Source organism: Pinus tabuliformis, chromosome 8 (genome assembly GCF_031772625.1).
Source record: "Pinus tabuliformis cultivar Carrire ecotype Pingquan chromosome 8, CPIR1, whole genome shotgun sequence".
Taxonomy (NCBI): domain Eukaryota; kingdom Viridiplantae; phylum Streptophyta; class Pinopsida; order Pinales; family Pinaceae; genus Pinus; species Pinus tabuliformis.
Window position 1 is genome coordinate 74,104,716 of NC_142294.1, and position 144,179 is coordinate 74,248,894.

The window sequence follows — 144,179 nt, forward strand, 5'->3', positions numbered from 1 at the left end:
CTGAGCTTTCATTCGTTTCGCGTGAGTCTCGATTGCAAATGTAGCGTCACGTCGAGTCTCATCTAATTTAGCCAAGTATAATAAACGTTTCTCCTCTTCGGAAGTAGCTGGAAGTAATTCGACAGCCATTTGAAGTGATGGGATTTCGCATTCAATGGGTAACACAGCTTCCAAGCCATAAACTAGCTGGAAAGGAGTGAACCCTGTTGAATTTTTCACTGAGGTCCGGTATGCCCATAGCGCTGAAAATAACATGTTGTGCCAATTCGACCGATGAACACCAATGGTTCGTCGGATCATGATAACCAGAACTTTGTTGATAGACTCAACCAAACCGTTGGCTTGCGGATAATAAGGAGTAGAGCTATCGTGGCGCAAACCAAGCTGGCTTGTAAGCTCAGTCATCATGATGTTTCGAAAATGGCTCCCATGGTCAGTGATGATTGCTTGTGGGACACCAAACCTAGTTATGATATGATTGAATACGAAAACTGCAGCTGTTTTGCCGCTTGCGTCGAATGTAAGCATCGCCTCGGCCCACTTAGTAAAATAATCAACCGCAAGGATGATATACGCATGCCCCCCGGCCGAGTGAGGGTTACAAGTAATAAAGTCGATACCCCATTTGGCGAATGGACCAGCGGCAATTATAGGGTGGAGAGGAGCAGGTGGAGCGCGCATCTTGCGATCAAACACTTGACAGTTGTGGCATTTCCTGACGGCAATGATACAATCTTTAAACATAGACGGCCAGAAATAGCCAGCGCGCAACACCTTCTGAGCTGTGGCATACCCAGACATATGACCGCCACATGCTCCCGAGTGACAATCATTCAAAACTCTCTCAGCCTCTTCGTGAGTTAAACAACGTCGAAAAACTAAGTCTGCCCCCGGCGATAAAGTGTATCTCCAATAATTCTGTATGGCTGGGATTGAAACCGAATTTTTCGACGTTCCGCTTTGGAAGCTTCAGGCCGAAAGGTTTGGGTTTGGAGATAGATGATTATATCCCCGTACCACGGATCTACAGTACTGATAAGAAACAAAGATTCGTCCGCAATGGACTCTTCTGCCACAGTCTCTGTGTCAGCACTAGGGAAATCACACATCAATTCCGCGAAAACTAAGGATTTCTTAGACTTGGACTTCTCGAACTCCAAGTCGAACTCTTGCAGGATAACTATCCATTTAGAGTACTTGCCCCCTAGCAATTGTTTTGTCAAGATATAAATCATAGGGTTGCAATCCGAAATAACTGTAGTTTTACGGAGAAGAATGTAGTGACGAAAACGCTGGACAGCTTGAACGGCTGCCAGGGCCAATTTCTCCACATGCGAATATTTTAGCTCAGTGGGATTCAAGGTCCTACTAAGATAATATATCACATGCTCCGCTCCGAATTCATCTTCTTGAACTAACACCATTCCAATGGTGGAATGCGAAGCTGCGAGGTATAAGAAGTAGTCTTGGTTGTAGTTGGGAGGATGCAACAACGGTGCATGGGTCAACGCGTGTTTAAGTGCATCAAAAGATTGTTGGGCAATCTCGTCCCAAAAGAATTGTGCGTTCTGTTTCAACAACCGTGTAAAACCTTTAGTGACCTCGGCGTAGTTTGGGATGAATCGGCGTAAAAAGTTCGCTTTCCCTTGCAAACTTTGGAGTTGGCGCAAACTCGAAGGAGGAGGCAATTTGATGATAGCCTCGACTTTCGAGGGATCGACGCGAATGCCGGCTTTTGAAACAACAAATCCCAGCAATCGACCTGTTTCTATACAGAAAACACACTTGTGGGGATTCAACCGAATTCGATAATGCCTACACCTCATAAAGATTGCTCGTAGATGGACAAGGTGATCAGCTCGATGTAAAGAATGAGCAGGCAAATCATCGAGATAGGGTTGCACAATGTGCTTGATGTCATGAAATGCATAAGACATCGCCCGTTGAAAAGTAGCCCCGGCATTCTTAAGCCCAAAAGGTAATTTGCAATAAGCAAATGTCCCCCATGGACAAATGAATGCCGTTTTTGGTTGGTCGGCAGGTAGAATATTGATTTGATTATAGCCCGAAAAACCATCCATAAAGGAAAACATTTCACTTCCGGCACAATCATCAATAATTTGATCGATATAAGGCGTAGGATAGTTGTCTTTTGGACAAGCTCGATTTATATCCCTATAGTCGATACAGATTCTTATTGTTCCTTGTTTCTTGTTGACCGGAACAATATTCGATACCCAATCCGTTAACGGGATCGGATAAATGAAACCTGCTTTCAACAGCTTTTCGACTTCTGCTTTAATCGCAGCCGCTTTTCGAGGGTGAATCTGACGCAACCGTTGCCGGACGGGTTTAGCATCTGGGTAGGTCTTTATTTCATGAACAACAATAGCTGGATCGATTCCCGGCATTTCCTCGTAAGACCAGGCAAACACATCGCGGAATTCTGGAATAGGGCCTTGTAAATTTGGATTTCTTCTTCAGTACATGCGGCACCTATATGAATGTTCTCCTCAATTCCGGGCTTCACTGAAATATCAATGGGAATAGTACGAGAAATATTCCCTAAATTAAGCTCTGAATCAGAATGTTTCGTTGGATCCTGAGCGTCTTTGACATATTCAGCGGTAAAGATAGATGAAAAATCATTTTCAAATGCATCATCCTTAGGTAAAAACGAAGATCTGTGATGGAGATCCTCCCATGGTAGATCATCTACACTTAGGATTTCGCGAAGTTGTTCGTCAGATGACACGACTTCGGGAAATGCTATCCGTTCTAAGGTTGAGGTGAAAAGTGATTCTTCACTGACCACATTCATTTGGTCGACTTCGGTTGAATGAAAGTCAGTAAAAGACATGAGAGCTTCATAAGCAATTTCATATGGACTCAAAGGCATAACATCACCGAGTGAGTCTATCTCAGAGTCAGATGGGACGAACCAAGGATCGTCATAAATAATGTTTTCTGATGTAATCATATGAATTGTCGCAAATGAAGGGTCTACGTTGAGTGGAGGGAGAGGAAAAGTTCCCAGTAAACCGGAATCCTTAACTAAACCTACACCAACGTCCCTATAAGGGATTGTCGTCTTACCGACATGCTGGATACTCTCTGAAGAGGCTGGGTCGGATGAAAAGTATGTCAGCTGATCAATAGTCACGATCTTACCGTTATGTGGAAACTTGATTATTCTGAAGACCGATGAAACAACCGCTGTCATAGCATATGACCAACTTCGACCCAAAAGAAGGTTGTAGTCTAGAGGGGCATCAACCACTTCCACATCCAGACTAACGGTTTTACCTTCTACCCCTATAGGCAATTCTTGTAGAATACCAAACGGACGGAACCCACGGCCATCAAAGGCCTTAAGGATGGTGGGGGATTGGTTCAACGAAGGAGAACCAAGGATCTCCAACATTGAATCGACATAATACACGTAGAAGCTCCCTCATCAATCACAGTCCGATGAATAGGTCTGTTTTTGACTATCACTGGAATTTGGAAAGCCATTTGATGGGGGAGACGCGGTGTACTATTTTCTAGATCGAAGATCATTAGATTTGGATCCTGAACATCAACAGCTCCGATAGCCGACAAAAGCAATTTTCGTTGTGCTAGGCATGATTGCAGCACTTCTAACGCCGACATTGCGGAGGGTGAAACAGCTAAGTCCTCAACAATGTTGTAATTCTGGGTTGCTCTCGCATGTGGATTGAAAGCAGACCTTCGAAGTACACCCTTGGCGGGCGGCTTAATCACTAAGTCTGGGTTAGGTTTTTCGATCTGTAGTGGATCGGAACCAGGAGCTGAGGTTGATGGGTTAGAGTGAGAAGATTCTGCTTCCTTACCATCAACAGGATTCTTACTACCATAATCTTGCGATCGAGTCGCAATCCTCACATGAGACATCATCAAAATGGGTTCTTCACTGGCATTCGAAGAAGAACCTATCATCTTATTCTCCTGCTCCGGAAATGGATTTTTTAACACAGCAGGAGTGGGAGAACCTTTGACTATTTTCACAACCTCGGCCCGATGAGGGCAATCTCTCGTAAAATGATCCTCTTCACAAATAAGACAAGGATATCGAGGTTTGCGCTTTTCGTCATTGGTTTCCGACTTTTCTGTTTTCTCCTTCGGAGCCTTGTCTGCTTTAGCCTTCTTCTTTCCTTTCTTCTTCCCACCGTTTTTTGATTTGGCCGTAGATGACTCTACAGCGTGAATATCGGCGGTAAGTTCAGGAGGAGAAGACTCTCCTGTCGGAGAATCAGGCAAAATGATAATTGGAGTATTCGAAGCCTTGGAAGACTTCTTCTTGCTCTTCGTAGTCACGATACCAATCATACCATCAGCGGCATGAGATCCCGAAGGAGCAGCAGCGATTTGATTCGACTTTGGAAGATCCGGAATCTTCTCGTGTAATGTACCCGACTGAGTGTAAACTAAGTCAAGGTATTGTGCCTGAGCAATGACTTGCTCCTCAGTAACTACTCCGGCCTTAGCTACATCTTCAGTAATCTTCGGTAATAATGATTTGACAAACCATTCAGCTAAGATTTGGTCCGGGATAAAAACTTTCACTAACCTCCTACGACGTCTCCACTCATGAATGTGATCAGAAATATACGTGGACGTCGATTGTTTTAGTGAAGTTAATAACTCCGTGCCGTTATCGTATCTGACCGGCAACTGAAAGTGAGTTAAGAACGACGTAGCTAACTGACTAAAGTTGTAAAAAGAGGCCCGTGGTAACTCAATGTACCACTTGGCCGCGAGACCAATGAGTGTACGTTGAAAAAGACGTAAGCGGATGGAATCATCTGAGATAGAATTCGAAGCACACCAGAGGTGGTAAGTCATCACGTGATTGGACGGATCCTCTCCAGACTTACCTTCAAACTTGGGTATATCACTGGGCAACTTATTTGGCATTGGCGGCCAGAACGGAAGATATTGAATTGGATCGTTCGTTAGGCGCGTCAAGTCTGGTAAATCTAAAGTTGCGATAAACGGTAACTGCCGGTTAGGATCTCTAAAACTCTGGGTCACAATACCAGCCCCAGGAGGAGGATATCCAGGATAACTAGGAACAGGAGTTGCATTTGGGATATTATATCCTCCTGGAAAACCAGGATTAACCGGACCGTACTGGGGTTGTTGAGGTTGTTGATAAGTGTACCCAGGATACGGTTGATACTGGTAAACCGGTTGTTGGACAGCTTGCCCATGTTGGTACTGTCCCTGGTACGGAGGTTGAACAAATTGAGGTTGAGTAGTAACAACCGTACTTATACCAGGCTGACCTATAGGCATCTGGACCGTGGTTTGAATCGTAGATCCAGACAACGGTAAAGATGTCTGAGGTGTGGTAACAGGGACAGTAGAAACTGGAGCCGTCGATACTCCAGAAGTAAGTATGGTAGATGTAGCGGTAGTTGCCGCAGTCGTTTGGGATGGAGTGCTAGGTGCAATTGGCGGCTGAGTAACTACCGAAGTTACAGAAGTTTGAACATTTGGTTGGACAGGTTGCGGTTGCTGGATTGGACCAGAAACTACGGGTTGTCCAGCTTGAGGAACCATCTGTACACTTGGCTGCAACACCTGTTGACCCTGTGATGGATCCCATACTAACATTCCAGGGTATTGACCCGTAACAGGTTGAGGATACTGAGATCCATAACCGGATTGAGGGTAGGATTGATAATTGTAAGGTGCAGTTCCCATACTTGGAACATATGACTGACCTTGAGGCGGTTGATAACCTTGACTCGAGTATTGACCTTGAGGTTGATAACCTTGAGGTAAATACTGATACTGGGGTTGACCTTGACCTTGAGGTTGGTACCCTTGAGGTTGATAACTTTGGGGTTGATACCCTTGAGGTTGCCATCCTTGAGGTTGCCATCCTTGAGGTTGATATTGATACTGAGGTTGACCCTGGGGTACATATTGAGGCTGGGGTTGACCTTGAGGCGCGTATTGCACCATAGGTGCATACTGACTTTGAGGTTGCCCCCCAGACACGATTTGTGTACCTTGAGGTTGCCCCCAGGCGTTAACTGCGGTTGCCCCCCAGGCGGTAATTGGCCACCTTGAGGTTGAGAAACGGGAACTGAACCTGACATCATGTAAATGTCTCCTACACTCAATGGTACATTACCACTGTTTCCAATTAATAACCCACGATCAACGGGTTGAGGAGATGCCCCCGCAAAGGTACCAGAAAGAGATTGATACCCAGTGGGAACAGAAGGACCGCCGTGTAAAAATGATTCAGGACTTTGAGTAAACACGGACGACTGACCAGTCATATTTACAAGAGTGTAAATACCTCTAGGCGGAAAAGGAGTACGAGGTGGAGAAAAACCTACCCCTGAGTTGTCCAAATAATTGGTTAACGAAAGGTACCAGGTAGTACTTCTAGGAGGACTGTAAAATATGGATTCACGCTCCCTTAGATCAATAGTAAGTTGACCTTCAAGGTTAGAGACACCTATATCCTCCTCTGGAGCAAGTTCTTCTATAGCAATCAAACCAGTAGGAAGATTTTCGGTGATAATTCTTTCTATTCTTGGTGAATCTGGAACACTAGAAGTTGGAGTAACAGGTTCAGATATTTCAGGTTCTTCGCCTGTTTCACTGGCAGATGAAAAACTACCAGCAAGCTCGGAAACTGTAACAGCTTCGGGATTATAACCTGTCTCTAAACTTTGGTAATCTGGATGGACTACCAAGGAAGATTCTCCTTCTTCAGGTGAACCTACTCTACTGTCACTAGGAGGAGTTACAAGGACCTTTAACCCTTCGTACTGACCTGGAATGTCTTCAGGAGATTCACCCTGCGATTTACGGAGTTTTCTTAACAAATCTATTCCGGTAACAATCTCAGGAGACTTGCCCCGAAGTCTACGGGACTGTCTCGGTAATTCCGCCACAATTAAAGATTTTTAACTACAACACACGAAAACAAAGTAAAAATTTCAAATCAAACCACCTAAAGTCTTCTAAAGAAGCAAACAAATTTGAAGCACACGCCTAAATAATCTAGAGCGTCAAACCACACACAAACAGTAGTCTTCCGGACCAAAAGCGCTAGTTGGTGATTAGGCCCAACCTCGCTGGATTCAGTACAGAAATGGCGGGTGGAACAGTTACCCCGGCAACCTGCTTAATGAATAGACTGGCACAAGTTCCTCCACTTTAACCGTCTCGAAGTGAAGTGAACCCCCCGAAAAATCCAAGTGAGTATAACCGACGTCTGCTCCAGGTACAGTGGGACCTTCCCTCCACCGTCACCTCGGTAGAACCCTAAAGATTATGGTCACTAAAGTTACCAATCACAACAATTACACCTGGGGGAACAGTCTAAACTCCGACAGCACGCAAGGGCAGAGTAACAAGCTCCAATCCCCTTACCGGCTCCTTGACAACAATCCAAGGTTTACCGATAAGTGACCCCTGGCTCCTCGACAATGGTTAATCCGAGGTTTACCGTTTGTAATACGTACTGTCTGGCGTCGTTCCCAACGAGGGAGGAATGATCCCCTCACTGGTTCGGACACGAGCTCGTGCTTCTCCTTTAAGAGGAGCTTTCCCAGAGTATAACTGAAACAATTGGATTTAATCTACTCAAGATAAACCATCCGTTTGGTTTTGTAGTCTTGGAGAGTAAAGTACTCACCTACTCCAAGACCCTAGCCTAAGCTATGTTGGTGTTTCAGAGCCCTAGAAAAATAAAAATTACTAGATTGATTTTAATTTAAGCGTTACTTTTAAGGTTGTTTCTTAAGTCAAAAGGTGATGGAAGTGAAACCAGTGGTGTGTTGACTCGACTCGAAACCACTACAAAATGCACCTAGGATGATTTACCCACTACTTTACTTTTTCGATGAATTGTTTAACTAAAAAGTTGAGAGAATGCACGTTTTATAAAAGCAACTTCTTAATTAAGGACAATCAAAGAAACAATTCGTTTGTCTTTTCCAAGCATAAAAACATGACCACTCTTTACTTGCACGAAAAAAACTCTTTTTCTCTTTCAAAAACAAAAAGCTACTTGAAACAAGACTTTTAAAGAAGATGTTTTTGTATTTTCCTATTTAACGAAAAACATAAATCTATTTTAATAAAAATCAATCTTAACAACTATTAAAATCTATGAAAATGCACTCATAAGCAAACTAAATCGAAAGGAAATTACCCTAATTAATCCTAATGAGGCAAAGCCAACAATGATTATTCTAAGGTGTTTTACTTGATCACAATCAAATCAAGGACTAGCTTATTGCAGAACCAAAAACTAGTCAAAACAAAACTCTAATCTTTTTGTTCTTTTGTAAAATGGAAATCAACACTTTATAAACAAGTAATTCGAAATTTGACCCAAAAGACAACTTAAATGGCAATCTGCTCACACAAGGAGACTTTACGACAGGCCCGACTTCTAAAAAGGCTGACAAACCAGAGAGATCTAAGGTTGGACAACTTTCTACCGTCAAAGTCACTACAGGACCTATTCAAAAATCAAACCCTAGGCCTAAACTTCGTTGAAATCCACTAAAACACTCAAAGCTCACAAAACAAGTTCAGGTGAAAATTTTTGACAGGGTACTAAAGGATCTGGGCAGAAAACATTGAGAAAAAACAAAATCTAAAAGCAATTAAAGCAAAAATGGAGTTTTCCTAAATTCTACAGGAAGACGCAGGCAACCCGTTATAACAGGCACGGGCCCGCTCTGTGCAAACGGCAACAGCGCGTCCAAAGATGCACTGTGCAGAACTCAGAGGGTGCGTCTCTCTGGAAAAGTTAAGAAAAACCAAATCTAACTAAATCTAAAGCTAAGCCACCCAAATACTAATTCTCACAGTAAAAAACCAGAAAATAAAAATGATTTTCTCAGAGCAAAGTTCACACAAAGGAAAAGACTTTCTCATTAATGGATTCCCCAGTGGAGTCGCCAATTTGTCGTGGCGGAAAAAGTCGTTTGTGCGGGAACAACTGACCTCCCTAGGAGTCTAAACTCTCTAGCGACAAACAAGACAAAATGGAGTGATCTTTCTCTAAATATACCTTTTAAAACATGAAAACTACAAGTGTTTAGGCTTACCTTATTCCAAAACGCTGTTGTTGTAGTCCGTCCTTGCCGATCCGGATGAGCTCCTCCTTCACATCAATTCCTGCAACCACAAACAATCAAACAATTACCAAGCACTTGCATTTCATATAATAAAACATATATTCAACATGCAGACCAAGGAACACATGAAATAACTCATTAACACAAGCTATTGAGAAAAATAAACCAGTTTGTATTAATAACGAAACAAAGAAACTCTTACAACCTGGCCTTGGTGTTGTGCAAGTTCCTCCCAGGGTCCATCAAGGGTTTTCCTCTACTTTGACAAAGCTCACCCACTTCCAAGTAGAATCAAGCAAAGACAATCTCTCCTCACAAGGTTCTAAATGGGAGTCCTAATTCCTGCAGCATTTACCCAAAGAAAATGTATAGCTTCAACCTCCCCTCCTTCTGGCTCAATGCCTTTATTTATAGTGCTGTAAAGAGGTTATTCAGGTCCACCATCAATGGGATAATCCCCCTCTTTGGGTGGGATAGCTCCCTTATTGATGGGATAAGTTCCCCCTTAATAGAGATACATGAACCAACTGGAGGCGCATCCATTTCATCAAACCGACCTCTAGAAAGTTCTAGAAGTAACCACAAGTAACTTTTTTAAGATGAAACTTGCGCATTTTGCCTTTTACAGAAGGACGCACCTGTCCTTTGACATACAGAGCGTCCAAAGACGCAGACTTTGTGAACATTGTGAGCGTCCCCGCAGGTAAGGCTCGAGAGAACCTGCGACCCCAGAGATAAACACATTTTTTACAAGACTTTCTCTCTTCTTTGAGTTTGAGATGGATAGCAGAGGCATAAGACTTGCCTAAAAAGGGTAGTATGACTGTTGATTTGAGCCATACTAATTGTAAGTAGTCATGGTGACATTTTTTAGTGTAACAGTCCTCTAGCATCACGATCGATACCAAGTTCTTCTTCAGTCCTGGCACATACTTCACATCTGTCAAGGTGATGCGAGCTCCATGCTCCCTCTGAAAAGCAACTGTGCCCACTCCTGAAACACTATACTTTTCATTATCGCCCATCTCTATGCGCATCTAGAGGTCCTTCTTCTCCAAGGTACTGAATAAACTTTTATCGCCGGTCATGTGGAATGAGGCTCCACTATCAATATACCAAACACAACCCATCATTGATGACACCATGCATGCAAAGAGGGTAAAGTCCATTTCAAACTGAGAGGCTAATGCCTCACCTTCCGATCCTTTTGAGGATCCCTTCTTGGACTTCTTCGATGGGCAATTAGTTGCATAATGTCCCATCTTGTGAATTCGGTTTGCAACTGCAACCCCGAACTTAAAACTTTGAATTCTTCTCAGTATATTGTTCACAGCTCTGATACCATGTAGAAATTCTCACTGTAGATTAATCTGATTATGCAATGTACTAAAGAAAAATACTTAATCTACTTCTACTATCAAACTTTCGGAAGCTTAATCGATTTGAGCAAGATCAAATAGAACACATATAATAGAGAAGAAGAATCAATACACATGAAACACAGAAGAATACTCTTGGGAAAGCCTCAGCTAAAAACCCCGCTATCTGTATTATCATACAAGTGGAAATATCTCAAGATTACACAAAGCTTTAGCTTTCAAGCTATCCAGCTATGGTAAATGGCATAAGGAGTTATATATTTTTTTCCTAATATAGCTCCTAAAGTTGTATCTGAGGCATTAGTTGAAATGTGAAAAGGTAGTTTCCATTTTGGTCCTCTTAAAATGGGTGCTTCAGAAATATTTTCTTTCAATGTTTCAAAAGCATTTTGGCAATCAAAATTCCAGATGAATTCGCAATCTTTTGTAAGAAATTTGAAAAGTGGAGAGGATATCTTTGTAAAGTTTTCTATAAATATTCTATAATAGCCAATAAAACCAAGAAAACTTCTAACATCTCTTTGAAAAGTTGGAACTGATAATTTAGAAATGACTTCTAACTTAGATGCATCCACTTTAATTCCATTTCCTCAAATATGGTGGCCTAAAATAATTTCCTCAATGAACATCATTAAATATTTTCCATGGCTTAATGAGAGATTTGCTTTTTTACACCTACACAAAACTTTTCCAAAATTTTAAGAGCTTCTTCAAAAGAGTTTCCATATACAGTAAAATCATCCATGTAAACGTCCACACAAACATGAATTAGATCAGAAAAAATGCCTAAAACCAACCTTTGGAATGTTTTAGTTGCATTACATAACCCAAAAAGAAGTACTCGATAAGTATAAGTTCGCCATGGATAGGTAAACATTGTTTTATCTTGACCTTTTGGAGCTACTTGGATTTGGTTATATCCACTAAAACCAACCAAGAATGAAAAATATTTTTTTCTTGCCAATGTATAAAGGACTTGATCTATAAAGGGAAGTGGAAAATGACCTTTTAAAGTAGATTTATTCAATTCCCTATAACCAATGCATACTCTCCATTTTCCATTCTCTTTTGGAACAATGACCAATGGTGAGATCCACTGGATGTCTGATATTGGATAAATAAAATTCACATTAAACAATTTTTGTAATTCCTCTTTAATAATTTCCCTAAGATTTGGATTCATCCTCCTTTGGGGTTGTCGAATTGGTATGCCATTTTCTTCAATATAGATATGATGCATACAAGTTTTATAATTAATTCCTGTCATATTATGTTTTCCCATGCATAAGTAGAGGAATGTTCTTGTAACATCTTCACGAATTCTTTATTTTGAGATTCTTCCATATTATCATTAATATTCAAAGTTTTCCCTAGAAAATTTTCTATTAAAGATTGTCAAATTTGTCCATAGAATGTAAAGACATTTGACGAGATGACATATATTCAATATTACATTGTTCTGGAAAACTTTGATTTTGTTCACAATATGAGGAAGATTCATTATTTTCCATTAAATTTAAAATCTAATCTTCATCTATTTGTGAAGTAGCAAAAATTGATCATATATCAAAATTTTCATTATCATCATCTATCCATGCTTCACTTTCTACTTCTATCATTGTTTTTGTAGGAGGATATAATGCGAATTTCTTTGTTGAACTTCCATAAGAGATAAACATATCACCAGATCTACAACTTATAAAAGCATCAACTGTAGCTAACCATGGTGTACCTAGAATCAATGGATGTCCTCCTAAATTATTCTTGGGTGTCAAGATCATGAAGTCAACAATATATTCCCAAGAATATAAGGATACAAATACATCTTCTAACACACCATCAGGTTTGATAATAGATATATCTTCTAATTACAATAGTGTAGGTGAATATTGAAGATTAGGAAGTTTCAATTGATTCATAGTTTGTTTACTCATGATATTTATGGCTGCTCCTAAATCAATCAATGTATTTGGAATCTCAACACCATTAATGTGTGTTTTCACAATGGGACTTCCTGGATCTAGATATTTTTGAACTGTTGTCTTTCCCATCATGATATCTGTAATTTTCCCAACTAATTGGATTCTTTTAACTTCTTTCCTTTTTCTTCTTGGTTTTTTAGTACTTAACTCCTTGATTGTCTTTGAATATATTGGTATTTATTTGATAGATTGTAATAGAGGAATTTTTATACAAACATTCTTCAGCTCATCTATCATGTCATAATCAGGGAACACAATCTGGTTTTCTATCCCTTTGTCAAATTTCAATCTTTCAGGAAAAGGTGGATTTTGAATAGAAACTGAAGGTTGTTCTATAATGGGACTTGAGTTTATTGGAGTATCATCATAATGTATAGGGGTGGTTTGTTTTTGATGATTTTCCTCTTGATGAAGAGAATGATGTCTCTTTTTTAGAGAGATAATACTTTTTACACCCTTAGATAACAACGAATGGTGACTTCCTTTCAAATAATCTACTAGATCTAAGTTAGACATTGTTTAGATATAATGGAGTTATCATGTAAGTTTTCAAATTCTACCCTTCCATGTTGTAAACAGCCAATGAGATTTTATTATTTGGATTTGGAAGTGGCTAAGTAGGAAGTTGATTTGGCTTTTGTGGAAATGGCAATGAAAGTTGTGGGTTTGGATTTTGAGGTTGAGAGGGATGAATAGGCTAAGGAAAATATTTTTGTGGAAAAACAGGGTAAGGTTGAGGATATCAAGGATACTTGCCATAATAATTTTTCCATCCTTTTTCCCAAGGTTGAGGCCAAGGTTGCCAAGGCATGGGTGCAGTCCAATTACTTTGTGGTGGTTTTGCATATGCTTGAGTGTTGAAACCTTGAGTCATATTCGATTGTGGATTTTTCCATCGTCTCTTGGAAATAAAACAAATAGGTTCTACTTGATTTGGAATCACTTTATCTTGATAGAAATCTTTAAGACCCGATATTGAAGGACATTTCTTTGTATCGTGATTTTCTACACATATAATAGTGGTTTCTAAACTTTTTAAGTCAAGAGGCCATTCTCTCAAGGCATGCTTCTTTCTACATTTTGGAAAAGAGATAGATAATGCAACATTTCCATCATTTTTGCTCATTTTTTACTTTAAGGGTATCTATTTGTTCACTAAGACTCCCCCAAATATTTGTTTTAAATTTATCAAGCAAAATGCCTATTTTTGCCCTACTTACTGTCCCAGGTGTAGATTTATTAATCCTAGACATAACAAGATCTCTTGGATTTTTCACAGTTCTTGCCTTTCCTCTTCAAATGTGCATGCATAAATCACAAATATCTCCAAATGATAACTGAGAAATATCTCCTTTACCCATCAAATTGAGAAGATCTATCTATTCATCTCTGATAGATTTCAGCAAAAGAGCTTTCAAAGTTTGTTCATCTAGATTATGCAATTTAACCCTTTTTACATTATAATCAAATATTTCAATGAAATCTTCAATATTTCTATCTTCTTTTTGCAACATTTTAAATAATTTATCTTTAAGGTTATGGGGCATACAATAATCCTTGTATTTTTCTAAGAATGCAATTTTCATTTTTTCCCATGTTCTTATAGAATGTACTCCTAAGCCCATAAACCATTTTAATGTTGTATCCTTAAGAGTGGCTGGAAACAATTTGAACTTTTGAGTATCAAGAAAGTAGTCATAGGATCTACACAAGACTTCAAAAACAAAGAGAAATGTTTCATGATCCTCATTTCTTAATCCATGGAAATTGTGGAGGATAGAGGGTGAGATATTTTTCATTGTGGTTGTGGTATTTTCATCAAATATGGGAAATCCAAAATGTTCTAGATCTCCTCTACCAACTCCTCTTCCTCTTTCTCCACCTCTTCCACCTCCTCTATTTTCTCCTCTTCCGCCTCCAATCCTAGGTTGTTAACCATTCACCTTATGTACGTCTCCTTCCCCTTCGCTTACCTTTGTAAATTCCTCAAAGCTAATGTAAGGTTTCAAAATTGTGATTTCTAGTTCCTCCTCTAGCTTCTCTAGTTATTCTATCAATGGAATGTTAAAATAGGTTTTTTCTTCTTCATCTTCACTAGGGATTTCTAGTTCTTGTCCTAGAAGTTGTTCTCTAGTTGAAGATAGAAAAATTACACCTTCTGTTGGGGATGTAGGATCTTCTTCTTCTACTACGGCCTCAGTAGAGGAAGTTAGTGAATATTTAGGTTGGATTTCAGATCTAAGTACCTCAGGAAGTCTATGTATGCATGCAATTGATGGAATATGAGTTTGGTTAGATGGTTTGGCACTACGAGGTCGTGGTGGGGTGAGTGATGGTGTTCAAATCAAACTTCTATGTCTACTTACAAATCTACCTCTAGAATCTCTCCCCTTATGCATATTGATTTATTTTATTTTTATTTTTTTTTATTGAAAAGAAAAAGACTCCTATATACACTTCCATGACAATGACACCAAAATGTTTGGTAATTTAATTGATGTTAAATTACTACATAAATTATCGACCAGGCCTAGTATACCGATGAAGTGTATGTGTACTGTATGTACCAGAAGTCCTGATTATTCAAGCAATTACTAGATTAAATTGAGATATCTAGATACACATGTTTTCATCATTCTCTCATGAAAATAAATATATCACTCTTTAACAAAAATGAAATCAAAATTATTTTACTTGCTTAAATGAAATATCACACTTTACTTGAACGAAAGATCACACTTTCTTGAAAGAAAGATCACACTTTGCAAAAATAAATATCACACTGACTCAACTAAATAATGAAACTAAATCTAAATCACTCTGACAAAATAAAAACAAAAATTAACACTAACTGGAAATTGAAATCCTCTTCACCAAACTCAAACTACACTTCAAACTATAAATCAATCCACACTCTGCTATACTACTTATCATGTGCACAAGAGATCTCGACTTCACTCATTCATCCTACAACAAAATTATTAAACAAAACATGCTCTGTTATGAACTCTGTGATCACTGTCAAAAGCATTCACTAGCAATCGAATTGGACAATTAGATAAACAAATTAAACACGATATAAAATGTAGAATTGAAGTGTTAATTGAAAACAATAAAACCTTACAACTCTAGGGGGACCTCCTGCAAGATGTAGGCAAACAAACAACTCTTCGAAGGACTATATACAGATCGAAGAAACCCACAGTAAGGATATCAAATAAAATAGATTTTTATAACTTGTAAAACAGATTTTTTCAAACAATATGCAAGACTGTGTTTGTCATGTCAAGAGGTAGAATTATAGCCTCCATCAAATAATCATTTAGAGATTTATGAGCCTATCCTACACGACAGAGACTAAAAATATCATAAAAAGATAATATCTCTTCACTTCATCACGATTTGCTATTGGAGAAGAAAACCATACTGCTAAATATCTACTTCAATTAATTTCCTCGCTCGCCTAATTCGCTTTCGGCTCTTTCTTCATTGGTTGACTTTCACATTAACTAGGTCTATATGGTGTTATCATCATTAATCCTATTAGTGTCAGTGTTTCACATTGCCATCAATGATCAAAATCTGCTCTTTTGCATTTCATAGTAGGAGTCCCATACTAATGAGTTTGCATTCCATTAGGTCATGGATTCACTAATGGTAGGGTTTTCTTCAAATTTTCCCCTCATGATATGTACTTGCTGATCCTCTTCCATATATTTCAGTCATGGCTCATGTTCCCTTTGAAATTCATTTCATTAGGTCTTAGGGTTTGGTCTCATTAGGTTTTAGGGTCCCACCATGGTCAAATCCAATAATTACATGCCAATAATGATCAGCAAGGACATGAGGAGGCCAATAATGATTAGCAAAGCCATAATTTATCATTTTGAAAGCCTAATGTAGTTCTCACCTCAGAACTTGTTTTGAGGTGAAAACAGGGTGTTTTGTTTTTATCTCCATTAATGATGTAACTTTATGTTTTCATATGTAATATTGGTTCCCAGCTGCACATATTGTGATGTTGCCAAGCACCTGCCACTACAAAAAATCAGGTTATCATGAGCACAAATCCACCTGCAAAAGCAAAAGAGAATAAGCACTAAACCCTAATTTCCTCTCCCACTGAGCTAGGGTTGGCTATGGGATCAGAGAATTCTGAGTAGAGGAGGCATAAGGGATGTTATAAGGTATGAGGCCATTTCATATCATCAAACATCAGGTGTCCATCATTTGTTGAGAAGGCATTCCAAGGAACAAGCCATTCACCACACATAAGGGATGGTTTTTCTTAAAACTGTGTTTCTAAGCAAGAAAAGATGAATTTAAAAAAGTGAGAGAGGTTTTTGTCCATCATTGACCCAATAATAAAAACCTCGTTCAATTTTTATACAGGGTTCATGGTTTGGGAGAAATGTTGAAAACATCATTTGCCTCAGGAGGTTTGATGCACCTTTGGAGTGACCTTGGTAAAATAATTTTTTCTCCTAGCTGGAATGACCAAATGACTTTCTTGATGAGTCAAATGATACGTACAGACAAATATATTTCCAATTAGATATCATGAGCTCAATTTGGAGTTGAGGAAGACCTTCAAAAATTGACTGCAATAGCACTATGCATTTTGGCAACCTCATTTTACACATTTTAACCAGTCTTGGGAGATTGAGCTTTTGACAGGGAAAATGAACTCCAAATTGAAAAATTCAAGATGTTCTGGAAAGTAGACTCGACAAGATTTCCAACGAGCTATCACACGCCCAATTTGGACATCGGGAAGGCAGTCAAAAGTCATCCTGAAGTGGCGCTGCACTCCTGGGAAGTGGCGCTGCGCTCTTGGAAAAATTTCACAGTGTAAATTATAACTGGCGCTGTGCTTATAGACCGGCGCTATTGCCCTAGGTGGTGGCACTATGCTTAGGCCAGCCAAGCCAAAAAATGCTCCTAGCTTCCGATTTGTGCCAAATTTCCTCCTCTTCACTACTTGGCAAGTAAGTATCATTGCCTCCCTTGTTTTTTTAGTTTGCATTTGTGAAGAATTTCATGGTTTTCACTCTCAAATATGAAACCCTAATCTCCACTACAAAACCCTAGTTCTTTGATTCTCCCTACCACTCACCTTATAAACTAAACCCTTAATCCTCATCACTATTATCACCTTCTGACATCCATTCATTACTCCCTAAACCCTCTCCCTCTCATGTTTTTCCCATAGCTTCACTCACATCCATTCCTCCACAGCAATTGCAAATAACACTCATCCCATACATTGTCAAAACTGCAAACTAGGAGATTCAACTAAATCATGGATAGAGGAAGTGATTTTGAGCATGATGATGAGCCCGAGCAACATGACAGTGAGATCATTGATCTAGAGGCTCAAGAGAGGGAAAATGTCAAAGATGTCATTATTCAGGAGAAAGAAGCCCAAATACAAGCTTTTACAGACAACTTAAAGAGAGCTAAGTTTGTCATCACTCACTTGGAGAAAGAAAACAAACAACTTAGTCATAAACAAGTCCTCATGGAACTTGAGCTACTAAAGACAAAGAGGCAAAGTGACAAGGAGGCTCATGTCACTTTGACTCCTATTGAGCAAGAAATTGAACAAGATAGGGAAACTTGGCTTGAAAGAGTCAACCTACATCTTGAAGGGCTCATTGACAAGGCCAACAGGGATAAGAAAATTCTCTGACACATGGCCTACCATTACATGACTCGTAACAAAATTTGTAACATGAGGATTAGGAAGCTAAAAGCTAGGTTAAGGAGAGCTTTAGAGGGAAAGAAAGAGAAAGATAGGTTGAAGATGTTGGCTGAAGCCTCCTTGTCCAACCAAAGTACTTGATGGTGGTGCATCATGCCAAATTTGGGCAAATTTTGAGGAGCTTTTGCATTTTTGAAATTTTGAAATTTTTAACAAAGAAAATTTGCCTGCTGGCACTGCACTTTTCCTTGAGTTATCCATTGGAGGAAAGGTTGACATTTTTGGATTTAGAATGATGAGGACATGCACCCTAAAAATTTTCAAAAGTTTTGGAGTAGATCTGGTTCACCAAAAGGTCCAAAAACTACCAAAAAATGACCTTTCAGCCTCTTTTTGGAACACAAAAGAAGTCTCGGGAGATTCAAGCTTTGAGGGGCCCAATGACCTCCAAATTCAAAAATTCTAGGTGTTCCGAAAACTAGACTTGAAGATCTTTCCAATGAGCTATCATGGGCTCAATTTGGCTAAGGGGAAGGCCTCCAAAAGAAGGTAGAAAGTGGCGTTGCGCTTGGTAGGCGAAATATACGTCGTAATAATAGCATTGTAGTACAGTTGCCCAACTATTCGCTTGTCAATCCGGGGTATGCAAGCTGACGAAACACGTGCATGATATATGCAGTATTGAAGTAGAGCTAATCTAATCTAATCTACATTGCTGAAATCAACTTAATCTATGAATGGAGATTTGCATGAAGGAAAAGCATTACAACAAGTGAAGAGTTAACAACAAATGACATATGTGAGCTCACATCCATAAATCAGTATTACAATAATCAAATGACAAACATGAAAGCATAAAAATGAAAGAATCTGTTGCACTTATGGACTTTTTGCTCAGAAAACCAAAATTTACCTGTTTTAACTGTTAAATTGGATTTCTCTCCTCATGGATGATTTCACTCATGTAATTGATGGCATGGCATGTAAATGTAATTGTAAAACAGTGTTAGAGGGTAGATTAATTAGTTAGAGGTGGTTTTGAGGCAAATGTATCTGTTTCCACTCTTTTAGAGGTAGGTTGTTTGACTGCCTATATTCCAGTTATTAGTTGGGAAATGGTGGAAACAACCCCTCTTCTCATGGATTCAACCCCTGAAGGTCAGGATGAGTAGTTTAGATGTCTATATCATGTATTTTCTTTGTCATTAGGAAAGGTTGGACTCACTTGGATGCTCTGAGCTTGATTGTACACCATTGTAAGCAGTTTGGCAAGGAAATTAATAGGAATTGCAGCTATTTTTATGGGATCCCTGTGGTATGGTGTTTTAGCATAGTTTCTTCTTTTGTTATCAGTTGTTTACATATTTTATGTATGCCATCATCTATTTCACTGCTTCTAATTGAATGATATCAAGATAGATAGGTAGAATCCATTGTTTGCAGTGCTCTACCTTGGGAAATCATTCAATATTCTATGTTTTCTGCTGTTTGAGAAGGATCCATGATTGCCACATGCCCTCCTCAGCTCCTCACCGGTCTTAGACACCTCACCTCACTTAATTTCAAGTGCTAAAGCCTATACCTACCTTGCCCCATAGAACACCCTGCATTTTGACCTAATTTCCCAAACCTAAACTGCCCAGCTCCATCTGATCCAGAAAACACCAACAAATTCAATCAAAACCTTTCGAGCTACTATACCTAGCCTAAAATCCCTATCTGATCCAGTCACCTTGACTGAGATCCTAAAGGAGAGAGCCCTCTCCCGACCTTGTAGGGCTAGCTACGAGGTTAAGCTTGGTTTGTGGTTACCCTGGGAATAGCCTTCTTTCAGCTTGAGGTCAAACCAGGTGATAACATAGTGGCGATCATACTGGGGAACGTAGTTTTATGTTCCTCAATAAAATGTATCAAGTTTAGATCTGATTGTTGATGGTGGACAACGTTCAGACATAGGAAGGTTGAAATCATTCACCTGGCGACTCTAAATCAGTTTCAAGATTAGATCCAAGGACTCCACTGGAGGATGAACCTAACCAACAAAAACATGAAAGGACAATATAGAAAGTGTTATCACTCCAAGAAACTCTCCTAGGTTCTAGCTCGGAGATGCTTGGTAACATATAAATTCAACTTATTGTTGCAATGGATGAATGGAAGGAATGATGCTTGTTCAAGCCAAATAACCACTTCAACTTTGTTTCACTCCAAACATGCATGAACACCCCCAGGCTACAAGGCTTTAGATCACCAACTACTCACAGTTTAGAGATTGGGTGAATATGGAGAATACTAACTACACCAGTAGATGCACAAGACCATGTGATGGCCGGCTACAACCAGTAAAGAAGCCTGTAAATCTAATCTACAAATGCACAGACAGGATGACAGCTCTCTGGCACTAGATGGAAAGAAACCTGAATGACCTATTCAATGATACATTCAAAAATCTAACACATAGATTGGATGACAGCTTTCTATTGCTAAACCTTAAAAATCAAGAACACAGCATATCAGGCACATCTTAGAACAGAGGAAAATGGAAAGTGAGAAGTTAACAGCAAAAGAAGCTTGTATTAGCTGAAAATGAAGATGAGACGCTGCAAGTGGAAAAATATCCACAATCTCCAGAAGTTGAACCTTACATCAAAACATCAACCATCAACCCTGATTACATCTTGTTTCTGGGTATTTATAGATTTTACATTACAAAGGCACTTGGGCCATTTAGGTATGGGGTGGTCATAATTGACCACCAACTGCATTTAACTGCCTGATGGAGTCTCTGACTGTATTTTCTTGCTTCAGAGGATGAATCCGATCTGTTCAGGTGTTGTGCTGTCCTCTTAGGCAGTTGGAGTGTTCGTACCAGTGAGGTTCCATAACTGATAAATGCTGCTACGGGGTCGTGCTCTGTCCTTTTCTTCCTCGGCCATACTGTTTGTTAAACATGGTTGTTAAGGTCTGTTAGTGACTTATAATGGCATGCTGGTCACCTTCCTCTTTCAAGCAAACGAAGTGGTCAACGGACGTGGAGTGCATGGGTGAGCAGATGGTTGAGATGATAGGGAAGGATGATCGTTGGATCGAGAGAATAGACAGTAGAGATGGCTCAATGGAGCCTGTCGGACGAGGTGAGAGTGGGATGAATGTGGGCCATTAGATCTTAGGTGGATAGATCAGAAGGTGATCGGGTAGTGGAGCTGCGCGGGAGTTTAACAGGCGGGCGGATAAGTTAGGCGGTAAATGGTATTGATCGCACCACCTTTAAGCATAAATCAGTAAAAGGACGAGGGCATGTGATTCCACTCAGTGATTGACACGTAGCGGTAGATGAGATGGAGAAACCACTCTCATCGCACACTAAAATTTGATCAGGTTACGGGTGTGGGGAGAGCGAATGTCATCGGATCTCTTCGGAGGTGATCGGACGGTTGGGAAAAGAGTGTGTAGGTTGCTTTATCGGGCGCGATGGGAGCCGTTGGATCGGTGGGGAAGATCAATGACTGATGAGGCGACAGGTTTACAAAGGCGCAAATGCGTATGGGAGAGTTTTATGAGGATTTAGACTTTGCACTCGGGGCTTAAAGTAAAAGGGGTTTATGTCGGATTTAGAAGAAAAACAGAAGAAACGAAGATGAAGGACAATAAGCGGGGTAAAGGAAAAAGGGGAAAGTAACCAAATGTGAACTTTCCTTTGAGCATAACTAATCTGACCAGGCTTGTCTCTTACCTTAAGAGTCAGCATTGTATAGCAGAGCTAACAGAAAGATTAGGTATTCAAGTTGGAATTTCATCCAAGACATTATGTTCTTTGTTATAAATTATTTCTTCTCTTTTCCCAAGAATGTCAAGAAGGCTTTACAAAATATACTATATTTGAGGAAAGATCCTAGACCTTCATTTGATTCTTTCCCTTTGAAGATTGTGAATACAAAATATTCACATGCCTTTGTTCTTGATCAAGAACCTTCTTCTAAATCTTACGATGACCATCTTCAAACTTATGAGCCTAAAGAGACCAAGACTGATTCTACAGCTTTTGTATATACTCCTATACCTTGTAAAATTCTAGATAGATACAAGCCTCTGATTTTACCTCCTATATCCCATGATTTCCCTAAAAATCATTACCTATATCTACCAAGATTTGATGGTGAATGTGACAACATCACTGCTGAGAGACATGTACTAAATTTTGAGTCTTTTCTTGACCTTTTTGAAGTTGATGAAGAGGATGTCAGTATTAGGCTTTTTTCTCTTTCTTTGCGAGGCAAAGTCAAGAGTTGGTTCAAAACCCTGCCTGATGTGAGCATCTCAGATTACTAGCAGTTCGTCAAAGTTTTCCTTGACAAGTGGGTGGTCAAACAAAACCCTTTCTTGATTCTAGAAGAGTACAACCAGCTGAAAAGACTACTAGGGGAGATAGTACAACAGTTTTCTGCCAAGTTTAACCAAGTCTATTTTTCGATGCCTGTTAATATAAGACCTCCTCCTGGATCCGCTCTCTTACACTACCCGGAAGCCTTTGATCTGGAATTGAAGAGATGCAAAACAATGCAGTAGATGTAGAGGCTAATCTACTGATCAGAAAGGCAAAGTTGAAGGAAGAAAAGATGAAGAACATAGATCCAGAGGAATCGACATCTTTAGAGGTAAAGCTCGACATTTTGGTAAGTGCAGTGGAAGAGATGATGAAAAAGATCACCACAAGGAATGAGTATGATGTTCAAGACCATGGCTCGCTGATTGAGGAAAGACAAGTGGCTGATCCAAAACATTTTCTTTCTTATCCCAGTTGTCATAGATCTGATAATGATTGTTTTATAGATAATCTTGGAGAAGAGAGATCTGTTGATTTGACATGTATGCTTGATGATGTGTTTTATACTGATGATTTACCTAAGTTTGATCAGTATGATGATGATTATGTTCTCCAAAGAGAAGCTTGTCTTACAGACAAATCAGCAGCTAGTTTGTGGAAGGAGGAAGTTCACTTTCAGCAGCTTGAATATAGTGATTAACCAATGCATATCATCTATGGAAGTGAGGAGGAAAGTGTAGCAAATTTTGAAGTAAGTGAAGGATCTTTTCCTTTTTGTTTTACTTCGTTTCATTTCATTAGAGACAACTTTCGTGCAATCAGAAATCAATCGTCAATAAGTTTTGATCTTGACCATCTAGAGGGAAATGAAATCCTTGTTCAAGACTTCTCATATCAAGATTTGCAACCTCTGAATGCCATTGAATTTTAGGTTGCAGATGAAGACTTGGATGCTGGAACATATGATCAAATGATGCAAGATGATTCCATGCCATTATGTTTTGAATCATTTCAGTTCTTGAAGGGAAATTTGCATAGTATATCTTCAAATGAGCAGCCCATCGAAAATCATGCAATCTCATTGGAACCAATAGAAAATGGGTTGCAACATCCTTTTCAAGTTTTTCACAATCCGATAGCTGATGTGTTGGATGATTTCTACATTCAAAATCCTTCTCCCTTAGCTAACTATAAGCTTGAAACAAGTATTGATACAAATTTGATCAGGCAGCTGGTTTCTTTATCATTTTCAGCAGGAGTCTCGTCACAAAGCTCAGATGAAAGTTTGCATTCATGGTATGAGGAGAAGAAAAGTAATCCATTGGATGAGCTAAGTCCCAGTGCACATGAATTTCAAGATCCTTATGCAGTATTTTTGGAGTCAGATAGAGAATCCATATTATTCAACGGATCTGTTTACAAGTTTTCATGGGAGTTTCATTTCAGTAGTTCTCTCTTATTGTTCATAAACAAGCACTTGTGGAGAATTAAAACAGCAGCCAAAATGCTTACTTGGTTGCATTGGTTGTTTCATTTCACTTGATCAGGTGAGGAATGGATCACTTAGAGTAGGGTGTGATTAATAAGCTCACAAAAGTGAGCATGGTTCAGTCAGTTTCAGAGTTAGTTTGTGTCGTCAAGTCGTCAATTTTCAGTCATGTATTTCATATTGAGATTTTGTTTTACTCCATGCCTAATGGATAAGGCTACTAGGTCTACGGTGTTCTTGGCACCTCCAAGGAGCTACCATCCCCATTGGAGCCAATGTTAGTGTCAGTGTTTCACGCTGCCATCAGTGATAAAAATATGCTCTTTTTCATTTCATAGTAGGAGTCCCATACTGATGAGTTTGCATTCCATTAGGTCATGGATTCACTGATGGTAGGGTTTTCTTCAAATTTTCCCCTCATGATCTGTACTTGCTGATCCTCTTCCATATATTTCAGTCATGGATCATGTTCCCTTTGCAATTCATTTCATTAGGTCTTAGGGTTTGGTATCATTAGGTTTTAGGGCCCCACCATGGTCAAATCTAATAATTACATGCCAATAATGTTCAGCAAGGACATGAGGAGGCCAATAATGATTAGCAAAGCCATAATTTATCATTTTGAAAGCCTAATGTAGTTCTCACCTCAGAACTTGTTTTGAGGTGAAAACAGGGTGTTTTGTTTTTATCTCCATTAATGATGTAATTTTATGTTTTCATATGTAATATTGGTTCCCAGCTGCACATCTTGTGATGTTTCCAAGCACTTGTCACCGCAAAAAATCAGGTTATCATGAGCACAAATCCACCTACAAAAGCAAAAGAGAACAAGCACTAAACCCTAATTTCCTCACCCACTGAGCTAGGGTTGGCTATGGGATCAGAGATATTTGAGCAGAGGAGGCATAAGGGATATCAGTAGGTATGAGGCCATTTCATATCATCAAACATTAGGTCTCCATCATTTTTTGAGAAGTCATTCCAAGGAACAAGCCATTCACCACACATAAGGGATGGTTTCTATTCAAACTGTCTTTCTGAGCAAGAAAAGATGAATTTGACAAAAGTGAGAGAGATTTTTGTCCCTCATTGACCCAATAAGAAAAACCTCTTTCATTTTTTACACAGGTTTCATGGTTTTGGAGAAATATCGAAAACATATTTTTCCTCAGGAGGGTTGATGCACCTCTGGAGTGAACTTGGTAAAATCCATTTTTCTCCTAGATGGAATGACCAAATGACTTTCTTGATGCATCAAATGATAAGTAGACACAAATATCTTTCGAATGATCTATCATGAGCTTAAATTGGAGTTGAGGAAGTCCTTCAAAACTTGACTGCAACAACACTATGCATTTTGGCAGCCTCATTCTGCACATTTTGACCAGTCTTGGGCGATTGAGCTTTTGACAAGGAAAATGAACTCCAAATTGAAAACTTTAAGATGTTCTGGAAATTAGACTCGATAAGCTTTCCAAAAAGCTATCACACGCCCAATTTGGAAATCAGGAAGGTAGTCAAAAGTCATCCTGAAGTGGCGTTGCACTCCTAGCTTGGCGCTGTGCTCCTGGAAAAATTTCACAATATAAATTATAACTAGCATTGCGCTTACAAACCGGCGCTGCACTCCTAGGTGGTGGCACTACGCTTAGGCCAGCCAAGCCAAAAAATGCTCCTAGCTTCCGATTTGTGCCAGATTTCCTCCTCTTCACTACCTGGCAAGTAAGTATCATTGCCTCCCTTGTTTTTTTTAGTTTGCATTTGTGAATAATTTCATGGTTTTCACTCTCAAATATGAAACCCTAATCTCCACCACAAAACCATAGTTCCAACTATAAAACCCTAGTTCTTTGATTCTCCCTACCACTCACCTTATAAACTAAACCCTTAATCCTCATCACTATTATCACCTTCGACGATCCATTCATTACTCCCTAAACCCTCTCCCTCTCATGTTTTGTCCATAGCTTCACTCACATCCATTCCTCCATAGCCATTGCACATAACACCCATCCCATACATTGTCAAAACTGAAAACTAGGAGAGTTAGCTAAATCATGGACAGAGGAAGTGATTTTGAGCATGATGATGAGCCCGAGCAGCATGACACTGAGATCATTGATCTAGAGGGTCAAGAGAGGGAAAATTTCAAAGATGTCATTATTCAGGAGAAAGAATCCCAAATAAAAGCTTTGACGGACAACTTAAAGAGAGCTAATTTTGTCATCACTCACCTAGAGCAAGAAAACAAACAACTAAGTCATAAATAGGTCCTCATGGAACTTGAGCTACTAAAGACAAAGAGGCAAAGTAACAAGGAGGTTCATGTCACTTTGACTCCTATTAAGCAAGAAATTTAACAAGATAGGGAAACCTAGCTTGAAAGAGTCAACCTACATCTTGAAGGGCTCATTGACAAGGCCAACAGGGATAAGAAAATGCTCCGACACATGGCCTACCATTACATGACTCGTAACAAAATTTGTAACATGAGGATCAGGAAGCTAAAAGCTAGGTTAAGGAGAGCTTTAGAGGGCAAGAAAGAGAAAGATAGGTTGAAGATGTTGGTTGAAGCCTCCTTGGCCAACCAAAGTACTTGATGGTGGTGCTCCATGCCAAATTTGGGCAAATTTTGAGGAGTTTTTGCATTTTTGAAATTTTGAAATTTTTAACACAGAAAATTTGCCCGGTGGCGTTGCGCTTTTCCCTGAGGCATCCATTGGAGGAAAGGTTGACATTTTTGGATTCAGAATGATGAGGACATGCACCCTGCAAATTTTCAAAAGTTTTGGAGCAGATCTGGTTCACCAAAAGGTCCAAAAACTACCAAAAAATGACCTTTCTGCCTCTTTTTGGACACACAAAAGCAGTCTTGGGAGATTCAAGTTTTGAGGGGGAAAATGACCTCCAAATTCAAAACTTCCAAGTGTTCCAAAAACTAAACTTGACGTCCTTTCCAATGAGCTATCATGGGATCAATTTGGATGAGGGGAAAGCCTCCAAAAGCAGGTGGAAAGTGGCGCTGCGCTTATGGACTTTTTGCTCAGAAAAACAAAATTTACCTATTTTAACTGTAAATTGGATTTCTCTCCTCATGGATGATTTCACTCATGTAATTGATGGCATGGCATGTAAATGTAATTTTAAAATAGTTTTATAGGGTAGATTCATTAGTTATAGGTGGTTTTGAGGCAAATGTATTTGTTTCCACTCTTTTAGAGGCAGGTTGTTTGACTGCCTATATTCCAGTTCTTAGTTGGGAAATGGTGGAAACAACCCCTCTTCTCATGGATTCGACCCCTGAAGGTCAAGATGAGTAGTTTAGATGTCTATATCATGTATTTTCTTTGTCATTACTAAAGGTTGGACTCACTTGGATGCTCTGAGCTAGATTGTACACCATTGTAAGTAGTTTGGCAAGGAAATTAATAGGAATTGCAGTGATTTTTATGGGATCCATGTGGTATGGTGTTTTAGTATAGTTTCTTCTTTTGTTATCAGTTTTTTACATATTTTATGTATGCCATAATCTATTTCACCACTTCTGATTGAATGATATCAAGATAGATAGGTAGAATCCATTGTTTGCAATGCTCTACCTTGGGAAATCATTCAGTATTCTATGTTTTCTGCTATTTTAGAAGGATCCATGATTGCCACATGCCCTCCTCAGCTCCTCACCGGTCTTAGACACCTCACCTCACTTAATTTCGAGTGCTAAAGCCTATACCTACCTTGCCCCATAGAACACCCTGCATTCTAACCTAATTTCCTAGACCTAAACTGCCCAGCTCCATCTGATCCAGCAAACACCAACAAATTCAATCAAAACCTTTTGAGCTACTATACCTATCCTAAAATCCCTATCTGATCTAGTCACCTTGACTGAGATCCTAAAGGAGAGAGCCCTCTCCCGACCTTGTAGGGCTAGCTACGAGGTTAAGCTTGGTTTGTGGTTACCCTGGGAATAGCCTTCTTTCAGCTTGAGGTCAAACTAGGTGATAACAGATCCAAACCATGAATATAGGTAAATATCATTTTGCCGGCTATTAGCCACCTATTGATATGTCTTGTTCCTCAGCTGGAGTTTTGGAACTTATCGAACCTTCGACTTTGCTGCAAAATCAGTCATTCGCTACAGAATTGGTGCAATTCAGTAGACCATGAAAATATTAAATTAAATAATAAATAAAAATGAAACTTGTGAAATAAAATATGTTTAAGTACCTGTTATTGCCATGAACCTTGTAGATTGATGCTCAATTAGAGTTATTATAGTAAAAAAGAAGGAGGATGGAGTGTAAGAAGGTGGTCAAAAAGAGACAATTTTGGACTTCAACACCTCTCTCCATGGAAATATTTGAAGGCTTCCTCCTCTACTATGAGTTAACAATGAGACATATCCCTTTATGCCTCCTCACCTCACTATTGTAAACTCGTCAAGAATTATATATATACTACCATTGATATTTGAAGGAGCTCACCACACATCGCAAATTCCCCTTAGCTGGGTCTCTAAAATCCCACTAGGAATCTCAACAACTCCTCCTGAAAGAAAATCTGAGGGCACTAAAATAATTTCAATACCCCCAGTAAGCCAACTCAAGCTAGGCCTACAGGGAGGCCGTCCCTGAATCTCTAATCTCGTAATCGTACCACCTCAGTTACATGGATTCATCCAAAATTTCACTTCTAAATCACACACATCTGCATGAATACACTCTAGACAAAGATGCATGCATGGGCGTGCACTAACTATCCTATCATATCTTGGAATTAGGAAAATCCATGTAGAGGAGGGAAGTTGTGAAAATGACCCCCAAATTTATGTTGGGTGAATTTTTAGAAGGGGGAAGGGTTGTATTTCACTTTTACCTTGTTTTGGACACTTGTATTATTCACCCACAAATCTAAATTATCCCTTACATGAGTATGGGGAAAACTAAGAGAAAAATAACGGGATGGTATTACTTGTTTTGGCACTAGAAAGTCAACTTTTTTCCTATTGTTAGGGACTATTAATGGGGAATTACTTCTAGGGAACTTAGCATTGTTGATGCACTTATATTTTAATCATGGTGAATTTGGGTAGAACTATGTCCATGCCAACTAGGTTTCTGTGGATTAGGGGATTTGGAGAATACCTACAACATGAGGGGGTAGTAAAGCTCAAAATTCTTGGATCCTTGAAAAACTTTTTGGGGTAAAAAATTGTAGGACACCATTGTCATTATTTTTTAGATTATTAGTTAAGGGTGGTAGTAATATCCTTTTTTGAAGGGGAGTTCCATTGTTATTGTGGTTTTGATCACCAATTCGAGGTGGTAGTAATACCATTGCATGCCATAATCCCATCGAATTTGGTGTTTCAAGTCCAGGAACCTCTCCACTGCATCTAGGATAAATTTTTGTAAGATGATTTGAATTAATCTTGATTACCTTGGGTTGGATTCTTAAGAGTTACTATGAGTTGTGAATCCATTACATTTTCGAGCTTGAGTCATACTTGGGGGACAATGTCGATGATGATAATTGTATTGGTTGGGTGGAAAATAATCCCTTAGGTTATATTCCCCACCTTATTTGAAGATCGATTCAAGGGATTTGGAGCATTTAGCTACACAATGATGGAACTAAAAAGAGCTTAAGGATACATTTTTTTTTTTTCCATTTTGGGTATTTGTCATGTTTTTTTATTTATTTGCTTGGTTAGATGAGCTATTTGTTTAACACTATAGGGATTCCTAGTGAGGTTCTTGTACATTGTTCATGCTAAACATATATGAGAATGCTTGATTGTTGATCTAGAATTTTCAAGTAGAACTACTGGTAAACAAAACAAGTTAGTCTAAGTGGTACTCATTAGGTTGTGACAACAACACCTCTCTTAGGCACAATAATTGGGATTCTAAGACACTTTTTGGGATTAAGATACCTAGCTTATGATTAGACTTTAATGGTTGGTTAATTTTATATTTTTTTCTTTGATTAGCTTAGTTATGCATTTAACTCTTTATGGATTCCAAATGGGGTTATTATATAGTATTTAGCAGGGAAAATTTTAAGAACCCCCCCTAAATTTATAAATATAATAAATGGGCGAATCTCCATGGTATATAAGAAAAATTGAAGGCGATTTTATCAATAATATAATATGTATATATAATTTTTTGGCGAATCTCTCACCAGGCATGGCCAATATTTTACTCAATTATAAAATCTTGTAAGATCTAAATAATAAAACTTTGTAAAGTCCTAGTGAATCTTAGCATAGGTTGCATGCTGGTTTAATTCCCCATTTAAATAGGCTACATTCTAGGTGAATACCATGGGTCAATACCATGTGCCATTTTTATTTTTATTTATTCTAATATTAGGGTTAATAATGGTTTTTTGCATGGTATTAATAACAATCTAGTCCATGGTATTTGTCCCATAGTATTTTGGCCATAGGTTTCACCTAAATATAACCCATTTTTTGAGTGTTTGTAAATATAAGGTGACTTATGGAGTAAATATAAAAAAATGTTTTATTTGTTTACCATACCTCTCGTTTATTTATATTTTTATTAATTTACCATACTTCTTTTACAAATATGGTATTTGGTCCATAGGATTCACTTAAATAAAACCTCTTTCTTGAGCCTTCATAAATAGAACGAGGGTTATGGACTAAATATAAAAAAAAAAGTTTTATTTATGTACGATACGTCTAGTTTATTTATATTTTTATTTATTTACCATACCTTTGGAGTAAGTATAAAAAGATGTTTTATTTACTTACCATACCTCCACTTTACTTATATTTTTATTTGTTTACACCCTTACAAGTATATAAGGTGACTTATGGAGTAAATATAAAAAAATGTTTTATTTATTTAACATATCTCTCATTTATTTATATTTTTATTAATTTACCATACCTCTTTTATAAATATGGTATTTGGCCCATAGGATTCACTTAAATAAAACCTATTCTTGAAAATGGGCATGGAAGGTTGTAAGTCCTAATTTCAAGGGATAAATTTACCTTTTTACCCTCTCCCTGAAAATAAGGTGGGCTATTTGAGGTGATTTGTAAAAATGTACTAAGATACAAAATATTCGCCCACTAAAAATTTAAAACCCCTTAATTTCGCCAAAGGGCGAACATTCGCCCCTAAAATTATCCTTGGTATTTAGGTTAGATGTATAGATGAGTTTCCCTTATTTTTGATCTAAAATTTCCAAGTAGAACTATTGGTTAAAAAGAAACAATTTGAGTGATTCTCATTGGGTTTTTATGATAGCAACACCCAACCTTGGTGCAACAATTGGGATTGTGAGACAACCTTTGGGATTAAGATACTTAGCTAATGAATTGAATATAATGATTAGTTAATGTTTAGACTTATGTGACATGATGATATTTTCATTACACAATGCTATGTCCACTATATGATTCGATTACATGTATGATACACATGATTAACTATAATAAATGTTTCAAGATTTATTCATGACCTATTTTTGTGATCATATTGACCAAGGTTAGATGTTGGGAGTAACCCAGAAGTTGTGCTAGGAACTTCTAGTATTTTGGTTACTAATGAGAATTGTGAAACTTATTCTTGAGACCTACAATACCATAAATCATATGTCAGGAGCATCCTAATTGACTATTTAGACATCATCAAGGTTTATGCACTTTTAAGAGAGAGACAACTTGCTTAAAACTAGTTGCTATACCTATATTGAATATATGTTAGCTATTTAGGGATTAAATGTGGAATTTCATTATTTAAAGGTGAATATTTTGGTGTAAAGTACTTTTACAATTCCTACCATTATGTGTTAATGATGTGACCACAGGGACTAGCTACCATGATATTTGACCTAAAAACCTAACCCTAGGTCTAAATAATGTTGACCCTGTTTGAGGGATGTAAGTATCTTATTCTAGAGTGTTGCACCAATTGTAGAGGTTTGGGAGATACTATGCTAGCAAATTTTATCTTAAGTGTTGTTGATTTTTACCTTGGATATTGTGCACTTGACCAACTCTAGTTCCCTTGGATAGGCATTGAAAAGGAAAGGGTTCACTATGTTCTATTGTCAAATTAGGGGCAACATTACCTATTCCTATTTGTATTAAAATTGTTTTTCCTCTTTTGATAAATGTCATTCCTTGTTTCGTAGGTCAAAATAGATGGGATAAAACCTAGTATTTAAGGGACACTTGTAAAACTTTGAGACATTATTTTAGATTTTGGATATATTAAAGGGAATTTCAAACTACAAATGATATCAAGGAAATTGTGATACATTTTTTACCTACAATCCTTGGTCAAGTACCACAATTATATTTTTAAGATGATAAAGGGGAAAAATAAACCATAAAAGCTCATATAGAAAACCCAAAATTGACATGAAAAACATATCTATATAAAGTGCTTTGGGATACCCTTAAGCACAACAATGTTCAATATATTATGAGTACTATTTCATATTGGAGGGAGAAGTTGGTGTAGGTTCTTTGCTTCAGGGTTTGTCATTATGAATACTGCAACTTGGAGGCTTGCTAAATGGTTTAAAAGTTTGAACATGTAAGTTTGTAGGCTTTCAAATGATAGCATGTCCAAGTGTGGGTTCTAATTTCATTGATACTCCATTACATGCATGTATATGGTATTACAATATTTACTTATTAAGGATACATTGTTTTATAGGGTGAAATCCTTAAAGGTTGAAACATGTCACCTTTTGCATTGAGAGGCGCTCTACAACCCAATATGAGGGAGATATTGTAGTGGTGTGTTAGATGAAGCTTTTGATAATAAAAAATAGTAATAATAAAAAATAATGTCGGCACAATTGAAAAGGTAATAAAATGATAATAATAGTAAATCCATTCAATTACAATTTGTTATATTGTAATTTTATTTTTATTAATAAAACTACGAAAAAAATCAAGGAAAAATCATAATATGGAAAACATTAAAATATATTCAAATAATCAATGATTCATATTAGTAACATGATATTTCAAAACATATAATTAATAAACATATAAAACTTAATAAATTTAATTAATAAACATATAATTAGAAATAAGAATATTTTTGTATATATAAATATAAATAATATTATTAAGAAGTAGCACACAATCCGAATCTACCTAGTGGGAGGAGGAGTCAAATTTCTTAAGTTGCAAATCTTTCCTCAATTCTTTCACTCAAAATGAGGTTTGTATCTTGAGAGATTTGATCATCTATTTACATAGATCCTAAGTTAATATAAATCTATTATTGAGCCGAGAGGCTCATTCTACAACCCATTATGATGTGTAACATTGTCTGTCCGTCATCAAAGTTGAAATTTTGTTCATGTCGGCGAAAATAACAATTTTTAAAAATCGAAAAATTAAAAATTAAATAACTATACAAAACATTTAAACAAGGTCGGCTCATAATTTTTTTTACATGTAAAGCAATTGGATTCCTCTCGTCTCATATCCATATTTAAGATGGATCTATGCTCGTAGTTAGTAAATTTACATAATATGTTCCCTTTCTTACAATATTATTTTCATGTTCATTGAACTTAGAAAACGAGTATCACAATATATAAGCTATATGAAAAGAATATCTACAATTTAAAAAAAAAAATACATAATATGTAGCACTACCCACAAAATAATTTTCATGTGCATTGAAGTTAGAGAATTATTATCACAACATAAAACCTACATGAAAATGACATTATGCTTGCAAAATCACTTTCACATTCATTGAACTTGGAGAATTATTGTCACAACATGCAACTTAATGAAAGAGATGTTTTAAATTTACAAATTTTTTTACATAATGTGTATCAATATGTAGATAATCATTTTCAACCCACATGAAAAATATATTAACATTGTCCACTTAATCCCTACAAAATCACTTTCACATTTATTTAACTAAGAAAATTATTGTCACAACATACAATATAATGAAAAAAATATTTACAATTTACATAACAATAACAATTTACATGTTGCGTGACATTGTCTACAAAATCTCTTTCACAAACCATTAAAATTCGAAAATTATAATCACAACATACAACCTAATAAAAATGACATCTACACATCACAAAAACAATTTACATAATGTATATCACTGCTTGCAAAATCATTCTACATGCATCTAAATTAGAGAATTATTATTACAACATATAACCTACATGAAAAAAATATTAACATTGTGCTTATGTATCTCTACAAAATCGCTTTCACATTTTTAAATTTAAAAAATTATTGTCACATCATATAACATAAAAGCTGATACTGACAATGTACCTTTGTGACTTTTATGAATGATTATCACGACATACAACGTACATAGAAATAATATTGACGAAACAATTCACATAATATATGCTTACAAAAATAACTTTCACATACATTGAATCTTAGATGATTATTACCACAACCTACATAAAAGAGATATTAACAGAGCCTATGCAATTGCTGTAAAAAATTAAAATTAATAATAAGTATGCAGGTGCATGATATAAATTATAATTTCCAGATGACATAAATAAAATAGACTTTGTTGATGTTAATTATGGTAGAGATTGGTGAAGCATGCTCACATTTTTTATAACAGGATTTTAAATTATTTCATTCATTTTAAAATCTGAATGAAGTTAATTCATTAGTTCATTTAGTTTATATTTAAAGATTTGTTTTCTCGATCTTTTAAATTGTTAACAAGTTAATATATTTTTCTCACTATTAAATTACAAAATTAAGTGAACGTTGTTTATGTAGTGTGTATTTAGGTTTTGTTAATTAATTTGAGTGTTTACGTGTGATGATATACATTTAATTTTAGTTAGTTAATTCTAATACTTGCATGTGGTGCATGTCTATATTATCATAATATAAAGCACACTTGTGAACGTTGTTTATGTAGTGTGTATTTAGGTTTTGTTAGTTAATTTGAGTGTTTACATGTGGTGATATACATTTAATTTTAGTTAGTTAACTCTAATACTTGCATGTGGTGCATGTCCATATTATCATAATATAAAGCACACTTTTTTTTGTCATTAAATTACATTACACTCAAGTTAAGTGAATGTTGTTACATGTGGTGTGCATTTGGGTTTAGTTAGTTAACTCGGGTGGTTACATGTGGTGTGCATTTGGTTTTAGTTAGTTAACTATAGTATTTGCATGTGGTGTATGTGCACATTATCGATAACACAAAACACAGTTAGCTTCGGTCTTTAATGATCCATAATTATTGCATGTACAACTAAACTTAACTTAATTACTTTATGTATTGGTTCTCAAAATAATATTTTATAATCAAGTTTATTTTCGATTTCAATTTTCTTTTTCAATTTCTTACCAATTTGTATAATTATTCTTTAGCGAGATCAATATGTGCTCTAATAATTTTATAAGCGTAATAATTTATTCTTTAGCGAGATCTGTATCTGTGCTCTAATAATTTTAGCGAGATCAATATGTGCTCTAATAATTTTATAAGCGTAATAATTTATTCTTTAGCGAGATCTGTATCTGTGATCTAATAATTTTATAAGCGTAATAATTTATTCTTTATCGAGATCCATATCTGTGCTCTAATAATTTTAGAAACCCTTATCATTAATAGGGAAGAGTGGTTTAACTGTATCGGATGGCCGCCCCCATAATCCAACCTCTGGAGTAGTTGTTGAGAATGAGAATGAAATGTTGTAGTTGTTGAGAATGAGAATGAAATGTTGTGATGCCCGGCTTGCCTATAAAACTTTCTATCTTCATTACGGTTCACAAGATACAAGGTAAATGCCAATTTCTGACGTGAAATTCTTTTATCATTTGGACTATCTGCACCTCTGATATGGACATCCTTAACTTTAATCTGTAAGCTGCATGTTAAACAACCATACGTTTAACAAGTGGAATCTAATGTATGGGAAACACGTGATCAATGTTAATAGATATGTCCCATCCTCATTTGGCAAGTTGTGTTTATTTTCCACTGGCAGAAAGAAAGAAAAATAATTGAAATGAGGGATTGATTCTAACTGGAGTTGATTTCCTTGCCATAGGCGCAGCGAGCATGGCGCTTAAAGTCCTGCCATTGCAGGTATAGATGGATCTCTGAAATCGTTTGGGCCATGAGAGTCAAATGGAAATCAGTGACGGATCCACAAAATGAAATTCTATCATCGTAATGCTGAGAAAAACGTTGGTGTTATCATCATGACGTTGAAAAAAATATAAATGACGTTGATAATAATAAGAACATAGGAAGTTTGCTGCATTTGATTGTTTTTGTAAATTTAGATGGAGAAAATAAGGCACACTCTATCTCCTTCCTCCATGTTGCATGTGCAGAAATACCAAAAACTTGGAGTCTATTCCCTAAGAGGTGTTGAAAGATGGTGACATATTTATGCTAATTAAGATGTGTTTGAAGCTTGAATTATTTTATTGGGATTGTCTTTCTCACCATGGCTGGTAAGGTGTTGAAATGTATATGTTAAATAAGATATGTTTGAAGCTTGAAATATTGTATTGGGATTGTCTTTCTCACCATGGCTGGTAAGATGTTGAAATGTATATCTTACATAAGATATGTTTGAAGCTTGAATTATTGTATTGGGATTGTCTTTCTCACCATGGATGGTAAGATGTTGAAATGTATATGTTAATTAAGATATGTTTGAAGCTTGAATTACTGTATTGGGATTGTCTTTCTCACCATGGATGGTAAACTTAAATTATTTGAGTTTCATTTGATTGCGTGTTCGAGTTATTAAAAAGTAATAAGAAAGTTAATTATTGATCCTGTAATCAGGTTTTTAAATTATTAAATATACCATTAAGATAAAGATGATTGATATATCTGTTAATGGCCAGTATACATTATGATTTTATTTTGTCACTAGTAAGTTTTAGTTCATATATTTTGTGTTTTTCTTTAACATATTATATGGAATATATTATAATTTAAACATTTTCATTGATGTGTTTTCACTTTTTTATTAATTTATAAATAAATTTATTTAAATTTATAATAAATTAACTCAAATAATAACCCTTTTTAATAAGGAGAAGTTAAAGTGTAAAATTATTTGAAAGTTTCATTAGCTAAATATATTTACAATGCAAATAAATGTGCTTATATATTTTTAACAAAAAACAAAACAAAACTGTAATAATAAAAAAATCTTAAAAAATCATATATATATATATAATTTTAGATGTTGATATTTTAATTGTAAACACAAAATATGTAATTTTAAATTAATAACTCTATATGTAAATGATTCTAATATGTTGTAACAATTTAGGTTAAAAGTTCATGTAATATAATTAATAAAGATAAAATAAGAGGAAGGTAATGGGCCAGGTAATCCAAGTTGAATGTTGGGCAAAACATCATAATGGGCATCACTTGTTGTTTATTATGACTAAGGGGAAATTGACAAAGACATTGAAAAGGCAAAAAAAAAAACATTATTGGTATTTTATTTATGAAAATAGTGGAAAATAGGAGAACATGAAGGTGAAAGGTCACAAGTTGCATGTTTATTGGTATTTTATTTATGAAAATAGTGGAAAATAGGAGAAAATGAAGGTGAAAGGTCACAAGTTGCATGTGAGGAAGAAATTGAAGGAAAATAGAGGGAAAATGAAGAAATTAGAGGCATCCATAAAAAAAAGCATCATAACATCAGTTTGGGGGGTTTTTGTCAATTTAGTTTTGGAATTAGTCTCAGAGAGAAGAAGCTCACCAAGAGGGGAAGGAAAACAAGCAAGCAAAAAAAGGACAAGGAAAGCAAAGGAAAACAAGGATCAAACAAGGAAAATTTTGATCAAACAGCTTCAACGGGAATACTTGCAGGTAATAGGTTGCATGTATGATTTCCTAGCTGGTTTCAACATGCATAGTATATGCATGTGTGTATTTGGTTCATTAGTTGTCATTGACATAGGTTTTGATGGGTTTCAACAGTGGTTTTAGCCTTGCCTTGCCATTTCCAGATAGTCATGGTGTGATGAGATTCATTCTTGCTTGAACTTTGGATCGCCGGAAGGTTTTGGATCTTGATGAGGAGGTCTAAGAAAAATCCCAATGGTTGGGAGTGGAGATGGTTTTGTCCGGGAAACCCTCAACAGGTGGGTGGAGATAGGAAAATTTCTCAAGAGATGGTGAAGGAATTTTGAGGCATCCAAACTTGGTTTGGTTTTCTGATCTCTAGACCAGTTTAGGTGAGATCATGGTAGTGTGTGGGTGGAGGTGGTTTAACCTGTGGATTCCTTTGGTTGTTTATGGATTGGTTTATCCCATGAGATCTTGAATTCATGCTTGGAATATGGCACGAGGGTGATTGGATAAAAGAACAATTTGGTTCAGCCCAATCTATGGTCGGGTGGTATGTGGAAGTCCCTAACTTGGTTGGATTTTGCATATGTCAATAAGAGCTAAGTTCCTCTTGTATTTCATGAGTAAATGTACCTGTTATTATGTGGCTTTAACGGTTGTTTTGTCATTGTTATTTATCTAGTTATATATTGGTCATAAACATGGTTTTATAACAAATCCAAGTGTTGTAGCGGCTAGCCTTGGCTTTGTTTTGGAGCCTCCCTACCAACCATCTTCATAGCATGTCTTACACTATCAAGTACATAGGCTTCATTGGTTTTTCAATGGCTTGCTAGCCTGTGCATGATAGTTTGCTTCACTCCCCTCACAGGTTGCCATTGCGAACTTGGACCAGTTGTTGGCTGAGCAACTCCCTCAAGAAATTGCGCAATTCCAGAGGGGAACTAGCCTTCCCTCCATAAATTGTGCAAATTTGTTGGGCAACCTGTTATAGACATATTTGGGCACTGTAACCCCTATCTTATATTTCGATAAACCAAGGGCTATTTAACCCCTAAAAGTGTTGTTTCATACCCTAAAGGATCATGGTCAACTGATTACATCATTCCCCAAAAATTTCCACCTGAAAAACCACTCAGAACTGGCCAAAACTGGACCATACTAACTGCTCCACTGTCAGGGTGTGATGCATACTGACTTCTATGCTAGCCAGATGCAATGCATACTGATGAGGCCTTCTGTGGGGTGCGATGAACGAGAATGGACAAATGTCCGAGACAGTTTTCTAAGTGGATGCTCATGGAATCTACTAGAAACTTCTCCTATTACACTTGTTTCTCTTAATTCACCCAAGGATGAGTAAGAGATCCAAGAAATCTCCAAGTGGAACCAAAAACAACAAGTGGAATGACACTAATAAAAAACCCAGAGATGACTCACACCCTTGCAGACATCTATAAATGGATCCCTCATCTGAGAGATCTAGAGGCTGGAATTTGGTCATTTGTAAGGAAGTGCTGATAGTTTGTATCTAAGAAAGAGCATTGTATTGTTGGGTGATCTTGCTTTTCATGAGGTGAATAGGGCTTTGATGTTAGGAGGATGATGCTGGATTAGACAGCTGGGTTGTAATTCTCCATTCTATTTTAATAAAGTCCTTTGAGTTTTCCTCCATACAATCGTGTATTTGTGAATATTGTTATTTGTGAATGCTATTGTATGTTCAATGTATTTCTGATTCTACATTGTTTATGATATAATAAATCGAGATGCTTTGATGGTGTTTTGTTACTTTATCTCTATAGGTATTCACTGAGAGAGATAAGTAGGAGAAAAAGCACAAGCTCTATCAAGGGGGAGAGAAATCAAGCAAGGAGTCAAGTGGAAGATCTAGGTTGGTCCCTTTGCTTCTCTCTTATCTATCATACACAGAGAAAATCACAAATTGCTTTGATTGTTTGTTTTTAGGATAGCTGCCAATCCTAGTGGGACTAGCAGATCGAAAAGACACTAGTTTTCTCGGAAACAAAATGGCGACTCCACCAGGGAGCGAATAGTTTGTCTGTTTTTTGTTGATTGTTTGTTTTATAAACTATAGATGGAGCCTAAAGTTAGCCAGATAGCCTTCGAACTGCTCTTTCTCTGCAATTGCAAAGTAGATGAATGTTGCTTCAGTCAATCTCCAGTTTAGTTTATGAACTGAACATCTGACTTACAAACATTCTAGATGCCCTTGTGGTAGCTCAGTAACCTCCCAAGATCATACCCCTATACTGTGTTCTTTACTGTCCATAATAGCTCAGCTTAACTCACTGAAATCAGCTACAAATTTGAGCCAAAGCCCACCTTAGTTGCGCTCCCTGGCCCATCGCACTGTCTGTCACTAGAAGCTAGTACACATCACACTTCCTGAGTGTAGCAGGTGAGATGCATCCCTGTTTCTGTGAAGCACAGGTGCAATGACTGAGTAATCCTATTTCTCTCCTTGAAATTTGTGGTTTTTGTCCTTGTTTCCAGTTTTGTTCAATTGTTTTGCTGCTTAAGAATAGTATCTCATTGTTGAAGCCTCCTTGCTTTACATAATTCAGCCTCCATTGATTAGGATTAGTAAATGTTTTTATATATTTTTCCATCATTTGCAATCCTTTGTCGAAAAGTTGCTTAAATCGATCTGTCGTTTTGGAACAAAAGTGTCGTAACTGTTGTTTTGTGTCAAAAAGAGAAGTGTCGTTGAGTCTTCCTTCTTTGGATAGTCGATTGAACTTTTTGTCATGTATTTGATTTGATTTGTTGATATTTGAAGTGTCGAAAGCATCTTCTATTCGAAATTGAAAAGTGTCGTTTAAGTCTTCCTTTCATTTTGAAAAGAAATTATCGAAATGTCTCTTTGAAGAAAATATTTCAGATCTATACTTAGTTTTCCTTTTTGGCATTTTTCACATTAAGGGGAGTGAAAAACAAGTACATGCATTTGCATTTGCATTTGCATTTAGACTGTGTGCAAAAAATGATTTAGGAAAAGTTCATTTAGTGTGTGCTCTTTGCTCTTTGTTTGTAAGAATCATAATCTTGTTTCCTTAGTAGCTAGGATTTTCATTGCTAAAACTAAACAACGATTGTTTATCATTTTAGATTGCATATTTAGGAATTTTACGTCTACATCACATAGTGAACCATTGAAAGGCAAACTTCTAAACAAGATCAACTCTAAAATAAATTTCAATGAACTTAACAACGCTTTGGAACCTAACGCAACACATCTAGAGGTCTAGGCTAGAGACATGTTCTGACATCGTAAAATCTAGTAACTATCATTTTCATCGAAGGTTGGGTGATTCCTCCTCTTTGATACGACAAGTGTTAGCACGGACTTGTGCTCCCCATACCGTCGAGTATATATTGGGAGATCACAATATGCTTTTATCATTTATCCATAGGAAGCCGTGTCTACCACCCTATCGATCGCAATGCACTAAACACAGCATTTGGGAAGATTGACTGTTGTACATAAGTCCTTGGTAATTTCTCTTTAATTTATCACCAAGGTGTATTTTGCAGTTTTGCGATTGGTTTGGTAATCACTCTGTCTAGATCTCCAGAGTAGTCACTTTCATTCCTTTTCGACTCTTTAAAAGAAAAAGCCCATCTAAGCACTTGTCACTTCAGGCTCATTAAAAATCAAAGGGGACTAGAGTCATCTTTAGCTTTTTCTCAACTCTTAAAAATTAAAAAATCAAAGTTGTGTCAAAGTGTCATTAAAATTTATTAATTTCGAAATAACATCCCTGTTTCCATCGTTGATCTTAGGTTGAGATAATGAAGTCCACCAATAATGGAATCCCTTTTGAGGGGATTCCTAGTCCTTTTACATCTTGGGGAAATATTGGTGCCCCTCATATGGCCACTTTGTCTCTTCTGGGACTTACCATTGGCCTGCTAGTATGGATATTCTCAACCTTTGTCATTCAAAACACCATGATTCCTCAATAATCGAATCATCATCCAGTTGATACTGAAGTTGACCCTTCACCTTCCTCTTCGTTTGTTTCTCCCTCCCCTTCTTCATCTTCGCTTGGTGAAAATAGTGATGCTAGTAACCAAGTGCTTGAGAAGAAGAAGAAAGGGAAGGAGAAGAAGAAGAAGTCAGCTAACCAAGGGGGCAACCATGCAGAATCTGGGGAAAATCCGCACAGTAAGCTTTTTAAACCTAAAGATCCATGTATAATTTGTAGATGAGACCATTTACATCGAGAATGTCCGTGCATTCCTCGAATCTTGAGAGAATGGTCCCCCCATTCACACCAAATGGTGTCGTCAACCTCTGGTGATAAAGTTGACAACACACCATCAACTAGTAATAATGGGTAGAGAAGAAAGGTCCAAATTCCATGTAAGTTATGTGAAGGGAACCATACTCTTCCCCGTTGCCCTTTTTTGGATGAAGCCAAAGGAGTCTTGCATAACCGTCTTGCTTCACAACACCGACTTCCACCTGGATACAGGAAACTCATCCCTAATCCTTTACTAGTTGAAAATCCAACTAACATAACTCAATTGTCAATCGAAACACCTATTGTTGAAAGTGAATCTTCTAAGTCCATACCAGACCAAAGTTAATAGGTCGAAATGACAGTCAACCCAGTTTTAACTTCATAAGATCATATCCTTCCCAAACAGAGTGAGAACGATACTGTTCAAATTCTTTTTGTTACTTCAGAGTCCGATGAACTTGGGCGCAATCCGCTTGTTCCTTCATAACAGGAAGAGAATCCCCCAGTTCCTGCTACTCAAGGGGTCAATTCAACAGTTTATTTGGTACCCCCTCCAAGCAATCTAGTCACTTCCTTTGATTGGAATTGACTAGCAAGATCTCGCCTTCCTTCTAATGTACCATTCCAGATCATAGTACAAGTTTACAAAATGATCGTGTTAGGCACTATCATAAATGAGGGTGTGTCAGTTAGTATCCTTTCCTCAACTGCTTGGAAAGTGCTTGGTTCGCCATCGCTTATGCCTGTTACATAAAATTTGTCAGGCTTTAACAAAGGAACCAATAGACCGTTAGGGATCCTTCCTAAGTTACCAATTACTTTGAGAAGGAAAAACGTTCACTTGAATGTGATGATAGTCTAAGGGCCATTTTATTACAATATACTCCTTGGGCGTGACTATGTTTACAACATGGAGGCCATTGTTTCAACACTTTTTCGAGTGATGTGTTTCCCACATGAAGGCAAAATTTTCCAGCTTATTGACCAGCTTTCATTTCCTGGTTCAAACATAGCTCCAAGTCAATCATCATCCTTAAATGGTTTTTTTATATCAACGGTGTCTCTGCAACCTTCATTCCATCCACCTAATTACCGCTAGTCTAGTGAATGTAATGAAGCTTAGGGGGCATGCACCCTGGTCTGCTTAGGCGGACAAACCCAGCTGAAAATATAGGTTTCCCCATATGTTATGTGATTGGAAGTGTTATCTCACACCATTCACCTTTGTCTATTTGTTGGACAAAGCCAAGGGAGTGTTTCATCGGCTCCACTGACAAAAACAATCCTGCTTAACTGCAGTGATTTCCATATGGTTACCTGGAGACTCTCCTTTTCTCGATGCCTGGGGGCATGCAAACCTTTTTATGCAAGCGAAAAACGACCAATTTCTTTTTTTAGCTTTTTAGTTTTTCAACTTCTTAGGTTAGGTGATTGGTCCGACAATGTCTATGCCGCAGACGAAGCAAAGGAAGGGTTTTGTCTAAACTGCTGATGAAACCATCCTACCTAACCTCAGTAGTTCCTTAGCTTTTAGTTTTTTTTAGCTTTGTAGTTTGGTCGTTTCTAGCCTACATAAAAAGGCAATGAGCAATGTTTCCGCAAGGTTCAAGCTCATTAAAAAATGAACCTGCCAAATGAGCAATGTTTCCACAAGGTTCAAGCTCGTTAAAAAATAAACCTGCCAAATGAGCAATGTTTCCGCAAGGTTCAAGCTCATTAAAAAATGAACCTGCCAAATGAGCAATGTTTCCGCAAGGTTCAAGCTCGCTAAAAAATGAACCCGACTTCACTGAGCATAGTTTCTGCAAGGTTCAAGCTCGCTAAAAAATGAACCCGCCTTTAATGAGCAATGTTTTCGCAAGGTTTAAGCTTGTTAAAAAATAAACCCACCTCTGAGCATATGTTCCCCCAGAGTTCAAGCTCGTTAAAAAATGAACCCACCTTCGGTAAATAACCTTTGTGATTGCCATTATATCAGCCTTTTGAACCTTGGTTGTGTTCCTGCCATCACCTCCATCCTTTTGGCCGATCATATGCTTCCACTTGATTGTTTACCATTTTGAGGAATAGCTGCAATGAGTGGTCCTGTTAGCCACCCTCTTCACATCACCATGTTTTGAGAAGTTCCAAGCTTATCCAGAACCAGTTGCTACCCTAAACACCACTCATTCCTCAAAAACGAGTCTCCTTTAAACTCTTTTCAGACTCATTAAATATGAAAATCTTGTCGAGCTATTGGCCTTTCCAACTCACTAAAGTGATTGGAAATGCCATCCCTCCTGTATATTTTAATCTTTTTCGGACCTAAGGGATTATCTCATGAAAAATTTCGAGCGCTTGTCTTTTTTGGCTCGCTAAAGTGATTGGAAAAGTCATCCCTTTCGTATTATTTTATCCTTTTTTGAACTTAAGGGATTATGCTATGAAAAATAACTACTGGAGTTTCCTTTTCATCCCTTTTCAAACTCTCTAAACATGAAAAGGACTGAGTTATATTTATCGTTAAACTTGTTAAAACAATAACAACAAACTTGTCCACCCAGACAAGAGCGAGTTTCACTGTCGTAGACTCGCTAAAACATAGCAACAGGTTTGCTCGAAGGGAAAATTATAGAACAAGCATATGTTATCCTCCTCGAGCTTGACAAAAATAAAGAGGTACTGGTCAACAATGACTAGGGAAAAAGGGAAGAAAACTTGAAGAATTTTATTGGTAGCAGGTCACTCTTGAACATGACACTTTCACTCCATCATCATAATTGAGTCGGGTTGGGTTATTCTGTTCACAGGCCATATCACCATTGGTCCTCCATACCATCCATATTTTGGGGTTAATGCTACCAATCCATCTCAGTGTCGCCGATATGTTCAAGTGAAGTCATTCAGAGAATTCATCATCCAGTTAAAGCCTCATCCACTGCAATACCTTCACCCTCCATTTTTCATGACCACCATTCCTGAACCTTGTATCATCAGATCATTTTCACCTCTAGAAAATCATTTAATTTGTTTCATGTCATAGATGTGGGATACATTAAGGCCCTCATATGATGGGTCACTTCTTGTTGACATCAACTCATTATCCAAGAAGTTGACTTAGAAACAACCCTTTCAGTACTTTGAAGCTTGCATGCCTCAATGGCAAGTTTCTCACTTCCGGCGATAGGTTTACACTAATGGCCTTCGACCGAAATATTTTGCGTGGTGTTTGACATCAGATCATATATTCACACCATGTGAATTTTATTGTAGTACCTTGAGGGTCATTATCATTATCGGTGATTCCTCTCGCGCCTGTTAACAGTGTACATTATTGGCTGCTTATCAGGTGATGTCTTTCCATGTTTGACTTCAGGACATCTTTTCACATGGATCGACTTGTACATCAAGCGAAGATTGAACGAGTTTGAAGACCCCAGATCTAGTTTCATCCATCCAGGCTGCGATATATTCAGGAAAATAAAGACATCAAATGTACACAGAAGTTGCACAGATGATCATTCACCAGTCTGCAACTGCAGACGATTATCTGTCCTATGTACATGAAAATGAATTTATAAAGCTGAGCATCGGAATGCCCGCTTCAGCTATATCATGAAAATAATATGATGATGATGTATTGTATTGTATCTTATAAAGGTCACCTTCCAGTTTGAATACCTCAGATCCTCATGATAAAGAATTTCACTCGACATTAAAAGATTTACGACTTCATGCTTTAGGGGGCAACTGTTATAGACATATTTGGGCACTGCAACCCCAATCTTATATGTCGATAAACCAAGGGCTCTTTAACCCCTAAAAGTGTTGTTTCATACCCTAAAGGATCATGGTCAACTGATTACATCATTCCCCAAAAAGTTCCACTTTAAAAACCACTCAGAACTGGCCAAAACTAGACCATACTGACTGCTCCACTGTCAGGGTGAGATTCATACTGACTTCTACACTAGCCAGATGCGATGCATACTGATGAGGCCTTCTATTGGGTGTGATGAGCGAGAACGGACAAATGTTTGAGACAATTTTCTAAGTGGATGCTCATGGAATCTACAAGAAACTTCTCCTATGACACTTGTTTCTCTGAATTCGCCCAGGGATGAGTAAGAGATCCAAGAAATCTCCAAATGGAACCAAAAACAACAAGTGGAGTGACACTAATGAAAAACCCAGAGATGACTCAGACCCTTGCAGACATCTATAAATAGATCCCTCATCTGAGAGATCTAGAGGCTGGAATTTGGTAATTCGTAAGGAAGTGCTGATAGTTTATATCTGAGAAAGAGCATTGTATTGTTGGGTGATCTTGCTTTTCATGAGGTGAAGAGGGCTTTGATGCTGGATCAGACAGTTGGGTTGTAATTCTCCCTTCTATTTTAATAAAGTTCTTTGAGTTTTCCTCCATACAATCGTGTATTTGTGAATCTTGTTATTTGTGAATGCTATTTGATGTTCAATATATTTCTAATTCTACATTGTTTATGACATAATAGATCGAGATGCTTTGATGGTGTTTTGTTACTTTGTCTCTATAGGTATTCACTGAGCGGGATAAGTAGGAGAAGAGGCACAAGCTCTATCAAGGGAGGAGAGAAATCAAGCAAGGAGTCAAGCGGAAGATCCAAGTTGGTCCCTTTGCTTCTCTCTTATCTATCATACAAAGAGAAAATCACAAATTACTTTGATTGTTTGTTTCTAGGATAGCTACCAATCCTAATGGGACTAGTAGATCGAAAAGAAACTAGTTTTCCTAGAAACACAGCTTGTTGGGCCTAGAAATTGCATAATGCAGTTAGAAGACCTTCCATGGGAAAATTTCTCAATCTGGCCCAACACTGCATCTTAGCCTGGAAATTGCGTAATTTTGGGCAGTAGTCACTTGCTCCTCCTAGAAAATGCACAAAAATCTCTCTCAGTCAAGCAGGTTGTTGCATGTGCCTTCAAGTTGACCGGTTCCACCCGGGACCCACCAAACTTGATTTGCATGCATGGGCTATTTTTTCTCGAAATAGCAAAAAGCAACATGCAAAATCATCCCTAGATTTTAGGGATCTATTTTTAGCAACTATAGGTTACATGCAAAGATCATTTTAGAAACTTCCCTCGAAGTGTCTCTTTTTCTTAGATTTGTGGCATGCACGTCATGAGGCTCAAACTTATTTATTCAACACTTCAGAGCTCATTCTTCACATGAATCTTAGAGCTCTAACATCCCACAACACATCTAGGAGTCTTCGTCACATCCAGCTCAGTTATTTCTGGGTAAGTCCACTTTACTTGACTTTTGCAGCATTTCTGTCGCTTTTTGTGTTTTGGCTTGTGTGAGTGTTATCTGCTTGATTTCTATGAATTCTTGTTCTTGTTTACATGCATGTTATCTTGTACAAACATTGTTTCAGTTTTCATTTGCATCTCACTGTTGTCGCATGCATGACACTATTTTGCACGAATGATCGTCGATTCAGTGACTCGTTTCACACATATGCATGTTTTTCCTTTTTTTGAATCTTCCATTCATTGTTTGCATCCATGATCATTCACTCCTGATTACACTCAGTTTCTCCATGCATTCAGATCTTCATATGTTTTCAGTCGCCCGTCAACAAGTCTGGGCAACCTTGGCCTGGACTCTGCATTGCCCGGACAACATTACACAATTTTGAGAGGTAAGGCTCTGCCTTCCTAACAGAAAATTTGAAAATCTAGCGAGACAGTGTCCTCCAGAATTGCTTAGCGCAATTCTGAGAGGCAGTGTCAGTTGGCCCAGAAAATTACGCAATGTAGTCCCTGGACCTGCATTACTTGCCAGCTTAAATTGCTCATTATGCAATCTCAACACCCAGCATGCCAGTGTGGATTGCGCATTGCTCAATTCTAGTAGTCAACAAGCCTCCTGATAGTCCAAACTACCTTTTGTGTAGTTTCAGTAGTCAGTCTCCCAACCTCTCGGTGAAAATTGTGCAATCCTTGCCATCACTCTCCCGGGTAAGTTGCATGTCAGTCCTCAAGTTTGATTTGGTTTTAACTAACAGATTCCTTGCCATGCATGTCGCCATGTCTCGAGCTATAGAAGGTATTCGTCCATCTCTTAGCAATTCATGATCAATGGCCTCTAAGAGAGCAGGGTCAAAGGACACTGACTGAAGCGCAACTGGAGATGCAATTGAGCAAGTGTCTATGAGTTTTCCAATTTACAAGGACAGCAAGTTGATCATATACAAATACATCAAGCTAAAATGGCAAGATATCAATGATGCATTCTCAGGCACATTTGGGGAAGATCTTAAAGACCAGAAAGTTTATGTGAACATTCCCAAGTCCGGGTTGTATCAGATTGCATGTAGGTATCTCGCTTTGTCATGCGCAAACATGATACATTGGATCATCTCGCACACTAATCCCAAGACAATGGTGTTAAGCAGTGTTAGCAGGACATATATTTCTACCTTCAGGGCACATGATTATCAGCAGATGTACCAATTTCCAAAGCTAGTGATCACAATGGAGACACCCTTCAACACACCTAGCAGAAATGCCAATTCCATGGATATCTTGAAGAAATAGATGAAGGAGCCAGCCAAATTCAAGATGACACCCAACCAGGTTTACAAGACGAAGATATTGTGGAAGGCATATCAGTACTTGGTCATTTTTGCATGTCTCTTGTACAAACAAGAGAGCATGGAGACCTTCCCGCAGAGATGGGTAATCGCGTTGGACCAAATGGCCAGTGAACGAAAAGCATGCAACTGGTCTGTCATGTTGGCTCACAAGCTGAAGGAACAGGTAACACGAGCTCAACAGTTACCCAAAGGTCAGCAAGCAAAAATCTACATGTCTGCATGCATCTTGGATGCAATCTATGCCCGTCATGAATTCTTGGGCTTGAAGTGGGCATGTACATCAACGGAAACCTTTGTTAACACTTATTGCAAACTATTTTCTGAATGCAGCTTCCACAGATTCATCACACAGTTGTCAAACCATTTTGTCACCCAGGTTTACAAGATGATATTTGAGTAGGATCTACCTTGCATGTCGAAGGCAGTAATGGAAGCATTGATCGACATAGCGGATTAGTATGCCTCACCTTTTGGCACATTCATACGGATGTACAATGCGGAGAAGCCTCTGCATGTTTTGCCAAAGTTTTCCATGGACAAGCTCGTCATGCAAGAAGTGTCGTATCACATCTCGATAGGGCTATCAGTTAGACTACACCAGAAGAACAAGGCAGCCTAGCCCACTCTTCTATTTCAGGTCAGTTTGTATGAAATACAAAATCTCAAGTGTGTGGAGGCCAAGATAGAAAAGTTCAAGAAATTTAATTTTGGCACCAGAAGCTTCAATCCGTATGACCCACATTGCTTTGTGAAGGATCACTGCATGAGAGTGAAATTTCCATGGATCCACGGGGCGTGTCATTGGGCTAAGGAAGACCCATGGAGATATTATCACAGCTTCTCCAGGCCCAATGAATTGGTCAACATCGTTGTGGAATGGTTAGCAAAGCAGTGCGAAGCAACATCTAGGAGAGAACTAGCAAAGGGAAACATACTGGCGCACGACAAAGAAAAGAAGAAGATTGTTGACAGTGCAGAGGCAAAACAAAACTTCAAGTTCAAAGCAAACCCACTTGTGGAGAAAGTAGCTTTCGAAATAGAGACAAAGAGGCAACAACGTGACAAGAGGACCGTGCAAAAGCAGGGAGAAAAATAGAGGATGGAGGAAATAGTGAAGGAGTTGCAAGAGTTGAAGGAGCAACTCTAGAAGGAATATGAGTTTCGTATATAGGAGAAGGAAGTGCAATAGGGACAAACACAACAGGGGGCACAACATGCACAGATTGATGAAACTACACCCATACAGGTGGTAGACCCGTCCAAGTAGTTGGCATAAAGCAAACAGGGTGAGCAGTCGCAGGAGTAGGACTTCATTCAAAATATTGAACGAGTACTTGAGGAGATGGATACGGAGATGGAGCAGCCAAAGTTAGAGCAAGAAATTGACCTCATGCCTTACTACCAAGGGTTCGAACCATCAGCTTCACTAGATCTTGAAGTAGAGCACGTCCTGAGCGACCAAGGAGATACTAAGATCCTTGGAGACAATCCGGAAGAAGAGATGCACAACATATCATTCGACAATTCGCAACATAGAGTTGTGAAATCTTGCAAAGTGTCTATTCTAGATCTCCACACATATCCTGTGCAGCTTGAGGAATGAGTGATTGTATCTAATGTGCACAAGAATCCAGCAGCATTGGTTGATGCTACCAAAGCATATGTTAAATCCACTAGCTCGAGTGTTCACTTGTTGATAGCAAAGAACAAGCGAATGGATAAGGAGTTACAAAAGGCCAAGTAGGGAGGATAGCTGGTTACAGCATCTACCCGATCAGAGTTGAAGAAGGTGATACTGGATGAAGTATCATCCCTTGATACAGTCATGCAGCTGTTGTGTTGAGATTGCAACAAGATGATGGAGCTTAGTGAAAAGAGTCGCCTTCACTAAGTGGGCCCGCAGGCAAATTATGGCGCAAGTTCTATTTTTGATCACAGTGTGGATGATCACAGTGTGGGTGACCACAGTGTGAGTGATCACAGTGTGAGTGATCACAATGTGGGTGACCACAGTGTGGGTGATCAAAGTCTATTTTTAGACTGGCTGTCAAAAATAGAAAAGTCAAATATTATTGTCTCATAATAATATTTGGACTATAAACTTGATCTTATTCTCTTGGAGCACTTCAGTTTGAGCTACAGATGTGGCCCATGCAGCTGTCAGAAGGAAGTATGCTTTTCTTATGAGTCATTTGAGTTGTTGCATGCATGACTTCAGTTAGAACTCAATCAGTTGAGTTTGGTGGAGTTGATTGTGGAGTTGATGGAGTTGTGTTCAGTTTGACTTGGTTAAACTAGTTGTAGTTAGTCTAACTTCAAATAGACTAATGATGAGTTGTTAAACTAATTATTAACTCATAATACAAATATAGAATACATCAATTAACTCAGTTGCATGTCAGTGCATGTTCAGTTCAGCAGGGACAGGTGTTAGAGAATCAGATTGCTATCAGTTGTGACTATAGTTGTGCATCAGATCTTGCACAATCAAGGGATTTAGTATGCCAATGAGTTTGCTCATGTATTTGCCAAGTTTGTAGCTTCTTCTCATGTCTTACACATTGTGAGGGATTCTTTGGAGGTGAAATACGAGTTTGGTAGACCATTCTCATTCATTCTTGAGCAGGTATTGAGCAGTGGAGGCAGGCAAGCAGTGGAATAGATTTGGAGATCAGATCTTAGCTGTATTATGTGTAACAGGTGGAGCTGGTACTGGATTGCTTGTGATAAGCATTGTACTTTGTAATGTTACATGGTCTCAATCATTAATATATAGATAGTGTGGGGTTTTTTAGCGAGATGCTTTCCCCGGGTTACATACTGTGTGAATGTGTGAATGCTCTTGATGTTTTATTATTATTGATGCTGCTATATTGATGATAAATGTAGAGGAGCTTATGTATTGTGTATGTATTACGCAATAGTACATGATCAGGATAATCTCCATTGAATATGTGTTAAATTATTCAAAATTTCTACATGGTATCAGAGCTGTTGATCATCAGATCTACTATTTAGGAAGTGTTTACATTCTATTTCTTCAGGCAGAGTCTGTAATCAGGCCAGGTAGCCTCTAGATTCATCCTTCCTTTGGAAGGTGAGATATCTGGTGAATGCCCATACAGTCAATCTCTGTACGAGAAATATTGTGTTTTCATGAATCTTAGATCTGAGGCGGTTGAGTTGGTTGCTGGTGGAATTCGAATTTACAGCAGTGTTTTCTTGGTGACAACGCAACAATGTCTTTCAGCGGATTGCGATTGGAGTATGCTCTTGAGGGCAGCTGAAACTATATTGCATGGAAGGACAGGATGGAGGAAGTATTGGATGATAACGGGCTAAAGGAGTTCATAGATATGGATATCCCAAAGCCTACTGATGCTGCTGAGGAAGAAGTTTGGCAAACGAAGACCGCAAAATGTCGAAGGATTCTGTTGGAGGGCGTGAAGGATCACATTTTGTCCAGCCTCCATGGAAAGGCTACTCCATATTTGATGTGGAAATCATTAATAGAATTATTCCAAAGCAAGAGCGATCAAAGGAAGCTGGCGCTCAAAGATAAACTCAGAAACATCAAATGTGAGAAGGGTGACAGTATTCCCAAGTATCTCACGAAGTTCACTCAGTGTCGAGATGAGCTGGGAAGTGTGGGGGTTACTGTCGATGATGAGGACTTGGTGAGCTTGGCTCTCCTTGGTCTTCCGAAGAGTTGGCATTCCTATCAGGACTCTGTCAATGGTCGGGAGAAATTTCCAGGATGGGAAAGACTATGGTCAGATCTTGTGCAGGAGGAGATCAGGCAGAGTACCAGGGACGGATCTTCGTCAAAGGGAGCTGATGAAGAAAATTGTGCTTTGGCTGCCAAAGCAAAGAAAGGGAAGAGCAAGAAGCTTCTCAGTCTGGTGCGAAAGGCAAGAAGCAGGATATGTCCAAGGTGAAGTGTTTTCACTGTCACCAGCATGGACACTATGCCACTAATTGTCCACAGAAGAAGAAGAACAAGCAGGCTGATGGATCTTCAGTAGGAGAGGCTCTAACCTCATAGTTTGAGCTTGATTTTTCATTGATCGCATGCTTGGTTTCAAGTGTGATGGGATCAATGTGGTTCTTGGACAGTGGTGCGTCTTTTCACATGACGGGAGATAGAGATTTGTTCTCTGATCTAGAGGACAAAGATCTTGGAGTGCACATCGAGATGGGCGATGATGGTAGATACAGTGCAACCGGTATCGATACCATTTCCTTTGAGAGGGAGTTTGGTAAACCCTTTGTATTGAAGGAAGTCATGCATATTCTAGGATTAACGAAGAATCTCATCTCAGTGGCAATGTTAGAAGACAAGGGGTATGATGTTGTTTTCAGTGAGGGAAACGATTTCCTGCGCAGCAAGACAACTGGTGAGACCCAGAAGATAGGGGTTCGAGTGAGGAACCTTTATTAGTTGCATGTAGATGGATGCGCAGCAATGGCGGGCAAGGCAGAAGGATTGGTGAGCCGGGATGATGGTGAGTTGTGGCACAGGAGATTGGGTCACCTTCACCATGGAGCCCTGAAGATACTACAGCAGATCACTACAGGGCTTCCTAAAGGCACACTTGCGCAGTCAGATCAGTGCAAGGGGTGTACTTTGGGGAAGTTTGTGAAAGCCACCTTTCATGAGAAGGATAGTCATGCCACGACGATCCTTGAGAGAATTCACACAGACGTGTGTGGACCTTTCTTAGTTGCTTCGACAACAAAACACAGGTATTATGTGATTTTTGTTGATGATTTCTCTCGTAAGTGTTGGATCTTCTCCATGCAGAAGAAGAGCGAGACATATTCAAAGTTCTGTGAATTCAAAGCACTGGTCGAGAAGGAGTCAGGGAAGAAGGTGAAGGCTCTTAGGAGTGATAATGGTGGTGAATACATCTCGGATGAGTTCAAGGATTTCTGTAAGGCAGAAGGGATTCGTAGAGAGCTCATAGCTCCCCATAACCCACAGCAGAACGAGGTAGCTGAGCGGAAGAACAAAACAATTGTGGGTGCTGCACGGGCAATGTTGCATGATTAGGTCCTACGCCTTCACTTGTGGGCAGAAGCATGCAATACAGCAGTTTATGTGCAGAACCGTTGTCCTCATAGGATACTTGGCATGAGTACACCTGAGGAGACTTATTCTGGTAAGAAGCCTGATCTTTCTCATTTGAGGATTTTTGGTGCTAACATTTACATGCATGTGATGAAGGATGCCAGGAAGAAGTTGGAGCTGACCGCAGAGGTTGGGATATTTGTGGGGTACACTGATACGCCCCACAACTATCGTGTGTATTTGCCAGACAGTGGTAAAACTGTTGTGCGACGGGATATAAAATTTCAGGAGGAGAAAGCCATGAAGTGTTCGCTTGAGAGGGAGCTACACTTGCATGCAGATGAGGAGCTGTTAGTTCCTAAGGATGAGCTTCAGGATGTGGATCAGCCACAGGACGAGGTTCATGGAGTGGAAGAGACCACTCATGCAGCGCCAACCATCAGAGGGCGAAAGCGCTTGACAGAAGCTGAGCGACTGGCTCAAGATGCAGAGAAAGTTGTAGGACCACCTACAGCCCAATGTAGGCAGAGACAGTCACCTGATTGGTACACTGGATACATGGCTCTAATGAGGAAGTGTGTTGTGACTGAGCCATCCTCTTTCGAGGAAGCTGTGGAGGATCCTGCATGGGTAGACGCCATGGTGGAAGAGTATGATTCTATTGTCAGAAACAGTGCATGGGAGATTGTTCCTAGACCGGAAGGGAAATCAGTGGTGGGTTCGAGATGGATCTACAAGGTCAAGCAGGCAGCTGACGGGAGTGTGGAGAAGTACAAGGCAATATTTGTTGCCCGAGGCTTTTCACAGATAGAGGGGATCGATTATGAGGAGACCTTTGCACCTGTCGCAAGGTATTCTTCCATATGGACGATTCTTGCTCTCTCAGCGCAGATGGGATGGCACATTCATCAGATGGATGTGAATATTGCGTTCCTCAATGGAGTCATTGAGGAGGAGGTGTACATTGAGCAGCCTGAAGGCTTTAAGGTCTTCAGCAGCGAGTCAAATGTGTGCAGGCTCAAGAGAGCGTTGTATGGGTTGAAGCAAGCACCACGTGCTTGGTACACACGGATAGACAGCTATTTCACAGGACTTGGATTCTCCAAGAGCGAGGCGGATCCTAACCTATACCAGATTGTGGTAGAGGGTAAGTTGCTTATCATTGTACTGTATGTTGATGATTTGATTCTAACAGGTGATGAGCTGTTGATACTGTCATGCAAGAAGGATCTTGCTACAAAGTTTGAGATGAAGGACTTGGGCCTCCTTCACTATTTCCTAGGATTGGAAATATGCCAGTGTAGTGGTGGACTGTTTGTTTCTCAGGGCAAGTATGCTTGGGAGATACTGGAGAAGTTCAACATGCATGGCTGCAAGCCTGTTGATACTCCTCTTCCTGGAGGATGGAGGAAGGAGGATGCCACTTCGGGAGAAGAAGTGGATGCCACTGTTTATCGACAGTTGGTGGGGTCGCTGATATATTTGGTCAATACACGACCTGATATATGCTATGCAGTTAACCAGCTTTCACTAGCTATGGTTAAGCCTACCAAGCTCTTCTGGAAGGCGGGCAAGCATGTATTGTGCCACTTGAGAGGCACATCGGGATATGGTTTGTGGTACAGATAGGAGGATGAGGTGAAGCTATGTGGCTTCACGGATGCAGATTGGGCAAGGAGTCCAACAGACAGAAAGAGCACATCAGGAGGGGTCTTCAGTATTGGATCGACAGTAGTTTCTTGGTACAGCAGGAAGCAGAGATCCGTGGCACTCAGTTCAGCGGAGGCCGAGTATATGGCAGCAAGTTTTGCTGCATGTGAGGCTATATGGATGAGGAAGATCCTGGTTGGTTTGTTCGGTTCTCATTTGGATCCTACTGTGATTTACTGTGATAACCAGAGTTGCATTAAACCCTCGGCTAATCCTGTATTTCATGATAGATCTAAGCATATTGACATCAGGTACCATCATATCAGAGATTGTGTGTAGCGGAGGATCATGTTGCTTTCATAAATTCCAATGGAGGATCAGGATGCTGATATTTTGATGAAGGCTCTCACCAGGAGCAAATTCGAGTACCACCGAGGCAGGATAGGGGTTGCTGATAATCCATATCTTGTCGAGAGGGAGTGTTGAGATTGGAACAAGATGATGGAGCTTAGTGAAAAGAGTCGCCTTCACTAAGTGGGCTTGCAGGAAAATTATGGCGCAAGTTCTATTTTTGATTACAATGTGGATGATCACAGTGTGGGTGACCACAGTGTGAGTGATCACAGTGTGAGTGATCACAATGTGGGTGACCACAGTGTGGGTGATCAAAGTCTATTTTTACACTGGCTGTCAAAAATAGAAAAGTCAAATATTATTGTCTCATAATAATATTTGGACTATACACTTGATCTTATTCTCTTGGAGCACTTCAGTTTGAGCTACAGATGTGGCCCATGTAGCTGTCAGAAGGAAGTACGCTTTTCTTATGAGTCAGTTGAGTTGTTGCATGCATGACTTCAGTTAGAACTTAATCAGTTGAGTTTGGTGGAGTTGATTGTGGAGTTGATGGAGTTGTGTTCAATTTGACTTGGTTAAACTAGTTGTAGTTAGTCTAACTGCAAATAGACTAATGATGAGTTGTTAAACTAATTATTAACTCATAATACAACTATAGAATACATCAGTTAACTCAGTTGCATGTCAGTGCATGTTTAGTTCAGTAGGGACAGGTGTTAGAGAATCAGATTGCTATCAGTTGTGACTATAATTGTGCATCAGATCTTGCACAATCAAGGGATTGAGTATGCCAATGATTTTGCTCATGTATTTTCCCAGTTTGTAGCTTCTGCTCACGTCTTACACATTGTGAGTGATTCTTTGGAGGTGAAATACGAGTTTGGTAGACCATTCTCATTCATTCTTTTGGAGATCAGATCTTAGCTGTATTGTGTGTAACAGGTGGAGCTGGTACTGGATTGCTTGTGATAAGCATTGTACTTTGTAATGTTACATGGTCTCAATCATTAATATACAGATAGTGTGGGGTTTTTTAGCGATATGCTTTCCCCGGGTTACATACTGTGTTAATGTGTGAATGCTCTTGATGTTTAATTGTTATTGATGTTGCTATATTGATGATCAACGTAGAGGAGCTTATGTATTGTGTATGTATTCCACAATAGTACATGATCAGGATAATATCCATTGAATATGTGTTAAATTATTCAAAATTTCTACATGTTGTATTCCAGATTTGGTACTGTGCATAAGGTAGTTGTCCATCTCAACGATTGCTAACAGCGTCGTGCTAGAAGAGAACGTATCTTGTCCAACTTTCATACTACTGTCGACTGCATGAAAACATGGAAAATGATATACAAGGGAGCCCTATTAAATTTGCCTAAGAAGATAAAGCCTAGGGTGGTTGAGTTGAAGGCAAGCATCCGGAGTCAGATTTGAAACTATGAAGAACTCCCACAGCTCATCACTAGTTTGCAAGCTTCCCATGCACGGGTATTCAGAAGCATCGATGTTGTTGTGCATGCACATGTGATCCCATCTATTGGTACACTCTGTTAGGTTCCTCTACCAATAGGAGTCATAATTTTGAATGGCTAAGGTTAAGCCTTGTAATATGTACATACCTTTGCTTTATGCAAATGTTTTCTATATCGAAAAATCAAAAAATGAAAAGAGGGTATGTCCTAAAAGAAAAATCAAAGGACAAAAAGAATAATAAAAGGTCCAAAAAAGTGAAAAATATGAACCCCAAAAACAAGATACCATGAAAGTGTGCAAGTCAAAATGCCACTACTATTTACTTTTATACATAATAATGATTGTGTGAAACTTTTTATTTATGCCACAACCCATGGTAATCAAACTATTTAATCTTGATTATGCAATGCTTTAAATTTCATGTGGATAGTTAGAGAATAAAATATGACCAAACTGTTTAATTTTGGCAGATCATTAGATAGGTAGAGTAAATAAAAGGAGCTCATCAGTTTAATCTGAGCCCTTGGATGATATAAGGTTAGAATTATATAGTTTCGTGCTTAAAAGAAAATGGATAAGGGTTTGCTAGCCTAAATGCACCCAAATAAAATGAAGAAAAAATGGTAGGATGAGTAGATGGGTAAGTAGAAGAAAGGTTGCAGAAGTATGATGATTGATTAGACAAAAGCACATTTATCATCTTTCAACATGTATTTCAAATGTGAATGGGCAATTAAGCATGCATAAGGTTTACAAAGTCAATTAATTAACTTCCCCCATTCATTTCACCCCTTTACTTTACTAATTTCCCATAAATAAATTCTAAGTACTTAAATCCTTTAAGTCAAATAGGCTCAGAGCATTTCTCTGACTTCTGGAGGGACCGAACCCTCGGCTTAATGACTTAAGGACAACAAGTACTAGATTCCCCCTCATCAAAAATTCATCTCCCTTCATTCCCCCTCATTTCCCTAATAAAACCCCTTTTCCTAAGGTTAAAACACTATTTGCCTAGGGAAAGTAATCACCCCCATGTAAAACCCCTTTTTCCCAAAAACCCACAAAAACACTTTAGCCTAAGTTATAATGCATATATGCGAAAAGCAAACAAATCACAGAAAATACATTATTCTTAGCGCAATTCATTTTCGTCATTTTCATATTAACTTCTAACTTTTATATATTAATTCCGGAAAACCAACCATCCTGTATATATATAGCTCCTATATATAAAATAACCCCACCCATTAGTTTTAAATATAAACTATATCGCTACCCCTTATCCCTCAAAAATATTAAAATCCCGCCCTCAATCGTTAACCCTGATTAAATCCTTCGTTAATCATCCCGATGGCATAATCACACCTTAATTCATCATTAACCCGATACTGCTTCACTTAATCACCCGTTGGGCCCCCCACTACCCTCTGTGCAGTTTCCCACCTGATCATCGTGTGATCGCTTCCCCCCACATTTGACGGCTCTTATCCATATCAGGCCAACCCATCCGCCAAGCTATACCCACCCGAAAAAGTGGTTTTTCCACCAGCCCCCGATGCTACGTGTCTGAAGATGAGTGGCATCGAGCGACCTCTCCCCAATACCACCCAGTGCCTATAAGTGGTGTGATAGAAACCATTTTCCACCCGCCTACTAAATGACAAAACTGTCTACTGTTCACTTTGCACCAAAATTAAAAAAAAATCAAACCTTTACCCGTTTAAACACGAAAACCCTAGTTTTGCTTGTTTTCTCCTGTTTGTGCAGTAAAACCCTGTGTAACCCTTTTTCACCACCTAAAGCCTCTGCTAACCAATTCAAGCATGGTTTACCTCTCGAAAGAACTTTGGAATCACTCCATAGAACTATAAAGCTTGATAAAGCCATTAATGACCCTCCCTGTCAACCCAACATTTTCCTAACAGTTTGTTTTATTTTACAGGCAATCAAAAGACCGCAGCCTTGGATAAACAGTCTTAATACTAGTCATAAGACCTGTTTACTTTGATATTGTTATCAAATCTATTCAAATAGAGATGGAAAATAAACATACAGTTAAAAGACAAGTATAGGAAACATGAAATTAAATGATTTACTATTGAAATAGATAGTACAAACCTAAAATATGTAGGAAATTTGAATAATAAACACATATTCAACATAGATTATCCTGATCATGCACTATTGCAGAATACATGCACAATATGTAAGCTCCTCTATGTTGATCATCAATTTAGCAGCATCAAAAACAATGAAACATCAATAGCATGCACACATTAACACAGTATGTATCCCGGGGAAAGCTTACAGCTGAAAACCCCACACTATCTGTATATTAATGATTGAGAACATGTAACAATACATAGTACAATACTCCTCACAAGTACTCAGTACTATCTCCACCTGTTACACACAATACAGCTCAGATCTAATATCCAAATCTCCCCCCTTGCTTTGCCTGCCTCCACTGCACAATCCTGCAAGAGAATGAATGAATCCAAACTCGTTCCAAGTTGTATTTACCTTGGAAAATCGCTCACATTTGAAATCATGTGAGCACAGTATCACTGGGCATATGAAATTTTCATGGGCATACTCAATCCTTTGATTGTGCAAGATCTCATGCACAACTATAGTCACAACTGATAGCAATCTCAACCTCTAACACCTGTCTCCATTGAACTGTACATGCACTGACATGAAACTGAGTTAAATGATGTATTATTTAGTTTCTTTATGAGTTAATACAACTCATCACTAGTCTATTTGCAGTTATACTAATGACAACTAGTTTAACCAAGTCAAACTGAACACAACTCCATCAACTCCACATCCAACTCCACCAAACTCAACTGCTTGAGTTCTGACTGAATCCCTGCATGCAATAGCTCAACTGACTCACAAGAAAAGCGTATTTCCTTCTGACAACTGCATGTGCCACATCTGTAGCTCAAACTGAAGTGCTCCAAGAGGATAAGATAAAGTTTATAGTCCAAATATTATTATGAGACAATAATATTTGACTTTTCTATTTTTGACAAGCAGTATAAAAATAGACTCTGATCACTCCTGCTGTGATCCAAAAATAGAAGTCCATCTATTTTTCCCAACATGACCAATCATCCATAAACATCATCCTGCAACTCATAGACCATGATCCATATGTCTAAAAATAGACATAGTCTAAAAATAGACTTTGCGCCATAATTTGCCTGCGAACGCACTTAGTGAAGGCGACTCCTTTCCACTAAGCTCCATCATCTTGTTGAATTCTCAACAAAATATATAGTGAAGGTAAAAGGACACAGTAAAGAATATTCAAATTTTATCACGGATAAAGAGTATTAGATTGAAGACCAAGTCAAGTAAAGTAGCTATCATGAAGACAAACAGCAAGGAAGACAGTTACAATGCATACAGATTCATGTCAAAGTGAAGATAGATGAAAAAACAGAGCAGTAAACAGTAAACAGTAAAAGTAAACATGGAGGAAGTAAGGGTTAAACAGAGATGAAAACACTTTCACCAACAACAATTAAGTTTATCCAAAGTAAAAGTGAAAAACAGTTAAAAGAAATTTAAGGTTAAAAGATGAAATCAGAGCAGAAATGGTACATTCTTCATAAATTTCATGTTTAAGTCATAGTTTATCAGAAACTATTTTGGCCAATCCAAGATTAATTTTGTGAAATTGGAGGAGGTTTGTGTTCCTAAAAGGCTGATCTACAAAAACCTATCTCAAGTTTTACAAAGGTACTACAAAAAGTGAGATAAGTGCATATCTTCACAGCCTATTTTTCGAACTGTGCAAAGTCCTGTTTTTGACATCTCTTTGCAGAGAATATTGTGAATAGCTGGAGCTCAATTTTAGGAAACTGAGAGAGGTTTATCTCAAACACATACTTATCTACAATAACCACTTTCACCTTTTACATATCTATCTCGGATTGAGATATACAAAGGTATCAATGGACCCTAATTTTGCAGAATTCCTGGGGCAGAATGCACAAAGAAAAGATGTAGTTAGTGACTTGGATGTCTCATCATCAATTAAGAGTTGCAATCAAATTCGAATTTCTCTTCTTTTATCACCCTCAATCCATAAATATAGTTCCAAATAGATTCATTAGTTTTGAGTGTCCTTTATTTAAATTCTATTAAAGTAAAACAGTTTGAGATATTTGTAAAACCAATCTTGATATTTTTTCAAGATATATCAGTTTAGAATTTGTATAAATACTTCTTCATTTGAATTATTTTCGGTGGATTCGAAGACAGTTATATAGAATTTTTCTCTCAAATTAGAGTTCTATTGTACCAATGACTGGATTGGCTCACTGGATCAAGGAATAAAGATTAGATATTTTATAGGATTCTTGTGTAAAGAGAAATACAAATAAGTATTCTCTTATGTTCAATGTTATTTTCCTTATATTTTTTCCATAATATTTTGTGTAAATTTCTAAAATCTAAATGTATAAAAAGGAATGATATTTCAGAAATTGCTTAAATGCACTTTGTCTTGAATGTTTTACATTTTGAATGTTTTCTCCTAAACTATCTTAGCTAGGGAATTCTTCACTGCTCCTCATCTTTCGTAGTTTTTTCTTTGGTCTATAGCAAAGGATTCTTAATTGCCCTTTGTTCATGATCATCCTCTGTTCTTCATTATGATCCCAGTCCAAGGATTCTTAAGTTCCCTTTCACCCTGGTCAGAATCACTTCACCCATTAGACCTAAAGATTGCATGTTGCTTTGCTAGCCTGCCCTGTGAACATTCCCTTTAATGATCTGGTCCAGTTATGCTATCCATTTATTGACTCCATAGCCCAATGGCTTGAAGACCTAGCTCTATTCGTTTGCTCAAGAATCCCACCAACCAACCTTCAATTCAAAACCAAAACCCCATGAACACTAAGAACTAGCCTAAAATCCCATAAAAACAAAGCTAAATTATAAAGAGAGAGCCCTCTCTGGACTTAAGTTGGCTAGAGCCTAAGCCCAAAATATTGGTTTGTGGTTACTTAGTATTTTCTTTAACCTTGAGAAAATACTAAGTGATAACACACTCACCGAGGCAAAGATAAAGGGACAAGTCTGACTGGAGCTAGACTCGTACTTTGACGAGTTGATGCACATAACCACCAATGCAGACTTGGCAATCAGTGTAGACACTGTGCATCAGTATGTCGCTGGTTCGGCCACACTCAAGACAATGATGCACATGTTATTAGATGAGTTGGACAGAGGAGCCAAAGTAGTGTACCCAGATGCAATAGAGGCAATATTTCGTTTCCTTTAAGATCTCACCACAGAGTACACAGACACCATCGCGGACTACCAAGCTTGGCATCAATTCACCACCATTGACCATCATGAGGATTTCGTAGAGTTTGTATTCCCACAATTTTCCGAGACATATTGATGTCTTGCATGGCTTGCTCAGGCCTATTTAGCCTCACATGGGTATATGTGCAGATTGTGTGTAACATCTTGTCAAGTGGAAGTTCAAGTGTTAATAGTTGAATGTAACAGTGATAGAGTAGTTGAAGATTCATGAGGGTAGATGAACAGTCACAAAGGGAAATGTCAAGGGTCACCCCAACCTTTGCTATATATAGTACCTCATAACTCATTATACAGGATTTTTGTCAACCAAGCTTCCGATACGAGTATCTTAGAGAAATCTTGAAGAGTATTATAATGGGCCTTGGCTTCTCCACAACACAGAGCTAGTACATCTCTTTGGAGGAGTAGGCGACAGTGACTGTAACGTTCCATTATCAGGACTAGTCGTTGGTCATGGTTGTACTGTATGATTGGAATTTTCACTTCTTAATATAACAGAGCCAACATGTTTCATGCATATGTTGTTATTGTATTTCAGTTAACTTGTTTACTCTAATTATATATGTATCTATTTGCTTACACATGTATGTATAGACTCTTTCTATATATGTAAGTATGAATCTTACTGAAATATGTTGTTGCTTTAACCATCACTTTGGATTGTTGGTTCACCTCCCTTCTAGTTTGTGATGCATCTTTGCTCGTGTGTTCTTTCAAGCTGTGTGTTTACACAGGTTTCCAAGGGGCGCACTCATTCCACCTTCCGTGTGTTAGAACCATTCATGCACCTTCCTTGGCTTGCTGCGCATGTCACACCCTTGCTACTAACAGGGACATCTTACTTGCCTCTGTGCACAACCGCGGTCAAGGAAATACCATGTGACCCACTACTAGGACTCCTAAACCAAATAGTCTAAGGTCTAGTTGGGACTTTTTACCAAGGAGATCCCCTAACATGTTGGCGGGTCCAGCACCATCAACACCAAGTTAAGACTCTTATCATGTTTGATTGATAAATGAATGGTTAATGAATGCATGACCTAATATATGTTATTGTAGCTATTGTGAGAGGGCCTTAGACCTTCTTGATGTTTCTAAGATAATTTTTAAATCCCTATGTTTAGATATGCATTGATGACCAGTAGATCTTATGTTCTTAATGTATTTGATAAAATGACTATCATGGTGAGACCAGGCTAGGCCAAGTCCTGAATCAAGTTCTATGTTAGAGGCTTTGTCTCTTTGTTATTTATCATTTCTATGAGCTTCATTAAGTTCTGGCCAGAGGTTTGGATCCTAGCCCTCAAAAAGTGGCTCAGATCTAAGGGTCATTGGCATAGAACTGAGTCAAAAATATTGTAGTTGTTGGGAAGCAAGCTTGCGAGAGCGACTAGAGGGTTCTAGTCACATGGAGGCCTTGTTCTGGGTGCGACTAAGGCTTTAGGTCAGTGAAAAAGAAAGTTAACTTAGGGGTTGGGAACATGGAGAAGTTGGTTAGTTCTTAGGGGTCCTATAACACCTGAGGGAAGTCACTAAGGTATTGTTTTGTTGCTCCATTTCCTTAGTTTTATCTAGGAGGTTGAGTCATGTCATAGTAGCCCTCAGCTCATGTTTAGCTCAGGCAGGCTAGTTAAAGTGGGTAGATATGGGAGGGGTGGTTACAGAGTGTTATCAGAGCATGTTCCGTTCTCTTTGGGTGACGTCTCGTTTCCATTATCTTTGAGTGATATCTGATACCACGGAGTGGTATCATAGCAATGTTCAAACACTTGGACCAAATGGGTTATATGCATGTGGTTATGCATGCATTATCATGGTTATGGTTGCCATGCATGGGGTCATGGTATGTAGTTGGTATTGTCATGCATGATGTTTGCATATTTATGTGATTATGATTATACATGTATCCTGCTATTGTGGATTGATTTTGCAATTGAGATAAGCCTCCCGTGAACGTCATTGAGGCATGATTTTGGTAATGGCATCTATTTGGTTTAGCTGACATGGTAGACTTGTAGGAAGAAGAGAATCAAAGATGGCAAGAAAATGGTAGACTACAGTTCACGTGACTCTCCCTATAGATCAGTTTGGCAATAAGGAGATGGGTATACTCCTGATATATCAAACACATTGAGGAGTTTGAGGGTAGAGATCAGAAGTTGCAAAGCAGAAAATGTCATGTTGTTTGAGGCTCAAGAAATACTTGCAAGGGCTCAGGAAAAGCAAGAAGAGGTCAATGCAGTCATCCTTCAAAGTTTGTCAAACTTGCAGAGATAGGGAGAACTGAGGGTTAGTCAAGAACGGGAAGAGAAGACTAATGAGGCATATGGTAGAAGGTATCGGTCAGGATAAAGGTCAGATATAGGGGACACAGTCAGAGGTGGAAGATTATTGGATACACCTGGCACGAAGATGTTGAAAATAGCAACAAGAAATGCTAAAAATAGCATTGCTATAAATAGCATTTTAGGATATACTCCAACTCTGTTGGAAATAGCAAAAAATAGAAATGCTAAAAATAACATTGATATAAATAGCATTTTGAGATAAATTTAAATTTTAATTAGTCCTTGAATTAAAATTGAGAATTAAAATTTGAATTTAGTCTCACTAGCTGTTTGAAAAATAATTAATTAATTCATCTTGAGTTAATTAGTTGGAGAAATTCAAACATGAAGTCTATGTGGAGACATGCAACAGTTATCCCTTTGATTGAGGAAGTTATCCCTTAATTAAGGAGATAAGGATGAGTTGTAATTATTTAGCTCAGTTAATTGAGTTAAGTCTAGTTAAATTAGTTCCAAACAGTTTGAGGAACTAATTGTGAGCTCAGTCAGTTAATGCATGCATGCATGCAACTAGTGTTCTCCAGATAACTGAATATTCTCTCATAAATAACTCATGCATGTCAGTTCAGAGAAAGACCCAGTTGAGATTAAAGGAAGGGAAAATGTACTATCAGTTGGAGGAATTTTCCTATATAGGAAACTCATCCATGCAGAAGGAATTAATCTCCTTCAGGATTGCGTAGTTATTTCGAGGTCATAGCAGTGTGTGAGGTGAGAATCACACAAGCTGCAGCTGAAGGACCCAGGAGAAACTGCGCAAGGAAATAGGAGGCTTGGAGGATTGAAGGAAGGCATGTGAGTTGTCTATTATGTCTATGAGTAGTAGTGAGGGATTGTACTGAGAGATGGATAGCTTGTGAGCTAAAGCTTTGTGTAATCATGAGATATTTCCACTTGCATGATAATACAGATAGCGGTGTTTTTATCTGAGGCTTTCCCTAGAGTATTCTTCTGTGTTTCATGTGTATGATTTCTTCTTCTCTGTTATATGTGTTCTGATTGATCTTGCTCAAATTGATTAAGCTTCCACAAAGGTTGATAGTAGAAGTAGATCAAGTATTTTGCTTTAGTTACATTGCATTATCAGGTGAACTACAGTGAGAATTTCTACATGGTATCAGAGCTAGCTGATCTATAGAGAAATTTCTACATGGTGTCGGAGCCAGTTTATCAAAGTAGAGAACAATATACAAGAAGGGAAAAGTTCGAAGGTTGAAGTTCTTGATTGTAGGTACAAAATCGATTTCTTATCACATATCAAAGTTCACCAATGGTGTTCGATGGCTTGAGGCTCGAGTATGCCCTAGATGGAAACTCGAATTACATAGCCTAGAAGGATCACATGGAAGTAGTATTAGAGGACAATGGTTTGAAGGACTTCATTGATCAAGAAGTCCCCAAGCTAGTGGTAGTTAATGCCTAAGAAATGGAAAAATGGAAGAAATGTGTGGCGAGAGCAAGGAGGATTCTTCTGGAGGGAGTTTGAAACCATATTGTCTCAAGTCTCCATCTGAAGGGGACTCCGTTTTCAATGTGGAAGACATTGAAGGATCTATATCAGAACAACAACGACCAGAGGAAGCTAGTGCTGAAGGACAAGCTTCGACAAATCAAGTGTGAAAAGGGTGACACGATCTCTACATATCTAAACAAGCTCACCACCTACAGGGATGAGCTTGGAAGTGTAGGAATCACGACAGACGATGACGATATGATGAGTATTTCTCTCCTCGGTCTTCCTAAGAGATGGCATAGCTACCAGGACTTAGTGAATGGAAGAGAAAAATTGCCAGATTGGGAGCAACTGTGGTCGGATCTCATGTAGGAGGAGATCAAGAGGAGCACCAAAGATGGTTCTTCATCCAAGGATGATGAAGCAAATATAGCCTTAGCCACTAAGACAAGGAAAGGGAAGGAGAAGGATTCTCATCCCAAATCAATTTCTTCTCATGGTGGGAAGAAGATTGACAAATATAAAGTGAAATGCTTTAATTGTCATGAGGTGGGCCATTATGCAACTAATCTTCCATTCAAGAAATCCAATAAGGGATCCCCGAAACGATCTGAAGGTGAGGCATTGGCCTCTCAGTTTGAATTGGATTTTACCTTCATCACATGCATAGTTTCATCGATGATGGGTTGTGGTTGGTTTCTTGACAGTGGAGCCTCATTCCACATGACCGACAATAAGAGTTTATTTAGTACCTTAGAGGACAAGGACCTCTAGATGTGCATAGATATGGGCGATGATGGAAAGTACCATTTTTCAGGTGAAGGTACGGTTGTGTTTTAGAGGGAGCATGGAGCTCCTATCACCCTGACTATTGTGAAGTATGTGCCTGGACTGAAGAAGAACTTGGTATCGATCATGATGGTGGAGGACAAAGGCTACGATGTTGTCTTCAGTAAGGGAAAGGTTTTCCTTAGACACATCACCATGGGTCAGGTGTTAAGCACCAACACTGCCCTTTCCTTAGCAACTTTTATCATCCATTCTTCTTTGCTTTTCCATTAAAAATGCATCCTTATCATCAAAAAACCATTACAAATTGCCTCAAGGAGTATATTTCAGTGATTTACAGGTTATACTTTTATGTTTTCTATTTGAATAAGTTTTTGTCTTTTAACTATGGAACGCAACCACATTTTGCAGCTAATCGGTTGTTCCGTAGCTACTTCCACGCTTTTGCAAGTTCCAGGTGTCAAGAGGGGAAAAGCACTACAAGGGTAGCTTGGAAAACATCAGAGCATGGATCGTATCCTAATCATCTGGCTTAGATCGACGAGGAAGACTCTGGTCAAAGATAAGTCAAACATAGAAACCTATGGCAAACAGGACTCTGTTCTTTACACGTTTCTCAATGATGGGATCCGAAGCAGTTTCCTAAGGCCACGAACTTCATCTGCCACCTACGCAAACTGAATCGAACAACCATTACCATAGATTTATGTTTCCAAGCAACCAAGGACAAGAATTCTGCATAATTTCCTGCCTACGTGTTTTATTGTAGCTTATTTCTCTCTTTAAAATAGTTGTATAATTTCTTTATAAATACCTGTGTGAAGAACACAGAACCAGTTCGATTTTGATCATGTGTTAAGTTCAAGTTCCCGCTTCATAATTTTGAGAACTCATTCTCCGTTTATAATATGAAGACTTTGTATTTCACCGATATCTGAAAGCGTTTGTTGGAGTGTTGATTAAGTTCATTTAACGTCAGCAGTTGCAGAGGGCCCCTGCACTGGCTAAGGTTACATTTCATTTTTGTTTTGTCTTTCATAGTTGAATTGTAAATTTACTATGTTTTTCCATGATGTTTATAACCATTTTCTAACTTTGTTCATAATGCAGTTTTTGTTATCTTCTTACTAACGCAGAATAGTTTTATTTCAACACAGAATAGTTCTTTTGTTTCACTACTTTCTAGTTTCTTATCAGTAGCTTGAAGTTTATGTCAGTAGCATAGAGTAATTCATTTCATTTGTTGTTCATTAGTCTTTAGATTTTGAATTAAACTGATCAATTCCATTTTATTGTTAGTTTAGTAACTCATGTTGTAAGTGAATGTTTCTAAAAGCCCTTTCAGTTGATGGTTCATCTCAAAACTAAGTGGTGAAATATTTCATTTATGAATGAGTCTTTCTCTGCATTTTTATGTTTACTTTCTCTTAGAACAATGAAGTATGGAATCTCTCAAAATGTTGTCACAAGGAGGTTGTTCTCCCAAAATTGTGTAGCAGAGTGACAAAACACTTCATTTAGTTTCCATAGTAGATTAGTTGCCATTTTATTTTTAGCCTTAGAATTTAATTTTGCTTTGTTGCAATTTCATTTTTGGTATTAGTTTTTCTTAGAACAATTAAGTATTGAATTCCTCAAAATGTTATCACAAGGAGGTTGTTCTCCCAAAATTTTGTAGTAGAGTGACAAAGCACTTCATTTAGCTGTTATAGTAGAATAATTGCAATTTCATTTTCAGTCATAGTTTTTCATTTATTTTTGTTGTAATTCCATTTTCATTTTTTCATCAAGTTTTGATTCTGCAGTAGACTAATCAATAGTTGTAATCTCACTTTCAGTGTTTCATTTCAATTCTATTTTCATAATAGATAATTGCAATTTCACTTTTAAGTCCTTTTAGTTCATGATTTGGAATAATAATAAGAGCAGGAATAGAAACTCTGTTTTCATTTTCTTGGTTAAAATTTTACTTCCAAATCTGACTTAAAGCACTTTTAGCTCTCATTTCATTTCTTTAGATTCTTAGCAACAGTAGATTTAAGGTTTTGTTAAGTAAATTGCAGAACATTAGGAATTAAAGGATCAAACCCCCAAAACAGCAGAAAACTCAAAAACGGTGAGGTAAGAAGGGTCATCTAACACATATAGTGTACTACACTTCATCAGTTTACGATATCCGGATTGATAATTTATGTAAAGCAATTTAGGACACTAAATTGAGCAAACATTTTGGCGCCGTTGCCAGGGAAGTGTAACTAGGTAGCCTTATCTCTTACATTCATAAAAAAAAAAAAAAAAAAACAAAACAAAACAAAACAATGACATGCATAGAGAATAAGACTCTTGGGGTAGATTTATAGCTAGGGGCAAAAGTTCGATTCCTACAACTCCACCTACTCCACCAAGAGTTAGAAAGGACACCTCCATCCCAGACTCATACTCCCAGCCATATGATTCCTAGAATTCAAGGGGTAGAAATTCAATCAGAAGATTCTCCTACTTCATATACTAAAACAGACCTAGGAGGGAAGACCTTTTTCACCTCTACAGGGGAGCATATTGTAGTTGAAGAATTAGGAATACCTGGTGAGGAAGAAAAAGCAGGAACTCTCTCTCATAGTCCATTAATAGAAGAAATAGAGGAAGAGGGAATAACCTTACAGGTTGAGCCCTATACTGACTCTGAAGAAACTATAATGGCAGAAGAATAACAAGATGGAGAATTTACACTGTTTGGAAGAGGCAATAGAGGGAGAGGTAGAGGAAATAATGGAGGAGGTAGAGGTAATAATGGAGGAGGCAAAGGAAATAGGGAAGTAGATAACTCGTTTGGATTCCCTATAGTGGATGAGGAAACACATACCACAATGAAAAACATCTCACCATCTGTCCTCCCAAACTTTTATGGGTTGAGAAGTGAGGATCCTGAAACATTTTTGTTTGAGTTTGAAGTCTTGTGCAAAACTTATGACTATCTAGAAGACTATCAAAAACTCAAATTGTTTCCCTCAACACTAAAAGGGGTTGCTTTGAAATGGTTCATGGGGTTAGTCACTCAATCCATTAGAACATGGAATGACATGAAACAAGAATTTTTGGATAGATACTTGGATTATTGTATGCCTACCAATCATAATGATGAGGTGTTAAAAATGATGCAATAAGAAGATGAAAACTTAGATGATTTGCTTGAGATATTTAACTATAATTTGAAAAGAGCAAAGATGAATAATTTAGATGAAGAAAATTTGAAAGTTCTTTTGTTAAATGCCATTAGAGATGAATGGATAGATATCCTTAACATGATGGGGAAGGGAGATATCTCTCAACTTCCATTGAGTGACATAGCAAAACTATGTGTTCATCTCTCAAGAGGGAAATCTAAAACCAAGAAAGGGCCAAGAAATCCTTCTCTTGTTACAACAAACAAATCTGCAACTGGATCTGTAAGTAGGGCAGAAATTGGCAATATGCTTGATGAGTTCAAAACTGACATTCTAGGGAGCCTTAGTGAGCAGCTAGACACCCTTAAAATTCAAAACAAGTAGAAAATAGAGGCTGATGCTTTAGCAATTTTTTGTCCAAAATGCAGAAAGAAACATGCTCTAAGGGAATGCCCTTTAGATGCAAAAATTATAGAAACATGTATGATTTTTTCAGAAAGTCATGAGACTAAGGATTGTCCTTCAATCCCAGGTATTAAGGTTGTCTTTCAAGAGGAAATAGTCCCAAATCCTGTAGAATCTCTTTGTTTTGTTGCAAGAAGACCTTGGCAGGGGCCACAAAATCAAGGATTCAACAATCCAATGTATCTTCAACCCCCACCAAACTGGAATTCTTGGCAGCGAACTTGGCCTCAACCTCAATCTCAGTATCAATCTCAACCATGGGCACAAGGGGTACAAAATCCTTATGGGATATTGTCCCAATATTACCAATATCCTCCATCTTATCAAAATTATCCTCCCCCACAAAATCAGCAGCAACTTCCAAATCAAAACCCTCAACTTTCATTTCCATTTCCACAACAACCTCCACAACAAGGTCAAAATCCTCAACTCTTACTTCCATTTCAACAAAAACCAAATTAGCTACCTGCCCAACCATTACCAAACCCCAATAATAAAAATCCTCAGAATGCTTACATGGTAGAAGGACAACAATTTCCAACTTACATGATTACTCCTCTAGATCTTAATGATGTTCAACTTAGATCTGGTAGGATATTAGAAAAGGAAAAACCTTCTATAGTTATTCAAGAACAAGACACATTTGAGGAGGATTATCTGAAAGTCAATAAAAGTTTTGAGGGAACATCCCTCTAGAACCAAAACATTGGAAAAGAAAAACAAAAAGAATCAATGAACACAACTCCTGTAATTGAGCAACCAGCATCTACTTCTACACCTCCTTTTCCTGAGAGATTACAAATTGATAGAGGGGTAGAAAAACATATCGTGTTGCCTAATTATGATTTTCTAGACGAATTGAAGAATGTTTGTATCAAAATTCCTTTGCTACAAGCCATTAGAGAAATTCCTATTCTAGCCAAGACAATAAAGGAGTTGAGCATCAAAAGACCAGGAAGAAAACTAAGAGAAACAAAAGGAACTCACCTGGTAGGAAAGATAGCCAACATCATGATGGGAAAGATTGCCATGCAGAAATATGTGGATCCAGGAAGTCCAATTGTCAAGACACATATAAATGGGATTGAAATTCCAAATACATTGATTGACTTAGGGGCAGAAATAAACATTATGAATAGACAAACTATGTAGCAACTTAAACTTCCTAACCTTCTTTACACACCTACCTTACTGCAACTTGCATACAGATCAGTAATCAAACCAGATGGTGTGCTAGAAGATATTTCAGTCTCCTTATATTCTTGGGAATATCCTGTTGATTTCATGATTTTAACTCCTGAGAATAATTTATGAGGACACCTTATCAAATAGATTTAGAACAGTCAATGAAGGAGCGTGCTATTAACGCTCTCCGTAAGCAAAGGTCATCGGTTCTAGTCTCACCGATACCAAAAACCTAGCATGGTTTCCACTGGTCCGGCTCAGGCCGGTTGCGATCCCCGAGTGACTTTGATGGCTTAGATGCCCGTGAGTCGTGGCCTCTCAGCTACAGGGTAAGCGTGATATTCAGGATTCACCCACTTATCAATCAAAAAAAAAAAATAGGAGGACACCCACTCATATTAGGAAGACCTTGGCTGGCCACAGTTGATGCTTTTATTAGTTGTAGATCTGGTGACATGTATATTTATGATGGTAATTCAACAAAGAAATTTACCTTGTATCCCCCAGCAAAAGCAATAACAGAAATAGATGACAAGGAATGGATTAATGATGAAGGTGATATTCAGCCTTTCTTTACTATATCAAAAATTAGTGAAGATAGTCAAATTTTGAACACAATGGAAAATTTTGAAACATCTTCAAAATATGATCATGCACAATTTCAAGAAATATCTAATATTGAATACTTGTCATCTAGGCAGATGTCTCTCTATTCTATGGAAGAGTTTGGTAGCTCTACAATTGAAATTTTTTCAAGTAGGACATTGAACATAAACAAAAACTTGGAGAAACTACAACAAGAAGAGCTAACCAAAATATTACAAAAACATTCTGCTGCATTTGCATGGGAGTATATCGACATAAAAGGCATTGATCCCAAGACTTTTATCCGTCATATCTATATTGAGGAAAATAGTATACCAATCAGACAACCTCAAAGAAGAATGAATCCAAATCTTAGGGAAATTTTGAAAGAAGAGCTCCAAAAATTACTCAATGTAAACTTCATTTACCCAATTTCAGATAGCTAATGGGTTTCTCCTTTAGTAATTGTGCCTAAAAAGAATGGTAAATGGAGGGTGTTCATTGATTACCGAGAATTGAATAAAGCAACCTTGAAAGATCACTTTCCTTTGCCCTTTATAGATCAAGTGTTAGACACATTAGCAGGTAAAAAGTATTTCTCATTCCTGGATGGTTTTAGTGGTTATAATCAAATTCAGGTAGCACCTGAGGATCAGGATAAAACCACATTTGCTTGTCCATGGGGAACTTTTTCCTACCAAGTGCTTCCTTTTGGGTTATGTAATGCACTTGTAACATTCCAAAGAGCAGTACTAGGAATTTTTTCTGATCTAATACATGATTGTGTAGAGGTATATATGGATGATTTTATAGTTTATGGTAACAAATTTGAAGAAGCTTTGGAGAATTTGGAAAAATTCCTTAAAAGATGTAAAGAAACAAACCTTTCACTAAGCCATGAAAAATTCTTTATGATGTTTACAGAAGGTATTGTTTTAGGACATCACATTTTGGGAGAAGGGATTAAAGTTGACAAGTCTAAAGTTGAAGTTATCTCTAAGTTGTCAATTCCAAATTGCCAAAAGGATGTTAGAAGTTTTCTAGGATTTACTGGATATTATAGAAGATTTATAGAAAACTTCACTAAAATAGCATCTCCACTCTTCAAATTTCTTACAAAAGATTGTGAATTCAAGTGGAATCCTGATTGCCAACTAGCATTTGAAACCTTGAAAGAAAAAATATCTGAAGCACCTATCTTAAGAGGACCAAATTGGAAACTTCCTTTCCATATTTCTACAGATGCTTCAGATACAGCTCTAGGAGCTATATTGGGACAAAAATATTTGATTCCTTATGCCATTTACTATACAAGTAAAAATTTGACTCCCACTAAATTGAATTATACTGTAACTGAAAAAGAATTCTTAGCTGTTGTTCATGCAATTAACAAGTTCAGACACTATATAATAGGCTATGAAACCTTTGTTCATACAGATCACTCTGCAATTAGATATTTGATGAATAAACCTATTACTAATGGTAGAGTTACAAGATGACTTTTGCTTTTCCAAGAATTCAACATCACTATGCTAGATAGACCTGGAAAACAAAACATGGTTTCTAATTTCTTGTCCAGGATTCAGAATATCAAAGAGGACTCTCTGGTTGAAGATAAGTTTCCTGATGAATATCTCTTTGTAGTAACTACTCAAACTCCTTGGTTTGCAGATGTTGCTAATTGCTTGGTTACAGGGAAGTTACCTTCACATTTATTTCCTAGAGAGAAAAGAAAGATTATTCAAGATAGTGCAAGATATTCATTGATCACTAACGAATTGTATAAAACAGGGCCAAATCTTATGATCAAAAGGTGTGTCAGGGAAGATGAGATGCATGATATTCTCAAAGCATGTCATGATGAGCCGTGTGTTGGACACTTTGCTGTCAAGAGGATAGCCTATAAAATCCTTTCTTTAGGATATTATTGGCCCTCCATCTTCAAAGATTCTAAAGAATATGTCAGAAGGTGCGGCAACTGCTAAAGGGTAGGGAAACCTACTCCCTCAAATGAAATGCCATTACAACCTCAGGTACTTATCGAACCCTTTGAAAAGTGGGCTTTAGACTTTATTGGACCTATTAATCCTCCATCCAAGCGGAAAAAGTATATATTGGTATGCACTGATTATGTCACCAAATGCATAGAAGCCAAAGCATTACTTTTTGCTAACAAAAAATATGTAGTTAATTTTCTTTTTGAGGATATTTTTACTCGCTTTGGTGTTCCAAGAGAAATTGTGACAGATCAGATATCTCAATTCACATCCAACATGATGGAGAGGCTTATGGAGGAGTACAAAATCAAGCATAGGAAATCTACTCCTGATCATCCACAAGCAAATGGTCAAGTGGAGTCTACAAATAAAGTGATCGAAGGAATCCTCACCAAGATTGTGCATCTACATAGAAAATATTGGGCAGAAAGGCTTCCTGAAGCCTTATGGGTCTATAGAACTACATGGAGGAACACAATGGGACATACACCATATGAACTTGTTTATGGGAAGCAAGTCATGTTCCCCATAGAGTTCGAAGTCAAAACTTTCAGGATGGCAATCTAGTTGGGGATGGATTTATCGGAAGCTCAAAAGCATAGACTGGAGCAATTGAATGAACTTGATGAAAACAGACAAGAGGCTATTCAAAGAACTAGTCTAGTTCAGTAACAGAGGGCTAAGTGGCATGACAAATACATCAAGGACAAGAAGTTTTAAGAGGGAGATTGGGCATTGTTATTTGATTCAAAGTTTAAAGATTTTTAAGGGAAGTTTCAAACTCATTGGCTTGGGCCATATGAGGTTGAAAACGTTTTTAGTAATGGAGTGGTAAGGATCAGAACAATAGATGAAGGTTGAACTCCTCTCCTTGTGAATGGTCATAGATTGAAAATTTATCAAAAACCAATCTTAAAGGAGGAGTTCATCAAGATCTTTCAGAGCAATTCTGAAATGAAGTTGGTGAAGAAAAATCATTCTTCTCCACCAACTTAGTCTTTGTTTTTCCTATCTAATAATAATAATAAATAATAATAAATAGTAATAATTGTATAAGGTTGAAAACCAATCACTAATTGACATGCTTATACAGAAAATACAAGGTGAAAATCAGAAGCTTTTGACACCCTATATTTTCCATTTCCTTTGCTGAAAAAAATGGTGACTCACTTTGCATTCTGAAAAATTCATTGTTTTATCTCATTTTCACTTTGTTTTACTTTTTCAAAGTTTCACTTCACTCCACTACCATATTCCACCAATAAATTTTTCCTCTCCAACATTTCTTCCATCTCCATTTTTCATTTATCATCTTATCATATTTTTACTCACACAACCATCTCCATTTCATTCATTCATAAGTCATATTTTACTCTCTGTTTTACATTCTGTAGCTGTTTCCACATTCTGCAGTTGTTCCCGTTTCGTAGCTAATCATGTTCTGCAACCAATTTGATTCTGCAGCAACAGTTTGATTACCAGTCCAAACACAAAGAGGCCAGTTCATAATAATATCTCATATGCAGGTAATTGAGGAGAGAACAACTTTGAAGACCAATCACATCTAAAGCAAGCGGAAGGTAAGGTTCTAAAGGTAAAAACAAAAACTTATTTCAAAGAGCAATACAAAAACATAAGTTTTTATAACTTGTATAATCACATGACTCCTTGCTTTATCGTTATGATATTTGACTACCATGATGATTCCGCCACACCTTCCATATTTAATGCCAAACAGTCTAATGATGCAATCTCCATTTTAAACTCAATGACTCGTACTTAACCGGACTTTTACAACACACCTGTTAAATAGTTAGATTAACGAAATAACCTATTTGAATACGACTCTTCAAAACCATGATTGTTCATTTATTACACCAAGTTTTTCTCTTATACTTCCGTAGCCTTTTTGTGCATACACTAACTCTGTTTTCATATATTTTGTGCATACAAACACTCTGTTACCTAGTGCACACAGTCACTCTATTTTCATATTCTTTGTGTATAATAGTCACTCTATTTTTCACACAGTTTACGTATACAGCCACTCCGTTTTCATATACCTTGTGCACCCTCTGTTTCCACACGTTTTATAAATACAACTACTCTGTTTTTGTATACCCTATATGTACAGTCGTTTTATCTCATACTCATATTCATTTTACTTCCATATATTCTATCATTCTGTACCCATATCAATAGTTATTTTTGTTTCTATATACCAGTTGTTCCACTGTCGTATACATAGTCCTCTTTACGCAGTCACTCCATTTCTCAAACAATGAAGGGAATTTTGAAGAATAGCAGAGAACAGAGGTGATGGGGCTCATCGTCAGAACTAAACCCATAGGGGTGAAGTACATGGAGGGTTATCCTCAGTTGAAAGGAATGTTACAGAAGGCTGGTTGGTTGAGTTTCATTGAAAAATTCAATGGTTACCATAAAGAAATCACCAAATCCTTTGCCAGATCATTTGATGGAATGGACGTGGAAATAGGTGACATAAAATTTGCAGTTACTGAGTCCTTTATTGTTGAAGCAACAAAGCTCCCAAGGCTAGGAGAGAGGTGGTTCAAGAACAAAGAGTTTCATGATGAATCCTGGAAGGTCATTCTCAAAAATCCAGGTATGGACACTTCAGTTTTTAGAAAAGGGATTCCAATCTCTGCACTTAAAAACAAATGGAGTAGCATGTTATTAATTTTGCAAAAGTTTATTACATGCGAAGGGAGGTTTGGTTCCATGTATGTATATCACATATGACTGTTAATGAATTTTCTAGAAGATGGAACCCTCAATCTCCCATTTTTCCTATTGAATAGTTTGAGAAGAATGGCCACTAATGTTCAAAAGAAAGTTGAAGCAATAGAAACCACTCTTTATCACCATGGACTAGTAAAAAATTTAGTTGAATTTCACTTAAGAAGTGTAGGGGACACATGGGAGGACTTTTTGGTAAGAAAATTCTTCCAAGATGCTCCAGAATTTCCTGAAGGAAGTCCTGTAAAAAGAAGTAGGAGAAGGAAGACCAGCCTCACCATTCAAAACACCCCTGAAACTTTAGCACAGAAAAACGATGAAGAAGAGCCAATCTTTGAGAAATTAACAGAGATCAGAAAGTAGACTAAGCAGAGGAGAAAAATTAAAGAGAAGGTTGAAGAAATCCATAAGGATATTCATGAACCTTCATCACCTAAGGAGGATGAACAACTACTTTCTGAGAGACTAATGAAAATCAAGGAACAGCTCAAGAGAGATAAAGAGAAGGGAAAGAGGAAATAGGTTATAGAGGAAGAAATCATAAGATCCCAAAGTTTGAGGAGGAGTTATAGACTCAGGGGCAAAGTGAAGAAATTAAAATCAAAAGAGGCCCAGTTCATAGATTTAGAGGGAGAAACTCCAACTCAGTCCCCTGAAAATATTCCATATGAGCAAATCCCACAGAACTCTCCTCCACATAACTTTGAGAGCAGCCCAAGAAGAGCCTCCCCTGGTATTGATCTAGTCCAACAGCAAATTTATGACTACATAGAGTCATTGGAGAAAAAGAGTACATCAGTAGACCCAGGGACTTCAGCTAATCCAGAGCAGCTTGCCACCTCACAAGAAACTTTAACTAGCTCCCTTAAACAGGAGATCTATGAGCTAGAAGTTCTAAATAGGCACATCCAAAGAGAAAATGAAGCTTTAAAAGAATAGAATAAGTTTGATAAGATTATTCATGATAACACTATGATTCACTTGGGTTTATGGCACAAGAAGAACAGAAAACTAAAAAGGAAGAATAAGAAGCTAAACAGGGCACTTATTAATCTCAAGTACAGATTTCTTATGAGGAAGCCAATGATGGCAGTTGGTGCAAAGAAAGGCAAGAAGAGGAAGTTGGATGTTTTGGCTGAATTATCAGAACAAATGTAGTAGAAGGAGAAAGTTCACAATTTTGATTGCATGGGGACATGAAATAGTCTAGCAGTGGGGGTATGTTGAACTCCAAAACTGCCCTTTCCTTAGCAACTTTTCTCATCCATTCTTCTTTGCTTTTCCATGAAAAATGCATCCTTATCATCAAAAAGCAATTACACATTGCCTCAAGGAGTATATTTCAGTGATTTACAAGTTATACTTTTATGTTTTCTATTTGAATAAGTTTTTGTATTTTAGGTACAAAATGCAATCACATTCTACAGCTAATTGAATGTTTCGTAGCTACTTCCAAGCTTTTGTAGGTTCCAGGTGTCAAGAGGGGAAAAGGACTAAGTGGGTAGCTTGGAAAACATCAGGGCATGGATCATATCCTATTCATCAGGTCTAGATCGACAAGGAAGACTCCAGTCAAAGAGAAGTCAAACATAGAAACCTAAGGCTAACATGACTCTATTTTGTACATGTTTCTCAGTGATGGGATCTGAAGCAGTTTCCGGAGGCCACGGACTTCATCTACCACCTACGCAAACTGAATCCAACAACCATTACCATAGATTTATGTTTCCAAGCAATCAAGGACAAGAATTCTACATAATTTCCTGCCTACGTGTTTTGTTGTAGCTTATTTCTCTCTTTAAATCAATTGTATAATTTCTCTATAAATACTTGTGTGAAGAACGCAGAACCAATTTGATTTTGCTCATGTGTTAAGTTCAAGTTCCCGCTTTGTAATTTTGAGAACTCATTCTCTGTTTTTAATATGAAGACTCTGTATTTCATGGATACCTGAAAGCGTTTGTTGGAGTGTAGATTGAGTTCATTTAACCTCAGCAGTTGCAGAGGGCCCCTACGCTGGCTAAGGTTGCATTTCATTTTTGTTTTGTCTTTCATAGTTGAATTGTAAATTTACTGTGTTTTTCCATGATGTTTATAACCATTTTCTAACTTTTTTCATAATGCAGTTTTTGTTATCTTCTTACTAACGTAGAATAGTTTTATTTCAGCACAGAATAGTTCTTTTGTTTCACTACTTTTTAGTTTCTTATCAATAGCTTGAAGTTGATGTCAGTAGCGTAGAGTAATTCATTTCATCTGTTGTTCATTAGTCTTTAGATTTTGAATTAAACTGATCAATGCCATTCTATTGTTAGTTTAGTAGCTCATGTTGTAAGTGAATGTTTCTAAAATCCCTTTGTGTTGATGGTTCATCTCAAAACTAAGTGGTGAAGTATTTCATTTATGAATGAGTCTTTCTCTGCATTTTTATGTTTACTTTCTCTTAGAACAATGAAGTATGGAATCCCTCAAAATGTTATCACAAGGAGGTTGTTCTCCCAAAATTGTGTAGCAGAGTGACAAAACACTTCATTTAGTTTCCATAGTAGATTAGTTGCCATTTTATTTTTAGTCTTAGCATTTCATTTTGCTTTGTTGCAATTTCATTTTCAGTATTAGTTTTTCTTAGAACAATGAAGTATTGAATTCCTCAAAATGTTATCACAAGGAGGTTGTTCTCCCAAAATTGTGTAGCAGAGTGACAAAGCACTTCATTTAGCTGTTATAGTAGACTAGTTGCAATTTCATTTTCAGTCATAGTTTTTCATTTAGTTTTGTTGTAATTCCATTTTCAGTTTTTCATCAAGTTTTGATTCTACAGTAGACTAATCAGTAGTTGTAATCTCACTTTCAGTATTTCATTTCAATTCTGTTTTCATAATAGATAATTGCAATTTCACTTTTAAGTCCTTTTAGTTCATGATTTGGAATAATAATAAGAGCAGGAATAGAAACTATGTTTTCATTTTCTTGGTTAAAATTTTACTTCCAAATCTGACTTAAAGCACTTTTAGCTCTCACTTCATTTCTTTAGATTCTTAGCAACAGTAGATTTAAGGTTTTTTTAAGTAAATTGCAGAACATTAGGAATTAAAGGATCAAACCCCCAAAATGACAGAAAACTAAAAAACAGTGAGGTAAAAAGGGTCATCTAGCACATATAGTGCACTACACTTCATCGGTTTATGATACCTAGATTGATAATTTATGTAAAGCAATTTAGGACACTAAATTGTCCAAACATCAGGTGAAACAAATCGATTCACGAGTATAGAACCTATATGCTCTTGAGGTTCAAGATGCATGCAAAGCTTTGAGGAGGAAGGAAAATGTTCAAGACTTGGTGGTTGAGAGGGAGAGTACATTACCTCCCAACATGCAGCGCCAGAAGAAGTCTCAGACAATTGTGGAGGAGCCACAATTAGAGAAGTTAGCAGAGGGATCACATGCAGCCATACCTCCAGGTGTGAGATGGGGTGATGTGAAGTGATAGTCCTAAGAAGGCTGAAATAGGGGCAGGATTCTTGAGGTACCCAACCTCTTTGATTAGACCTTGCTACAGAAGCCCCAACGAGGAGTAGCAACACTGGCTGAGTGGGTAGAGATGGATGCAGATGGAGCGGTAGAGAGCTACAATGCAGGAGTCCCAAGACAGCACAAAACTAGTAGGCTGCAGCAATGTGAGAGGCACACGAATGTTGCACCAGTGCAGGATGGCATAGAGAGGTGTGCAATGGTGTGAGATACAAGGAATTGTTGTAGTAGCGCATAGGTCAAAGAGGGAGCACTTGTCAGCGGCAAAGGGAGCTTCAGCATCAGAGGGTGTTTCTAGCCCAACAGGGAGGTTAGTTGGGAGATCAGTTACTTACTTCTCAGTAACTGAGTTGCAGTGCAATAGTGGGTAGCACGATGCAACATGATGAGAGGAGATGCAGTGTGGATGTAGTGCTGGGAGATAGCACCAGTAGCAGCACAGATGCAGTAGGAGAAATCAATGCGATTGATGCAGTCAGAGATCAAAATGAAAAAGGCTAGAGCAGTCAAATACTGAAGGGCACAGAGGTGCAAAGTTTTCAGTCGACAGAGGCAACAACAGTCATAGACTTTGATGACAGAGGCATCATTCTTATTCAGGTTGGATATTTTTTGTTTCTAGAGTTGTTGGAGCAACAACACTAGGGAGAAGTGTTGCATGCAGAAATTTCCAAAGGTTCAGGATCAAGTTCAAGTTGAATGACTTTCTTGTTGAGAGGGAGTGTTGCAAATAGCAACAAGAAATGCTAAAAATAGAAATGCTAAAGTAGCATTACTATAAATAGAATTTCGAGATATACACCAACTCTGTTGGAAATAGAAAAAAATAGCATGTCAAGATAGATTCAAATTTTAATTAGTCCTTGAATTAAAATTAAGAATTAAAATTTGAATTTAGTCTCACTAGCTATTTGAAAAATAATTAATTAATTCATCTTGAGTTAATTAGTTGGAGAAATTCAAACATGAAGTCTATGTTAAGACATGCAACAGTTATCCCTTAATTAAGGAGATAAGGATGAGTTGTATTTGAGTTGTAATTAGTTAGCTCAGTTAACTGAGTTAAGTCCAGTTAAATTAGTTCCAAAAATTTTGAGGAACTAATTGTGAGTTTAATCAGTTAATGCATGCATGCATGCAACTAGTTTTCTCCAGATAATTAAATATTCTCTCATAAATAACTCATGCAGGTCAATTCAGAGAAAGACCCAGTTCAGATTAAGGGAAGGGATAGTGTACTATCAGTTGGAGGAATTTTCCTATATAGGAAACTCATCCATGTAGAAGGAATTAATCTCCTTCAGGATTGCACATTTATTTCAGAGGTCAGAGCAGTGTGTGAGGTGAGAATCACATAGGTTGCAGCTAGAGGACCCAGGAGAAACTACGCAAGGAAATAGGAGGCTTGGAGGACTAAAGGAAGGAATATGTGTTGTCTACTCTGTCTATGGGAAACAGTGAGGGATTGTACTGAGAGCTGGATAGCTTGTGAGCTAACGCTTTGTGTAATCCTGAGATATTTCCACTTGTATGATAATACAGATAGTGGGGTTTTTAGCTGAGGCTTTCCCCAAAGTATTCTTCTGTGTTTCATGTGTATAATTTCTTCTTCTCTTTTATATGTGTTCCAATTTATCTTGATCAAATTGATTAAGCTTCTGCAAAGTTTGATAGTAGAAGTAGATCAAGTATTTTTCTTTAGTTACATTGCATTATCATGTGATCTATAGTGAGAATTTCTAAATGGTATCAGAGCTAGCTAATCTAAAGAGAAATTTCTATAGAAGACTGGTATGTGTGGGTATCACTTTAATTCCTCATCCAGGATACATCATCATAGTCGTCACCACCATCATCCTTATAGGAGGAGTGAGCACTTTCTTGAGGAGTTCAATAAAGTCAAGCTGCCTACATTTGATGGAGAGATGAAGAAGTAAGAAGATGTAGAGGCATGGTTTCTTAGTATGAAAAAATTCTTCAAATTTCATAAAACAATGTAAACTTTGAAATGGGAACTATAAACTCAAAATAGGAACTCTGGCCAAAAAACGCCAAAAAAACATCAAAAACAGTGCTAAAAACGAAAAGTGTGTATACTAGAACAATGGTTTTTTTTTAGGGACAATTTTGAACATGTTTTAAAAATGGCAGTGAAAACAAAATTTTCGTGCAAAATATAGCTTGAAAACGAAAAAGTGATTATACTGGAACGATGATTTTTTTTTTAGGGTCAATCTTCAAAATTTTAAAAAAATGCTAGTAAAATGATCCAACAACATAAAAATGACTCATAACTTCTCATTTAACACCATATGGAAATCAAAAAATTTATTTCAAGATACGATATATACATCAGTTAGATAAACTGTCTTAAACAATTATTCAAAATCACTCATATTTTCTTGCACACCATCAGAATTCACATCTTCAAATGAGTAACTGGATGCTGACAAAGATGTTCCATATTCTTCTCTTTCATCAACTAGTGCCTCATCTGAGTCCACATGCATGCCCATCATTTCAGGCTTCGAAATTCTTCTAGATCTAGGACTGGTTTCAGTAGATTCCCATCTCAACACTGTTCCTTCTGGTAACAAACTTTTCAGAATCTTTATCGACTTGAAGTGAAGAGTTCCCCTCTCTGTTAAATTGAAGTCATAAACAAGTATGTCAACATCCTCCAATTTCAATATGTCTGTGCAGTGACGATTTATATTCATACCCTTTATTTTTCTCTTTCCGCCATTTTTTTTGTCAACTAACATCTCTGGCTTATACACACCATTGAATGGGTGTGTATTTGTGGCATACCAATGTACTTCAACACTTGTAACATCCTCATTTTTTGTAAAGACCTTTAAAACTTTAGCAACCCAGAATTGATAGCCATTGAGATCTCCATCTACTAGAACTGCGATCATGCAACCCTCCTTAATATCCTGTATTGAACCCCTGTGAAGGTCTTCCATGGCTTCACGTTGTGCACGAGATCTTCTAGAACCAATATACATCTCTCTTTCCTCTGCCTGTGAAGAATCAATGATACCTTGAGATTGTTGTTGTTCAACAATGTTTATTTCCTCATGTGTATTCGACACATTTTGTGTCCAAATAAATGGATTTTTCAAAGGTATATCTTCATTTGTTCTTGTTGAAATGATATCACTTTGATTATTGAAAAATTACTCCCACTAAACTGAATCAGCGATGTCAAAGTACTCATATGTATATCTAAAAAAAAAATTAATTTCTTCTAGGCAATCAGAATAATTTATATCTCTGTTTTGTTTGCGTGCATTATGAACTTCACCAACTGATTGTAATAATAATATTTTTGATGCAAATATTGGATGATCTGGAATGAACTTCAAAAATTGCAAACCTAATGACAGTGCCCATTCTGTAGTAGTTGAATACTTCTTGCCCCATATTAGTGTTTTCCCATCAATTTTTTTGATACGAAATTGATGTTGGAAGCTAATGTCATTAAGTTGTTCAATGCATTCCCCTCACCATATGATCCCATAATCAACCTTCGCATGTCAATAGTTTCTTTCAACACATCAAAAGTAGGCTCTGGCATGTATGATTTCTTATTACATTCAATTAATGAAGGCAAGCTCCCAGCTTCCTTCCTCCTCAATGTGACTGAAAAACGACTGAACATTTGATCAATATGGTCATGAGTGTGCCCAACAAGAAGGAAACCAACCTTTACCTTCTAAAAATTTCTCAATACAACAAGCATGTTTAGATATCTGAAAACAACCTGATTTTTGTTTTCACAGCAAGTGTTGTCCAATTGTAGATACAAAACTTCAGGAAGATTACCAGACCAATGAGAAAGCACATCATGAATTATGGTTATGGTCAGATTTGCATCATTATGAATATTTGGAGCTGTGAAGTACACCTTTGACAACATTTTCCCATTGAATACCATACAACCAACCAAGTGATACTAAATAAAATTTTCCTCCTGTAAATTTTTGGGTGTGCGAACAAAATGTGGTAAAAGTGTTTTCTTCTGGTCCATACCATCAATTATCAAACTCAAATATTTATTCGGATTATCATAACACTTCTTTTGATGCTTGTACAACTTTTTTAGTTCATTTGTTTGTTGTTCCTAATGCTCCTGAAGTTCTTTGACAATTGAATCTACACAACATAAAAGAAAGCCATTAAGAAATATGTTTTCATACTTGATGAATTTACAATTTTAAAAGTTAAAGTTATGAATGCCTACCTCTTTCTAACCCTTCACATTTATCCCTCTTTTATTTAAGAGAAGCACATGTACTACAAATCCCCATCCTTGTCTTCTTAGGAATACGGACATTGTTGAATTCTTTCTTCCATATCTTCACAAAATATTGATATGTAATAAACCGGCCATGTCCCTCATCACCTTCTGCATATTCTTTGTATAAGTGATAGATTTCGCGTATCGAAAAATTATTTGGAATATGTATTGTCTCTCTATTTGGCATACACTCTCCATGCTTTGAAAAGAAATCTTTCATCCATGACATTGCAGTGTCTAATAATGGCCCAAACTGTCTTTTATGACGTACTTCAGAATAAAATGTGGGATCCTTTTCCAAATTTTCTTGAATTCTCGAGAGATGAAAATTCCCAATCGAATGAAACATTTTGAAATCTTTTCTAAAGATAAATAAAGTCTTAATATGACAATCATAACTTGACAATGTAGATTGCATGCACCCAACTAAATATGAATTTTTCATGCTTTTATTCATTGACAAATATCTCTTCCTGCTCTCTAATGTAAATTTGAAATCCATATGTCTCAAAAATCTTTTTGGCAACATTCACTTGAAATGAGTGCACTGATAGAACTTCTTCTCGTCAAATATTATGCTCTACCCCTTGTATAACTAGAACATCTTGCATTGATATGAAAAGGTCTGCTCCTACTTCTTGATACAATATTTCTTGGAAACATCTCCATCATTAGATCATCATTTGTATAAGGATTCTCATCATCATTAAGAGGAATGTTATCCACACTATAATCAACTGTGCTTTTCAAATACTGACTTGGAGGATATTCTTCATCTTCCCCTTCTTCAGTGCTACTGTCATAGTCCATAGAATTCAAACTCAATGGAAAATTTGACTCTATGTTTATTGGATATTCTTCCTCATGTGCATTTTCAGTGTTGCTCTCACAGTCCATAGAATTAGGACTATGTGTATCATCCTATCCTTCATCACTACTACCTTTATACTCATTAGAATTAGGACTAAGTGCATCATCCTATCCTTCATCACTACAGCTCTCATAGTCCTTAGAATCAGGACTAAGAGGACATTGTGACACTCCATTCTTTTGAAATTCATCATCGTGCTCTTCATCATTGTTGCTCTCATAGACCTTAGAATTAGGACGAAGTTGACACCGTGACACTCCATTCTTTTGAAATTCATCATCTCGCTCTTCATCACTGCTGCTGTCATAGTCCTTAGAATTAGGACTAACTAGACACCGTGGCACTTCATACTTTTGAAACTCATCATCCTGCTCTTCATCAAAGCTGCTCTCATAGTCCTTAGAATTAGGACTAACTGGACACTGTGGCATTCCATACTTTTGAAACTCATCATCCTGCTCTTCATCAAAGATGTTCTCATAGTCCTTAGAATTAGGACTAACTGGACACCGTGACACTCCATACTTTTAAAATTCATCATCATGCACTTCATCGCTACTGCTCTCATAGTCCTTAGAATTAGGACTAAATGGACACTTTGACACTCCATTCTTTTCAAATTCGTTATCACGCTCTTCATCACTGCTGCTGTCATAGTCCTTAGAGTTAGGACTAAGTGGACACCGTGACAATCCATTCTTTTGAAATTCGTCATCATGATCTTCAACACTATTGCTCTCATAGCTTAGAATTAGGACTAAGTGGACACTGTGACACTCCATTCTTTTGAACTTCACCATCATGCTCTTCATCACTACTTCTTTCATAGTCCATAGAATTAGGACTAAGTGGACACCATGAGACTCCATTCTTTTGAAATTTGTCATCAAGCTCATCATCACTACTGCTTTCATAGTCCTTCGAATTTGGACTAAGTGGAATCTGTGACTCTTTATTTATTTGAAATTCTCCATCCCCTCTTTCATCAATGTTGTTCTCATAGTCCTTAGGATCAGGACTAAGTGGAAGAATTGACTTTCTATTCATAGTGGAAGAATTCCTGCTATATTCATCCATATGAACAAGTTGTTACGCGATGAAGATGTTGATGCTGTATAAATCGAAACTTCACTATCAAGATGTTATGAAACCAGCTCAAGAAAAGATAGATCAACACCTTAGAATTCAGCCTCTTCGAGGGGGAAACCTCCTTTACATTACATAAATGAACAATTATTGGATGATACAAATGATAAAACCTCCTTTCTATATATAGGAGTCTAAGGAGTCACAATATAATCCAGCCGACCTAACAATAATAATATAAAGCCACAAAAATAACAATAGAGGGATTCTATGGGGCACAGAAATAACAATATGGGGGTAATAGGGGCACAACAATATAAATAAGGGGTATAACTACAATAGTAATGGGGTAATCACTAGTATTATAGGGACCCAACATGCCCCTCTCCTTCAAAAAAGTGTTGTCCTCAACGCTTGAGTAGTTCTGGATACTTCTGCATAAAATTCTCATCCTCCCATGTGGAATCTTCAGCAGATAAGTTCTTCCACTTGATAAGATACTCTGAAATTGATCGATTTCGTAGCTGTCGAGTTCTTGTTTCTGTGACTGCTTTCGGTTCCAATATAATTTTTCCTTCCTCGTCAAGTTCTGGCAATATTGTTTGAATTGGGAGCTTGTCGCCTATAACCTTCTTTAAACATGAAACATGGAAAACTGGGTGCAATCGAGAAGCTGAAGGAAGCTCCAATTTGTATGCCATAGTACCAATCTTTTGCAACACCTTGTACGGACCATAATACTTTGGTGATAATTTATTATCCTTCTTAGCTTGCTTTAGGGACATTTGCTTATATGGTTGTAGCCGTAGGAATACCCAATCACCTACATCAAAACTTCTTTCACTGCGATGTTGATCTGCCTGTTGTTTCATTCTATTTTGTGCCAACACGAGGTTATCCTTTAAGAGTTGGAGGACTTGTTGTTGATGTTCGATGTGATGTTCCACTGCCTGAACCTTAGAATTTTCTCTTAAATATGATGTGATGGATGGTGGTTGATACCCATAAAGTGCCATAAATGGGGTCATTTTTGTTGCTGTATGGAAGGAAGTGTTATACCACCATTCAGCCAGAGGCAACCATTTGACCCATTGTGTCTGTTTATCAGATACAAAGCAACGAAGATATCCTTCCAAACATTTGTTTACTATCTCAGTTTGCCCATCAGATTGAGGATGATAAGATGAGCTATGAGCTAACTGAGTACCAAGACAAGAAAATAATTCTGTCCAAAAATTTCCAGTGAAAATGGGATCTCTGTCACTTACAATAATCTTTGGGTTTCCATGTAGCTTTTGAATTGTTTCCATAAATGCAGTAGAAACTGTACTGGCTTTAAATGGATGTGATAATGCACAAAAGTGTGCATACTTGGTAAGTCTGTCAACTACCACCATGATGACACTCTTTCCCTCAGACTTGGGTAAACCTGTGATAAAATCCATTGAAACCTCCTCCCAACGTTGGCTTGGAATGGATAAAGGTTGTAATAGACCCGGTGTCTTAATTGTTTCAACTTTATTTTGTTGGCAAACCAAACATTCCACCACAAACTTTTGAATATCTGATTTAAGGCCATCCCAAAAAAATTCCTTCTTAACCCTGTGGTAAGTTTTTAAAAATCCTGAGTGCCCTCCTAAGGGAGAAGTGTGCAATTCCATAAGAATCTTTTGTTTTAGCTGGGAATTCTTACAGAGGTATAAGCGATCTTTGTACCATAACGAATCATTTTGCCAGCTAAATGTATCAGAAGTACTGGAATCTTGTTGTAGCTTTCGAATAAGTGCCCACACTTCTTCGTCATTCTTCCATTCCTCCCTTGCTTCGTTTATCCAATCTGGTTGGATAATAGAAATGGCACACAACAATGCTTCCACATCCTCATCCTTTCTTGAGAGTGCATCTGCCACCACATTTTGCTTCCCTTTTTTGTAGATGATTTCAAAGTCATAACCCAACATCTTTGTGACCCACTTTTGTTGCTCTTCAGAGGATAATCTTTGTTCTAAAAAGTATTTAAGGCTATCATGATCCGTTTTTACCTTGAAGTGTCTTCCCATTAGGTAGGGTCGCCATTTCTTAAGTGCATGGAGTATTGCCAACATTTCCTTCTCATAAATAGCTTTGCTTAAAAACTTTCCCTTGATTGGACGACTTTCAAAAGCAATGGGTCTTTCATCTTGCATTAGAACAGCACCAATTCCATTTCCTGAAGCATCACATTCCACAATAAAGGTTTTTGTGAAGTCCGGTGTAGCTAAGACCGGTGCTTGGCACATTGCCTCTTTAAGATGTTCAAAGGCCTTTGTTGCTTCCGGAGTCCATGAAAATGAATCTTTCTTCAATAATGTTGTTAGAGGTGCTGCTATTCTCCCATAATTCTTAACAAACTTGCGATAATACCCTGTCAACCCAAGAAATCCTCGCAGATGCTTTATGGATGTGGGGATTTTCCATTCCTTAATGGCTTTAATTTTGCTAGGGTCTACCTTAACTCCTTCATGAGATACAATATGACCCAAATATTCCACCTCCTGGACTCCAAAGAAACATTTGGATCTTTTTGCATATAATTGTTTCTCCTCCAATAGTTGTAGCACCCTGTCAACATGTTCAACATGATCCTTCCAAGACTTGCTGTAGATTAGTATATCATCAAAAAATACTAACACAAATTTTCTAAGGAATGGTTTGAAAATTGAATTCATCAAACCTTGAAATGTTGAAGGTGCATTGGTAAGGCCAAAAGGCATGACCAAAAATTCATAATGACCCTCATGAGTTCTAAATGCCGTTTTCGGAATGTCTTCAATCTTCATTCTGATTTGATGATATCCCGAACGAAGATCCAACTTGGTGAAGTAAATTGATCCATGCAATTCATCCAGTAATTCATCAATGACAGGAATGGGGAACTTATCTTTAATAGTGAGCTTGTTGAGCTCCCTATAATCCGGACACATGCGCCATGATCCATCCTTCTTGTGCACCAATACTACTGGAGCTGAGAAAGAACTTTGACTCGGTTGAATTATACCAGCCTCTAGCATTTCTGCAACCATACGTTCAATTTCACTTTTTTGGACATAGGGATATCTGTACGGCCTGATGTTTGGAGGAACACTTCCTGGAATCAGATGAATAGCATGATCATGATCACGCATAGGTGGGAGACCTTTGGGAGTCTCAAATACCTTGGAATGATTGTCCAGGACTTTTTGGAGATCTGGAGAAATAGATGATTCCAATGTGGAAACATCTAGCGAACATAATTGTGCAATTACACCTCTTTGCTCCTTTTTTAGAAGCTTTGTCATGCCATTAGAGCTGATTATCTTTCCTGGTTTCCCTGCAATACCCCTTAATTCAACTTCCTTTCCTTCCGTAGAAAATTTGATGAAAAGTTCTTGAAAATTAAAAGCTATTGTACCCAAGGATTGTAGCCATTGGACTCCTAGTACAACATCAGCACCTCCCATTGGAATGGAAAGCATTGGGCTAGTCAATACATATTCTCCCATGGATAGCTTGATATTATGGCACTTTCCAGAGCAATTTATTGTTCCTCCATTTGCAATCATCACTTGACACTCTGGTGCTGGATATAGGAAGCAATTCAATTCTTTTGCTACCCTACAATGAATAAAATTGTGGGTGCTTCCTGAATCAATCAACACTATTACCTTTTTCTTCTTGATTTGTCCTTCTATCTTGATGGTTTGAGGAGTGGTAATTCCCGCCAATGCATTACAAGATATGGTCGGATTTATTTGTTCTTCATCTAGGCTTTGTTCCTGGAGTATATCCTCTTCTTTTGACCTTTCTTGCTCCTTTTCTTCTTCCTCTTCACAATCTATGTAGAATAATTTCTTCTCAGCACACTTATGACCTTTTGTGTATTTGCTATCACAACTGTAACAAAGCCCTTTTGCTCTTTTTTCTTCCAATTGTTGTGGTGTCAACCTTGTAGGTTGTGGAAGACTAGGGGCAACAACACTTCCATCTTTATAGTTGTGAGTGGTATGCTTCCTAGTTGCCATAATTTTGCTTTCCATTTTTCTTGCTAACCTGAATGCCTTCTCTAATGAATCAGGTTCCCAAAGGCGAACATCATGTTGGATATTATCCTTTAAAGACCCTATGAACACATCAATCCTATGCTCCTCTGGAATATCTTTTACCCTTATGTTCAATTTTTGGAACTCCTCAATGTGCTCCATTATTGAACCCTTTTGTTTGAGACTTATCAATTGGCTAAAAAAAGTGTTGCTTTTTGTATCCTCATAATGTGCTATCAATTCTTCCGTAAAAATTGCCCAAGTGATAAATTGTTTACGAGAACAAAGCCATTGATACCATACAAACTGATTTGGTTCCAAATATAAAGTTGCCATACGTACCTTTTGTGTGTTTTGCACATTATTGAGATCGAAGAATTGCTCCATCTGTAATATCCATGTGGCGGGATCCTTGCCATCAAACTTCCTCATATCGATTTTTGGAATATGATGATTCTTCGATCCAACATTAGGGTCTATGGAATCATGATTAACATTTCTTTTGTTCTCATCATGAGTTTCCTTTACTACCTTTTCACCATTAGTAAGTATTTCTTGTAGAAAATTTGTCAAATCTGTCTTCAAATCTTCCATGCTTGTCTTCAAATTTGTGTTCAAATCTATCTTCAAATTGTCCATCTTAGCTTCCATGCCATTCATCTTAACTTCCACGCCATTTATCTTAGCTTCTCTTAACTTTTGTGAGCGTGACATTTGTTGCACTTGTTCTTGTAATTTTGATATATCATGTAGCATTTCTTCCTCTTCTTCATGAGTCATGCTAGAGCTTTCAGGTTCCTTACTAGGTGTTTGCATTTTCTTTCCTCGGGGCATCAGTTACCGATAATAATGCTTTACTATGCCCTTTGAATTCCTTCAAAATAAATTTTCAAACCAAGCTTAAGAAAAAATTTAAAAAAATCTACACACCTTTTTTCACTTTGTAGGAGCTTGATATTGCCTCTGATGTATCTCTGTACTTTCCAATCATCTAGTTCTGAATTTGTGACCTGTAGTAGCTCTCTATGTCCTCTTTCCAATGCCACCAGTCTGATCCAAATTGGATTCTCCAAGAAAGAGTTATGCACAATCTCCCAAGATGACTAGTTTATAGACCTTTCCAGAAGAGCGAACTTGTATGAAGTGCCACGTGTACAATTTTCGATCTTTGGTTCTAAAAACGATATACAAGAAACTACAGTCCGTCCTCTTTCTGTACCTTCTTACGAAATTTCAATCTGATTCCCAGAGAGAAAGTTATGACGATTTTCCCTAGGTCACCTGTTTTGAATGTAATTCAGGAGTCTGCAAAAAGACCAACTTCCTCAGATCATATCTCCGCAAATATCGCGCGAAAAGCTCTGAAATTCGGACCCAAGGTTCAACGCGATTTCTTCTCAAATGGGTGTTTTTTGCGACTCTGAAACGTCACAGAAAAAAGTTATAGCGAAAATTCCACGATGACCTGTTTGGAGCAGCGAAACCCTAGAATCCAAAGCTCTGATACCAAATGTTATGAAACCAGCTCAAGAAAAGATAGAAAAGATAGATCAACGCCTTAGAATTCAGCCTCTTCGAGGGGACAACCCCCTTTACATTACATAAATGAACAATTATTGGATGATACAAATGACAAAACCTCCTTTCTATATATAGGAGTCTAAGGAGTCACAATATAATCCAGCCGACCAAACAATAATAATATAAAGCCACAAAAATAACAATAGAGGGATTCTATGGGGCACAGAAATAACAATATGGGGGTAATAGGGGCACAACAATATTAATAAGGGGTATAACTACAATAGTAATGGGGTAATCACTAGTATTATAGGGACCCAACACAGGACAATCCAACCCTTTCAAATAGAAGATGTTGAATGATACAAATGGAGAGTCTCCTAAAGATATTATATAGCTTAGAGAATGAAATTTTCCCTCCAAAAATTCCCCCCCCCCCCCCCCCCCCAAAAAAAAAAATTCGCGAAAATATTTCCCTCCAAAAAATTTCCTCCCAAAAAATTTCGTGAAAATATTTCCCTCCTAAAAGTTTGTGAGATTTTTTTCATTTCATTATTTTATTTTTCAATTTTGTGAAAAATGTAAACTAATTTTTTTTATGAAATAAATCATTAAAGTTAAAATTGTAAACTAAAACTGTTGGAAATAATACTGAGAGGGGGGGGGGGGGGGGGGGTGAATCAGTATTATCAGATCATTAAAACTTTTTCAATGCTCAAAAACATATACGCTACTTCAGTTAAGTTAACCCGCGTGTACACGCTGCTGTGTCTAAAGAAACTAGCGTATATCCAGAAATCTTATGATTCAGTTAGCTTATCTTCAGTAAATGCATCAGAACATTATTAACCATATTAACAGTAAACAGGTGCAGTATAACAGAACAGATCATCACACAAAAGCCACACACATGAACACAAAGATATAAGGTGGAAACCCAATGTGGGTGAAAACCACCTGCTGCAAGTCATCTCAATCTTCTTCTTAATAAGAAAATCCTTTTACCATATTTGTACTGGTGCAGTCTTATACCAGTACGGGAGCTACAACCCCCTTTGCTCTTGTACTAGCCGATCCATTTACTAGTACGCAGGCTGCTACCTGCTACAATGCTCCAAAGATCTCCCTTAGCTTTTGTACTAGCTTAGATACTAGTACGTAGGTGCTTGCCTACAATCTTCTCTCCTCTAGGTACCACGTTTCATCAATTTTCAGACTGGATACCCTGAAGCACAACACATAATCTGAAAGGCCACTTTTCATCCAATTTTCATACTAGACCCATAACTATCATTGAAGCTCAAAACAATCATCAAACTCTGAATCACTAAAACCCTGTTAACAACACCGTCACCAGAACACAGAGCAGACACAGAACTCTGTAATAACCATCAGACCCCTCTGCAACTTCAAATATCAAGCTTTACAATGTATACGCTACTTCGATGAATCAAACCCGCGTGTATACGCTCTTTTGCCAAAGACAACCTGCGTACAGATCTAAAAATAATTTCTCATAACTTGCAGCTGTACCAGACATCAGTCATACTCATAACACTTATAGAACAATACATGCGTCAGTATGCAGATCTAGAATAAGCATCATAAAGATAGTTCATTTCAAACCATTTGATCCCGATCTCTCCTTAGATCTTGTTCTCAATCAGCCGGTGAGATCCCTCCTTAGCTCAAATCAAGCAATGCATCATCAACCCATAACCTGCATACTGGATCTCATACTTCTTCAGATATTCAAGACATTTCAGATACTCTTGCCTAATGATTTCCTTCTCCTTATATAGCCTTAGGCCTTGTTCAATACCAAGGGCCAAAGCCATAGAAATCCAATACCATCAACTTCAAAACTAGGGATCAACAATTCCGTCGAGACACCAAGGTCCAAAACCATAGGCACAACTTCCAAGGAATAACCGTCGTGGACCAAGGATAAGTTTTCCACATACACGCGCTTTTACTGAAGCGAACCTGCGTGTACACGCGACTTGGTATATAGTGAACCAGCGTGTATATATTTTTCTTCATACTTGTAGTCTGATCATCAATTCCTTGCTGCTATCCTTCTGCACTATGATTTGTCATCAGTGTGATTTGCCATCAAGGACAACACTTGTCTCATAATGCCAACAATCTCCCCCTTTGGACTTGATGGCAAAGCTAACTTGTTACACTTACAGCTATCATCTGATTCCTTTGAGCTGTCCTCCATCAGTCACATCTGACATCTCTTCTTAAGATTCATCCAGTTATACATAAGTGAGATATTCTTCTATGAGAGGGTTGCCATCAAGTACAACACATGCATCATAATGCCAACAAAAACTTCTACCTAAATTTTTTAATAGTCAAAGTATATAATATTTACTAAACAATTGAATGTTTTTTTTTTTTTAATACATTCTGAAACAAATTAATCCCACATTCACCCTGCTGTAAAACAATTCCATACTGTTCGCTTTATCATATTTTCATTCATCGCCATAAAAAAATTAACATGTTAAAATTTATTAAAACTAATTAATCCCGCATTCACCGTACGGTAAAACATCTCCGTAATTTCACCTATATATCCCATTATCACTATTACTCACATTACATCAAGGTTTTTTGAGGTTTGTTGAAAGACTTGGAGCGAAATTGTGGAGCAGCTACATTGGGATCAACAACATATTCAATGAAGAATTCTCGCAATTGAAAGGTCAGTTAAATGTTTTTCCTTGAAATTTCTCATATTAAATTAGTTTAACAAAGTAGATTTTTTTTCTAAACTTAAATTTTTTTGTCGACCAAATTAACAAATATTTCTGCCATGAGCATGGTGGGCCTAGGGCAACCCCACCCTGCAATCGGCTGGCCACCAGATTTTTTTCTAAACTTAAAATTTTTTGTCAACCAAATTAACAAATATTTCTGCCGTGAGCATGGTGGGCCCAAGGCAACCCCATTCTGCAATCGGCCAGCCACCCACTCCCTCCGCACACCCTTCCGGCCCCCTCCCCAAACTCAGCCACTCCTTTCCCCCTCTACCTCCCTCTTGCCCCTCAACCCCTATCCCAGTCCACCTCCCTACCCCCCATAGCCCCCTCACCCCTACCCGGCCCCCTACCTCACCCCCCTGACCCACCCCTCTACCCCCATACCCAGCCCCCCATCCCCCTACCCAACTCCCTCTCCACCCCCCTACCTAGTCCTCCCCCTCACCGCCCTCCCTACCCCTTCACCCCTCGTCTACGCCCCCCCCGTCACCCTACCCCTCCCCCTAACCCCTCGTCCGCCCCCCCTTCCTCCCTCCCTCGTTCCCCACCCTTCCCTGCCCTCCCCCCTCACCCTCACCCACCCCTCCTTCCTCCCCTTCCTTCCCCCACCTGTCCCTCCCCATCCCCGTCGCCCTCACTCGCCCCTCCTTCCCTCCCCTACTCGTCCCTCCCCGTCCGCGTCCCCCTCACCCGCCCCTCCTGCCTGCCCCACCTGTCCCTCCCCCCTTCCCATCCCCATTGGCCCCCCTCCCTCCCCCTTCCTTCCTCACCCACCCCTCCCCTCCCCCGCCTCCCCTCCCTCCCCCTCCCCCACCTCCTGCCTCCCAACCTCTACCCACTCGGATGGCCACCCGGGGGCACCGGCGGGTCGCCGAGGTGGTGTAGGGCGGGCAGCTGCACCCCACCCCACGTCACCCCAGCCCGCCTGGGTGGGCCGACGGGCTGCCGAGGTGGCACGGGGTGGGGTGCGGCTGCCCACCTCGCGCCACCCCAGGCGAGCGGGGTGGGCAGCCGCGCCCCACCCCACGCCACCCCGGCGGCTCTCCAGCCTACCGGGGGTGGCTGTTTGATTCGTTGGCGTGCCTGGGTGGTCATCCGAGGGGGCGAAGGTCGAGAGGCAAGAGGCGGGGGAGGAAGGGGGAGGCGGAGGGATGGGTGAGGGAGGAGGGGGCCGAGGGGGGAGGGGGAGGGGCAGGTGAGGGAGGAGGGGAGAGGGACGGAGGCTGAGGGGGGAGGGGGAGGGACGGGAGGGGGAGGGAAGGGGAGGAAGGAGGGGCAGGTGAGGGGGAAGGGGGAGGAGGAGGGAAGGGTGGGGAACGAGGGGTAAGGGGGGAGGGAAGGGTGGGTGAGGGGGCAGGGAGTGGGGGCAAGAGGGGTGGGGGTGCACGAGGGGTGGGGGGGAGGGGAGGGTGGGGAACAAGTGGGGAGGGGTAGGGAGGAGGGGGTGAGGAACGAGGGGGCGGGTGATAGTGAGGGGGGAGGGGTAGGAAAGGGTGGGCAGAGGGAACGAGGGGGGAGGTGAGGGGGTGGGGAACGAGGGGGGAGGTGAGGGAGCGGGTAGAGGGGTGGAGAGGGGATTTGGGCCGGGGGGAGAGGGGAGTTGGGTAGTGGGGCAGGGGTTGGGTCAAGGGGGGTGAGATAAGGGGGCCGGGTAGGGGTGAGGGGGCCGTGGGGGGTAGGGAGGTGGGGTGGGATAGGGGTTGAGGGGTGGGAGGGGGGTTGAGGGGTGAGGGGGAAGGGGGTGGCTGAGTTTGGGGAGGGGGCCGGAAGGGTGTGCGGAGGGAGTTGGTGTCGAGGGGGGTAAAGGGGTTGGGTTGGGGGGCCGGGTGGGGTAAGGAGGTGGGGTTGGGGGACCAGGTAAGGGATAGGGGGGGCGGGGGGGGCGAGTAGGGGGTTAGGCAGTGGAGTGGTGGGGGTGGCAGGGGAGAAGGGGTGGGGATAAGATGAGGGCGGCGTAGGGGGGTTGAGTGGAAGGGTCGAGGGAGGTACGGGGGGTAGGGGGTTGGGGGGGAAGGGAGGGGTGATGGGGGGCAGGGAAGCAAGGTAGGAGGGAGGGCCGAGGGAGAGGGGAAGAGCGGGGTGGGTAGGAAGGGGGGGTGAGAGGGAGCACCGAGGGAAAGGGGGGGAGGGGTTAAGGGGTGAGTTAGGGGAGTAGGAGGGAGGGCCGAGGGAGAAGGGGTAGGGGCAGGGGGGTGAGGGGGTAGGGGAGAGGGGGCATTAGTGGGAGGGGCAGGTTAAGGGGAGCATTAGGGGGTAGGGGGAAGGGGGGTAAGGGTGGGATAGGGTGGCCATTCGATTGCGGGAATGGGTGGTTCGGTTGGGAGCAAGGGTGAGGGGGGTAGGGGGAATAGGTGGAAGGGGGGTAGGGGGAATAGGTGGAAGGGGGGTAAGGGTGGGCTGGGGTGGTCGTCCGATTGCGGGGTGGGGTGGCTCGGTTGGGGGGGAAGGGGGTAGGCTGTTGGGGGTTGGGGAGGGGGGGAAGGGGGTGGAGTGGCGTGGGGGTTGTGGGCTGGGGGGTAGGGGGTGGAGGGGGGCGTGGAGGGGAAGTGGTTGGGGGGTGGGGTGGCATGGGGGTAAGGGGGAGGTGTGGAAGGGGGGTAAGGGTGCAGTTGGATGGCCGTCCGATTGCGGGGTGGGGTGGCGTGGGTCGGTTGAGGGGGAAGAGGGGTAGGGGGTGTGCGGGGTAAGGGGTGGGGAAATCGCCTGCCACTCCGCGGATGGACGGGGTGGTGTCAATGGGATTCTGCCATTTCTTAGTGTTAATATTTTTTTAATTTCAATTATCTGATTATACAAATTAAAAATTTAGGATATATTTCCGTTGTGAATTTAAGTTAATACGTTTTCATTGTTTACTAATTTATGTGTTCCTATTTTTCAGGAAAATGGCATCAAAGAAGATTTTTGTGAATATGTCTGGACCAAAGACACTTAAAGGTGCATCTTCAAAAAACATTGGTGAACGAACTCCACCTGAGCTCATGGCTACAAATCTCTCAAGTGCCTCAAATGATAAGAAGATGATTTCAGACTAGAAGAATTCAAGAGAGGTGAAATTCCCATCAAGAATCTGGTATATGAAAGAAAGAGAAAGCCAAAATGTGAACATATATCTATATATTGATATACCAAATGAAAATGGAATTTTTGAGCTGATGGGAAGAGTCATAGATATGTGTTCGGTACCAGACACTGAAGTTGTTTACATACTTACAAAAGCTCCCAAGTCACATGAAAGGATTAAATATCGACTAACATATTCATTGTATGACACGAGAGAGGTATCTAAAAAGTTGTGTAAACAAATCGTAAATGAGATAAAACAAAACATCGTAAGTATTGTTATTTATATTTGTATTTTACTTTCTTGAAAGTGTCTTGCTATATTTTTTTAATTTTGTTTTTATTGACATATGATATTTTGTTTGGCAGAATTTTGTTGAAATTTGTTCGATTAGGTTGGGAGGCATTCATTTCATAGAGCATGATATCATGAAATTTGTCAGCAGTTTTTACTCAGTGTTAGAAGAAGATATGGAAAACAAGCAAAATGTAGTAATTGATGATGCTACAAAACTACATCCAAAGGATCAGAAAAAAAAGGCCTCTAGTGGATAAATCTAGCAAGTGTAAACAAGTTACTTTTGAGGGCGATGAAGTTGAAACTGACAATGAAGCATATGTTGATGTTACTGAAGATGACATTGGAACTGAGAAGAGTCGTAAAAGACCAAAAGTAACAATGCACAAAAATAAATTTGTTGAGAATGTTATGACAAACAAAAGTAAAGTTGAAGATTTTGAAGTAGTCATTACCAGCAGTGAAGAACCTAGTGAAACTTCAAAAGAAAGCAGATAAATCATTAGACCAGGCGCTGATTTAGAGGATGGAATTATGAAAATAAAACAAAATTCCACTCGACAAAATTTGACGAAGAAAAATTTAATTGATGGTGGTCGTACATTTCAGCTTAATGTCAGACAAACCTATAAGGCAAGTGAAGGACAATGTCAATATCAAGTCAGAAAGCCACACCATCTGCATGTTCACAACTTGAAGACATTGATGAGGTATAATCCATATGATCATGTGGTTAATTATGTGCTTCTTGTTGATCCAGTTCAAGTTCCCAACAAAGAAGCATTTGATAAGTCAAAATGTTTTGAATACAATTATTATGTGCTTTGGGAGAACCATTCTGTAGAAGCTCAAAGACAATTGATGGAGGAATATCCCAATAACCCACGTTTTGACACAATGAAATGTATCATTTATCCTGGTTTATCGGATACAGAAGCAATGTTAGTAGCATGGGATCATAATTCAGATAATGAATATAGAATGTCTATGTCTTTCATCCAAAGGGTTAGATTTATTCATAGTGAATTTCAAGAAAAATGTGGTGGGGATAGGATAAATGTTACTGCAGATTTCCGAAGGGAATGTTGTATGGAAATAGGCTATCAAATTGAAGAGAAACCCAATTCAAAAGATGAAAAATACAACCTTCCTAATGATATATTCAAAGGTGTTGATAACATTTTCCAATTGGCATTTAGAACTGGAGATGTTTGGAACTTGATTAATGAGAATTTTAGCATGTGGGAAAACATTGGCATTAAAAACCAGAAGGTCAAAAAGTCTAAGCCATTGATATGTGGCAGCAGTAAATCAGGTCCTGACTTGAAGCAGCTTCTAGAAGATATGACTATCACACCTTGGAGAGCAATGCAAGGAGTGAAAGATGAAAAAATTGTCAAAATAATATTATCTCGTGTGAAGTCAGGGGAATTATCATTGGAGGAAATGTCCGAGGAATTTCAAAAGAAAGTTTGTTGAATTATTTTTATTTATTTCTAGATTATAATTTTCTTTTAAATAAAACATGTTGTTCTTGGTAGTATTTGTTATACATATCATTATATTGACTTTTTGTTACCTTATCTATGCAGTCACAAAGTTTACATGAAAATTCAAGAACAAATGGTTAGATTGTTGAATAAAGATAGTTGGGATGATGTCATACGCAACTATCCAGATTCAAGTTCTACATCAACATTAAAAGCTTTTTATCTTGCATTTAAAAAGGTATCTTGATTTACACATTCATTTTTATTCATCTGTGTACTATTTTTAATTTATAACTTACACAGATATTTTTTTATTTTATAAAAAATGAAGAAGGATGATAATGGAGCACCAACTAGCTTCAGAACCTTTATTGAAGAAATAAAGACCAAAAGACTGAGGAAGCAACGTGTTAAGAATGTTGAACTTGATCCAACTCTTACTCATTTCATTTGGAATGGGCTAGACACTGTTCAATATCAAGTAATACAAGGCAACTGTGAAGACATTGCTAAACTCATACCTACAAGGGAGTATGCTCTAGTTAATGCAGATATTCCCCATGGTTTCAATATTCCAAATATTGACTATGATAGTGACCCTTATACTTATCAAGCTCTTAGTAAAGTGTTTGCGGGATTTGTAGAAGTCACGTCATCACCATTATGGAGATTTGTGATATTTCATTCAGACACACAATTGGCAATGATATTGTCAAGCTTCAAAGGGGAAACAAATTCAAGGATGCAGCTTACATGGTAAGATGTTTAAAATGTATATTTGATTAATGTTGAAAAAGTTGATTGAACTTTTACTATTTCATGTTACAGGAAAAAGTCAAATCTTCTTAACCGTGATGATCAAGTATTTATAAATGATTGTGAGTTCATTCATATTGATAGTTGGGCAAAAGATGATAGCTATATGTCTATGATTTTTAATTGGGTGGACGGAAAGAGTCATAGCCAAATACTAAATTATGATGTTGTTGTGAGAAAACTAACATATGAAGACAAAGAAGGAAAAGGAGAGATAGTTAACATTTATCAAAAACCACAGTTATTGATTAACTATCTAATAGACATATGTTCAAATGAAAGAGATTGGGTTTTGGATTTATTTTCTGGCTCAGGTAAGTTTTATTATATAGAACTGAATTTCAATATGTTATTTTTTTAATTAATATGTCATTGTACTAATTTACTTCATTATTTCTTTTTTGCTTGATAATTAGGTATAACACTAGCATGATGCCTTCAAAAAGGAAGAAATTGCATTGCAATTGAAAAAGATCCATTACAATGCAATTTCATTCAGCAAAGAATTAATGCTCTTCAATTTCTTCCAGATGTAATGCAAGAAATTGGGTTGAAGAAAGGGGACTTTAGTGAATCACGTGTGGCAAAAAGGTAAAGGAACCTCAACCACCATTACATGGGATGTTTAGAAAGACATACATTGGGAGATTGGCAGACATGAAAGATCCATTAGAAGAGGAAAATGAACAAAAGGAAGCAGAAAATATTGAGGAAAAAAACAATGATGAAACTCTAGAAGACAAAGAGTTTGGATTACATGACATTGTTGATTAAATCTAAGTTATGCTTGGAAACCAAGCTCATTTTTTGTAACTATTGAGTAGTTATACTTGCAATGTTTTGACTTTGACATTTTATGATAAGAATATACACTCAATTAAAATTGTTATGCATTCAATATTTGTAATATGTGATTATCGCATTAATTTTTAAGTTAACCATTATTTTTTGAAAAAAAAAATTATTATTATTATTTTTTTAACATGAAAAATAAAAATAAAAATTAAAAAATTAAAAAATTAAAAAAAATTAAAAATAAAAATAAAAATAAAAAAAACCTATTATTTAACTATTTTTAGTTAAAATTTTCGTATAAAAATTGTGATTTTTGCATGTCAATTGTAGCAAAAAATTATCAAAACGTATAGTTTTTTAATTATATTTTTGTTAAAAATGGCTATTTTTATATCAATTGTTAAAAAATATTGTCTTTTAGAAACAATTATTTTTTGTGGATTGAAAAATTAAATAACGATGTATAAATATGTAGAATATCGAAAATTCAAAATATCGACCTTCTTCTTTAAATATGTGAAACAATAAAAACCTCACTACAAAAAAAAAAAAAAAAAAAAAAAAAAAAAAACAAGAAAATATGAAGAAAAAGACCACTTCAAAAATTATTAAGTTTACAAAATAATTATTTACATTTCATACATTAGAAAAAAAAAAAAAAAAAAAAAAAAAAAAAAAAAACTTTTAAAAAAAGGGCCTGTTGCAGAGTTACCATGTTTTTAAATCAGCATAAAAAAAAAACTACCATTATAAAACACAATGTACATAAAAAAATTTATAGTGCCAAAAACTAAGCTTTAAAAAACACGTGTGTTTTGCATAACCCCTTTTCGAAATCGGGTCACTTTTTTGCTATCTCTACAAAACAGGTAACAGTATAGGTTCCCGTTTCAAAGTTTACATTATTATAACATTCAGAGAACATGAAAACAAAAATATCCACCTTCAATCTAAAAGGGAAATTCGATAGATGGTAGGAATATGTGAAGAATGTCAAGGGAATTCATGAAGAAGAGTTGATTTGGGATGAGTTCGAGAGACTCTTCGAGAAGAATTACATGTCTGAGAGGTATTATGATGACAGAGCTAAGGAGTTTTATGAATTACAGATGGGTTCCATCACAAATGATGAGTATACTAGTAGGTTCCTAGAGTTGTTGAGGTATGTGCCTTACCTCAAGGATGAGATAGAAAAGAGTCAAACATTAATCAGTGGGTTGCCAACATCATATACAGACCAGATTGAGTTTGATGAGCCACAATTACTAGATGAATCCATCACGAAACTGAAGCATTGTTATGAGTAGTCAAAGCGTAAAGTTGATCCTAAGTGTGATTTTAAGGGGAATGAGAAAGTTAAATGGAAGTGGCCACCGAAGCGAGGAAGACCTCAGGATGCAGGTGAGAGAGAATCTATTTCCTTACAAGAAGTTTAATGTAGTTGAGAAGGGACATGGGTTGCATCTTAAAGAGCAGCAAAATAGAGGCATTGGTAGGGGACTATTCCAGTGTTGGATATGTACAAAGATCTTCACAAGAAGTATTGTCCATTGTACGAAGGTGGCTGGTCTAAGATATACAATCCTCAGGAGCCACAGATGGTTGGGGATGTGGGCCATAGCATTCCTCGGATTTATGTAGCTATGGACAACAAGAAGGAATATCACCAGACATCCATTATTAAGATGGAAAGTAAGCTCTATGGTCAAGTTTCTTCTATTTTGATTGAACATTGATCTAATTATAGTTATGTTAATCCTAGCTTGGTGGATAACTTTGGTTTGAGAAAAGAAGTGTGTGCAGTGTCTTGGTTGGTGCAATTTTCTACAAGTACTAAGGAGATTTCATCACTAGGTAAGATCTTGTGCATTTGAGCTGAAAGGTATGCCTACAATAGCACAACTAAATATGCTTCCATTGGGATCATATAGTATGCTTTTGGGCATGGATTCACTATACCTCCATAGGACCAAAGTAGATTTCTATGATAAGTCTATTGAGTGCCCAAATGATAATGGGGAAAAAGAATCTTGCAGGGAAAGAAGAAGCCTACATCATTGAGGATGATTACAGCTATGCAAGCCAAACACAGTCGCAGAAAGGGTTGTGTACTATTTGCTACCCATATTTCTAGTGAAAAGGGTAAGGGTGTTGAGGATGCAAAAATATTCAAGAGGTACTGTATATTACAGCAATTTCAAGTTGTGTTTCTAGCAGAGATTTTAGAGTTGCCTCCCCATCGAGAAGTGGACTTTTCTATTGAGTTGGTACCATGGGAAACACTTATTGGGTGTGGAGCCTGATTATCTTCTTTATTCAGTGGTATCATAATGTTCGACCCCACTTCTTAACGGGGCGACAACTTAATCCGTTTAATCATCATCAGGGGGATTTGGGGCCAACGCCCCTAAAGCTAAAAATAGATGTAAAATTGCCTTGTAAAATATTGTAATTTTGTATTCAATCTGATTCGTTCATTAGGCGGGTGATCTGATGTAGAAGTTATGTTTAATTTAAGGTTTTTTCCCTAGAAGGAAACCCCTCGCTATATATGAGGGAATTGTATTGTGTTTGTGTATGTGTATTCTGGGTGAGAAAAAAAGAGGGGAATGTGTTAGAGCAGAGAGGAAAGTACAACGGATCTGATGTAGGTTGTATCTCTTCATTTTGATGGATAATATAAAAGGAGGGATTGGTTGTTTCTCTGTGGATGTAGCCCAAACTGGGTGAACCACGTATAATTGTGTCTCTCTCATTTTATACATTTTCAATGTTTGTGTTTCTGTAATAATTTATGTGCACCATCGCTTTATAATATATAATTTTCTAATAATTGGTATCAGAGTTGAACGTCCATTTAGATGATAAACTCGCAGGAGAGAAGGGTTCCTAGTTTGAGTGGGAGTAATGGCGGAATATGGTAGGTTTAGGGTCAAGAAATTTAACGTCAAAAACTACTAGTTGTGGAAGATGTAGATGGAAGATTATTTGTATCAGAAAGATATGTACCTACCATTGAGTGAAAAAATAAATAAGTTGGCGAGTATGAAAGACATAGAAGGGGATATTTTAAATAGAAAGGCACTTGGAACAATACGACTATGCCTAGTAGCGTCAGTAGCCTTTAATATTTCAAAGGAAATGACAACAAAGGGTTTAATGTTGTCATTGGCCAAACTATATGAAAAACCATCGGCCTCAAATAAGGAATTTATTATGAAGCATTTATTTAATATGAAGATGTCAGAAGGTGGATATATTGCTAATCATTTAAATGAATTTAATATGATTACCAGTCAGTTAAGTTCTGTAGGGATAAATTTTGGTGATGAAGTTAGGGATCTATTATTTATATGATCATCACCAGAAAATTGGAATGGCTTAGTTATGGCCATTAGTAACTTTGTCTTTGGATCTAATACTTTAAAGCTTGATGATGTAGTCGGTGCTATCCTTAGTGAGGAAATGCGACGGAAAATCTCCGGTGAGACATCAAGTAATGATTTGACTGCAGAGACTAGGGGAAGAAAAATGGAAAGAGGAAAGATCCCAGGATATCGCAGTAAGTCAAGAAAAGGAAGATCCAACTCCAGATCAGGGATAGTGTGTTGCAAATGCGGGAAGAAATGACACCTAAAGAAAGACTAAAGGTCTCAAAAGGGAAAATAAGGAGACACACAACTAGAAAGCAATCATGAAGCTAATGTGACAGGTGATGTGTTGCAAGATGCTTTGATTCTTTCATTAGAAAACATTATTGATACCTTGGCGGTAGATTCAAGGGCCTCATGCCATTCCACACCTGATAGGAAACATTTTCATGATTATGTTCAAGGATATTTTGTACAGGTTCGTCTCGGTGATGATAAACCCTTTAAAATCATTAGAATGGGTAAAGTTTTCATAAAATACCAGAATGGAAACCAATGACTATTGGAGGAGGTAAGGCATGTTCCAAATCTAAAGAAAAATATAATTTAACCAGGGCAGTTGGGAGGTGAAGTTTGTGTAACTAATTTTAAAGATAAAACCTAGAAGGTCACTAAAGGAGCTCTAGAAATAGAAAAAGGAGAAAAGGTTAGTACATTGTATTTATGAAATGGTATTTCTAATGTTGTTAATGCTTTAACCTCCATAAGAGTAGATACAACATTGTGGCATCATAGGCTCAAGCACATGAGTGAGAAAGGTATGCATATTCTTCACTCAAGAAATTTGTTTCCAGGTTTGAAGCACGTTGATTTGGATTTCTATGAAAATTGTGTTTATGGAAAACAGAAGAGGCTCAAATTTCTCAGATTATAAAGAAATGAAGAGCAGAAAATTAGAGCTTGTGCATACAAATGTATGGGAACCTGCTCAGTTATCGTCTCTCGATGGCTCGCACTATTATGTTACTTTATTGATGATGCAACTAGGAAAACCAAGATTTATTGTATTTGAAATAAATTTGATGTATTGGATACTTTCAAGAAATGGAAATCTTTGGTTGAGAATGAGACAGGAAAGAGGTTGAAGTATCTGATATCAAACAATGGATGTGAATATTGCAGCAAAGAGTTTGATAAGTACTATTCAGAGCATGGAATTCGTAGAGAGAAGACAGTTCCAAGAACACCACAGGAAAATGGTGTGTCACAAAGGATGAACAAGACAATCATGGAGCGTGCAAGGTGCATGAGATTGCATGCAGGATTTCCTTTACAATTTTGGGAAAATGTTATAGATATTATTGTTTATCTAATAAATAAAGGGCCTTTAATTTCCTTGGATGGTGGTATTCCAAAGGAGGCATGGATAGGTAAAAAAGTAAACTACTCATTTTTAAATACTTTCAGTTGTGAATCCTTTGTCTACATTAATAAAGAAAATAGAACAAAGCTTGAGGCAAAATCAAAGAAATGTACCTTTATTGGATATGGCGTTAATAATTTTGGTTATCGCTTATATTATTCTAAAAATCACAAAATCATTAGGAGTACAGATGTCGTACTCAATGAAAAGGTCTTGTAGAAGGATCAAATGTAGGAAAAGAAATAGGAAAAAGAAAATAGAGATTACATAGTGCTTGATGAGATCATAGAAAATGTAAAGGTGCCTGGAAATCATAATGATCAATAGCCACAACAATAACAACAACCACAACAGCAACAGACAACTCAAACACATGAAAGTGGTGTTAGAAGATCTACCAGGATAAGTAGACCCCCTGGATGATACTCTCCTTCATTATATTATGTATTGTTGACTAATTCTGGTGAACCAAAATGTTATGAAGAAGCAATGTAGGTAGAAACCAATTAAATGTGGGAGTTATCCATGAAATAAGAGATGGACTCCTTGGCACATAACCAGACTTGGGACTTCGTCATGTTTCCAACAGGTAAAACAAATTTTCAGAATAAATGGGTTTAGAGGTTGAAGGTGTTAGTCCTTACAATTTCCTAGGCTGAAAAGGAAATCGACAAGGGTAACCTCAAACCACTTCAACTCAGTAGCTAGCCCTACTGAGAATGAGAGGGATCTCTCTAAGTCTCTTATCAATGATATGAATTTAAAGCAAATGAGTTTTAGGCTAGATATATGTATTTGTTCGTTTGTCTGTGAAAATTTGGGTTTTAGGATTTGCTGAACTTAGGGTTTAGAGCCACGAATAGGTCTAGGTTGTAGAAGTGTAAGAGAAAATATGAGAAGAAGCTAGATATCAAAAGCCATGGTGTATTTATAATATTGTTAGTGTAGTATAGAAGAGAAAGTGTAGAAGAAACTAATGAGCATAAGTAAACATGATTTCATTAGCTTAGGAAGACATAAACATAACTATGAAAACCAGATAATAGAGCTTGAGAAACAAGAATTCAGTATATTTCACTATAAGGCATCCATAGAAAGAAGAGATATAATGTAGATAAAGATGTTTTAACCATTAGAAAACAAATAGAATGAATAAAAAACACCATGAACTCACTGGGCTAGAGTTACTTGAAAATAGCTACAACTTGTCTCTGTATTAGCTGAAAAGATGATTACATGCAAGCCTCCTCCACAAAACGTCCAACCCTCTTCCCTTAAAGAGAAATGATACATATATACTCTCCTATACCACTTGCCCACCTTCAAGAGTCGAATTCCTTGGTGGAGGAACTGACTCCAAGCTTCTCTCAACCAACAGGTGAGAGTGAGAAGGTGAAACTCAATCACTTCATGGAGAGTTTGTTTAGGAGTTTGATTCCTTTACGAGGACTAATAAACATGAAAAACACCCTATGATGTAAATTCATTCATGCCTACATCACCTAGCCTCGAAACTAGTGCCATTACATAGAGAATCTTGACTTTGACTAAGTCAAACTAGAAATTAGAAATTTTACATAGTGAAATTTACAAATGACTTAGAGCTGCTTTTTAGGTGCCTTCCAGGGGTCAAAATTCAAAATTGAGAGAATGATCAACTATCCCTTCAAGTCTAGTTTCCAGAACAGTTTGAATTTCTGAATTTGGACCATGGTAAGGCCTTAAAAAATCTATTGTCCCAAGGTCACTCCAGGTGCGCAGCGCCTGTCAAAAAAGGGTCCAAAATGCTAGTTTTTTGCCACTTTTTTGCACTTTTCTCCAAAACTGAGCCACCTCTGCAAAATCTGAGAAAATGGGTTTTTAGAGGATGGCAAGATATTTCCAAAAATGTATACCTTTCCTGAAATAGATGCATTTTCTAGAGCTGTTGATTTTCTGAATTTAGCTCAAAATTTCTCAAAAAACAAAAAGGGATCAAAATTTGCTCAAAATTGATTAGAAGCTATAAAAATATGTTTTTTAAACCTTCATAGATGCGTCAGCAAGAATCTCCAAGTTTCCCTCATCCTTTAGGTCTTTTTTCGCTTCCTTGAGCTTGCTTTCATGTTACTTTACCTTGACATTGGTGATCATGTTTTGAGCCTAGTAGTGGTGCGCCATATGTCTAAGCAACTAATTAGCTCTATTTTCCTTCTCAAGTAGCTTGTCCAAGTGTTGATTCACCCTATTGAGCCAATATTCCTTGTCTAGATTGATCTCAAGAGCAATTTTGTCTTCTAAGTCTATGTCTTCATTCAATATAATGTGTTCTTCCTCTTCTTGCAATGCCTTCTTTAGGCCCTTTGTTCTTTGCCTTTTCCTCTTTCCTTTCCCTTTTGATCCTTCAGGCTCGCTTGATTCTATGATTTCTTTGCCCTTGCCAACCTGCTGCAATAACTTGCCTTGTTCTTTTTCCATGATTAATTCCTTTGTTTTGAGCTAACTATTCTCCTGTTTAAGGAATGAAATGATGTATCTAGATCTTTCCATATTGACTGCAAGATCCTTGATTTGATAGTATTTATCTCTGATTGTCTATTGCGTGCTTGAAGTTTGATCCTATTCCTCTAAATCAACTAGCTCAAACTCATGCTTAATTGTGTTTTTATCTTTCGTTGTCGGTCCCTGCTTTGTTGATGAAGAAGGCTTGGCCCCTTTCTCAACATGAGAGAAAAACACAAGCCTCCATCCTCTCTTATATGCCTTAGTCATCTGAGGCTTAGGTACTTGAGTTTTCTCAACTGATTTTCTAGAGGACCCCACTTCCATTTGTTATTTTGGTATGCTAGAGGTTTGAGCTGCTACATTGGCTTCATGCCATTTCAAGGCAGTTTCCAAAAAGGTTTCCCAAGTCATACCTTTCTCTGCAAGCTGGTGAAGGACTATAGTCTTGATCAGACTATGATGAAACAGGCTTGGGTAGTGCTCCTTGTTCTTCATTTGTATTTTCTCTGACATTTTGGAAATGCTCCTGAATAGGTAGTTACACATGTTGAGTGGCTTTTGAGAGGTGAAGTGCATTAGGAGGTGAAAATGATAAGCATACAACCTGGAGAATCTCCCTTCACATGTAAAGAAATTCATGATAGTCTTCATCAAACAGGAATATTTCTCCAATTAAGTATCTGAAAGGCATAGTGTGATCATGTTTTTCCCTGTATGGTGTTTTTAATAAGGGCTTGTAATATTCAAGATCTAGGTTCATTCCCTTGAACCAATATTCACCATTTTTCAGTAGCCTTGTTGCAAGTGAGATGGAGGCCACTGAAAAAATAAATTCAACACCAACAATAACAACACTTTCACCCTTCAACTGAGTTGCCACCCAATCTGTTAATTGCTCCTGAAAACCCACCTCACTCACCCTTTTGCAAAGCTCTAAGCAATGTACATCTTTGAAACTCTATTTGATGAAAGGATATGAGTTGATTTCATTGCAATTTGATGGCTCATATCTGAGGATTTTCCCTCCTTTATGATGTCTTTTCCTCTCTGGTGAAGATTCTGCCTCCATGATGACAAAAAAACCCTAGCAGCCAGAAATGAGAAAAAGTGTGAGGTATGAATGGAAAATGAAGTGATGTGAAGGTCGATTTTGAAAAAATGATAGAGGAGGCTTTGAAAGAGGTCGAAATGAACTTTGGAATCTAATGAAAATAAGTGAAAAAACAGTGGAAGAGTGATTTGCTTGCAAGGAGGAAAAACAGAGTTTGTAATGGAAAATGCCCAAAAACCTCTAGAAATGAGCTACGGTTTTACTTTTGGAGAGGTAAAATTTTTCTTTAAGGTTGATTGAGTGGTTATAATGGTTTATTAAACATGTATACAGGTGTAGGGCAACATTTTACATGTTTAGCAACCAAAAAATAAAATTGGCCATTATCACCCTATCATTTCCCATGAAAAAATTCGCTACAAACCCTAATTTGAAGAATCATTGGAATGCGATGATTTTGAAACGAAAATGAGGGAGAATGATGGTGTACTTACTTGATTCTTGGCTTAGAAATCAATGAAATTAAGTTTGCAAGCCAAAAAATGGAATTTGGGAGAGATTTGAGTGTTTTCTGGACACTCTATCCCATGCGCAGCACCTTGTTCCTATGCACAACACAGTTTCTCTGTGCGCAGTGCCTAGTCTCTGTGCATGATGCCTAGTCTCTGTGTGCAACGCCTTGTTCCTATGTGCAGTGCAGTTTCTCTGTGCGCAGTGCCTAGTCTCTGTGTGCGATGCCTAGTCTCTGTGTGCGATGCCTTGTTCCTGTGCACAGTGCCTCAAGGTTTTTTCCAAATTTTCCTAAGAAACCAACATTTTCTCTCTTTTGGATGGGAGAAATCAATATTCAAGAGTGAATAGGAGGTAAATGAACCAAGTTTGGGGGATTTTGAGTTTATATAGGAAAAAATATTTCTCTTTTTAAAAAAGAAATGGGACCCACAAACCTTTGAAAGCTGATTTTTCACTCTTGAAAACAGAGTTAACTTTACAACTGAAACTTGAGTTGCCTTGTCACTTTCCTGAGTGTTGGAACTTCTTCTTCTGGAACTTTTTGACCATGAGAACATGATGAATGTGTGATAACTCACAAATCAATACCCAAGAGATGCTTGTCATGTTCTATTCACTGTTGGATTTATTCATGAAAATGATGGACCTTGGAAACACTAGCGACCTACTGGATGACCTGAAACTAAATGGAATGCTAATGATGACTGACATGTTTTTATTATGAAACCTCCATAAAAATGGGATAGTTGACCAGCATGAGTGAATTTCCAAAAGACTGACCTCATTTCTAGACTGACCAAATAGTGACCAAATTTTGTTGTGTAAACCTAGTGACATGAAAATTTTGATTTTTATAGTCTTGACAAGCATAGTAAAAGCACATTTGATCCAGGTGACAGGCTAACAAGACTAACACTAATAGAAGGAAGAACATGGAGGTAGAAAAAGGTATAAAGCTAGACTTTTAGTGTAGGGGTTTGCACAGAAGAAAGGTATAGACTTTGATGAAATATTTTCTCCTGTTATTAAAATGACTTCAACCAGAACAATTTTAAGTCTAGTAGTAGCAGAAGATTTACATCTTGAGTAGTTAGATGTAAAGACGACCTTTCTCCATGGGGATTTGGAGGAAGAGATCTATATGTAGCAACCACATGGGTGTGCGGTCAAAGGGAAGGAGAAACTAGTGTGCAGGTTGAAGAAGAGCTTGTATGGCTTAAAACAAGCTCCAAGGCAATGGTATCTAAATTTGACAGGTTTATGTCTAAATAAGGTTATACTAGATGTCACTCTGATCACTGTATTTCTCTCAAAAGGTAAAATGATGTCAACTATATTATATTGTTATTGTATGTAGATGACATGCTTGTTGCAGGTATAACATGCAGGAAATAAATTTGCTCAAAGGAAAATTGGCAAATTCATTTGCAATGAAGGATTTGGGTGCTACAAAACAAATCCATTGTATGAGAATAACTAGAGAGAGGAAAAAATGCAAATTATTGTTGTCTTGGAGTGAGTATACAAAAAAGGTGTTGGAAAGATTTAATATGCAAAATGCAAAACCAATTAGTACACCTTTGGTTAGCCATTTCAAACTAAGTAAGTAGATGTGTCCCAAGACTTAGGAAGAGATGGATTATATGTCTAAAGTTCCATATGCATAAGCATTTGGAAGCTTAATGTATGCAATGGTTTGCACAAGGCCTGATATTGCACATGCGGTTGGAGTTGTAAGCAGGTATATGAACAATCCAGGAAAAGAACATTGGATAGTAGTGAAATGGATTCTCAGGTATTTGAGAGGTACCAAAAATCAAGCATTATCCTTTGGTGGTTCAAACATTGTGCTACAGGGATATGTTGATGCAAATATTGCAAGTGATAGGGATAACAAGAGGAGAACCACAGGGTATGTGTTTACTGTAGGTGGAACAATTGTCAGTTGGATTTCAAAAATGTAGAGTGTTGCTGCACTTTCAATGACAGAAGAAGAGTATGTTGCTACTATAGAGGTTAGTAAAGAAATTATTTGGTTACAAAGATTTATGGATGAATTGGGTAAGAAGCAAGAGATGGGCAGGTTATATAGTGACATCCAGAGTGCCATTCATCTTAAAAAGAACTCAACATTTCATTCCAATATTAAACATATACATCCCAAGTACCATTTCATACGGTCAGTGTTGGAAGATGGACAGTTGAAGGTGGAAAAGATACACACTAGCCAGAATCTTGCAGATATGTTAACAAAAATTGTAACCAGGGATAAAATGAGATTCTACTCAGTTTCAATTGGTCTTCAAGTATGATGATGAATATGAGAAAAAACAAAGTACATAAAGGAAAAGGAGAGTTAATCGGATCTTATGTTCGCTGGGTTTTACGATAAAGTTAAATCTTGAGCATGAACCAATCCAATGGATCATTTCTATCATTGGTTCCATAAGGGACTGAATATACCACTCATATATGCAAATGTGTTACCATCTACCCCAATCTCCTTAAATTTAAAGGGTTTAATTAATTTAGTTTAGAATTACGCCTTATAAAGTTCGTAAGGGGGTGAATTTTAGCACATAATTCGGTTGCCAGTTGGGACAGTCTGCAACATTATTGGTGTTGTCCTTCTTGTACTTGATGTTCAAATGGAAATTTTGTAGATATGTGGGCTATTTCTGATGGTGATCACTCTGCAACTTCCCTTGTATCTGTATGAACTGCAGGGGTCGGTGGTCTATGTAGATGACTGTTTCCTTCCCCAAAATGTAATGCTTCCATTGTCGATAGGCCTACATAATATAATACATCTCTTTGTCATAAGTGGGACACTTTTGAACTATATTTGAGAGTGTCTCACTATGATATGCCACTGGATGCCCCTACTAGGAAAGAACTGCACCAATAGCATAGTTACAGGCATTTGTCTCAATTTAAAATGGTTGTTGTAGGTCTGGTAATGTGATCATTGGGGCAAAGTAGAGGTGATTATTCAACTTGACAAACACCTTATGTTGGGATTCATACTAAAAGAAATTTTCTTTCGCTCTGCCGTTGGTGACTTGACTCAATAGCCAAGTGATATGAGAGAATCCCAACATCAACCAACGATAGAAATTGGCAAGGCCCATAAAGTTGCGGAGCTATGTTAGAGTGGTTGGGGCTGGCTAATTTCGAATAACTTATATCTTGGCAGGGTCCACATGCACACCCCACTCATAAATGAAGTACCCCAGATATTGAACCTGAGTCATACCAACTGTGCATTTCTCCAAATTGGCACACAATTTGTGTTTTCACAAGATTTGGAGGACCTGTCAGATATGGTGTATGTGCTCTTCCCAATTTGGGCTGAAGACCAAGATGTCATCTAGGTACACTACCACGAACGAGTTGGTAAAGGTCCACAAGATGTTTTCCATCATTCGCATGAAGGTTGCAGGGGAATTCATCAACCCGAAAGGCATGGCCAACCATTCGAAAAGGCCCTCCTTGGATTTGAAGGCACTCTTCCACACATCAGAGGATTCAATTGGTACCTAGTGGTACCAAGACTTCAAGTCAATCTTGCTAAAATACTTGGCCCCATTGAGTTGGTATAGAAGGTCATCAATCTATGGGATTGGATACCTATTCGAGACAATGATCTTATTCAACGCCCGATGGCCAATGCAGAGTCTCCATTTGCCATATTTCTTCTGTAACAACATGATCAGGCTTCCACAAAGTCATGAACTTGGCTTGATGTGCCCTTTCTGTAACAACTCCTAAATATGCCTCTTAATTTCATTGTTCTCCAGAGTAGAGCATTGGTAGATTGCTCCATTGGGTAGTGGTGCACCCAAGGTCAAATCGATCGAATGCTTGACTTGGCAGTGTAGGGGTACCCTTGTGGGTGTGGTGAATATGTCCCTCTACTCTTCCACGACCTTGTCCATCTATTGTTGTCGTGTGGAGGAGCCCTTTCCGGATGCTGTGGATGTGGCCACAGTCTTCTTATTGGCTTGAGGGTGAATCATAAGGAAGACAAATTTTTTGGTTCAGGAAATTATCTTACTACATTGATTTCGCATAGATCAAAGAGATGGCGGTAGGTGGTGCTACCTTCGGTATCCTCTACAACATATTACCCAAAGAAATAATGACAGTGCGAGGCTTAGACTCATACACAGCATGACGCTTCCACAAGTATGGTTGGCCTAATAATACATGAAAAAATTCAAGAGTAGTAACATCACATAGTACCTCATTTGCGAAGGGCTTGATGTTGTAGGGAAGGCGACACCATTGGCTGACGCATAAATCTTGCCCTTTGTGAAGTCACTCGATGGTGTATAGTTGCAAGTGTGGTATGGTCAATAGGCTCAATTGTTTCACGACCTCTACTGAAATGAGGTTCTTCTGGATCCCACTATCGAAATGAAATGCAGTGGAGAACCGTTCACCCACATTTTTGAGTGGAAGAGCCGTTGCCCCTCCTCTGGATCTTCGGGCTAAACCTTTTGGATCTTGGTGGTGGCAATGGTGGCACTAGCCTCCGTCTCAAAAATGTTCTTCCGTTTTTCATTCTCCTCATCAGCTTCTGAGTCAAAGTCAAAACATGCATGATTCATAAGCCTTCAATTCAACCACCAATGACTACTTGGGTCAGCACTCACTTGTGTTGTGAGTTGGGCTCTTATGGAACTCACACCATTTCCTTGTGTCCTTATTTATTTTCATGGTGTTTCTCTTTGATTTCGGCTTTAGTGGGTTGTCATGGGTCACCCCACCTTAGATTTTTCCTTTGTTCTACATTTTGTGAGTGCCTTTCCATTGCTTCGAATTCACAAATCCAAAGTATCGCTTCTTTTATTTAAATTTATACTCAATCTTGACAACATATCAAAAACAGTGCTAAGGGAGGAGATGTTCAGGAACTCCATCTCATCATGGATGTACTTCTGTAGATAGCCACGGTATTTGAGTACAAAATGTTGCTCAAAATCCTTGATAGCCAGCTTCGTGTGAAGGGTATGGAAAATATTTGTGAACTCCGACACATCTTCATCCTTTCCCTTCCACAACGTGGTCCACTTTAAGTACTTATCTTCATAGATGCCAATAGGGTAATATTGTTCCTTGATGGTGTCTTAGAAAAAATTCCAAGTGGGTTCGGTTGAAAAAAGTGACTTCCTCTCGTCCCTTTGTTCATAGTAGGTTTCCCACCATTACTTGCCATGTGGGGTGGCTTTTAGGAGTGTAAAAGTAATCTTTTCCCGATTGGAAAAGTCATCAACTGAAAAATATCCTTCCAACATATTTAACCATCTATCTATAACGTTTACATCTATCTGGTCATCAAATATGGGAATGTCAAAGTTAACTTGTACCTTAAAATGAGTGGCGCTTCTAGAGTGGTTGTTGGATGAAGATGTGTCTCCTATGGGTAGCCCTCGAAGGATCTGGGCAAAGTTACCCATGATCGCGTTCCTCTATCGCTTGAGGGCTTCCTCAAGCAATATTTTGAAAGGATCTCCTGTCCCCTTGTCTTTATTTTCTTCCACCATGGGAGGTTGTCGGGGTTTGCGACGCCGCTCTTATAGAGTCTCAACCAGTTTGAAGCCTAACTCCTTATACCCTGACGTCATTGGGGACATGCAAAGAAATACAGAGAAAGAGCATACTACTCTAATACCACTAATCCATACTTATGCAGGAACACAAAAAATATAGATATAAACATAAACATAGAGATGCAGTAGAAATAAAAATTCATTTAATTAATATCAAAGGCTGAAATATGCTTACATACATAATGGAAATAAACTAGCTCCGGTGATGGTAGCTTATCTCTGAGAAGAGATGTGGCGACTACATGCCTCTAAACTATCTTACAATGAGGCTCAAGGGAATTTTTATTATTAAACAATAAGAAAAAACCCTAAACAACCAAATCCCTAACCCCAAGAGATGAAACACTAAGATTTTGTGGGCCCCGTTGGGGTTATTTGGGTAGCCAACTTCCCGTGGTTGTAACTTGGTCATATGATATCCGTTTGGCACGTACGATACCTCATTGGAAATATCTCTCTGAGTACTACAGGATTTGTCACAAACCCCTTTTCTTGATTATGGACCTACTGCAGACCTCAAAAATACATCGTTTAGGGGGTCAAAACAGCTCTGGAAATTTAGGACCCGAAAAACTGCTAAAAATAGTAAATGTTTTTATAATCAAGGAAACCGACGAAAAAAATTGAGGTATAGGTGGAATAGGCGGGTGGCCACCAATATCCACTTGGAACATCTACCCTGATGCTTTTAAAGTGGAAAAAAAAGAAGAATAATTTTGTAGGATCATTTTAATGCTAAGTCTCAATTTGGAAAATTAGAGTTTGAAACCGTTTCGAGTAAATTTAAGGAATTAAAACCCATATTTTGGATTAGGGATTTGCTTGATTATGTGAGGACACCTTAATATTGATTTATATTTATTGACCTTTCTGATATTGCAACAATCACATCAATCATAGCTCATGTGTAAATTTATGCCTCTCGCAAGTTGACTTACTATGTTGACCACCATAATATGATAAGATGTCGCAAGTGCTTGTTACTCATGCATATCGGGCTAGCCACCTATGGAATTTAAAGAAGATTTTAGAGGTCCAAAACTACCTATAATTGAGGGAAAAAGAGGTCAAAACATTTCCACTGGATAGCTATTAGGCAATGTTAAATATTAATCCACTAGGAGGAGAAGGGGTTCCATTCTATGTTATTATATTTGTTCTATAGTTGAGTAGAGAAACCTGGAGTGGGAAGTTAGAGATTTGAATAGAGGGGTATACCTTTCTTACATGTCATAAGTCTTAGGTAACTCCATAGAGCATACGTCTTTCTTTACGTTTGCATATTTCCATAGAGAATACCTCTTTCTAGTTGAGATTTCTTCCATAAGGGTTTCCCAGGGTAAAATCTTGTGTTTATTTGTGGATGGTGTGTGTCTTTTCTATTCTCTATTTTGTATTTTAGCCATTTCATATATTTAAGAAAAAAAAGATATTTGAAGAATTCAATATCTAAAGGAAATTAACTTTGAGATTAAAAATTTTAGTGTTTTCATCAAATTTGTTGTGACAAACTATTTTAGTGAAATATCCCCAACAATTTACAAATTAATTTTCAAAAACATAAAAATAATATATATTAATTATATAATTTTTCTCTAATAATTTTAATGTGATGTTATATTCTTCAGAGGGCCTAATGGTTAAGAGCATGTGTTTCCTATGAAGAGGTCACAGGTTCAAATCCAGAGGAAGATAGAGTATGTACACCTTTGTAAACTTTATCGTCATGTAGAGGTGGGTAGAAGCATGTGTAAGGGTTTCTCATACACCAATTTGGTGTTGTGTAGAGGCATGTGTAGGGGGTTCTCATTATACCAATTTGGTGTTGTGTGGAGGCATGTGTGAGGGTTTCTCATACACCAATTTGGTGGTGTATGAAGGCGTGCATAGGGGGGTTCTCAGACACCAATGTTGTGGCGTGTATATTTGTTGTTGGATATACTCTTAGTACCAATTTGGTGGTGTGTATATATGGTTTACGAGTTGTGGTTAGAGGTATGGGTAGGGGTTCTCATAAACCAATTTGGTGTGTATATCCGGTATATACTCTTGGTACCAATTTGGTAGTGTGTATATCCAGCTTATTGGTTGTTGGATATACTCTTGGTATTTTTTCATTTACATAAAAAATATACTTTGTTTTTACTATAAAATATAACTTTTATTTTCTCCAAAAGGAGAACATACATTCATTTTAAATTGTTATTAATGAAAGAAACACATTTTTATATGTGATCGAAAACTAAGCTCAAACATCACTAGGCTCAGATGTTAAAGAGTAAAAGTAAAGGGTGATAAAACTATTTATGGTGTTAAAGTTAAGAGAAATGTACATACTCTTCTTCCTTCTGGATTTAAATACTTAACCTCTTATAAGGAAGCATGTTCTTAATCATTAGGACCACTCAAATTGTACAATAATAATAATAATTCGATTTTAAGATCATGATCAAGCTAAACCGCAAATTGATGGAAACCCAAATTAATATATAATACCTCTTATCTTATAAGGCAAAAAAATCTACCTCTAATACGTAATTTAGCTACTAAAAAGCAGTTTTTTTAAATATTTAACATATACTTAAATCAATCTCATTTTTCGACAGATTAAGACCAATCTCGCTTTGCAACGCGTCCTACAAAATTCTCACCAAGCTACGTGCTAATAGAATAAAACCTCTGCTGGACAAACTCATCTCTCCCAATCAAGGAGGGTTTGTCAAAGGAAGGCATATCCTGGACAATGTGATACTGGTGCAGGAAATCATCCATTCCAGCCACTAGCGCAAAGAGCAAGGTATGCTCATCAAACTGGACATGGTGAACGCATTCGATAGAGTAAGACATTCCTTCCTTCAAGTTCTTTCTACATTTGGTTTCAGCCCGGAATTTATTAATTTGATTAAAGCATGCATTGGAGAACCATGGATAGCCCCTCTAGTAAATGGTAGACTTGCAAACTACTTCAAAGCTTCAAGGGGAATCAGGCAAGGATTCCCTCTGTCCCCCTTCCTGTGCATTCTGATGGCAGACTCTCTAAGCCGAAAACTCTCTAATGAGAAGCTCAACATGACACTTCCTAGCATCAGGGCGACACCTGGAACTTCCCCAATCAACCATGCCTTGTTTGCAGATGACTCTATCCTTTTGGGAGGAGCCTCTATTAAAATAGCAAGAGCCTTTAGTAGAGTAATCCAAAGCTTTTGCAAAGTCTCCAGAGCTATGGTCAATAACAGAAAAAGTGTAGTGTACGGCTGGGCAACAGACCAACAATCTATTCTCAGGATTGCCCAAGCCTTAGGCTTCATCGGATATGTTTCTTGGGAAAAATTCAAGTATCTTGGCCTGCCTTTAACCTTGGGCACTACTAAGGCCCCTTGCTGGATGGAAATTATAAGTAAAATCAAGGCAAAAATGACTGCTTGGGGAGGTCAGTGGCTTACCATAGCCGAGAAGCTCACTCTGGTCAAGTCAGTCCTCTCTTCCCTCCCTATCTACCAAGCCTCTTTCCTTTTAGCTCCAAAAATGATCATCAAACAGTTAGCAAAGCTGACCCGAAATTTCCTATGGCAAGGAGGTAAGGGGAACCAAAACAAATTCCATATAGTAAGTTAGGACATAGTGAAAAGGCCAATACCTGAAGGTGGACTTCAAGTAAGAGATCCTATGTTGGCCAATCTAGCAATGGGAGGGAAGATCCATTGGAAAATATTCTCAAACCAAAAACACCCTGTAAGTCAAGTTTTAATTAAAAAATATCTGTACAGGCTCTCAATAAAGAATATGGATGAAGGAGTTTCTCACAAAGGAACCACGATCTGGAAGTTGTGCACCCATGGCTAGAAATTATTCAAAGAACAACTCTACAGAACTCCAGGAAATGGGAAAAGAATCAAACTGTGGGAGGACAAGATCATAGATCTCCATCCCCTAAAGCTTGCTCCAAATATTGCAGACTTACGTAACTGGCTCATCCAAAAATGCATCCACAAACTTGTTGACATTTGAACATGGGATTCAGAAGGGAACTGGAGTAACTGGGACCTACATCACCCCCCTGATTGGATGCTCCCTCAACTCCATCAATTACTAGATAAACTCACTGGTCTAGCTCCTGTGTACTTGCATTCGAGGGACAAGTGGGGCTGGGGGAAGTCTGGTTCTTACTCAACCAGGCTGGGTTTTGCAGCCCTCCAAGAACAATAACCTCAAATCCATACTACAAAGCTTTGGAAACATGTTTGGGTCCCAATTGGACTCCCAAAAATCAACTTCTTCTGCTGGACCCTCATGCACAGAAGGACCCTCATCGGGGAAAACCTAGAGAAAAGAGGAATAATTGGTCCACATAGATGCCCCCTCTGCTGCAAGGACCAAGAAATAATCGATCACCTATTCATAGACTGCCCCTTTTCTCAAGAGGTCTGGTTGCAAGCTACCACGAGGCTCAACATCCATTTCCCTCAGCAATCTTCAGTGGTTAGTCTTTTCGCAACTTGGAAAGATCGCTATCCACACCCTTTGAACAACGAATCAACTTGGACAAAAATCTGGAATGCAATCCCAAAATATATCTGCTGGGGAATATGGTTGGCTAGGAATGAAGCCATCTTCAACAATAGACTTCAATCCACCAACACAGTCACTTCCAATGCCAAAGCCTTGCTGCTAGAAACTCTTGAAAATAGACCTTATAAGTCAGACATCTACCTTCTCCCTGAAGAGATCAGCTCTCTAGGTGAATCCCTGAGATGGGCAAGCATCAAGAAGAATATCTCCTTGATTAGCCATAATCCTTTGTGGCATCTCTGGATCTCTGAGGTGGAATTCCAAAAATGGTGGAAAAATCAAGGAAAATTCACAATTTTCTTCGATGGAGCCTCTAAAGGAAACTCGGGGATTTCAAGGGCAGGAGGAATAATTTACTCCATAGATGGACAAAAACAGGACAGCTATAGTTGGGGTCTAGGTTAGAGCACCAACAACCAGGCAGAGATCCTAGGTCTGCTAAAAGCTTGTCAGCTGGCTCAAAGGAACATAGGGGAAAACCTTCAAATCTTCAAGGACTCTAAAATCCTGATTAAAACCCTTAATAAGAGCGATCAACTCAACAACCCTTCTCTAAACAAGACCCTAGAAAGAATAAGAAAGTTGAATCAAAACTTCACATCCTACTCATTCTATCATGTCTTGCGAGCTCAGAACAAGGAAGCCGACATAATGGCCAACAAAGGATGTCTTCTAGCCCAAGGTATGCTGGTGAACAATGATGAGGATGCGGAAATGCACCCAATCCCTTAACAGGCAAGGAGAGTCGTCCAAGGGCAGAACCCGCAGAACAAAGGCGGGCTCACAGGCTTTCGACTTTCCACATGGGCAAGCTGAGATAGGAGTAAAAGCAGGGTGCAAAATGGATTTCACTCAGAGGACGATTTTGATGGATGAGAGGTGAAGACTCAGGGCGGGGGAAGATCCGACGGTCATAGTGTGCTGGGAAAGATGGGGGGTTAAAGATGCGGGGAGTGGTAAGCGGTTTTCATCGCACCGCTTCTGGCTGCTGGGCAGTTTTTCTCGTATCAGACGTGATTCAACTCACGCCCTGACACGTGGCAGGACAAAACCGCCCATTTCATGTGCCCTTGAGGTGATAAAGGTCGGACAGCAAATCAACGCGATAAGCGTCGAATCCGAGCAGGGGAAGATTTGACAGTTATCATGCGCTTTTCATCACGGGTCTTATCCTTCCAGTGGGGTCGGGCACAAAGATGGGTCCCGGTTAAAGCTCGGGCAGCTAGGGACGCGATAAGCGTCGAATTTGGGCGGAGTTGATCCAACGACCATCGCGCTTTGAAAAAGAAGGGGAGTTATTTCGTCGAGAGTGGTAAGCGGGTTTGTTCGCACCGCTCTTGGCTGCTTGACAATAATTTTGAATCGGATGCGATTCCACTCAGGGGCCGACGCGTGGCAATATAAAACCGCCCATATCGCGCGCTCCTAAAGAATTAAGGTTCGGAAAGCATTGGACGCGATATGCGTCGGATCTGGGCAGGAGAAGATCTGACGGCTGTCGCGTGTCGAGATCGGCGGGGGTTAACTCTGTAGTGGGGCCAGGTACGGGGGATAAGACAGATTTTAATCAAAATCATTTTAATTTTGCGGGTTGGTATTTTGGCCCGTAGAACTTAGTGTATGTGGGTTTTAACTTAACCCAGGAATGTACCAAAGCTTCAAAGAAAAGAGGACCATAGCCAAGCAAGGATAAGAGACCTCTTTTGTGCCTAAATTCTTGCACTTGTTTGTACTCAAGATTGTTTGGCTTGCCCAACCTCTTCTTATTAATAAAATTCCATTTCTAATATATATATAATTTAAAAAGAGAAAATCACACCACTAAACTCTCCTAAACTTTTAACCCAATTAAATTATAACAATTTTAAAATATTAAAAAGAAAAGCAAACAAAAACAAAAACGCTTTACTTTCTCAATCGACCAAACTTTATTAGGTTCACCAAATTATTTAAACTACATATAATGATATAATTTTCTGGAAAAAGGCAATATATATTTCTACATTGTTTCCCTATGTCGTCACATTCGTGTATCACTACTTATATAATTTCAATTTTTTATACTTAATCAAATTTAATTTGAAATTAAAAAATTTAAATCAAAATCCTATTAAATACAAATTAGTTAGGAATGAACGTTTGAAGTTTTTGAATTTATCATCCAAATTTCATATCGCGGTTTTGTGTAAATTAAAATTATAAATTAATGGAATGGTTGTTTTTAATATAAAATAATTTATTAATCACAATAAAGTTGTTTTTAGTGAATTTTTCCGCTTTAATTTCTATAAAATTTAGCAAGAATTTATTGAAATCAAAAGTTCCATACAAAAAATATTAATGAGTAATATCAATACTCATTAATAAGCATTAAATTTCTTTGTTTCTTTGGGTTAAGTCAAGCTTTGTTTCTTTGGGTTAGGTCAAGCTTTCTTTGGTGGGAGGGATGTGTGCATTATAAAAAATGAAAATGAATTAACCAACCGTTCTGACGTGTATGAATCTCCTCCCAAATTAAATGTACTATGTAGAGTCTACTTTAATAGATATGTCACAATCTCTGTTCGTAAGGTGTGTTTGGTTTTCATGAACAGAAAGAATAATATTAATTCAAATGAGGGCGTGATGGGAAGCTGAGCTGATTTCCATGTTGCTGGTGAAATATGCATTTCGCAGCGTGCATGGTGTCGCAGTCAGGTTGAAAAGCTATGGGGTCTCAAGTCCTGCCATTGCAGCGTGCATGGTGTCACAGTCAGTTTGAAAAGCTATGGCCCCTCAAGTCCTGCAATCTAGTTGTGCCATTGCGGAGTGTGGATGAATCTGTGAAATAATTTCTGCCGTCAGAGTCAAGTGAAAACCAGTGAAGCAGCGACCAATCGAAATGTCATCATTAAAGTGGCAGAAAAAAACAGTACTCTGTTGAAAAATAAATGAATAACGTTGAAAAAAAAACAGAGATCTGTTGAAAAATAAATAAATAGCCTTGAAAATAAGAATATAGAACCTGCCCTCGATTTATTTTTCACTTTTTTCACTCGGTGGATTTTAGGTTAACCTAGCTTGGTTAAAGAAACGGAAAAAAAAATTATTTAGCCTGGTTTAAGGGTTTTTGTTAAATTTGAAGACACCCTGGGAGGTGTGAAAACCATCAAATTTGATAATAGGTTTGTTTTGAAATTCCAATTCTAGATCCACTCACAATGGGTTGCTGTTTGAGAATAGATCTGTTTTGAAATTCCATTTCTAGATCCACTTACAATGGGTGGCTGATCCGCTGGATTATTGGATGGAAGAAACCATCCACCCACAATGGGAATTTTATCACCAAGATTGGGACGTTTAATCCATCAAATTTGAGAGTAGGTCTATTTTGAAATTCCAATTCTGGATCCACTTACAATGGGTTGCTGATCGGCTGGATTATTGGATGGAAGAAACCAATCCACCCACAATGGGAATTTTATCACCAAGATTGGCAAGTTTAATTCCCCCAAAGTGCTTCCAATCTCAACCCCTCCCCATGAGGTGGGCCCGAGTAAGCCCCACTCAAACCAACTAGTTGACACCTCATGGGTTACCCTTCATTTTTTAAGATAAAAAAAGATAGATTAAATAAAGTGTTTTTTATTTTTATTTTGAATTAACATTTAAAATTTAAAATTTTATTTTAAATGAATTAAGAATTTATTTTCAAATAGTTAACAATGTTATCAATTGATTATTTTTTTAATAATTAGTTTAAATTAATTTTAGTATCCAATCCACTAAGCATCAACAATCCAAAGATTGAATCTTTGACATCCAAATGTGAAACTTAAAAAAAGTTTGTACTTCAAGAAATTTAACCCTTTAAATGTTGGATAAATGCACATAGACAAACTCTTTAATTTGGTATTGATAAGGCTTCTCCAAGCCTTGATGCAAAGCCTTATTGTCCCTATCTTTAAGAGAGGGATAAAAGCACTCTCTCTCTCTCATTACAGGACCTCTATGAATAGCCACATTTTAGCCAAGCTATATGGTTTTATTTTGAAAAAATAAGATTAGTCTTTGGTTAAAGTCATGCTATATGAGCTAAAGGTCAAGTTGGGTTTAAGAGATATCATTTAATTATGAACCATCATGATACTCTTAGTAGAATTGCAGAGCAATATCATATTAATAAAATTGATCTCTTTTATTGTTTTGTTCACTTTAAAAAAACTTTTGATGTCGTTCCTAAAACAAAGATACAAAAGAGGCTTGAAGAGATAATGGTTCCTCTCGATTTGAGGGTTGTGGTTACAAGATTGTATGAGAATGCTATTTCGAAACTTAAGACCATTGAGGGTTAGTTGGAAGAAATTAAATGCAATATCGAAGTCAAGCAAGGTTGTCCCTTATCCCCTACCCTTTTTGGCATATACATTGACAAGCTAGAAGAGTGTGGAAAATGCATGTTATGTTGGCCCCGTGCTCAATGGTATGCTCGTAAATCTTCTCCTTTACTTTGATGATATTGTTCCTTTGGAAATGAGTCATTACAATATTGGCAAGCAACTGAGAATCCTCCAAGATTTCTACTCCAAAATGGGTATGATTATTAATACCAACAAAACTAAAGTTATAGTAATTAAATCCAAAAATATCACCTATGATACTTTCATTTATTACAATGTCTCCTTGGAGGAACCTCCTTCATACTAATATATGGGAATGACCTCCATTATAGGCTCAATTGGAATTATAGCATTGAGAAAACGATAAATGGAGCTTGGAAAGTTTACTATGGACTTGAAAACAATTGTAAGTTGGCAGATCTTTGGATTTGGGATTAAAAGAAAACTCCTCTTTGACACTCCTATTATTTTGTATGGATGTCAGGTTTGGTGTTGTAATATATCTAGAGAGTCATGGAGGAATATCGAACATATCCAAAATCAGATTATAATCTACAAGCTCAAGAAGAAAGGAAATAATTTGTACCTTATTCTAGTGGCTGAAGCAAGTCTTTCCCCCATTGAAACCATTACTATGACTAGGTATCTTATGTATAATAAATTATACAACATGGATTCCAAGAGGTTTCCTAAAAATGTGTTTAACTCTATCCAAAACCCTTACTTTTAGCTCAAGCAAGGGTGGTATAAGGATGCCTAATCTTGGCTAGACAATTAAAGAATAAAGGCAAAGGTCATCTTGTAGAATCGAGATAATATTAAAAATATTATTACTTCCTAATTTAAAGATAAATTGTAAGGAAATAAAGAATTAGAGGGAGAAAGGAAACTATGATATTATAAGGAGGTGATCAACGCCAATTTGGAAAACCACAATCCTCTTCCTATCTTGACTAGTGTTAAGAAGAAAATGAACATGACCAAGATAAGAATTAATTCACATGAGCTTCATAGTGAAATTGGGGATTGCTTGGTTCCCAAAACTTCATGGGATGAAAGACTTTGACACCTGTGCAATTCTAAGAGGGTTGAAGACTAAAAGAATTTTCTCTTAGAGTCTCCATCTTATGCTCATATTCGATCTAATTTTCAAAATACTTGTCACACTACCAACCTTCTTGACCTTTTAAATCAACAAAATTATGTTGATCTCATAATGCTTCTCTCACCTCTTTTTTAGCATAGAAATAAAATGTTAAAGAATTTTTATTAATCCCTTACCTTCTTAACATCCTCTAAACCATATAGGTCTTAGTAAATATTCGTCATCACCATTATCATCACAACATTAAATTTGAATTTTATGGATATTTCATTGTACATTTTTAATTAGATTTAATATTTCCTAACTAGGTTTAATATTTTTTAATTAGAATAAAACAAAATCTGACTTTTAAAGGAATACATTTTTATTTTATGAAATTTTATTAAAATAATGTATAATTTATATTTTTAAATAATTTATTTGTTATTAAATATAAACATTTTTCTTGTCATTCAAAAAAAATTCATTAGATTTTCATGGAAACAATGCTTACAAAACATGTACAACAGACCCCTTTCTCTCATTTCGACCAGACTTTTTGAGATTAGGGACCAGAGGATGTCATAGATGAGTCTTTACAATCTTTATTTCCGATAGGCTTTGTAGCCATACCATACTAAGATAAAACAAAAATGACACTGGAACTGACAACGGCATCTCAAGGAGGGGTGTGGAGGGAGAACAGGGGGAGCTACAAAGAATCCAGAATGATCGTGCATATGAAAATCAATGTGTTCCACCAATGCTTCTAGATTGTGGAAGTGGTCATTTGTCCAACGGTGGATGTGGCAACGGCTTTCTAACTGTTCCAAGATTTCATTTTGACTATATTGAATATCATTTATATAAGCCACTAACTCATTGCGATCGTCATACCTGTGTTCCCGGAGAATATCCATATTAATTTGGATGTTTCGAAGCTGCTCTGCTATGGATTCCATGGTTGTTGGAGCCATAATACACCCTGGGGAACGAGCAAGAGAAAGTGCCACCTCACCCTCAAGTTCCAGGCTAGTCGAGTTCTTGGAGGATGAGTTGTGGCTCGAAGTTGGATGACCCGCATCATTTTGATGACCCCCTCCCTCCCCCACGTGGTGGGGCATGCCTTGTTGGTGAGGCATTACATGCACTGTTGAATCGCTGGCTTGCAGAGTTGTGAAGTAACCTTCTGTGAACCTACAAGGAGAGGGACATTCACCAAAACCAAGATACCAAGAAACAAACCTGAGACACACTAGAGCCCAAACATGGCGGAATCTAGACCCAAAAGAGAAAGCTTCCCCTGAGGCCAAAGAATTGTCTAGGATAGACAAAGTCCACCAACCCACAAACTCTCTGATAAAACCGACAAATCCTTAGGCGGACTGAGAGGCTGACCCTTTAAGACCAAACCCGAATTGACACCAGTGCAGACAACAACAATTACTAGGATGCAGAATACAATAACCCAAAAGTAAATAAACACCAGAGGCAACTTTCAGCAAGAAACCAGTGGTGGGACACCCACAAGAACCCAACAACTGAGACCTCCAACTGAAGCTAGGAGCAAGGAAACAAAAAGGAGCTATGGAAACTTTCACATAGAAGATAGCTAATTCACAATAATTCTCAACCCAAAACCCCCAAAAGAAGCTAAGGTGGCTAAATAAATCCCACTTTTCTAAGAGTACACATTTACCTTTTCCCTCTCAACGAAAGATAACTCCAGGTGCCTGTTGTTCCAAATTCAATACTAGTGGTGAAGCTTCAAGACAGAGATGTGGAGCAGAGTCCAAACTCTAGCTAAGGAGGTTCCTGAATCCTAAATGCAGGATTGTAGGCCAAATTTGAACCAGACCAAGGTAGATCGGGCTTCCACTTCACATCTCATCCAAGACCATGACCCCGACGAGTTTCCATGGACCCTGTCTCTCACACTGCAATACTCCTCCCTACCCAAATTCATCACCTGGAATCCAAAACTATAACAGAATGCTCACTTTCCCTTTAATAAAATCACTACACTAGTTGGACGGATCATTGCGCGAGTGGAGTGAATGAAGGCAGAAATCATTAACTCAGGCATAATTACCACATGGAAGAGGGGAGGAGCCCCAACATCCTCTCATATGACAAGTGGTCACCCGCATTAAGGGAAGGAGAATCAGCTTCGAGGAGGTGTTGGAGGTACTGAACTTCACTAGGATCTAGGTCTGCAATTCTCAAGGCAGCATGCCATGATGTGGTGAAATCCCTATGTTGATTCGTCAATACTCGATTAGCCAACCAATTTGCCACTTTATTTCTAGCACGAAGGACGTGGTCGATGGTAGAGTACTCAAACATTTTCGATATATTTTTTATTCTCTCTAGTTGGGACTCTAGATACCAACTCTTCACTATTTTGGATAGGGGGAACCATCAATTATCTTCTGGGCCATCTAAACAACTAGTTTGGAGTCCCCCATAATATGAATCCTTAAGCAACTCTAAGTGAGAGCTATAGTGAGAGCCTTCTCCAAAGCAATTAGTTCGGAAACATTATTTTTTGTGCATCCACAGTTTCCAACATATAGACTAATTGGGTATCACATTGAATTGCACAATACACCACCATAGTCAGCAGGCCCTAGATTACCTTTGGAGGCTCCATCAAAGTTAATTTGAGTAAAACTTGATGGAGATCGAAGGAAGACATATGGACATGATATTGAAACTTTCACTTATGGTGCAGGAATGAGGGGAGTCATATCCTAGGATAAATTGAGAGGTAGAAGAATCGTTAACTCTAGAGGATCCAACATCCAATCATCGGGATCCCATTTCTCTGATAAAACTATCTCCCTCGTATTTTCTTTAACTTTTCTCTAGATGGAGGTGCTGGAGGGGATCTTAGGATCCTATAAATATAGTGATCAAGGTGTGATTATCTAGTTATTTAACCCAAGGGGATGTTGTAAATTATTTTTCATTTTAAGTTGTTTAGTCTTCGAAAAGAAAAATAAGAAAAATAGAAAAAAATAGAAAGAAGAAGAAAATATGAAAATAGAAAAATTAAGAAAAATAGAGAAAAATGAAGAGAGGAATAAAAGAAAAGTATTTTTAAAAAATTGAAATAAAATCCTCAAAAGTGTAGGAATTTATAGGGTAAGTTCCTCAGATAGAACACCAAAGGACACCGCTCACAAACAGATCACAGATCAATACACCAGTACTTTTGACGTGGTTAAAACCATCAAAGAGGGAAACAGTCCATGGCCTGAGCCAAAGCGGCCACTTCAGGCAATTTATTAATAAAAGAATGAAAATTTACATAAGCTTCTCTCATGAACGGTTAACCTGCAAATGACCCTCCATGCTCTTTAAATAGAGATCATGGACCAATCGGGTGTTAAGCCATGGATCAAGTGTCGGTAATACAGAGGAGAGAATGAATCGTCGGATCACTACATATCGTGACCGTCGGATTGTAAGTTACAAAATGTACATAGTAAAGAAACACACTTTACCTAACTCTATACTAGACCAAGTTATACTTAACTATTTCCTATGTGTTGGAATATCCTAACATCCCCCCTTAAGAACAACTTTGAATAGGATTGAAGGATTTACAAATATGACACAATAGGAGAAGGAAGGAGGCACTAGAGCCTATCCCCCCTTAGTGACAACTTCCTGAACTCCAACCATAAATCGAAGTTTAGTGAACTTCGCCTCTGTGAGAGCCTTTGTAAAGATGTCTGCAACTTGATCATCTGTTGAACAATATTGCACTTCAAGAACATGGTCGTGGATGAGCTTTTTGATGAAGTGCATCTGCAGTTCAATGTGTTTGCTGCGCTGATGTTGGACTAGATCTTTGCATAGTTGAATGGCACTTTGATTATCACACCAAAGTGTAGTCGGATGTTGCTGCTGAAAGCCAAACTCTGACAGGATCTAACGAAGCCACAAGGCTTCCTTACTAGCTTCTACGGCACCACGATACTCTACTTCTACTGAAGAAAGAGAAATGGCACCTTGTTTCTTGCAAGCCCATGTAATAGGTCCTGAACCAAGAGTGAACACATAACCTGCAGTAGACTTCCGATCATCAGGGTCACCATCCCAATCGGAATCAGTGAAGGCAACCAATAGAGGAGCTGCTTCGGCACTGTAATGAATCCCAAACTGAACTGTACCTCGAACATAACGAAGTATTCTTTTAGCTACTTTCCAATGACTTTCATGTGGGTTTTGCATAAACCAAGCAACAAGGCCAACAACAAAGGAAAGGTCAGGACGAGTATGGGTTAGATACAAAATTTTTCCTACAAGTTGACGGTATAAGGTAGCATCAACTTCAAGAGAAGTACAAGTGACCGAAAGTTTGATTCCAGACTGAAAGGGAGAAGGGGCTGGCTTACAGTCTTCCATGTGAAAATGGCGTAGAATATCACAGACATACTTGGACTGGGAAAGAGAAATGCCTTCCTTGGATTGCAAGACTTGAAGACCAAGAAAATAATGTAAGTGTCCTAAGTCTGTCATTTCAAACTTCCTTTTAAGGCTAGTCTTCACATGGTTTATAAGGTTGGGATCACTACCAGTCAGGATAAGATCATCAACATAAAGAACAAGAATGATAAGAGACTTGCCCACTTTCTTGGTGTAGACAGTATTGTCAGAATGACACCTAGAAAAGCCATTTTCTAAAAGAAAGTTATCCATTTTGGCATACCAAGCTCGAGGAGCTTGCTTGAGACCATAAAGGGATTTCTTAAGCTGACATACAAGGCTAGAGTCTGTTTGTATAAAGCCAATAGGTTGTTTCATATATATTTCTTCATGCAAGTCCCCATGCAAGAAGGCGGATTTAACATCCATCTGATTGACTTCCCATTTGAAAGAGGCAGCAAGGGAAAGAACAAGGCGGATAGAGTTCATTTTGGCAACAGGGGAGAAGGTTTTTGTGTAGTCAATGCCTTCAACTTGTGAAAAACCCTTAGCAACAAAACGAGATTTATGTTTATCAACTTTCCCATCTAGTCCATACTTGGTTCTGTAAACCCATTTGCATCTAACAAGTTTTTGTCCCTTTGGTAGAGGAACAAGATCCCATGTATCATTTGCCAATAATGAATGATATTCTTCATTCATAGCTGCTTCCCAATCTGGATGGCCTGAAGCTTCTGCAAAGGTGTCAGGATCATAATTCACTTCAAAGCTTGAGCCAGTAAAGAATAGGCTCTATCAAACTAAGAACATGTACGTCACTGATCTGTAAGATCACCGGCAAGATCACCTGTTGCATCCCGAGTAGCACGGACCCATTTTGGAAGCTAAGGAGCTGAAGGAGGATCTTGAGAAGGTGGGGGAGGATTTTCATCCTCGCTTTCATCATTTGAAGAAGAAATATTTTCAAAAGTAGAAGAGATAGGGAGAGGTGGCACATCCGCCGAACTAGGCTCGTAGGCCGATATATTTTCAGCAAACTTTACATCTCTTCTAATGATAACATTCTTGGACTCAAGTGGAATAAGTCTATATCCTTTGACATCTTCAAAATATCCAACAAAAATACATTTTTCACTCTTAGGCTCTAAAGCTTTATGTTTCTCATCTGGAATATGGGCCCATGCTTCACTTCCAAAAACACAAAAGTGACTTACATCTGGTTTAATTGAGCTCCATGCTTCTTCTGGAGTGATATTCTTTAAAACCTTAGTAGGAGTGCGATTTATTATGTAATTTGCACAGTTAATTGCTTCTGCCCAATAATTAAGACTAAGTCCTGTCCTTTAGATTGAAGCATACAATTAGCCATTTCCTTTAAGGTGCGATTCTTCCTTTCAGCTACGCCATTTTGTTGTGGAGTATATGGAACAGTATGTTGCATTTGAATTCCATTCTCAATGCAAAAGTTGATGAATTTGTTGTTAACATATTCTCCACCATTATCAGATCTTAGCTTAAGAATTTGATGTCCAGATTGTTTTTCAACAAAGGCCTTAAAGGCCAAGAACATGTTAAATACTTCACTCTTGAGTTTTAAGAAATATACCCAAGTGCGTCTGGAGAAATCATCAATGAAAGTTAAGAAATACTTGTAGCCAGAGAATGAAACAACTGGAAGTGGACCACATAAATCACTATGCACGAGCTGTAAAGGGGCTAAGGCATGCCAAGAGGCACGTTTTTCAAAACTGTCCCGATGATGTTTTCCGAGTACACATCCGGAACAAACACCATCTCTACAAGATACCATTGGAAGACCTGTCACCATATTTTCTTTACATAGATTCTGAAGAGAGTGATAGTTTAAGTGACCAAATCGTTCATGCCAAAGTTTGCTCACTTCATCATTATGAGCAACAAATACCGAGGGAAGATTTGATGACCCAAAGTTGTGAAACTTATACAACCTTGTAGAATCATCAGCAATGCCAGTAGCTAAAATCTGTCTAGGATCTCTTAGGTCCTTAATTACAACATCGTGAGGTGAAAATTCAACGATTTTACCTTCACCTGAATGAGTTATCTAATATACAGATAGAAGGTTGCAGGAGAAGGTTGGAACACATAATACATCATTAAATTGACCATTGTCTATATGAACAGTTCCAGTCCCTACAACACTAAGAGATCTATCATCACCAACATATATATTTTTGGTGTTAGAATCATTTAAAGAAGAAAACATGGCTTTGTTTTTGGCCATGTGATAATAAGCTCTAGAATCAATGAGCCACTCATGAGAATGATAAGAAGAAGATACATTTAGTGCATAGCCAGACCGAGATGCTTGACAACCACATGCAGAAAGTGCCATTCCAGAAGATGAAGTTGAAGTTGAAGAGTGCTCCAAATGGATATTATGCTTCTTCATTGCTGCTTCCAAGGCTTCCATATTCTTAAAGCATTTGGATTCTAAGTGGCCATCTCGATTACAAAAGTTGCAATGTCTATCAGTCTTCTTCCATTTGTTTTTATTTGTCTTATCATTTTGTTGAAATGATTTTTCATTTTGAGGCTAAAATTGCTTAGGACCCTTGTTTGGTTTAGGACCATTCCTTTTGTTTCCAAGATGAAGAAGACCAAGGTGTAACAGTTTTTCTTGTTCTCTTATTAAAGAATCACAAAAGGAATCAAAGGAAGGGGACTTGTAGGCTTGTCCTTGAGAAATGAAGGCTTCTCTTGTAGAATGGAAGGTGGAAACAAACACAGAATAGGCTGGTCCAAACTTAGTAAGAATGGAATAGATAAGGCTACTATCTTCTTTCTTAACCTTAACACCTTCCAAGAGAAGTCTAAGGGTCTTGAACTTGGACAAAAAATCTTCAATGCAAGAAAAATTATTGGGGTATAATGTAAGCAACTCATTTTCGAGTTGATGGGCTTTAAGTTCATTTTTAATTCCAAAAAGCTGTCAAGAATAACTTGGCATGGAATTTCCATTTTAACATAAACTGAAGCTATAGATGCTGAAACTAAGTGTTCCAATGGAAAGATCTCAAAAAAATTAGGCTGGTTCAAAAAAAAGGGCTCTGAAAATGGCTTCCGGATGAAGAAGTTATGGCTTTTTGAAGAAAATTTGATGAAGATACCGATGAAGTGCGGGAATGAAAAATCCGGCCCCACAAAAAGGAGACTTGAACTCAAGACCTCTACTCTCATAAAGTAGATTTGGACCAAGTGAGCTAAACAAAGAGAGAGAGAGAGAGAGAGAGAGAGAGAGAGAGAGGTTGAAGCTTTGGGTTGCCTTTGAGAAAGCTCTTTTTCCCTACAAAACAAAAAACACAAAAAAAAACGGACATACTGAAAAAAACGAACCTTGCGGCTCGAAGTTAGCTTTAGCCAGAAACTAAATATTTTCCTCAATGTTTCTGATTTTCCGAGATCACACTAAGGCGCAGCAGAAAAGAGCATACGCATGAGAAAAATCCTTCCTTTCTGTTTCTGATTTTTCCCAGATCGCACAGAGTCGCGAGGCAAAGAGCATACGCAGAAATGAAAGGTATAGATCCGGTAATAAAAAAGGCTAAATAAATCGAAATCGAAATAAACAGAGAGAAAATAACTGTAAACTGCAAATAAACACTGTATACCTCCAGATCTTAAAAATGACGTAGCTAGGGCTACCGGAAACCTTTTCGCATGAAAAGAAAGGGGTTCCTCACTGGAACAGATGCTCCCAACACAATAGAGCAGTCCTCTCAGCCCGAAAGTAGTCAGAAACAGTAGATCTAGGAAACGACAGTCGAATGCAGTTCTACTGGCTTCAGATTTGGATCACTAACGGACGCAGCCCTCAAATAGCTCCGATACCATGTAGGAATTTACAGGGTAAGTTCCTCAGACAGAACACCAAAGTACACCGCTCACAAACAGATCACAGATCAATACACCAGTACTTTTGACGTGGTTAAAACCCTCAAAGAGGGAAACAATCCATGGCCTGAGCCAACGCGGCCACTTCAGGCAATTTATCAATAAAAGAATGAAAATTTACATAAGCTTCTCTCATGAATGGTTAACCTACAAACGACCCTCCATGCTCTTTAAATAGAGATCATGGACCAATCGGGTGTTAAGCCACGGATCAAGTGTCAGTAATACAGAGGAGAGAATGAACCATCGGATCACTGCATATCATGACCATTGGATTGTAAGTTACAAAATGTACATAGTAAAGAAACACACTTTTCCTAACTCTATACTAGACCAAGTTATACTTAACTATTTCCTGTGTCGGAATATCCTAACAAAAAGGGCATGCTAGCCAAAATGTCGCCTAAATTGTTTTGTTTATTATCTTTAAATCTTGGTTAAATTAGGAAAAGAATGGTTTGAATAGTGAATAAAAATCAACATGATGTTTTGTCATTTTGTAATAACATATCGATGCCTTTAGACAAATGAGATCATCCTCGCCAAAATCCATGGCAGGGAACAATGTTCCACCCCCCCTGAAATCCTAAAGGTTAATGAGGAAGGGGGGTCTGAAAAGTGGTTTGATTGAAACCACCAGTGACCACATGGCGGCCCCACAGGAATTTAGGTGGCCTCTCTTCCTTTACCCCTTACCGTTAAACACCCCCCCTCGAAAACCATCTCCCGCTTCCATTCGCTCCCGCTCCATTCATAGCATGCTACCACATCTGTCCACGTCACCTCATCACCTTATGTCACATTACCATTGGCCAATTTTCTCGCCAATAGTCATATGGACGTTGGTCATTAACTCTCGTTAAAGCTTACACCTTTAATTGCGATTCTCCAAAAACAATAATTTTGTCATTAATTTTCTTTCCCTTTCGCTTTAAAAATCCCGCATTGCCCAAGTATTTCTCCCTTTTCCATTTCATTGTATTAGTGCAGGTCCACGCCCAGAGATTGTTTTAGTGCACCAGTGCCCTCTGCAATCACCATCCTCTTCTATTATCAATCAAGTACAAATCAGGTAATTTCCCTTGAGCCTCTTTACAATTTGAAATGTCATCACATAAGGGAAAATTGAAAATTTTCGTCGAGAGTCTTGTCTTACCCTTTGTTCCCAATTTAAATGAGCTTCCTTTGGTTGACACACAGTATAAGATAACATAAAATTAGTGTGAACTTGATTTATATGAGCATCATAACTGGGAGAATAAAAAGTTTTAAATAATAGTGATGATTTAAGTATTTGGGAATCGTTTTTTACTCAATTTATCTTTCCCCGGGCTCATATTTTCCTAGAGTTTCTTACATGGTGTCAACTTAGGTACCTCCCTAGCCAGAAAGCGATAATTGCTCAAAACAATGAAATCTTATTCTCAATTACCCTAGAAGTTATCTGTCGAGCCCTTAATATTAATTCCCAAACTTATTTACACCCATTTTCCATTGATGCACTCATGGAAATAAACCGAATCTTACCTTCCCCCAGCGAGCCCATATTTTTTAATGTTTTCTGCCTGAAAATTTTGAATTGCCTAGAAATAATCCCCCATATTTTTCTTCTATTTTCCCTTAAATGTCAAGGCAAGTTATTTCCATGGTTTCTTGCCTATTAGGTTATCTCACATACCAATGGGTAGATGAAGTAGTGTTATGGTTTTTTTTCTTCTGTATTTTTAATTGGTTAGAAGCCATCAATCATTTTCAACTACAGACAATACCTATCAGATGTTATTCATGAGCAATTTCTGAAATTTAAAGTTGAAGGTGCATTCAAACACCAGTCAATCCTAGGATATTTGATGTTATTCTATCAAGTAGACAGGTTCAAGTTCCAATTACAGAAGCTGGAGGAATAGGGAATTCCACTATTAGTCATTCACTGGACCTCCTTGGTGAGAAAGAATTCAGAGGATTATTCATTTAGTAATTTTGTAGATCAGTTTTTACATGTGTCCTTGTGTCTTCTTAGCAGTAGTATTATACCAAGAATTTCACCAAAGATCAAAAACGTTTTGCATCTTACAGAACAAGCTAAGGCGGGAGACTAGCATCTTTACTGTAATTATACAAAAAAATTGAATCTATGGGTGTAAACTTCCTCCCTACAGATTGTCAGTATTTGTACCAGTAAGAATTTTTTCCTTGGAATACATTAGACAGATGTTAAATATGGATGACCTACATTTTGTGTCAAGAAAAAAGAAGGCACAAGTTAAATTGAAGGCACATTTTCGGCCTTACATTGTAAATACTAGAGCAGTAACAAAAGAAGTGGATGAATTACTAAAGCAAATGAAATTTAATATAAGCTTCACATAGTCTTATGATCCTTTAGGGATAATTTCAAGTCTAAGAGTCGAGCAGGAGACCACACCATATCCACATACACCTGGACCAGAAATAGAGCAGTATGCCAATCAGGAGCAGTGGACAGAGAACACACTACAGGAGGTCAAAGTGTAAATTGCTAGACAAACATATCTATAAAATCCAACTCCAAAAGACAAGGAAGTCAAAGGAGCAAGGGAAAGTATGTCTCCTACAGATTCAGAGTCTCAAGATTTTTGCATTTTCAAGCAAATAAAGAAGATAGATCCTAAGGCGAAGACTATTATTGATGTTAAAATTGGTATTTGGACAACCATTCAAAAAGAATCATCAGAAGAGGAGTCACACGAATGAACTACAGTTGTTTTGACAGGTCTCGCTACCTCTTTCTCAAATATTGAAGATAAAAAAAAAGTCACCTATATCTTCTCCATCCTAGATCACAACACAATAGAACATTTTTGCGAGATACATAGAGATTAAGAGGAATAATGAAGTATTGAAGGCTAAAACATATTTAGAGTTTTGGAAGAAAAATTCTACTACTCAACACAGGTTCTTGTCTACACTTAACAAAGAGAAGGGACAGTTCCAATTGGCCTTCTTGGAACCTACAGTTCCAGTCCCAAAAACTGCAGAAGACTAAAAATCCTCAATATTTTCTTTTGATACCAATAAGGTTCATGGAATCGATCAAATTTATTTTCATAAACAGGCAAGTGAAATGATCTATTCAACACTGAAAATTTCATCCATGGCTGTCTCAAAATTGCAAGCCTCTTTGAATAATATGCATTCATAGCTAAATATAGAGCGAATGTCATCCTTGGCTGAAGACACTAGAACCAAAGCTTTAGAATATTTAGTGATTAAACTAGGATATGATCCTAGTAACATCAAAGCAGATGAGGAGATGATTGAAAATAAAAATGCATATATTCAAGCTTTGAAGAAACAACTCAAGCTTCCAACCACAGAGCACCCTCAGGCCAAAGAAATAACTAATCTGGAGATAGAAAATGAAAGGTTGTTCACATTAATAGTTGAACAGAACATTAAAATTCAGAAAATGGACATGGACATGGAGGCACTATTAAAAGAAAAGGAGTAATTAGAAACTACAAGTACATCAACACAGTAAGAAGTACAACAAACAACAGAAACATCCACTACAGATTCTTCTGAAAATCTAGTCAAAGCTTTGGGAGAAATCTCATTAATAAACAAGGAGAACAAGAATTTAACGGTAAGAAACATAGTTACCGATCAAACGAGAAAATGAACTGATACTTGTTTTTTTGAGGTAGCAAAAAATCACCCAATTTTGAAAAGTGGTGATGTCAGAATACACTTTTTTTTAAGCATATTTTTGGCACTTCAAATTTTCTTATGTATGAAGTATGAACTTTTTTTTTGATGTTAGTAATTTTCATGCTGATTTTGAAAAGTGTTGATGTAGCATCAACACATTTTTTTAAATGTTAGTGATTTTCATGTTGATTTTGAATAGTGTTGATGCAGCATCAACACATTTTTTTAGAGGGCTTATTTTTTACACTTTAAATTTCTTTATGTATTGAGTGCGAACCCTCCCGCCCCCACCGCACCGTCCCCCCAACCCCACTGTCCCCTCTCACCGCACCCCTCCTCCCTCACCCTCAACCCTCCCCTCTCCATCTCCCTTCTCCCTCCCTCTCCTACCCCCGACTCTGCACCCGACCCTACCTCCTCCATCCCCCACCCTCGCCCCACATCCCTCCCCCCTCCACACCCCACCCCCACCCCCACCTAGGCCCCCCTCGACTCCCCTCCCTCATCCCCCTCCCCTCCCCGCCTGGGCCCCTAGCCAGCGCCCTCTTGGCCGCAGGCGGTGGGTCCGGGCGAGGAGGGGTGGGGTGAGGGAGGGGGTGGAGGGGGGCAGGCGGGCCAGGATCGGGGTGGCGGTTGGAGGAGGGAGGGAGGTGGGGCGAGGGTGGGAGATGGAGGGAGGGGTATGGGGTCCAGGGGAGGGGAGGGAGAGAGAGGGGAGGGCCGAGGGTGGGGTGGGGACGGGGGTGAGGGAGGGAGGAGTAGTGCGGTGGGCGGTGGAGGGGGAGAGAGGAGTAGTGCAGTGGGCGGTGGAGGGGGAGGGAGGAGTAGGGGCAGGCGGGCCAGGATCGAGGTGGGGGTTGGAGGAGGGAGGGAGGTGGGGCGAGGGTGGGAGATGGAGGAAGGGGTCTAGGGTCCGGGGGAGGGGAGGGAGAGAGAGGGGAGGGCCGAGGAGTAGTGCGGTGGGTGGTGGAGGGGGAGGGAGGAGTAGTGCGGTGGGCGGTGGAGGGCGAGGGAGGTGTGCAAGGTTAGGGGAAGGGGAGCAAAGGGATGGGCGGGATGTGTTAATGTTTTATTTTTTGTTTAAATTGTTTTATTTATTTATTTATTTTTTTAAATTGTTTTTTTAATAATTTTTTTTAAATTGTTTTTCTTTTAATTTAATTTAATTTTTAATTATTATTATTATTTTTAATTATTATTTTTATATTTTAATTTTTTAATTTAAATATATATATTTTTTACAATTTAAATTTTATACTATAAAAAAAAATAATTTAAATATTTTTAATTGTTTTTTTTTTAATTTTATTTTTTTAATTGTTTTGAATTTATTTTATCTTTCTTTTTTTTAATTTTATTTTTTTTTATTATATTTTATTTTTTGGTAATTATTTAACATATTTTTTTTAAATGATGTTTTTATTTTTTATTTTTAACCAAAAAATAGTGTTTTGTTTTTAATTTTTATTTTTTTTAGTTCAATTATATATATTTTTTTAATTTTTTGTTTTTTGTTTTAAATTCTTTTATTTTTATTTTTTATTTTTACAACTTAATTCTGATTTTTTTTTTTTTTTTTTGAGATTTAATTTATTTTTTGTCATGAATCGTCCCCTTGCCACCCCTGGCCGTTTGGGCCTTGGGGGATTGTCGGAGAAATTTTTTTTTTTAGTTTTAAATTTTTTTAATGTTGTATTTTATTTTATTTTATTTTTTTAATTTGTTTTTTTATTTGGTTTTTATTTTATTTTAATTTTCTTTTTCTTTTTCTTTTTTAATTTTACATGGTATGGTTAATTTTTTTTACATTTTATAGTTTTTTTTTTGTCATTACTATATATCTTTTATATTTGAATTTTTTGTCATGGCTTTTTTTTCATCTTTTATTACTTCTTATTATTTTTTATTTTTATTTTTTTTCAATATGTGAATTTTTATTTTCTTTTGTATTTTCTTTTTTTTTTGTTTTTTTTCAATATTTGAATTTTTTTTTTCTTATTTTGCTTTTTTTTCAATATCCGAATTTTTGCTTTCTTATGTATCTTTCATATATATAATTTTGTAGAGTCTGTGTCGATGCTTGTCTAACAACCCAATCCCATTATATGCAATTTGATAGTTGATTTTAAATTTTTCATTATAATGAATCGAGTCTGCCCCACAATGTGTTAATTTCATGGTTGGTTTTTAAATTTTCATTACAATTGGTTGAGCTCACCTACACTGTGTGTCAATTTGATAGTTGATTTTTTTTTTTTTTGCAATGTATCAAGTTGTCTTAGGCTAAGATTTCAAAATCGCTATACATTTAGCATTTTTAAAAAATTACTCTTGGTATAATAACTCTTTCATTCAGGTGTTCATTTTTAAAGTTTTTTTAGTCATAAAATTTTTCCATAATGTCATGTTTGAAATATTTTGAAAATTTAAGATTGTTTTGTAGTCATAATCTTTGGTTTTAATTCCATGGTTGAAAAATTGTCAAGATTTTAATGTTTTTCTAAGTCGTGATATTTTATCTTTAATGTTATGGTTGAAAACACTTATCAATATTTGTTCTTAGTACCATGCTTGAAAATAGTTGGACTTTTAAGGGTTTTCAATGAAGTGATATTTTAAATTTAATGCCATGCTTAAAAATCCTTGGAATTTTAAGGGTTTTCAAAGACGTGATATTTTATCGTTAATCTCATGCTTGAAAATCATTGGAAATTTAAAGTTTTTCAGAGTCACGATATTTTGTTTTTAACGTCATTACTAAAAAGTGTTGAAAATGTACCCTAAAAAAAAAAAACGTTATTCCGACATCAACACTTTTCGATTTCAAGGTGTTTTTTACACCAAACAAAATGGCTTTTATTTTTTTTTATTGTTATTTAAAAAAAATATTGAAAATTTACTCTGGCCGACAAAAAAAAAAACTTTATTCCTGTATCAACACTTTTCAATTTCAAGGTGTTTCTTCATGCTTTTTTGGGATTTTTGGGCTCGAGTACCCGTTTTGAGGTAATAGTTCTCGTTTAATCAGTAACTATGTTAGCACTGAAAAAGATGGAGGAAAACAAAATCAAAGGTTATAATGCATATCTAGCAGAGGTGCAGAGAAACTCCAAATTAAGTCAACAAATTGCAAAATACAAGAATCAATGTTTAACAACTCAAATGTTCGCAGAGGCAAAGCGGAGCATATGGCATAATATAAATGAAAATATTACAGAGTTATGGTCATCAATTCATATCATATTTGAGCAGGAGGAACTAGTGGAAAATGTCAGGGCAGTAGTTGAGCAAACAAAGATTGAGATTGAACACAGGCCAACAAAAGCACACAGAATTATTAAAATGTTGAATTCCAAAACTAAGGGTGAGCTTGAAGAGCTCCACATTCAAGATAGAACAAGCATAGTCACGAAATTGAAGAGAGTCCTAACAAAGAAGAACCTCATGATATAGTTAGAGAACAAATGCAAAGAATTAGAACTTCAAGTGAAAATATTCAACAAAAAATTTGGTTTATTACAAAATAAAAGTCTCCCAGCCCTAAGAGCTTCTAATGGAAAATTGATACCATTAGAAAATTATCAAGATCAATTGTGTAATATAGTTGTAGACACATCCAAGTTCACTAAAGTAAGAGGAACAATAAGTGGAGAATATTTCATGAAGGACTACAAATATGATCTCTTCATTCAACATGAAATCCATCATTTGTTTCTAAATAAACCAACTTTTCAAACATACACAGAGGTAGATGAAAGATTTCGAAGCATGGTGAATTTCTCTATTCCTAGTGAAGAACGATGGGATAAATTGTTGGAGCTTTTTGAGTGAAATTAAGCAGAAACCCTATAGGTTGGGAGTGTCAACTAGAAGAGGAAGAAATGTAGCTATAGTCAACAACAACATTCCTCAAAATGGGAATAGAACATTTGAAATAATCCAACATTGGTATTGTTTTATTATATTTTTGAAATATCTATATCTTCTGATAGATATTATTTTGTAAATAATTTTATTTTGAAGTCTAAATTGAGTTTGATACAAACTCTATAAATATATTTTAAAAATATTTAGAAACGGTTGGATTATGCAAAAAGAAAATATCTTTCGTCAATTGTAAGTAGTGAACTATTTTTGAAGTTTTCATATGGATGTTCTTTCTTGATTGTTGCAAGAAGATTAAGAGTTGAATTTACTTACAATGCTTTGCTCTGGCTTGTCAAACAATCTTAATGTCTTACTTCTGATATTAAATATAAAAATTATTTAAATATGATTTATATTGAATTGAGATATTACTTCATATTCATCTATCATACCACACATAATTCACGAGATTCGAAAGTTTGCCTACCTCGACCTGTTTCAACTACTCTGTTTATTTGTAATTGATTACTGAATATTTTTATGATTCCGTGCCTAATGGACTTTTCTTTCAGTTTACAACCAAAACTTTAAAAATCCTTTCTTGGCCTTGCATACCTAGCCTAAGATCTAAACACCAAGATAAAATCATATAGAGAGAGCCCTCTCTAATCCGAGCTTTAAATGTGGTTTGTGGTTACCTCTGTGGTTCATTTCACCCTAGGAAAACTACAGAGTGCTAAAATTCTAGCGACCATACTAGGGAACTTCCCTAGTAAACTTTGATTTCAAAATCTCAAACCTATTTCTTGTGGGTTACAATGAGTTAGGAAACCTTTAGGCTAAATTATCCACCTAGAAGTTGTCTTTTTACCAGATGTGATAAGTTCCCTTGGAAACTTGGCTCCTATGAATATTTGTACAAGATCAAATCCAGATATTGATCCTCTCAAAGTTGTGAATGATCCTGAGAGATTGATTAGGAAAAAGAACCTTCAATAAAGTCAAGCAAGCAATAGCCCTCTGCTCAGGTCTCACTCACTCCCTAAAAGATTTCAAACACTTGATGATATTGATTATGATATGTCTTTAGAACTTAGTCTTTTTAGAACCAAGTCGGAAATTTAGTCCCAAAAATAGTCTTTGATGAATCCATTTTTAAACCATGCATCTTAGCAAAAAAGCTTTCTTTTTCAAATTCTAATAAAGACATTGCATAATAATTTAAAAAGCTTGAAAATCTGGTAACTCAGTTGAATCAGGCTGCTTAAAAATCATCCATAGTTTAGCAGACTGTCATTTCTTCTTCTACTCCACCATTGACCTCCCCTTTGATTTCTCCTTTTTCTATTGACCCCATTACATCTCTCATTCATACTCCATTTAAAGAAACTCAACAGATCATAGTTCTGCCACCTTTGCCACCTCTAACATCAAGCATAACTATAATTTCATATTCCTCTCATATTCCAATCATGGCAGCCCGTTATGGTCCTTTGGTTCTGTAACAACCATTAAATGTTATGCCACTTAATTATTCACAACATATACCCCAATTCGATGGCACTAGGCCCACTAAATCTGAACAACACATTGATAAGATGAATGATTTTTCAGACCTAGAAGAGGTTTATGATGACAATGTTTGAATAAGTTTTTTTTCTCAAAGCTTGACTGGTGAAGCAAGAAAATGGTATAGAGGATTAGCAG